Raw genomic sequence first — 144,179 nt, 5'->3', positions numbered from 1 at the left:
AGATGACTTGTCCAGTAATGCTGTTGAGATCTAAATATTGGCCAAAATACCAGGAATAATCACCTCACAGCTCCACCATCACCCCAGCTCTTCTTCAAAATAACATAGTGGGATCTTTCTCATCCAATTGTACATGCTGATAGGCCCTTGGTTTCACAACTTGCTCAAGAGATGCTCTCTCTCATAATGCAATGATGAGTTTACCATAAAATCTGTCATGTTTCAGTATATTAGGAAGTTTCACTCAATGCAATGTCCTACAGGTCTGTGGGGTGTTGTCATTGACAGTTACCACCACCGCTGGGCAGGGGGCAATGGTGCATAATGATACCTGGCATAACTAAACTGTAGACCTGAGGGTCAGGAGGTAAAGCTGTGAGATAAAATACTCAATAAAAAGATTAAGTGGGAGATGTATGACAGTCTTTTACTTTGAGGGCACTGTGCAGTAGCACACTGAGACCAGACGTGCAAGAAGGACCTGAAGGTTAGTGCCGTCTCACCACCAACCAAGAAATGTCTTGGTGCTTGTTGGAAAGTTCTGGCACTGGAGGAATTCTGCCAAATGACTTCGAAGGTCTGCTCAGGGAACCAGATGACAAGATCAGCCCTCTCCCTTTCCCCCAGAGTGTCAAGGACACTATGTGCTGACCGCTGCCTAATGAACTTGTCAAAGGTGATTTCCTTTGCAAATTTTTGCCAGAGGGGCCGGTGATATGAAACAGTCCTTGACTCGTTCCATGGCAACGAAACCAGACTCATACTTTGCAACACCAGACAGGTAGAACTCAGCACGTAATGGTACTTGATGTTAGCATACCAAGGATCTACACACAGCTTTTGCTTTTGCAAGTCATGTTTGGAGAGAAATGCTGTGGTCTTTCTTGCAGTTTGTCTTAAAAAGCTACATGACTTGGAACTCTGTGCTGGGATGCACTATGAACTTGGTGAAAGATACCCTTTGATCTGCCTAAAACCTATTGGTCTTCCCCAATGCAAAGAGTTGATGTCAACCAAATGTTGCAGATTGGCACATTCCAAAGTCCAGGACTGTGTGCTGAGGGACATGCTAAAGCTTGGGGCAGCTGCCACCAAGGCACAATGGGGAGTCTATCATTTGGAGTCTTTCTGCTGAGGTATAAAAGGATCAGTTAAGCTCTCGGAACACCTTGTGGCTCAAAAGGAATGTGAGATGTTTCTTGCATGTGTCAAAAATGCCTTTGTTTTGCAACTGCAGGAAAGCTCTGAGGAATGTCAAGTTCCAACGTGGGGCTGGAGGAACTCAGCAGGTCAGGCAGCAGCAGAGGAGCAGGCAAGTCGATATTTTGGGTCAGGGCCCATCTTCAGAAATGGGGACAGGGAAGGGAGCTCCAAAATAAATAGAAGAAGGAGGGGTGGGGCTGGGAAGGTAGGTGGGATAGTGATGGGTGAGTGAAGGGAGGGAGTGGTGGGTATTGATCAGTGAGGTAGGAAGGCCGATTGGTGGGAGAGAAGATCGACAGGTTGTGTCAGATGAAGGAGGCAGGAGGGAGGATGGGTGGGGCTGGGGGAAGGTAAGTGGGATGGCGATAGTTGGATGCGAGCAGGGGGTAGTGGGGATTGGTAGGTGGGAAGGGTAAGGACTGGTTTCCCCTCCCCAGTTCTGAAGAAGGACCCCAACCTGAAATGTCAACCTTCCAGATCCTCTGATGCTGCCGGGCCTGCTGCGTTCCTCCAGCTCCACACTGTGTTGTCTCCGACTCCAGCATCTGCAGTTCTTGCTGTCTCAAATTCCAATGTGTTGTTTTACTTTTGCCTCTCCAGAGACTGTGCAGAGCTGTTTTAGGGCCTTGCATATGTATTTACAAATAACTTTTCATGTATAAACAATATTTTTCCAATAAAAAAGGAGTAAGTGGGAAAGTTTGAGCATTTGAGAGTAATTGTGGATTGCCAGGGAATGTAAGGCAAAGAGGAACCTGAGGTTTGGGGTCATCCTAGGTTGACTGGCAGCGCCTGTGTCTTCCTCTGTGAAATGCTATCTGTGTTGCTTTCCATTCTCATGCAAACTGTAAAAAAGCAATCAAACTGAAAATGGCTTCCACCGCACCCAGAGAGTACTGCTGTTTCAATTCATGAGTCCCTTCAAGAGGAAACTGCATTAATCAGACACTTACAAAGTGTAGTTTTAAAGATTTTGCAGTCACATAGTTCTGCAGAAGAAGCTCATGCAGTGATGAAGTGTGTCAACAAAATATCCTGGGCACAAGCAACCTTGAACCTGTCATTGATCATTACAAATTAATCCTAGTAATGGCTGTGAAGCAGAAGTAATGCAGGCAAATTACCAAGTCTGATCTGCATTTTACAATTCTCAAACATTTTTCCAAAGTCTCATTGGCCGCACAGGGTACCTGAGCTCGCACTTAGGGTTATAAAATTATTTTGAATGCAATGTTGCTTATCTTGGATAACGTAGGCTTGGGGATGGGTGAAAGTTTTGGTCTTCCATCCACGCTTGCAATTTCCCACAGCACTTAACTTGTACAGCATACATCTGAATCAGGTCTATGTAGAGGCATCCAACCACCCTCCTTGTCAGAAACCTCTATGTCCCAATATTTAGAACATGATGATTAAACTGTATTTATATGTTCTGTGACTGTTGAATGATCACATAACTGAGGAGCTATTTTGTTTACGGTATTCCCCACATAGGCTCTCTGGACCCATTTCCAGCAGATCAGGACACAGAAGCTATCATCGTTACAAGTGCCCACAGAAATTGAGGAGGAACACGTGGATCTAGAAGCCCAGGATCAGCAACAACCCTCAGGAGATGTGGAGAAATCCCCAAATGCAGAGCTTCCAGCTCCTCGTGATGCAGAGAAGCTGCAAGATGCCCACAGTCTTTCAACATTGATGGAATGTCCTCCAGATGAGTGAGATGGTGACGTTTCTGAATGAAGATGTTCCAAGACTCATGACAGAACTGTGTTATTTACTGGAGTATTACCTGTACAGGGGTCCACAGTCTATATAAAGGTAGCAGCTAGAACATCGGGCTATATAGCCCAGTGTATATAAAATGTGACATCTTCCACTGGTACAAAAGAACAAAAGAGAAGTACAGCACAGGAACAAGCCTTTCAGCCCACCAAGCCTGTGCCAATCATCATGCCCTAACTAAACTAAAAAAAACCTTCTGCCTTTATTCAGCCCATATCCCTCTATTCCCTCCCTATTCATGTAATCAACCAGACCACTCTTAAATGTCGCAGACGTGCCTGCTTCCACCACCTCCTCTGGCAGAGCATTCCAGGCTCCTAACACTCTCTGTGTGAAAAACTTTCCTCGGACATCTCCCTCAAACTTTTGCCCTCTCACCTGCAACTTATGCTCCCTTGTAAATTAAACTGCAACCCTGGGAAAATGCTTCTGACCATCCACCCTGTACAATCAATGGCTATGCAATATCTCCCATGATGAAGTGATCATGTCTGTAAAGGTCTGGGTGTGGGGCACGTTTGTTGCATTATAGAACAGTCAGAGGTACCACATTACCCTTGCATGCTGTGCTCTGTGCAGGATGCAGTGAGGGGATATAATAGAGAATGAGATTTTGAGACAGCTACAGCATTGTGTCAAACAGTAACATGAGGATCTTGATCAGAATTTTCATCATTACCTTCACTGTCCGACAGCTCGGCAGCATTGGCCACAACAACCCAGACTGGACCTTCTTTGGCAACTGTTTTCAATGGGATAGAGTTGGGTGAAGCCATTCTTTACTGATCATAAATGTATTGATGCGAGAGGTCAGCATCCTCTGCTTAATCACAATTGCAAATGCATTTACCCATTTACCCTTCAACCACTTTTTGTTTAATAAAAGTTAATTCAAACCTACAGGAGACTTCACAACATAAATGCATGGATGAACCAATGAGAGAAGGAGCAATAGTAGACCTTCTGTTGGGAAATAAGGCAGGGCAAGTGACAGAGTTGTCAGTGGGGGAGCACTTTGGGTAAGTGATCAAAATTCAATTAGTTTAAAATAGTTGTGGAAAAGAATAGAACTGATCGAAAGGTTAAAGTCCTAAATTGGAGGAAGGCCAATTTTGACTGTATTAGACATGAACTTTCATAAGTTGATTGAGGGAGGCTTTTTGCAGGTAAAGGGAAGGTTGGAAAGTAGGAGGCCTCTAAGAATGAGACAATGAGAGCTTAGAGACAGTATATTCCTGTTAGGGTGAAGAGCAAGGCTGGTAGGTGTAGGGAATGCTGGATGACGAGAGAAATTGAGGCCTTGATCAAGAAAAAGAAGGAATCATTTGTAAGGTATCGACAACAAGGATTGATTGACTTCCTATTACAGTATAAGGTGAAGGAGTATACTTAAGAGAGAAATCAGGAGGGCAAAAAGGGAACAGAGTTAGCTTTTGAGATTCAACAAATAAATTAAGGGCAAAAGAGTAACTAGGGAGAGAATAGGGTCCCTTAAAGATCAGCATGGCCATTTATGTGTGGAACCACAGGAGATGGATGAGATACTAAATGAGTATTTTGTGTCAGTATTTTTACTGTAAAGAAGGACATGGAAGATTGGGAACTTAGGAAAATAAATAGCAATATCTTCAAAAGTGTCTATATTACAGAAGAGGAAGTGCTGGAAGCCCTAAGATAGATAAATCCCCAAGATCTGATCAGGTGTTTCCCAGAAGCTAGGGAAGAGATTGCTGCCCCTTACTGACATGTTTGCATTATGGATAGCAACAGGTGAGGTGCTGAGGACTGCAGGGTGGCCAATGTGGTGCCATTATTTAAAAAAGTCTGTAAGAAAAAGCTAATGAACCATACACCAGTGAGCCTTATGTCAGTGATGGCCAAGTTGTTGAAGCAATTCTGAGGGACAGGATTAACATACATTTGTTAAAGCAAGGACTGATTTGAAATTGTCAGCGTGGCTTTGCAAGTGGGAAATTATGTCTCATTCACCTGATTGAGATTTTTGAAGAGGTGACAAAGAAGATTGATGAAGGCAGAGGGGTAGACATTGTCTACATGGACTTCAGTAAAGCATTTGACAAGATTCCACGCAGTGGACTGGCTAGTAAGGTTAGATCATGTAGGATCCAGGAGGGCTAGTTAATTGGATAGATAATTGGCTTGAAGGTAGGAGGCAGAGGGTGGTGGAGAGCTGCTTTTCAGACTGGAGGCCTGTTACCAGTGGCAAGCCACAAGGATCTGTGCTGTGTCCAATGCATTGTTTCATTTATATAAATGATTTGGATGTGAATGTATAAGTTTACGAATGACACCAAAATAGGTGGTGTAGTAGCCAGTGAAGAAGATTATCTGAGTACAACAGGGCGTTGATCAGATGGGCCAATGGGCTGAGGAGTGGCAGATGAAGTTTAGTTTTGATGAATGTGAGTTGTTGCATTTTGGTAAGTCACACCAGGGCAGGACTTCTACAGTTAATGGTAGGGTCCTGGGGAATGTTGCCTAACAAAGAGACGCTGGGGCACAGTTGCATCTCTCCTTGTAAATAGATTTGCAGGTAGACAGGATTGGTGAAGGAGACATTTGGCACACTTGCCTTCTTTGGTCATAACATTGAGTACAGGAATTAGGATGTCATCTTGTGGCTATACAGGACTTTGGTAAGGCCACTTTTGGAATATTGGATATTTTTCAGGTCATCCATCTGCAGGAAGGGTGCTGTTAAACTCGAGTGGGTACAGAAAAGACTTATAGGACGTTTCTGGAGTTGGAGGGTATAAACTAAAGGGAGAGGCTGAATAGTCTGGGCTTTTCTTGCCGGACCATCATGATCTGAGGGGTGATCTTTTAAAGATTTATAAAATCTTTAGGGGCATAGATAGAATGAATCGCCAAAGGTCTTTTTCCTAGAGTGGGATACTCCATAGGTTTAAGGTGAGGGGGAGAAAATTTAAAAAGGACCTGAGGAATAGGTTTATCATGCAGGAGGTGGTGTGTGTCTGGTACAAGCTGCCAGAGGAAATGGTGGAGGTGAGGACAATTACAAGATTTAAAAGGCATCCGGATGGGTACATGGAGATAGCACGAACCGCAGATGCTGGAGTCAGAAATAACACAGCATGGAGCTGGAGGAACACAGCAAGCCAGGCAGCATCAGAGAAGAGGGAAAGCTGACGTTTCAGGTCGGGACCTTTCTTCAGTAAAGGGTCAGGTTTGTTTGAGTATGTGGTCGAAGGTCGGGTACATGAAGAGGAAGTGTTTAGAGGGATATGGCCAAATGTTGGAAAACAGGACTTGGTCACATTGGGCTGTTTGCTTGGCACAGATGAGTTAGATCAAGCGGTCAGTTTCCATGCTGTATGGCTTCTGACTGTACCCATTGGTCCCTTATTGAATAAGCACTATGTTTTATGCTAGTATGGGCACCACAGAAGAAACTGCTATCCTTCAGATAGGGCTATAACCATGCGCTTCTAATGATGGCTACTATCTCTACTTTAATTCTTGTACCTGCAGCTGAAATCACAGTTGATCGCATAGCAGATGAAGTGAAGTTAACGTATATTTACAAATGGAATATTGTATTTACAATGATGTTTCATCGATGCCACTTAGGTACTCCAATAAGGTTTTCTTTTCTTTTTTCCTCCCGCTATGTGTAGATGCAGTTCCAGGGTTCACAGTTGGGCTAGAAAATGCCTGCCCTATATTGGAGCTGAAATCTTGGGGTTTTGGCCTGACAATCCCAGGGGCATTTGAGATCAATCACCTGTCCCCTGTTACTTTGTTGTTGACCATAAATGGCTGCAGTGATGAAGTATGGGCCGATGTGCATCGCTGGCAGCCTCTGAGTGTTCTGCTGAACCTGACTATCCATGGCAGCTGCCAATCTCACTGTGGAGATACATGCAGGTCAGAGCCAATATGGTTCAAATTGTATTGGTGGACTCCTCCAAACTTTACTCAATGTCTAACCATAGCCCAGTGATATTAATTCACTCAGCATTTTGCGTAACCCTCTGTAGTGGCTGTGTCCTTTAGGACTCAGCCAGCTCAATAAATAGTGATGCTAACTGAGCCACTCTTACTGATCAATCTACAATATCTTCTGTGTCCTTGCTGCACCATTGAAGTGCTTCCTTGAAGCGGTGTTCAGGGGGATGAGGGTGTGGGGGAGGGCACTGGTGGCAATACGTCGTAATCAGCAAAACATTTCCTTGCCCATCTTTGACCACATACCATCATTTTTCATGAGGATCAGAGTCAAAGTTGCAACTCCCAGGGCAATGCCCTCCAGACTGAATACAACTGTGCCAACTCACCTGCTGGTGGGACAGGATGTGCCCCGGAATGGTGATGAAGTTGTCTGGGACATTAATGCTGCATCTATCCAGCTCAAACATGTACTGCTTCGACAGGGGGGTCATTTAGAAGAAGCAGCTGGTTTGCGATCAGACTCAGCTACTTCATTGGCTGATCAAGAACCTCGTCCAAGTTGAGAAAATCAATAAATCTAGACTGCAGCTCCTGCCTGGTAGCTATTAATTCTTTGTAGTCAGGTACACAGCAAGTATTCAAAAGTTAAGAAACCACAGGCATGATTTGGGAAATACCAGTGAGGAGTAAATTGAAGGGTGAAGACTACATATGTGAACTTGGCAAGAAGGAGGTAAGCAAGTTGGTACATATCAAGTGGGCACTTGTAAAGCAACTTATTCAATTTTGAACATTAAAAACAGGAAAAGAACTGCATATCAGACAAACAAATTGATGAATTGCAAAAAAGAGAATTGCAGAGAAATCATCAAACAAGTGCAAAGGTATTACAGGATAATTAAAGGCTTGAAATTATTCTTTTAATATATTTAGGTGGATAATTACAGGCTAATTTATGCCAGGATTTAATATGGTTAGATTTAGATATCTTAAGTTCAGGTTTGCTATGAATACCCAAGTATTTTAATTTTAAAAAATTGTGACTGACTAAGATTTCCAATACAATTTATTGAACAGAATCAGTTACTGTGTAATTTGTTAGATAGATGCCTTGGAATCATAGAATAATAGATTATTCTATGAAATGGTATCATTAATGGAGTTCACACATACTCTCTGAGCTGCCATTAAACGATACCTTTAGTCTTATACTTTGCACTAATTCAGCTCTATGATACAGAGCATTGGAAAGTATAAAAATCCTTTGTTACAGATGTTGTATGGTTAAAAACATTAAATTCAGTTAATGAAGCCATTCAACAATGGCAAGTCAATTATAATTAGCTAATTATATAGTTAGAACTTTATTAATAACAACATATCTGATATAGTTTGCTGACTCTCTAATTGGAAGATGAAAGCATTTATTTTGTTGTTATCCAATTAAGCAAGTTACCTCTTAAAAGATTTCCTCCTCTACATTATTTACCATTGCAAAATAAAGCTTTGTTATTTGATTCCAGTATTATGATAACTACTTCCATCGTAATAATAAATGTGCATGAATATGTATATGCACACATACGATTTGTTTCATATGTATGGTATACAATATACAACCTACAGTAAGATCATGATTGTAAAGTTATTAGTATGCCAGATTTGCAATGTTAAATTGTGCCACTCATTTATATTTGTACTATGATTTCCACCGCACCTTTAATGCTTTGCTTTATTAGTTTTCAATTTTAAATTCATTGAATATGTTCATTTTGATTGCTGATTTCAACATTATTAGCCAAGGTAGTTGGTCCCAAACATTAATTGCTAGGATGCATGGCCAAGAGTCTTGAATGAATTCATCTGCTTTTAATACTGTTAAATACCCATGTCGATGGTCTTACCTTAATCGAATGTTAACTATAATACACATTAATATAAATAATTCAATATTCCCATAACTTAATAGAATTGAAGATCTGCATTTCTTGGATTTTTTTTGGACTGCCAGTTTAAAGTACAATCAGACAGTGAAGTCTCTCTCTTTTAGCCTGGTGGTGGCTTGAAGAAAACTTGATAGAGAAGACGGGCACAGGTCTCTGTTTGAGAACTATTTCATCGGGGTCACCTTATATAATACAAAAGATGTATGAGGGAGATTGTGAAACATCAGCCAGCAGACATTTTGTTACATATGGCAGTTGCAGCTTGTGAAGAGGGCAGAAAAGGCCATGCCCAATGGAATGGATTTACCAACCCCACTGATGTTTTGCGAAATAGCTGTACAGCATTTTCAGAGGTCAGATGAGGCCTGGTTGAAATTCGCTATTTCCACATTGAGATCTTCAGGGTCAGAATGACAACAAAGCGTCTGAATCACTGAGGAACAAAAGGACGATGTGCTGGTATGATTGATGCAGAAAGGTTGGCGGAATTTATGTGTTTTATAGACTCCAGCACATAAACTAAGGTTACAGGAGGATTCCTTTTTTTCCCTTTAGATTGTCTTCCATAAGCCATCATGAATGCAAGGTGGCATAGCTCCTTTATAATTTTCTCTTTATCAATATCAAATCTCTCATTTATGTACAAGCTCATTTAGATTAGTACAAATTATGCAAAACAATGGTCAAAATGCATAGGGATACTGAGCAAATCTAGTCCCAAAATGTCCTGGTAAATTCAATCATGTGAACAAACAATCAATGAAAATTAAACCCCATCATCCTTCAGTTGAATTGTTAGAAATTGAGAAGAATTGCTCCTCCAATCACAGAGTGTTTCTTTCGCATGTTGTTGTTGATGGGTTCACTGCTAAACCTATCACCAGCAAGCAAACTAGGCAGAAAAATCGCCTGTCATCAGAGGAGCAGTGAGAAAGTGAGAATGGTTGCTTGTAAGGCTACTGGGAGTCTGGAGTCCTTCATTGGAAGGGAGGTTGGGGATCTAAGCTGCTGGACTGGGGAAGAGTGAGATCTTTGGGGGCTGAAAATTGGAGGGAGGAGCTGAAAGGGAAGAGAGGTTGCACATGGAGGAAAGAGACTGCAGAGAAGACCCTAAGGGGAAGACCGAGATGTTTTAAACTCTTCCAGAAAGAAACAGTGAATGCTCTTGTAACATACACTGTTTCAAGTGGATTATTTAATGTGAAGCTGTTTTATTCCATAAAAATGTGCCTTTATGTGTTGTTATGTCTAAAAATCTCTCACTGCAACTTAATTGAAATGCCGTGACTGTGCTCAAGACAAATATCCAAGCGTTTAGCTATAACTTCACTAGTCCATGAAACTGAGTTTATGGTGACATTTTGTGTGCAGATATTTGTGTCAGTTTCATTTTTTAAAAGAAGGTTTTTGTTGTTAACTTACGCCTTTTGTCATCTACCAATTCTAAATAATGTGATATCAAGGAAATTAATGACTGGCTTATGTTTAGTGACTTTGTTGAATGGAATGGTGATGATTATTGGTTAATACTTCTAATTCTGCTTCTTTGATTGCAAATATACCATCTGTGACATACTTGAGCTAAAAAGTGGCAAGTAACATTTGTGCCACACAAATGCCAGACATGGACATTCTCCAGTAAGGGGCAACATAATGACACTCCTTGACAGTCAATGGTGCTGCCATCACTGAATCCCCGCTGTCAACATCCTGGGGTTACCATATAAATACAATTGCTACATGAGTGGGTCCAAGACGAGGAATTCTGCAGTGCGTAATTCACCACCTCATTTCCGAAAACCTGCCCACTATCTACAAGACTCAAGTCAGGAGTGTGATGGAGTACTCCCACTTGCCTGGATGGGTGCAACTCCAACAACACTCAACAAGCTTGACACCATCCAAGACAAAGCAGCCCACTTTACTGATAGCGCATCCACTCCTTCCACCACCAAAACACAGTCACAGCAGTGTGTGCTATCCACAAGATGCACTGCAGAAATTCACCCAGGATTCTTAGACAGCATGTTCCAAAGCTATGATCCCTTCCATCCAGCAGGGCAAGGAGTCAAAATCCTAGAATTCTTTCCCTTAACAGAACCGTGGGTCTACCTTCAGCAGGTGGACCGCAGCAGTTCAAGAAGGCAGCTCACCACCACCTTCTCAGAGACAGCTAGAGATGGAAATCGATGTTGACACAGCCAGAGATACCCACATCCCTTGAGTGAATTTTTAAAAGAAACATGCAGAAGATAACGTTGCTACATGAATTCATCACCTGATAGAAGAGTTCAAGAAAATAAAAAAAGAAGTGCCCAAAAAACAAAAAAGACACTGCTTAAGAAAACCTCAAAATGAACTCTGGAGGCAAGGGGTGGGCATGATATTTTGACCCCTGGTGCAAAATGTCACTGATACAATGTGAGAAACACTGAAAGTTGGAAGGAAATTAATAACTGCCTTATGTTTAGTGACTTTGCTGAATGAAATGGTGATGATTATTGGTTAATTCTTCTAATTCTGCTTCTTTGATTGCAAATATACCATTTGTGACTTATGTGGGCTGAAAAGTGGCAAGTAACATTTGTGCCACACAAAATGCCAAGACATTGGAAGGTTGTGAAAGTTCCATCATAACACAAAACTAAACCTGATATAATGGAACAGGAATGTGTGCTGAATTTAAAAAGTTACGTTTTTAAACAGTCTTTGTGATTGCCTTTGCTGACATGTCAGAACCAGGTGCCTCATATCTTGATAAACCTCTTCACAACAGAAAATAGTAAATGAAGTTTGTCTATTCACCAATTACAGATATTGACAGAATATTTGAGATCAATGAATGACTGTGCAACAGTACACACTTTCTCAAACATATTTTAATTTAAACTTCTGACAAAAATCATTCTTTCTCTGTTTCTAGTTCTATGTATTGATAGCTAACATATAAAACCCTGAGTAGCCTTGACAGTGTGGGAATGAGGAAAGGACATTCCTGTTTAACCCACAGGAAGTAATGAAGCACATAAGCATCCAATCTATAGGCTTTTTAAAAAAGAATTTTAATGCATTAGTAGATGAGAGGGGTGTCATAATGTTTGCATATAAATTTCAAAATTATGGCAACTTGCACCTCTAATCGCATTGTTTGATTATCTGTCTTCCATTATCAGACTGTCATTTCTCCAATTTGTATCAAAGCTTCAATAATCATACTGACGTTCAATAATTAATCCTCCAACCCCAGCAACATCCTTGTAAATCTTTTCTGCACTCTTCCAAGTTTAACAACATCCTTCCTACAACAGGGAGATCAGAATTGCATGCAGTATTCCAAAAGTGATGTAACCAAAGTCATGTGCAGCCAGAAAATAACATCCCAATTTCTGCACTCAGTGCAGTGACCAATGAAGGCAAGCATACCAAACACCTTCTTCAGTACCCTATCTACTTGAAACTCCACTTTCAAGGAACAATGCACCTGCAATCCAAAGTCTCTTTGTTCAGCAACACTCCCCAGGGCTTTACCATTAAATGTATAAATGCTGGCCTGAATAGCCTTTCCAAAATACAGCACCCACATTAATCTAAATTTAACACCATCTGCCACTCCTTAGCCCATTGGCCCATCTGATCAAGGTCCTGTTGTATTCTCAGATAGCCTTCCTCACCGTCCACTGCGCCACCAACTTTGGTGTCATCAAAGTAAACTTCGACACCAAATGATGGAAAATATATTAGGTCAGATGACCAAAAACTTAGTGAGGTTTGTTTTGAAGTGGAGAGAATTTCAGATCTTAGAGCCTTAAAAGCTGAAAGCATGGTTACCAATAGTGGGCCAATCAAAATCAGAGAAATCTATAAGCCATAATTGGAAGGATTAGTAGGATTGAAGAGATTATAGAGAGTTGAAGTGGTCAGTACTGTCCTATAGGGCAATTATTCTGAGAGAGTCAATGTTGAAATTGCTTTAAGCCCCATCCAATCTGATACCACATAGGCCTTGGGTAGAAAAACCATTAGCCTTGCACAAGGTCCCATTGGAGATAAATATGCCTAACTAGTTAATGTTAATTGTATCTATTGCTACCATGCAATATATCTTGTTATATAAGTCATGCGCCTCATGCTAAGATTCTCAAACAGTCTATCCTCCACCATTCATAATTATTCAGTTCCCTCAACGCAGGCTGATCCATGTGTGAGAGAGAGGCCATTGTGACGTGCTCACCAGGATGGAAAGACATGCTGCTGTGCTTCTTACTGGCGAACTCTATTTCTTCAAATGAAAAAAGAACATCTACAAAAACATTGAAGAAATGCCTAGAGCTTAACATCTTTTCTTTGTTCACTAATCTGCTTGGAAGCAACAGGCTGTATTGGCCTGGTCTGGTCCATTTAATTAAACACCCCAGCAGCTGGCTCTGATAAGTAAGAGGACTGAGGGGCCTAATAGGAAATCCACATTATGTGGTGGTACTCGTTGGAGAGAGAGAGAGGTATTGGGATTGAAACATGCAATGATAAAGGAGAAAGTACCCAAATGAACACCAACTATAACAACATGAAGGTGTTGTCGGACAAAAGAAAAATGTAACAGCTGGTTGCTACTTTCCACTTTTCTTATGGGCTGTAGCTATGTAATTGGTGGAAGAAAGAAAATAAAAGTAGAATATACCAGCCCAGTCTTCGTTGCTTCAGACAAGGATGATAAAATGAAAACTAGACAAATTTGTAACACGTCGTGGCTGGGGCAGAAAGGAGGAAATGAGCCCAATGAGATGGGGGAAGACAGGCAAGTGACAAAGTCAGCTGATTAGATAATCTCCATCTCAGATCGTAAGAAATAGGAACAGAAGTAGGCCATTCAGCCCCTCCAGCCTGCACTGCCATTCAATAGGTCTTAGCTGTTCTGGTATTCCTCACCTTCTGCTCTTTCCCACTAAACCTTGATTCGTCCACTGATCAAGAACCTGCCTTTGCCTCATCCGAGTAAACATTCTGTGAACTGCCTCTCATGAAATTATACCTTTATTTAAACCAGGGATCAAAACTGCTCACAATACTTGAGATATGGTCTCATTACAGTTGTACAAGGTGCTGATAAGACTTCCGTGCTCTCAACTCCAACTCCCTCAAAGTAAAGGCCAACATTCCATCAGCCTTCCTGATTACCTTCTGTCCCCTGTGTGCTAGTTTTGTTTTTTGTGCACAAGTATACCCAAGTCACTTTGTGTTGCAGCTTTTCTCATTTTAAATAATATTCTATTCTTTTATTCTCCCTTTCAAAATTAAAAAAAAACCCTGAGAGAACCTTGCATTTGTTGCTGGTGTGGAAAAAGCAAGTTACTTTGGTGATAGCGATCACAATTCTGTTGTTTACTTTAGTGATGGAAAGGGATAGGTGTATACCACTGGGCAAGAGTTATAGCTGGGAGAAAGGCAATTAAGATGAGATTTGGCAAGATTTAGGGAGCATAGGATGGGGAAGGAAACTGCAGGGGATGGGCACATTAGAAATGTGGAGCTTATTCAAGGAAAAGTTCCTCTGTGTCCTAGATAAGTATGTACCTGGCAGGCAGGGAGGAAGCTGTAGAGTGCGGGAGCTGTGGTTTACAAAGGAAGTCGAATCTCTGGTCAAGAGGACGAAGAAGGCTTATGTTAGGATGAGATGTGAAGGCTTAGTTAGGGCACTTGAGGGCTACAAGGTAGCCAGGAAAGACCTAAAGAGACAGCTCAGAAGAGCCAGGAGGAGAAATGAGAAGTTGTTGGATGATAGGATCAGGGTAAACCCTAAGGCTTTCTATAGGTATTTAAGGAATAAAAGAATGACGAGAGTAAGATTAGGGCTAGAAAACAACAATGTTGTCAAGGAAAATACTGAGATACGGGCTACTAGACTAGGTGGGATTGAGGTTTGAAAGGAAGAGATATTAGAAATCCTACAGAGTGTGAAGATAGATAAGTCCCCTGGGCCGGATGGGATTTATCCTAGGATCCTCTGGGAAGCCAGGGAGGAGATTGCTGAGCCTTTGGCATTGATCTTCAACTCGTCATTGTCTACAGGAATAGTGCCAGATGACTGGAGGATAGCAAATGTGGTTCCCCTGTTCAAGAAGGGGAGTAGAGACAACCCTGGTAATTATAGACCAGTGAACCTTACCTCAGTTGTTGGTAAAGTGCTGGAAAAGGTTATAAGAGATAGGATTTATAATCATCTAGAAAAGAATAAATTGATTAGGGATAGTCAGCACGGTTTTGTGAACGGTAGGTCATGCCTCACAAACCTTATTGAGTTCTTTGAGAAGGTGACCAAGCAGGTAGATAAGAGTAAACCGGTTGATGTGGTGGATATGGATTTCAGCAAGGCTTTCAATAAGGTTCCCCACAGTACGCTATTGTACATAATGCGGAGGAATGGGATCGTGGGAGATATCGCAGTTTGGATCGGAAATTGACTTGCTGAAAGAAGACAGAGGGTGGTAGTTGATGGGAAATGTTCATCCTGGAGACCAGTTACTAGTGGTGTACCGCAAGGGTCGGTGTTGGGTCCACTGCTGTTTGTCATTTTTATAAATGACCTGGATGAGGGCGTAGAAGGATGGGTTAGTAAATTTGCTGACGACACTAAGGTCAGTGGAGTTGTGGATAGTGACAAAGGATGTTGTAGGTTACAGAGAGACATAGATAAGCTGCAGAGCTGGGCTGAGAGGTGGCAAATGGAGTTTAATGCAGACAAGTGTGAAGTGATGCACTTTGGTAGGAGTAACCAGAAGGCAAAGTATTGGGCTAATGGTAAGATTCTTGGTAGTGTAGATGAGCAGAGAGATCTCGGTGTCCATGTACACAGATCCTTGGAAGTTGCCACCCAGGTTGACAGGGCTGTTAAGAAGGTATACAGTGTTTTAGCTTTTATTAATAGAGGGATCGAGTTCCGGAACCAAGAGGTTATGCTGCAGCTGTACAAAACTCTGGTGTGTCTGCTGCATACAGTTCTGGTCACCGCATTATAAGAAGGATGTGGAAGCTTTGGAAAGAGTGCAGAGGAGATTTACTAGGATGTTGCCTGGTATGGAGGGAAGGTCTTACGAGGAAAAGCTGAGGTACTTGAGGCTGTATTCGTCAGAGAGAAGAAGATTGAGACGTGACTTAATCGAGACATATAAAATAATCAGCGAGTTAGATAGGGTGGATAGGGAGAGTCTTTTTCCTAGGATGGTGATGGCGAGCACGAGGGGGCATAGCTTTAAATTGAGGGGTGAAAGATATAGGACAGATGTCAGAGGTAGTTTCTTTACTCAGAGAGTAGTAAGGGTATGGAACGCTTTGCCTGCAACAGTAGTAGATTCGCCAGCTTTAAGTACATTTAAGCCGTCATTGGACAAGCATATGGACGTACATGGAATAGTGTAGGTTAGATGGGCTTCAGATTGGTATGACAGGTCGGCACAACATCGAGGGCCGAAGGGCCTGTAATGTGCTGTAATGTTCTATGTTCTATGTTAAGAAGAGAGTTTGCAGTTCAGAAAAGAAGCTCATCATTTTTCTGACAATACAGTGTGGAGCTGGTGGAACACCACAGGCCAGGCAGCGTCAGAGGAGCAGGAAAGTTGACGTTTCAGTTCGGACATTTCTGAGGAAGGGTCCCAACTCGAAACATCAACTTTCCTGCTCCTCGGATGCTGCCTGGGCTGCTATTTTCCAGCAGCAGTTCTTGCTATCTTTGAGTAATTTATAACCCCATCATTTTTGTATTTGATAATTGATAGTGTTGGAATAGGGAGCAGTAAGAAGAAGATTCACCTGTAACGGGCTTTGTATGTTAATGTCTAACTGGCTACATGGGCTTTTACTAAACAAAGTTATTCATGGTAATTTGGTGATGGGGGAGAAAAACTGTTCAGTTGTGTCTGGTAACATTTCTGGATATATGTTAAAAAAAGTATATTTTTTAAAAAAGCAGGATTCGGCACTGCTCTTTTTTCTAAACAGATCTGTTAGCAGATGATCTAAACTAATTTTTTGCCATATTCAGTGAAGTCTACACTTCTTCAGCTTCAGGAAGGGGAGACGAGAGCCGTACCAGACAGATATCATTTTTTTAAGGAACAGAAACAGAAGTTGCTGGATAAGTTCAGCAGGCCTGGCAGTATCCGTGAAGAAAAATCAGAGTTAACATTTCAGGTCTGGTGACCCTTTCTCATTTCTTTTTTAGTATGTCATTTCATGCTTCACTTGCAATCATGTGATTCTCCTTTCTGTGAAAGCCTGACTGAACGTATTTTTACAGACAGAAGCAGAAAATGGTTTTATTTCTGTGAGAATAAAGCAGAACTTTCTCTCCAAACTTAACAAGTATCTTTCAGTTTCAATTTTATCATTGCACTCAAGTTTAACTCCCTGTTTCAAGCCATTGGAGATAAACAGCTGAAAATGTTCCCTCTAATATTTTAGGGGTCTGTGTGCCATAATGGCTTTCAGAAGTGGTAGCCAATGCGTTGTACATGTGGCAGTGTGCCAATCTCCCAGCAGCCGCGCAGAGAGGCAGGTGAGAACGAACATCACTCACAACCATCTGAGAGGGGGAGAAAGTATTCCTCATCTGTCTTAAATGGACAACCACTTATTTTTAAACAGTGACCCCTAGTTCTAGAATCTCCCACAACAAGAAATATCTTTTCCACATCATCGTGTTAAGTTCCCTCAGGATCTTGAATGTATCAGTCAAGTTACCTCTTATTCATCTGATCTCTCATGGATACATGCTGAGTCTGTCCAACTTTTTCTCATTATACAACTCATCCAGGTAAAATTTATCTGAATTGTTTTCAAAGGATTTATCCCCTTCCTTGAGTAAAGAGACAAATACAGTAATCCGGATGTGTTCTCATCAACACACCAATTCTTAAGCATAGCCTCCCTAGTTTGGTACTTTATCCCCGACTGCAATAAACCGTAACATTTTATTAGATTCCCCCCATTGCTTGCTGTAGCTGCATACGATCCTCTGAAATTCATACACTAGGCAATAGAGATCCCCTTACATGTGAGCTCTAGAAACTGTCTCCATTCAGATAACATGCTCCTGTTTCATTCTTCCTGCCAAAGAGAAAATTTCACATTTTCCCACATTATATCAGACCCTTGCCCACTCAATCAATCGAGACTCCTTCATAGCCTTCTTATTTCCTCACAAATTTCTTTCTGTCCTCACCTGTGTCATCAGCAAATTTAACAGCTGTAATTTCAGACCCTGTATCCACGTCAGTGACGTAAATTTTAAAATATTGAGGTCCCAGCACTGATTCATTATTAATCCAACTATTCATTAAATCTTGCCAAGCGATTTATGCCTGCTTCCTGATTCCCTACTTCACCAGGAGCTCCTATTTTTGGCCATAGTGTCTGTTGTGTATCAAATACCTTCTGGAACAACGAGTAGAATCTGATAGCCATTACAGATGATTGCAGGATAGTGTTGATTAGAACTCAAATATTGAACATAACTTAGGCACCATTAGGCACGGCACATAATAACCTCTTCAATAACTCCAATAATTCAGTTAGACATGTTCTTCATTTACCATGCTTTACCATGTTGAAACAAAACAGAAATTGATGGAAAAACATCTTCAAGAGGGGTCACTGGACATGAAACATTAACTCTGCTTTCTCTCCACAGATGTTGCCAGACCTGTTGATTTTTTTCCAACAATTTCTGTTTTTATGATTTCTAACATCTGTCTGGTTGCCCTGAACTTTGCCAAGTGCTAACTGTGATATTTTTAAGCATAGCTTTTAATATTTTCCCTATGACAGATGTTAAGCTAACTGGCCTGTAATTTCTTGCCTTTTGTCACCATCCCTTTCTGAATAATGGAGTTACATTCAATATTTTCCAAACGACTCTTTCCCCAGAATCAAGGGAGTTTTACAAGATTAAGACCAATGCCTCAATTATTCTACTTTTAAGATGCTAGGGTGAATTTCTGAGAACCTGGGAGTTTATCAGGCCGTAGCTTTAACAATTTGCTGACCATTACTTGCCCGAGTGTTTGAATTTTCTAGAATTCATCTCTCCTTTACAAATCCTGATCTATATCTATTTATGGGATGTTACTTATATGCTGTTTAGTGAAGACAATTACAAAATGCCAGTTCAATTCATCTGCCAACTCTTATATCCCATTTGTAATTCCACAGACTCAACTTTCTATGGAACCAATGTCCACTTTGCTAATTTTAATGTCTTTAGAAGCTCATAGTATCTAGTTAATATTTCCAGCTAGCATTTTTTCAAACTCTATTTTTTTCCCCACTTTAAACATTTCATGTTTTTTTTTAATATTCTATCCAGTCTTCTGACCTGGTAACAATTTTTGCTCAAAAAAATGTTTTCTATTTAGTTTGGTGCTATTTTTAATACTTTTTAAGTTCAAGAAGGGAGTTGCCACTTTGGGTTTTTTTTTACTCGTACCTACCCTGCAAATTCTGAAGAATACCCTAGATATCTGCCACTACATTACTATCAACCAATCCTTTGGCCTAATTTGCTTGTTCATTTTAGCTCTATTTTCATGTTCTCACAATTGCCCTGATTTAAGTTGAAAATACCAGTCTGAGAAATACCTTTCTCTCTTGCAAACTGAAAGTAAAATTCAATCATATTGTGATTGCTAGTACTTAGAGCTTCTTTCAGTACAAGGTCATTCATTAGTTCTATCTTTTTGCACAATGCCAGGTCTGGTACATCATGGTGTCTGGCCAGCCTCAGAGTGTGTTGTTCTAAGAAACCACCCTGAAAACATTCTTAGTGTGGGGGACTCAGCTAATAGGGTTCATGATTTCAAGGTGAGAGAGGAAAAGTTTCAGGGACATATGGGTGGAAAGTTCTTTACGCAGAGGGTGTGGGTGCCTGGAATGCATTGCCAGCGGAGGTGGTAGAGGTGGGTGCAATAGCGTCATTTAAGATGTATCTAGACAGATACATGGATGGGCAGGGAGCAGAGGGATACAGATCCTTGGAAAATAGGTGACACATTTAGATAGAGGACCTGGATTAGCACAGTCGTGGATGGCCGAAGGGCTTGTTCCTGTGCTGTAATTTTCTTTCTTCTTCTCCTTCTCCTTCTTCTCCTTCTCCTTCTTCTCCTTCTTCTCCTTCTCCTTCTTCTCCTCCTTGATATTATTATTATTATTATTATTATTACTATTATTATTATTATCATAATCATCTAGGCTGTCTTTGCCCATCTAATTTTTAAAGTCAACATATAAGTTGAAATCCCCAATAATTATCAATATACCTTTCTGACCAGATGCCCTTATTTCTTCCTTTATACTCTAACCTACTGGGTAGTTACTGTTTGGGGACCTGTAACCACTTCCACAAGTGGCTTCTTACATTTCGCTTTTCTTCATCCTTCCCAAACAGCTTTGATATCCTGGTTTCCTGAACTTGGGTCAAACTTTCCTATTATGGAGACCCACCCCTCACCAACTTCTAACTTCCTCCCTAAATATCCTTCAATGTTCAAGTCCCTATCTACTCTATCCCAGAGTTAGCTGTAATAGCAACAGATCATATTTACTGACTTCTTTTTGTGCTTTCAGTTTATCTGTTTTGTTTCAAATGTGATTTGCATTCAGACATAAAGCCTCCAGTTTTGCCCATTGTATTATGTTTGTAACCTTCAGGCACATCTGTTGAAACACTTCTACATTTGAACTGTCGATCACATAGTTTATTTCTCATTTTTCACATTATTATCTTTCTTCCCTCCTTGACTCTGAACTTTGATTAAATTTGGAAAGCTCTAATAAATTGTTTACCTCCAGTGTTTAGCTTTGAAACATTTTCTTAAGAAGATTTCATTTGTCTCCTTCCCACTACATCCAGGTGCAAGCTCAATATCTGCAGCTGGGTTGGACAGAGCCTATGGACTGCTATGCCCTGGTGACTTTGAAGACATTGTGTGTCCTTGAGGCTCATTTGACCCCTACCTACTGACAGTGTCCTGCACAGGGGCACGTACATCCACCTCAGCTGGAGCCTATGCAGGCCATTCAGTCATGAGCAGAGGGAATATCAAGAGACAGGATGCCCTGGAACATCCTAAGTAGAGGCTCCCAGGGTGTCTATCTGTTGCACATCCTCCCGGTGGGTGTCTGGTACCACCCTGTCCCCGGAGTGAGTTTGAGGTATGTGAGTGCAGGAGCACTTTGGGAGCCTGAGAGCTGGTGAGCCATCCCCACTGTGAACAGGAAGTACAGTGCCCAAGACAGGTTAATAGTTTCACAAGATGAGGCAGGTGTGAGCCCTGAAGTGCGCATCATGCTTACAATTCAGAGCCCTGCAGGCCTTGATGATGAGATGCTTATGCAGTGCCAGATTTAGACAGAGTGCCCCTGTGAGCATGAGGTAGCAGAAGACAGTGCCACTTAGCAGAACGCAGGTGATCATTCAATTTTCCTGCAGCATCACTTACCATCTGTTTTCTTTTCAGGTCTAACGGCACTGCCCCAGCTTGAATCTGCTGCCAGGTTTCTTCTCACGGCGACTCCATCTAGCAGCTTCAGTAAGGAAGCTTTCAATTAAGGACAGCCCTTTTTGGAGTTGTGATGTTGGGGTGTGCGTAGGGAAAGAGAGAGAGAGATGGGGAGAGGCCACCACTGTCTCCAGTAAAGTTTCTGTCTTACAGCAAGAGGTGTCTAGTCACCCTTTAACTATGTCACTTTTGACCCTGGAGGCCCCACCACTGGGGTGACCCCTGCTCCTTCCTCACCACAATGTGGTTCACCAGATAACTCATGCAACACCTCGCTTGTGTAGATAATGAGCTGAGAAACACATGATTGCATGAGATAACTCACACCAGACATGAAGTGAAATGATGCCATCTAAACATCACTGCTGTATTTTTACTAAAAATAGAGAATTAATCATTGTTCTTCACTGTCACTGGGTCAAATTCCCAGAACTCCTTTCCGATCCGTACTGTGGGTGTACTTACACCACGTGAACTACCGCATAGCATAGGTTTTGAGAAGATTTGTAGCTCAGGTTGAGGTTCTGGATGTGAGTTTGTTCGCTGAGCTGGAAGGTTAGTTTTCAGATGTTTCGTCACCATTCTAGGTAACATCATCAGTGAGCCTCCGACGAAGCACTGGTGTTATGTACCGCTTTCTATTGGACAAACAGGCAGAAAGCTAGCCACCAGGACACACGAACATCAACTAGCCACAAAACGACATGACCCACTATCACTAGTATCCTTACATACAGATGAGGAAGGACACCACTTTGATTGGGACAACACATCCATCCTAGGACAAGCCAAACAGAGACACGCACGAGAATTCCTAGAAGCATGGCATTCCAACCGGAACTCCATCAACAAACACATTGATTTGGAGCCAATCTACCATCCCCTGAGAAAAAGAACAGGAAATGACATCACCAATGCAGGAAATGACATCACCAACGCATGGAAACCTAAGCAGATAAATAAAAAGCGGGACCTAACACCCGCGCTTCATCAGAGGCTCACAGATGATGTTACCTAGAATGGTGACGAAACGTCTGAAAACTAACCTTCCAGCTCAGTGAGCAAACTCACATCCTGAACTACCGCATTCCCAGAGGTCAGCTCACGGCTAACTTCCCAAGGGCAATTAAGGATGAACAACAGTGATACCCGCATAAAATGAATGAATAAATAAAATAAATCCAGGACAGAGCCTTGGCTTGGCAGTCAATTTAACAGCCCTAATTTGCAACCTTGTTACCACTGTATTTGACAATTCCATCTGACTCCTGGCTAATCTCCGAAACTTGATCCTCCCTAATCTCAAAGTCATTCAAAGCTCTACTGCCCTGACTCTTCACTTGTTGTGTCTCATTCACATACCATTTTGTGTTTACTGACCTGTGTTGCCTTTCAATCAAGCACACCTTGATTTTAAAACTCCTCATCCTTGTTTTCAAGTCACTCCATTGTCTTGTCCTTCCTAATCTCTGCAATGTGCTCCAACACCACATCACTGTAAGATACCTGAAATCATATGATTCCAGCATATGACTTTTAATTTGCCTTCTTTCCCACATTGGTCACTGTGGCTTCATTTACATTGGGCCCAAGTATTAGAATTCTTTCCCTGCACTTCTCTAAGTCTCTATCTCACAACTTCCTTTCGCTCCTTAAAATATAACACCTTGACCAAGCTTTTGGTGGTCTAACCAAATATCTCCTGATGTGTCTCAGCATCACTTTTGAGTAATAGTGGATGTATGCAACATCTTGCGGCTGCATAGGCTCAAATATAAATATACGGGTTGTACTATCATAATACTGATGGAAACTCAACAACAGATCTTACTGTAATAAACTCAATCTATGAATTAAGAAATAACAAATGACTGATTTAGTTTGCTGGCTGCTTCCAAGCCCTGCCTCTGAAATATCCACTTGCAAGTTTATTTTGTCCAGCATATTGCAGTATTTCACCTCTTTGTTATCAATGAATTTCTTACCTGTAAATGTACAGCCAATACCATTTTTTGCTTTATTTTATGTCACAATAGCTCACATATGCTGAGCTCGTCCTAAATTTAGTAAGATAAACAACAAATCTAATGAGTCATTTTGGATTCTGGTGCCATTCATGGTGATATACCTCCCAAAATTATTTGTAACCTTGTGTCCCAAATCCAGTCTTTGTTCTTAAAAGGCAAACATGAAGCATTGTGAAGCTTTTGCTAAGACTTTAATTTGAATTTTAATAATCCTACAACAGTTTCTCTAGCATTCTGTTTTATGGAACAATCGTGCATTAAACAGCTTGGTCTCAAACTTCTACTAAAGTCACTTGTGAACATAAATTTCCCATTTTCATACCATCATTATCATTTCTAAGAACAAGCTGCTATTCTTTTTATGCCTTCTTGAAGCCTATGGTATGCCCAAGACTCAAATTTTGTCATCTTCACATTAAAAACCTCCAGTCAGACTAATTCCTTTGTGCAAATTTGCAACTCCAACTCCAACAAGGTCAACTACTGCCAAGTTTCCCTGATGCATATGCCATCCCATCCTTACCTTCTCTTTTCAGAATTATACATTTCTCTCAAGCCCTTATTACCTTCCTCCTGGAAAGCATCTATGGAATCCTTTTTCAATTCATTCATGGGAAGTACGCATCACTGACTAGGCCAGCATTTATTGCCCATCCCTAATTGCCCAGAGGGCAGTTACAAGTCAAGCACATGTTGCTGTTGATGTGGAGTCACATGTAGACCAGACCAGGTAAGGATGACAGTTTCCTTCCCTAAAGGACATTACTGAGCCAGATGGGTTCTTCCAACAATCAACAATCTTTTCATGGTCATTATGAGATTCTTAATTCCAGATTTTTATTGAAATTCCACCAGCTGCCGTGGCAGGATATGAGAATGGGTACCCAGAACATTATCTGGGTCTCTGGATTAACAGTCCAGTACTAATACCATGAGGCCATCATCTCTCCTGAATATTCCCATTAAATCAGAATTTGCTACTGCGTAGCAGCTATAGTTATAGCATTTTATATATTTAAGACACAAAAAGTCTATCCACAATATACACACATATAAATATTTTATATATTTAAATATGCGTAAAATATTTCGTACACATGATATCCAATATATTTTATATAAATATAACCCCCAGCACGCAAAGTTTATGCACACACATTTCATCATCAGTCTGTCTCATTTGTTTGCCTCCAATGTTTGTCTGCACCTGGTATCTGCTTCCTGTATGTTTCTTGTAGTTTTCAATATCAGCAATTGGACTTTTAATGCTTTTGCTTGACATTCTATTCATGGTTTCTTAGCAGTTAATGTAATGAGATTTCTCTTCTATACTGATGTCCCAGGAAAGTAATCTTCAAACTCAAGTGCAGAGAGCATTTGTTGAGAGTTTTGCATCTGGAAGTAAAACAGTAATGCCACCGTTAGAGTGATACAAATGATGCCTCCTTTATTGGAAGTGCTACATTGGTTCAAATCCCCTCTCTTTGTACGCAAGTTATGTGAATTAGTGATGAGCATGATGAGCATATTTAGAAAAATAGGAGAAAAGGCTTTAAAAAGAGGAATCCTATTCTTTTGCCACATCCCACAATCTCAGTTTGCACAGACAGTTCTCTAATGACCACCCAGTCTTTCAAGTACCCACATCTTATGCTATCAAAGCTGCTTACATGCCAATAAATTGAACAAAGAAGGACAGTAGCACGGCTAGGAGTTGATACCAAGGGAGGGCCTGTTTATTTTCTTGCTTTGTTAATGGCCCAAGGCCCAGTGGACAACACAGAGATGACCTATTGTTAAAGAGTTGGAATCTGTCTTTCACATCCTACACACAGTGCATTAGAAATTCTCAAAGCTCTCCAGTCCATTGAAATGGAAGTTGTACTAAATTCCTGCATTTTTACTTGCTCCTCCCTTTTCAACTCACCTCCTTTTTCATTCAGAAAGCAGCACAGGCTGTGAGCTGAGCTGTGGGGGTAGAAACGCTCAAAAACACTTTTGCTCTTAAGTGTCCTGTTTGCCAAACAGTTACAATGGGGCAGGTTGAACAGATAATACAAAGCAAGAGTCAGCAGGGCATATGGAAGATAAAAGGGGAGTTTCATAAATGTTAATAGGATGAACTGCAAGATAAAATAGTTTGGTATGAACTGATAATGCAAGGAAGCATAATGTTGCCCCTGTGGACATGTTTGTTTTTCTTAATTACTTTAAAGAGCGCATGTGAATGTAGTGATTAGTGAAGAATGAAAATGGTCATGTGAACCTTAAACTGCAACCACCCACACTTAGTAAAGAAAAGACCTGCCAGCTTATATTGTTCCGCCTCCGTGGGGGGAGGGGAGATTTTGAAGCTGGTGAAGTCCACATTGATACCATTGGGCTGCAGAGTTCCCAAGCTGAATATGAGTTGCTGTTCCTGCAACCTTCAGGTGGCATCATTGTGGCACTGCAGGAGGCCCATGATGGACATGTCGTCTAAAGAATGGGAGGGGGAGTTGAAATGGTTTGCGACTGGGAGGTGTAGTTGTTTATTGCGAACCGAGCAGAGGTGTTCTGCAAAGCCGTCCCCAAGCCTCCGCTTGGTTTCCCCAATGTAGAGGAAGCCACACTGGGTACAATGAATACAGTATACCACTTTGGCAGATGTGCCAATGCACATTCCGGACAATTCTGCCTCTGCCGCATCTGCTCCCACGATGAGGCATTCCACTCCCGCACATCCCAGATGTGCAAGTTCTTCAAGGACCGCAACATTCCCCCCACAGTGGTCGAGAATGCCCTTGACCGTGTCTCCCGCATTTCCCGCAACACATCCCTCACACCCCGCCCCCGCGACAACCGCCCTAAGAGGATCCCCCTCGCTCTCACACACCACCCCACCAACCTCCGGATACAACGCATCATCCTCCGACACTTCCGCCATCTACAATCTGACCCCACCACCCAAGACATTTTTCCATCCCCACCCTTGTCTGCTTTCCGGAGAGAACACTCTCTCTGTGACTCCCTTGTTCACTCCACACCTGCCCTCCAACCCCACCACACCTGACACCTTCCCCTGCAACGGCAGGAATGCTACACTTGCTCCCACACCACCTCCCTCACCCCTATCCCAGGCCCCAAAATCACTTTCCATATTAAGCAGAGGTTCACCTGCACGTCTGCCAATGTGTTATACTGTATCCAGTGTACCCAGTGTGGCTTCCTCTATATTGGGGAAACCAAGCGGAGGCTTGGGGACCGCTTTGCAGAATACCTCCGCTCGGTTCGCAATAAACAACTGCACCTCCCAGCCGCGAATCATTTCAACTCCCCTTCCCATTCTTTAGATGACATGTCCATCATGGGCCTCCTGCAGTGCCACAATGATGCCACCCGAAGGTTGCAGGAACAGCAACTCATATTCAGCTTGGGAACCCTGCAGCCCAATGGAATCAATGTGGACTTCACCAGCTTCAAAATCTCCCCTTCCCCAACCGCATCCCAAAACCAGCCCAGTTCATCCCCTCCACCCACTGCATCCCAAAACCAGTCCAGCCTGTCTCTGCCTCCCTAACCTGTTCTTCCTCTCACCCATCCCTTCCTCCCACTGCAAGCCACACCTCCATCTCCTACCTACTAACTTCATCCCACCTCCTTGACCGTCTTCCCTGGACTGACCTATCCCCTCCCTACCTCCCCACCTATACTCTCCTCTCCACCTATCTTCTTTTCTCTCCATCTTCCGTCCGCCTCCCCCTCTCCCTCTATTTATTCCAGAACCCTCACCCCATCCCCCTCTCTGATGAAGGGTCTAGGCCCGAAACGTCAGCTTTTGTGCTCCTGAGATGCTGCTGGGCCTTCTGTGTTCATCCAGCCTCACATTTTATACTCTTGTACCTGGCCATCTCCCGTTTTCCAATGATAAGGCACTTTAAGGTTCTTACAAAGACTGTAGCCTGGGTTGTGGATGAGGTTGTTGGCTTGCTCATCGAGCTGGCTGGTTATCGTACAGATGTTTCATCACCATGCTAGGTTACATCATCAGTGCAACCTCCAATGAAGCGATGTTGTTCTACTCCACTTTGTATTTCTATGATCCGGTCTGTTAAGTAGGGTTGTGCCATTTCCGGTTGTCTTCTGCATTCTTGGTTTTAATTTGAAGCATAGAACCTGAGTGCATCAAGTGACCTTCATGCAAATAAATGGGCAGAATCTTCCCAGTGACTCATCCATGCAGGCGTTGGCGAGAAAGGTGGGATCATCATGGGAGGCTCATCAGTCAAGGGATTTCTGCCATTAAGAACAATAATTCACTTTTTCCGACCAATTGTAGAACAGTGATGCAAAATTCTCTCTAATGAGGGGTGAGAGGCCAATTTATATTTATTAGCATATATTACTTATGCATTAACATTTTCATCATTATATCATTTTCCCTCATTGATATGCAGTTTCCATTTCTCCCAAACATCTGACAGAAACTAGAACAGCAATAATTTCTGACATGAAGGTCAGAGTGGTGATGTTGTGACTGCAGCTCACTGCTGTCTCCTCCAGCTTCCCACTAGTAACCAACAAATCACGGACCACATGCCCTCCTTGTGCCTGCAAAGCAGAATCCCAGTTTCCTTCAGTCTGGTATGTTCTGGGGCAATTAACAGGAACCATATAGGGCAGCTGAGCGCTGCCAGATCTTGACCTGGTGCATTATCTGGGATTTAAAGATGGCACCAGTACCAGGAACTCTGGATGATCCTGGCAATAGCCAGCACATCTGCCTGTGGCAGAGTGCATGGATAATGATGTCGATCTGTTAAGATTATGTGGAAAAACACATAAGGGCTTGTGTAGAGAAGCCATCCCAGAAACTCACCAAAAACAACATTTGGATAAGCATATGGGCGTACATGGAATATGGATAAGTATATGGGCGTACGTGGAATAGTGTAGGTTAGATGGGCTTGAGATCGGTATGACAGGTCGGCACAACATCGAGGGCCGAAGGGCCTGTACTGTGCTGTAATGTTCTATGTTCTATGTTCTATGTTAGTCGATTTCTAATAAGATTCATGTCTGCAGCACATTCAGAAATCCAGATCACCCATCATTTAGATTATAAAGAGCCAAATGCAGAAAGGTGTGACTAGTTGAGATTGGGATTATGGGCAGCATGGGCTGGTTGGACCATAGGGTTTGTTTCCATGCTGTATGACTCTGAGCATCACTGTTTGAAGCAACAGTGGGTTTGTCAGCAAAGTCAATGTAAATGGAATGAAATAGACAGTGGTCCATTTTCCTCCAAACCTTTCCTGTTCATGTACTTATCCAAATGTGTATTAAATGTTGTGACTGTACCTGCATCCATCACTTTCTCTGGCAGTTCATTTCACACATGAACCAGTCTCTGTGTGAAAAAGTTGCCCTTATATCCTTTATAAATCTTTCCCCTCTCACCTTAAAAATATGCTCTCTAGTTTTTAGCTCCCTCACCCGAGGGAAGAGACCCTTATCTATGCCCCTCATGATTTTATTAATCTCAATAAGGTCACCTCTCAACCTCCTATGCTTCAGTGAAAATGCCCCAGCCTTTCCAGTCTATTTTTATATCTCAAACCCACCATTCCCAGGAGCATCCTGGTAAATCTTTTCTGAAACTTCTCCAGTTTAATAATATTCTCCTGTACCAGGGCATCCAGGACTGGACACAATACTCCAGAAGAGGACTCAACAATGTCCTGTATAACCTCAACATGACATGCCAACTCCTATACTCAAACGCCTGAGCAATGACAGTGAACTTGCTACATGTCTTTTTAACCACCCTGACTTTATGTAATGCAAATTATAAAGAATTATGAACCTGAACCTCTTGTTTTCTGTTCTACAGCACTTCACGGGGCCTGACCATCAATTGTGTTTGTCTTGTCTTTGCTTGCAATACCTGACATTTATCCAAATCAAACCCCATCTGCCAATCCTCAACCCATTAACCCAATTTGTCACGATCTCTGTTGTAATCTTAGATAACCTTCTTCACTATCCACTATATCACCAATTTTGGTATCATCTACAAACTTATTAGCCATGCTTCCTATATTCCCAACCAAATCATCTATATAAATGACAAACAAAAGTGGACCTGGTACGATTCCCTGTTGCTTCTTGGTCATTTGTATTGTATCGCACTTAGATTTGAAAGCAGAAGTGCTAATATCAAGCTCAGCTCCAGTACCTGAAAGATTTTCCAGTGTTCAATTTCAGCATTTTCTTTGCATTTTAAATTTTCAGGTTTTTCATTTGATTTTGTCTCTACTTAATTACTGTCCACCATTACAACAGGTAACACTTGCGTTAACAGGAACAGCTTCTCTCCACCCACTCTTACAACTAAGATCCTTCATAATTTTGAATAATTCTAACAAATCTCCTGTGAAGCTTCCATTCTTTAAGGAGAACAAGTTCAGCTCTTACAACCTATCCTTCAATCGACAGAGAAAGCGGTAAGCTACAGTTTTCAAAAAATTACTTATTTTAGTTTGTAGTTCTTCAGTCGAAATATCCATAAAATATTTAGGGCATTTAGAATAGGCACATCATTGAATATACATTTGCAATAGTCCTGCACCTATTGGCTCTTTATAATCTAAATGATGGGTGATCTGGATTTCTGAATGTGCTGCAGACATGAATCTTATTAGAAATCGACTAACATAGAACATAGAACATTACAGCACAGTACAGGCCCTTCGGCCCTCGATGTTGTGCTGACCTGTCATACCGATCTCAAGCCCATCTAACCTACACTATTCCACGTACGCCCATATACTTATCCATATTCCATGTACGCCCATATGCTTATCCAAATGTTGTTTTTGGTGAGTTTCTGGGATGGCTTCTCTACACAAGCCCTTATGTGTTTTTCCACATAATCTTAACAGATCGACATCATTATCCATGCACTCTGCCACAGGCAGATGTGCTGGCTATTGCCAGGATCATCCAGAGTTCCTGGTACTGGTGCCATCTTTAAATCCCAGATAATGCACCAGGTCAAGATCTGGCAGCGCTCAGCTGCCCTATATGGTTCCTGTTAATTGCCCCAGAACATGCCAGACTGAAGGAAACTGGGATTCTGCTTTGCAGGCACAAGGAGGGCATGTGGTCCGTGATTTGTTGGTTACTAGTGGGAAGCTAATTTACTTGTCCATTTCAGACCCAGTTTGAAAGAAAGTATGAGATAACAAGTTGTAGAGCTGGATGAACACAGCAGGCCAAGCAGCATCTTAGAAGCAGGAAAGCTGATGTTTCAGGCCTAGACCCTTCATCAGAAATGAGGGAGGGGAGAGGGGTTCTGAAATAAATACGGAGAGAGGTGGAGGCGGATTGAAGATGGATAGAGGAGATGATAGGTGGAGAGGAGACAGACAAGCCAAAGAGGCAGGGATAGAGTCAGCAAAGGTGAGTGTAGGTGGGGATGTAGTGAGGGGATAGGTCAGTCCAGAGAGGACGGACAGGTCAAGGGGGTGGGATGAGGTTAATAGGTAGAAAATTGGGGTGCAGGTTGAGGTGGGAGGAGGTGATAGGTGAGAGGAAGAACAGGTTAGGGAGGTGAGGACAAGCTGGGCTGGTTTTGGGATGTGGTAGGGGGAGGGGAGATTTTGAAACTTATGAAATCCATATTGATACCATTGCGCTGCAGGGATCACAAACAAAATATGAATTGCCGTTCCTGCAACCTTCGGGTGGCATCATTGTGGCACTGCAGGAGGCCCAGGATGGACGCGTTGTCTGAGAAATGGGAGGTGGTGTTGAAATGGTTTGCGACTGGGAGGTGCAGTTGTTTATGGCGAACCGAACGTAGGTGTTCTGCAAAGCGGTCCCTAAGCCTCTGCTTGGTTTCCCCGATGTAGAGGAGGCCACAACGGGAACAGTGGATGCAGCATACCGCATTAGCAGAGGTGCAGGCGAACGTCTGCTTGATGCGGAAAGTCATTTTGGGGCCTGGGATGGCGGTGAGGGAGGAGGTATGGGGGCAGGTATAGCACTTCCTGCGGTTGCAGGGAAAAGTGCCGGGTGTGGTGGGGCTGGAGGGGAGTGTGGAGCGGACAAGGGAGTCATAGAGAAAGTGGTTCCTCTGGAAAGCAGACAAGGGTGGGGAGGGAAGAATGTCTTTGGTGGTGGGATCGAATTGCAGATGGCGGAAGTGTAGGAGGATGCTGAGTTGGATCTGGAGGTTGGTGGGTTGGTATGTGAGCACGAGGGGGATTCTGTTTTGGTTGTTATTGTGGGGACAGGGTGTGAGTGATGAGTTGCGGGAAATGCGGGAGACACGGTCGAGGGCGTTCTCGACCACTGTGGGAGGAAAGCTGCTGTCCTTGAAAAATGAGGACATCTGAGATATACGGGAGTGGAATGCTTCATCCTGGGAGCAGATGCAGTGGCGGTGAAGGAATTGGGAATAGGGGATGGCATTTTTGCACTAGGGTGGGTGGGAGAAAGTGTATTCTACATAGCTGTGGGAGTTGGTGGGCTTGAAATGGATATTGGTTTCCAGGTGGTTGACTGAGATGGAGACAGAGAGGTCCAGGAAGGTGAGAGAGGTGTTTGAGACAATCCAGGTGAACTTAAGATTGGAGTGGAAGGTATTGGTGAAGTGGATGAACTGTTCGAGCTCCTCGTGGGAGCACGAGGCAGTGCCGACACAGTCATCAAAGTAACGGAGGAAGGGGTGGGGTTTAGGGCCAGTGTAGGTGCGGAAGAGGGATTTTTCCATGTAACTTACAAACAGGCAGGCATAGCTTGGGCCCATGCGGGTACCCATGGCCACCCCTTTTGTCTGTAGGAACTGGGAGGCACCAAAAGAGAAGTTGTTGAGGGTGAGGACGAGTTCAGCTACGCGGATGAGGGTGTCGGTGGAGGGGGACTGTTCAGGCCTACGGGGCAGGAAGAAGCAGAAGGCCTTTAGGCCATCTACATGGGGATTGCAGGTGTATAGGGGCTAGACGTTTATAGTAAAAATGAGGTGTTGGGGACAGGGGAATTGGAAGTTCTGGAGGAGGTGGAGGGCATGGGTGGTATCACGGACATAGGTAGGGACTCCCTGGACCAAGAGGGAGAAAATGGAGTCCAGATAGGTAGAGATGAGTTCGGTGGGGCAGGAGCAGGCGGAGAAAATGGGTCAACCAGGGCAGGCAGGTTTGTGGATTTTGGGAAGGAGTTAGAAGCAGGCGGTGCGGGGTTGGGGAACAATGAGATTGGAGGCTGTGGGTGGGAGGTCACCTGAGGTGATTATGTTGTGGATGGTTTGGGAGATGATGGTTTGGTGCTCGGGGGTGGGGTCATGATCCAGGGAATGGTAGGAGGAGGTGTCGGAGAGTTGGCGTCTGGCCTCAGCGATGTCGAGGTCAGTGTACCATACTACAACTGCGCCTCCCTTATCCGCAGGTTTTAAGGTGAGGTTGGGGTTGGAGCGGAGGGCTGCCCGTTCTGCGGGGGAGAGGTTGGAGTGTGTGAGAGGGGTGGAGAGGTTGAGGCGATTGATATCTTGACGGCAGTTGGAGATGAAGAGGTTGAGGGCATGTAGGAGGCCTGTGGGTGGTGGCCAGGAAGAGGACTTGTGCTGGAGGTGGGAGAAGGGGTCAGTAGAGGGAGGGTTAGGCTCATGGTTAAAGAAGTAAGCGTGGAGGCGAAGGCGGCGGAAGAACTGCTCAATGTCCAAACGTGACCGGTATTCTTTGATGTGCGGGTGGAGGGGAACAAAGGTGAGCCCCTTGCTGAGGACTGACCGTTCGATCTCAGTCAGGGGGAGGTCTGGGGGGATGGTGAAGACTCGGCAGGGCTCGGTGTTCCTGTCTCCTCTGGAGCTGCTGGCTGTGGTCAGAGCGATGTCGGCGTCGGCTGTGAGCCGAGTTGCGCATCTGACCCCACCACCAAAGACATTTTTCCCTCCCCACCCTTGTCTGCTTTCCGGAGGGACCACTCTCTCCGTGACTTCCTTGTCCGCTTCACACTCCCCTACAGTCCCACCATCCTTGGAACTTTCCCCTGTCACAGCAAGAAGTGCTACACCTGTCCCCACACCACCTCCCTCACCCCCATCCCAGGCCCCAAGATGGCTTTCCACATCAAGCAGAGGTTCACCTGCACATCTGCCAATGTGGTATACTGCATCCGCTGTTCCTGTGGTGGCTTCCTCTACATTGGGGAATCCAAGCAGAGGTTTGAGGACCGCTTTGCAGAACGCCTCCGCTCGGTTCGCACTAAACAACTGCACCCCTCAGTCGTGAATCATTTCAACTCCCCCGCCCATTCCTCAGACGACATGTCCATCCTGGGCCACCTGCAGTGCCACAACGATGCCACCCGAAGGTTGCAGGAACAGCGATTCATATTTTGTTTGGGAACCCTGCAGCCCAATGGTATCAATGTGGATTTCACAAGCTTCAAAATCTCCCCTTCCCCTACCACATCCCAATACCAGGCCCAGCTCGTCCTCACCTCCCTAACCTGTTCTTCCTCTCACCTATCACCTCCTCCCACCTCAAGCTGCACCCCCATTTCCGACCTACTAACCTCATTCAGCGCCCTTGACTTGTCTGTCCTCCCTGGACTGACCTATCCCTCCCTACCTCCCCACCTACACTCACCTTTACTGGCTCCATCCCTGCCTCTTTGACTTGTCTGTCTCCTCTCCACCTATCTTCTCCTCTATCCATTTTCAATCCGCATCCCCTTCTCTCCCTATTTATTTCAGAACCCCTCTCCCCTCCCCCATTTCTGATGAAGGGTCTAGGCCCGAAACATCAGCTTTCCTGTTCCCTAATGCAGCTTGGCCTGCTGTGTTCATCCAACTCTGTAACTTTTTATCTCGGATTCTCCAGTTTCTGCAGTTCCTATTATCTCTGAAAGAAAGTATGGCCCAGGTTTCCGTACCTAAGAGGTAAATAGATTTTAGCTACAAGTTTTGAAACCATTCTCTTCCCATTTTAGCACACAATCAAAAATACTGAAAGATCAAAGGATAAAGTCTTCACCAGTACTCCAGGAGCTTTAGTATTAGATCCACTGCTTTCTTGATCCATATTAATGACTTAGACTTGGCGTGTAAACCGTAATTGCAAAATTTGACAATGGCACAAAACTTAGAAGTACAATGTAATGTCAAGCGGATCTCGATCAGCTTTAATGCGGCAGACTGATGGAAATGGGCAGGCAGATGAAAGATAAAATATAACGCAGAGAAATGGTACACAGGAAGAATGAAAAGGAGTGTTATAAAATGAAAGATACAGTTCTGAAAAGGGTGCAGGACCAGAGAGAGCTGAGAATCTAAGCACACAAATTATTGAAAGTGGTCGGGCAGGTTGAAAAAGTGATTAATAAGCCTAATAAGATCCTGGGCTTATAAATATTGGTGTCAAGTACCAAAGTAACAAAGTTATGATGAAACCTTATCAAACAATAGTTCTGGCTGGAAGAGATAATGAGAATTGCAGATGCTGGAGAATCCAAGATAACAAAGTGTGGGGCTGGATGAACACAGCAGGCCAAGCAGCATCTTAGAAGCATAAAAGCTGACGTTTTGGGCCCAGAAAAGAACAAAACAAAGAAACAAAGAAACCTACAGCACAGGAACAGGCCCTTCGGCCCTCCAAGCCTGCACCGATCAAGATCCTCTCTCTAGCCTGTCATCTATTTTCTAACGGTCTGTGTCCATTTGCTCCCTGCCCATCCAAGTACCTGTCCAAATATATCTTAAAAGACGCTAACGTGTCTGCGTCTACCACCTCTGCTGGCAACGCATTCCAGCTTCCATTCCAACGCCCACCACCTTCTGTGTAAAGAACTTTCCACGCATACCTCCCTTAAACTTTCCTCCTCTCACTTTGAACTCATGACCCCTAGTAATTGAGTCCCCCACTCTGGGAAAAAGCTTTTTGCTATCACCCTGTCTATACCCCTCATGATTTTGTAGACCTCAATCAGGTCCCCTCTCAATCTTCGTCTTTCTAATGAAAATAATCCTAATCTATTCAACCTCTCTTCATAACTAGCACCCTCCATTCCAGGTAACATCCTGGTGAGCCTCCTCTGCACCCTCTCCAAAGCATCCACATCCTTTTGGTAATGTGGCGACCAGAACAGCACACGGTACTCCAAATGTGGCCAAACCAAAGTCCTATACAACTGCAACATGACCTGTCAACTCTTGTACTTAATACCCCGCCCAATGAAGGAAAGCATGCCATATGCCTTCTTGACCACCCTATTGACCTGCGTTGTCATCTTCAGGGAACCATGGACCTGAACACTCAGATCTCTCAGTTCCTCAATTTTTCCTAGGGCTTTTCCATTTACTGTATAGTTCGCCCTTGAATTTGATCTTCCAAAATGCATCACCTCGCATTTGCCCGGATTGAACTCTATCAGCCATTTACCTGTCCAACTCTCCAGTCTATCTATATTCTGCTGTAATTTCTGACAGTCCCCTTCACTATCAGCTACTCCACCAATCTTAGTGTCATCAGCAAACTTGCTGATCAGACCACCTACACCTTCCTCCAGATCATTTACATATATCAAAAACAACAGTGGTCCCAGCACAGATCCTTGTGGAACACCACTGGTTACAGGTCTCCAATTTGAGAAACCCCCTTCTACTACTACCCTCTGTCTCCTGTTGCCCAGCCAGTTTTTTATCCATCAAGCTACGCACCCTGGACCCCATGTGACTTCAATTTCTCCATCAGCCTGCCATGGGGAATCTTATCAAACACCTTACTGAAGTCCATGCATATGACGTCTACAGCCTTTCCCTCATCAATCAACTTTGTCACGTCCTTAAAGAATTCTATTAAGTTGGTAAGATATGACCTTCCCTGTACAAAACCATGTTGCCTATCAATGATAAGCCCATTTTCTTCCAAATGGGAATAGATCCTATCCCTCAGTATCTTCTCCAGTAGCTTCCCTACCACTGACGTCAGGCTTACCGGTCGATAATTACCTGGATTATCCTTGCTGCCCTTTTTAAACAAGGGGACAACATTAGCAAGTCTCTAGTCCTCTGGGACCTCACCCGTGTTTTCAGTTCTGTGTACCACACTTTGGAAGATACTGGACAGGAGCTGGGAAGATTTACAGGAAACTCTAGTTTCGTGAATATGTTGGAGAAACTGAACTTCTTCTGAGAGAATGTTCACAGAAGATTTGTTAGTGTTATTTAAAATTATAAGTGATCTGAGTGGGCAGCGTCGATAGAGAGAAACTTTCAGCTTCGAAATTAGTACCAATTTAACCTGAAAGGCATATTGTGAGTTGTTAGATCAGGAATGCACTGCCTGTCAGTGCCTCTTACCTCTTCCTGACCCTCCATCTCATGAGGTGGTTTAAGCCCTGGTGGACAGTTCTGTGTTAAACAGTCATATAGTCACACAGCAAGGAAAAGAGCCTTTGGTCCAACCAGTCCATGCCAAACATAATGAATGTTATGGTGTATAATGTGCCTATCTAAGATGGCTTGAATTAAAAGACAGTGACTTCTTCTTGCAACACTGTATTTCCCTAATTTAAACTTCTGCTAAATATTTCATTATTATTGTACCTACAGATAAACAGGGCACTTCAAATTCACTAGATGTAAGATATGAATTGTATCAAAAATAACTGACCTTTACAGAGTCCTGAAACTTATTTTTGTAATGAAAAAAACTGAATAAAGCATATTTATGGAACCTGAAGGAATTTTTGAATTTCCGTGATGTGTTGTAGCTTTGTCTGAGTGTGCCTTTAGTAACTTGTACAGCACAGTCATCAGTACAGCTCAGAAACTGCACTCTGGCATGGCATTGCACAATCTGCCACATTGACAGAGGAAGATGGCCTTTAACACCATGAGAGATGATGAGGTTGAATGAGTGACTATGAATTTTGGTTGGGGGCTTTAAACAGAGGAAGAAATTCAGGAAGGATGAGGACAATCAACCAAGATGATGGAGAGAAAATGATGCGCTGAAATGGATTTTGAAATGACTTCAGAGGGAGGAAAGCAATGAGGATTTCACGATGATAAAATAGTAATTGTCTTTGAAAGAAATTGTACATAAAATATTTCTTTGAGCATATAAAATATTTTACTTTGAGAAATTATTTTAGGTGCTTTATTATTTTTCCAATATTTCCTTTGTCATTCTGTATTCTGGAAACTTTGAGGTTAGACCATTATTGACCTGTGCTGCTGAACTAGGAAATCATAATGCAGCAAACAAATGGTACACATATGGACAGAAGAAAATTTCAGTGTAGAAAATCATACACAAGCTACCTTTTATAGTTTCCAAGGTCTTTTGCTCTTTTTTAATGAAAATTGTATCATGTAAATTGCAATGAAGATTTCTTTGTGAGTTCCATGATAATACCACACAGGAGTGTAATTGTGAAAATGGCCCAGCTACTATTTTGTGGTATAGAGAAGATTAATGCAGTTGACCCCGCACTTTCAGCGCAGCACTTACTGTAGAAGCAATCATCCAGCCAATCAAAAGATTTAAATAGATGTTAACCCTTTATGGATTTCCTAGCGAGAGTTGACCAGTGGATATGCAAAGAATGTAACAACATGACACTAAAGCTAAGAATCCAAATCAAGGTTTGGGCTGCTGGGTCGAATTCCTCAATCAAGTTTCTGGTCTATAATTCTACCTTTCTTTATGTTGTCGCTAATATAGTTTTGTTTAAAAGGGCCAGTTTGCAGTGGATTTGTTTCACAATTTTAAAGAACAATTTGGTGGAAATGGGATCTGAGGACAATGACTCAGCAAAAATTAGCTTCCAATTCAGGTCAGTGTTCATGTCAATTTATGTTGAGAGAGATAGAGTTGTTCTACATAAGTGGTAAGGTACCATTCAAGTTAGAGCAACGGTTTTTTTCAGATTGGAGGATTCAGGGGAAGTGTGTTGTTTAGGAGTGAGGAAAGAGGAAGTCATTCGGGGCAGTGGGTGGGTGGAGAAGAATGCCAACAAAGCTATCTCTGGCGACATGCAGGGCCTCCACTGGGATAATTCACACTGTGCACCTGTTGGGAAGTGTTTGTCATTCCATGAAACCCATTGGTATTAGTGACACCTTGCCACCTCCAAACAGAAGCAGAAACTATGTGCACATGAAAACACTCTCATTTACTCGAAGATCACTGTCATCCTTGATTCTACTTCCTCTCATGTTCCTATGATCCCAGCTTGGTGTCCAGGGCAATCACCTCAATTCTCCCTATCCAAGAGATGGTACTGCATGTCGTTAAAAGGTTGGGGGAGGGGTGTTAATCGGAGATGGGGTGTGTTTCAGTCAGGGTGTCAATTAGAAATTAGGCTAGGGTGTCATGGGGGTGGTTATGTTCATGATGAATTTGGCGGCCATTGAAAATGGCAATGGGGATGTGTTTGCAGTGGTGTGGCAGGTTTTTATTCAAAGTTGAGGTAGGAATGAAGGTGTTGATCAGAGGCCAGATTTGGGTGGAATGGCCTGCATTCTGGATGCACTCAGCAATAAGCTGACCTTACAGGGTGGGTGCAGCTTCTCCCAACTATGTATCAGATCGTTGCTATCTGGTGGCAACATACCATGATCTGAGAGTTCAGCACATGGTGAATGAAATAGTGGACCATGCAATATCAAGACTTTTAAACTATGATATCCACTGTTGAATATTCCTTTCACGTACTTTTGACTGAAATGCTCCAACCTTATTCAACATTAATTTGCAGGGAGGTGGGGTAGGGGTGGTGATGATTAATGTTCTGATAGAAATATCCGCATGATTCCTGTCTACCCCAGTGAGTGCTAAGGAAGTCATTTAACAGCCGTAAATTGACCATTGTATTTCTTCAGCATAATTAGGTAAGTGATCTCTTTGTTTTGGATATAGTTCTATTAGTATTCAGTTTATTTGATCAATCCAGTCATTACTGCCATGTGTAAATAACAGATGCGGGAACTAATGTTCTATATGTTTCTCTGGCTAAGTTTGGCTCAGTAAGTTAGAGGGTGCTAGAATCATGCCCCAATCCAGATGCTTATCACATAATCACAGCAGGGGGATTCATAGAATCCCTACAGTGTGGAAGAAGGCCTTTCAGCTCATTCAGTCCATACCGACCCTCCAAGGAGCATCCCACCCAGACCCACACCCATACCCTATCCCTGTAACCCTGCACTTCCCATGGCTAATCCACGTCATCTGCACATCCCTGAATTGTGGAAGGAAACCAGAACACCAGAGGAAATCCATGCAGATACAGGGAGAACATGTAAACTCCACAAGGACTCGAACCCGAGTCCTGCCACTGTGAGGCAGCAGTATCGGCCACTAGGCCACTGTGTCACCCAGTTCTACTGATAACCTGGCCAGCAATTTAGCTTCAAACAACAACTCCACTACAAACAGATTTACTGGTCATTTAATTTGCTGCTATTTGTGGGACCTAGCTGTGTGTAAGTTTGCTGCTGCTTGGATAACCAATAATTATACTTCAACAGTAATTAATCAAATTGAAGTGCTTTGGAAACGAAGTTCAATGTATATGGGATCTCCTTTATAATCAAGAAATTGGAACCAAATCATGATTTGACCTAATAACTCAGCCACATAGTTTACTTGCCAGATGTGATCAAAGTGGCTTAAAGGTATCTAATCAAAAGTCTAGATATAAAAAATATTTTTAAAACAATAGGTTTTGTAATTGGTTGTCAAAAAAACTATCATTCAGGCCTTTTTGAAAGAAATTAATGTGGCTGTCAACATTAGTTTAATCTCTGTTTGGGTCGGTGTTTGTTATTTGATTTGGGTCCATTGAAAAAATCAGAACAAGATCCAACAGCAACAATAAATAGGAACATTTGTGTTTGCCATGTCAACCATCCTTTCGGGTTTTAGTCCTTGTCAAAATAATCACTGAGGCAACATGTACATTTCCATATCTAACCCAAACCTATTAGTGGGCGTAATGTGTGGGTGTGGGAGGAATTGAGGTGAGGTGGTTGATGACAGAGAAGGTTGTGTACATTGTCAGCCACCAGTGGTTGCTCAGTACTCAAGGGAGGGCTCAGCAGAGAGTGAACAAAGGCCATTAGCTAGCCTGGGTCCATGGATACTGCTCAGGTTAGGGACAGCAGCCTGAAAGGAAATGTATTCTGATCACTGATTATCAAATAATAATGAAAGAGATGTGAGTCCTGGGACAATGCAAAATTCTTCACAAGCAGAAAACCAGATTGTGTTTTTTTTTGTTGTGGTGTTAGATGGGACGTCAGCATCAGCCAGGACAGGATGAGGGCAAATCTCTGTTTTTCTTCAAATAGCGCTTTGGGTGGGTGATTTCCACTGTGAGAGGGCAGCTGGGAGCCTTAGTTTAATATCACAGGTGAAAGGTGGCATTACTGTTGCAGTATTTTGTGCTCAGGTTTTAGAATGTGACTTGAACATGCAATGTTCACAGGTGACTGTGCTACCAAATGAGTCACCCTGACACTGTAATTCTAAAGAGTATTATTTCTTTTTAACTTTAAGGGTACCTTTATGGCAATTGTGAATGAACAGTGTGTGCATTGCCTGAAGACAGATCCTTGGCACATTGTGTGCTGATGCTTCATCCTGAACTCGACAAACAGGAGGCTGGAAGAACACTGCAGACCAGGAGAAGTCAACGTTTCAGATATTACCCTTGCTCAGGACTGGATATGGGGATAGTGGAGCTGCAGACAAAGAGAGGGACAACCATTCTGTTTCCCCCATCCCCCCTCCCTTTACCTGCAGCTCCACCATCCCCAGATCCAATCCTGAAGAAGGGTAATAGCTGAAACATTGACTGCTCCTTTCCTCTAGATGGTGCCAGCTTGCAGTGTTCTCCCAGCCAATAGTAGGAACTGCAGATGCTGGAGAATCTGAGGTAACGAGGTGTAGAGCTGGATGAACACAGCAAGCCAAGCAGCACCAGAGGAGCAGGAAGGCTGACGTTTCGGGCCTAGATCCATCTTCAGAAATGGCCACTTCTGAAGAAAGGTCTAGGCCTGAAACGTCAGCCTTCCTGTTCCTCTGATGCTGCTTGGCTTGCTGTGTTCACCCAGCTCTACACCTTGTTATCTTGTGTTCTTCCAGCCTCCTGTTTGTCTGCCTTGGATTCCAGCATCTGCAGGGTTTTTTTGTAACTTCATTGTAACTGTTTCTTTGGCATTTTTTTTTGTCAGTGATGGTTTGCTGTTGTCTTCAACTCTCAGGAAAAGGCAAAGAGGCAAGATTCACATTCTACCTCCAATAGAGGACCATTCAACCCTTTTGCTGCTGGTGTTAGTCAGAACAATAACCTAAATATCTAGGCAATTGAGCTAACCAGTCCCCATGGCAACAGCATCACACAAAATTTATTTCAGCTGCATGAAACTGGTTTGATCAGTCTCTTGTCTGAACCAATTGAAAATGACAAAATCAAATAGAGGCGCATACTGTAAAACTACAAAGATCCATCTCAAACTCTAAAAATGCTGTAGCAGTCAGACAAATCTTCACTGAAAAAGTCAAAATTCCTCTATGAGCTTTAGGCAACTGTAAAGGGAAAAAACAAATCAAAAGTGAAGGAGCCGATGAAGCATTTTAAAATAAAATGCGGTTGTAGAGTAGGAAATGTGGCAGCTAATTTGAGCACAGCCAGCTCCAACACGCATTGATAATCTAAGATAACAAAGTGTGAAGCTGGATGAACACAGCAGGCCAAGCAGCATCTCAGGAGCACAAAAGCTGACGTTTCGGGCCTAGACCCTTCATCAGGGGGTCTAGGCCTGAAACGTCAGCTTTTATGCTCCTGAGATGCTGCTTGGCCTGCTGTGTTCATCCAGCTCCACACTTTGTTATCTTGGATTCTCCAGCATCTGCAGTTCCCATTATCTCTGAACACGTCGATAATGTGCTTGTTTTTGTGATGATGATCAAGTGATAATTATTGGCCAGAACACCAGGGGTAATTTCCACAAGACTTCTTCAAAATAATGCCCTGGATCTTTACCTCCACCCAGTAAGACCTTGCTTTAATGTCTCATCTGAACAATTGCACCTCAGTATTTCACAGAAGTCTTAGTCTTGATTTTTGTATTCCAAACCTGGAAAGTCTCTTGAATTTATAATTGTTGGACTCACAGGCAAGTGTGCTACCAATTGAACTACAGTGAAAATAAAATCTTGATTCAATTTACTCTATTTAGGCATATCTCTCAAATTATTCAAGAAATAAATGGAAATAATGACTTTCTATTGCAGATATACTTTGGCATAAACTAAATTTAAGCTATTCTTTCAAGTGATTTTAAGTGCTGCCTGCAGGAATTTAGGCTTGAGTCAAATCTAAAGATCATATTTGGCTAGCCAGCAATCATTATTTACCCAAAAACCTGCAGGTTTAAACGCTTATTCAAATTCTGAAACATTGTAATGGAAAAGCAGAACCTGAATTCACATTTTAGGATGAAACATGTAGTTACCTTATTGACTCACCGAGTTCATCCAGCAAAAGAGCTGAGATATGCAGTATAAGACTTTGCAGATTCAATCTCTGCTTTTGCAGAATTTCTCGCATGTGGTATTAGGCTACTGCAGTAGGTCTCTTCGGATGAAGAAAAAGAATTAGGTTCCTTGTAACAAATTGGTATGCGAAAGATCTTACTGAGCTTGCATTGCACAAAAGCCAGGTCAGTGCTTGGGCTGGCTGCAACAACATCTAAACATCCCAGGTCAGAACTGAAATAACTATGGATGCTGTAAATCTGGAGCAAAAACAATGTTGCTGGAAAAGCTTAGATAACAAGGTGTAGAGCTGGATGAACACAGCAGGCCAAGTAGAATCAGAGAAGCAGGAAGGCTGCCGTTTTGGTCCTAGACCCTTCTTCAGAAATCTAGGTTCAAAACGTCAGCCTTCCTGCTCCTCTGATGCTGCTTGGCCTGCTGTGTTCGTCCAGCTCCACACCTTGTTATCTCAGACTCTCCAGCATCTGCAGTTCCTACTATTGCTGGAAAAGCTTAACAGGTCTGGCAGCATCTGGCAGGTCTGAGGAAGGTTCACTGGGCCCGAAACTTTAACTCTGTTGTTTTTTACTTCACAGGTGCTGCCAGACCTGCTGAGCTTTTCCAGCAACATTGTTTTTGTGTCTAAACATCCTGGCCTGTGTGTGTGTGCATGTATACATCTGAAAACCCCTGAAAAATTTCAAGCTGTCAATGTTTGATTGAACAATAATGTAAAATACCAAAGAAGTGCATGTATCTATGGATAACACAGTGTGGAGTTGGAAGAGCACAGCAGGCTCCACACTGTTATCTCTGACTCCAGCATCTGCAGCTCTTGCTATCCTCGTGTATTCTTGGAACAATCTATCATCTTTCAGAAGTGAAACATCGAAAAAGCGTACAAGAGAGGAGAAAAGAGAAAACGGTTTTAAGTATTTTGTTTATTTCTGTCAACAGAAAAGTTATCAACATGACTGGGACCCGGGTTCAATTTTGCCCTCGGGTGACTGCCTGTATAAAGTTTGTACATTCTCCCTATGTCTGCATGGGTTTCAGCGATGTGCAGATTAGGTGGGTGAAAATGGCATGAGTCTGAGTGGGATGCTTTGCGGGTTGATGCAGCCTTGTTGGGCTGAAGGGCCTGTTTCCACACTGTCTATCTATCTATCTATGACAAAAGTGCTGCAGCCCTACCTAGACCATCTTGACCACCATTTTAATGTCTACAGTAAATGGTAAATTAGGGCTGAGTCAGCACAGCTTTATCAAGGGGAGGTCACACCTGACAAATCTGTTAGAATTCTTTGAGGAGGTACCAAGTCAATTAGACAAAGGTCAGTCAGTGAATCTGATCCATTGAGATTTGCCGGAGGCTATTGACAAGGTGCTGCATTGGAGGCTGCTAACTGAGAGCCCATGTGTTACAGGCAAAGTATTGGCCAGGGGAGAGGGTTTGCTGACTGGCAGAAGACAGAGAGTAGGGATAAAGGGGTCTTCTTCAGCATAGCAGCCAATGGCTAGTGGAGTTCTGCAGGGGTCTGTGTTGGAACCACAATTATTCATGTTATACATTAATGATGTAGATGAAGGAATTGAGGGCATTGTTGCTAAGTTTTCAGATGATTAAAGAGGTAGATGGAAGGACAGGTAGTGTTGATGAAGTGGGAAGGCTGCAGAAGGGCTATTACAGGCTAGGAGAGTGGACAAAGGAGTGGCATGTGGAATACAATGGGGGAAACTGCGACATTATGCAATTTTGTAGGAAGAATAGAGGCATGTACTATTTTCTAAACAGGAAAAGGCTTCTTATATCTGAAGCAGAAAAGGACTTAGGAGTCCTAGTGCAGGATTCTCTTGAGGTTAAAATGAAGGTTCATTTGGCAGTGTTCACATTCATTTCAAAATGGTTAGAATGTAAGAGCTGGGATGTATTGCTGAGGCTATGTTAGGCTCTGTCAGACTGCATTTGGAATATAGTGAGCAGTTTTGGGCCCTGTATATGAGGACTGATATGTGACATGCAGGTATTAGTGGGTGGGCCCAGAGGAGGTTCACAAGAATGATCTCAGGGATGAAGAGCTCATCCAACGAGGAGTGGTGAAGACTCTGTCTGTACTTTTTTTTATAGAATCCCTACAGTGTGGAAACAGGCCCTTCGGCCCAACAAGTCCACACTGAACCTTGGAGCATCCCACCCAGACCCATCCCCCTATAACCCACCTAATCTACACCTCCCTGACACTACGGGAAATTTAGCACATAATCCACCTAGCCTGCACACCTTTGGACTGTGGGAGGAAACCAGAGCACCCAGAGGAAACCCATGCAGACACGGGGAGAATGTGCAAACTCCACACAGACAGTCACCCGAGGCTGGGATTGAACCTGGGTCCCTGGTGCTGTGAGGCAGCAGTGCTAACCACTGAGCCACCGTGCCGCCTCATTTGATGGAGTTTAGAAGGATAAGGGGGTCACTGGTTCAAACTTACAGAATACTGAGACATACGGATACAGTGGACATTCAGAAGATGTTTCCATTAGTTGGAGACACTAGGAGCCAAGGGTACATCCTAACAGTGAAGGGACAACCCTTTGGAACTGAGGTGAAGAGGAAAGTCTTCAGCCAGAGGGTGGTGAGATCTATAGAACTTATTAGCGGGGGAAGGCTGTGGCAACCTAGTCATTGAATATATTTAAGACAGAGATAGTTTCCTGATGGGGTTGAGAAATGTATCAACCATGATCAAATTGCATTGGGCCAAATGGCCTAATTCTGCTTCTGAATCTTGTGGTCTTGTGGTTTTTTGATTTGTCAGGACCAGCAGCTAAGGGAAATATCTGTCTCTCAACTCATGCTTTACCTTAATAAAATCATAATCCAAAACTAGCAATGTCATCCACAACAGTTTTTCTTTTATCATTTGTCGGGTGGCACAGTGGGTAGCACTGCCGCTTTGCAGCGCCAGGGACCTGGGTTTGCTCCTCGCCTCGGGCGCCCGTCCGTGTCATGTTTGCACATTCTTCATGTGGCTGCGTGGGTTTCTTCTGGGTGCTCCGGTTTCCTCCCATTGTCCAAAGATGTGCAGGCTAGGTGGATTGGCCAAGCTAAATTGCCCCATAGTGTCCTGGATGGATTATGTGGGCTATAGGGGAAAGGGTTAGGGGAATGGATTTGGATGTGTTGCTTTCCGGAGGACTCGTGTGGACTTGTTGGGCAGAAGGGCCTGTTTCCACACTGTGGGGATTCTATGATTCTATGATCTGGTTTATAGAGCTATAGAATCTCATATATGGAAGCAAACCCTTCAGTCCAACTCATCCATACTGACCAGGTTTCCAAAACTAAACAAGTCCCATTTATCTGCGTTTGGCCCATTTCCCTCTGAACCTTTCCTGTTCATGCAGCTGTCCGAATGTGTGGTAAATGATGTAACTGTACATGCAACAATCATTTCCTCTGGCAGTTCATTCCACACACAAACCACCCTCTGTGTAAATAAGTTGGCCCTCAGGTCTCTTTTAATTCTATTTCCTCTCACCTTAAAATTGTGCCCTCTAGTTTGGAACTTTTCAACCCTAGGGGAAAGTCTTTTGCTATTCACCTTATCTATGCTCTTCATGATGCTGTACTGATTTTGGGTTCAGGACAGACTGGTCAAGGAAAAGGCAAAACCAAAAACCATCTTCAGGCTTTGATTTCAAATTAACATGAACTGTTATACATTTATACTATACATTGGGAATCTTCAATATGCCCGGTTCCAATCATAGAGGAGCTTCAGGTGAGGACCTGTGCTCATGTATGTCCTCCAGTCTAGATTGTTGCAGTCTGGTGTTTATTCAGAGAGTGTAGTCTAGTGTATTCTAACTCTTCCCACACTGTGCCATTCACACACAATGATATGCAATTTCATGACGAATTTGCTCTAGTGCCCTGATCCCTTGCACAACCCTCCACAGACTTTATTCCCCTTGTCACTAACTGATTTACAGTTATATACATTCTCAAATGGATCGTTGAGATTATTATGTTTTTTTACCACGTTTCTTGCATATTTCTCTTTATCTCTTTCTCCTTTCTTCAAGTCTTTGACTTGATTCATCTGTTTCAATAGGTAGATCAGAAAAATTTCTGACTAGATATAGAAACACTTGATGTCAAATTTGTCATTTCACATTTTTTCTGCTGGTTTCCATTATATCAGAGATTGAATCAGTCTGGCTGGAGGAATATGCGGTGATTTGGCTGGAGTGTATAAGAACTACAAGATCATTATACACCTGTTCAATCATTAGCATCAGGTGCCATTATGAGCCCCCCGAGGAAGAAATTAAATAATCCATTCACACAATGTTGTTTTTTGTTAAAAGTTCCCATTCAATATTAATGTGCGGTTCTGTGTTCTGTACCAAGGCACAAAGGTACGTGCTTAGCTGGGCACCATTTGATTTGTTGCTTTGGTATGTTCTTGGTATGATGTAACCACTTTTGCTACAATGAGTATATTATCAATGAAAGACTAAAATGTTGTGTCTTCACTGATGTTGAGTTTTGGAACCATACCTGTGACAAAATATTATAGAATTAAATTGCTTAAGATTTCACCATTGATGTTGTCACATTTGATATATCATTCAGCTGAGAGTTCTGTCTCTCCTACACAGATGATTTATTGCGCTTTAAATAATCAACACACCTTCTGTTGAATGTTTAGCATTAAATGGAACATTTGTTCTTTGGAGAACTTAACGCTCAATGATCAGTTTTCTAGAATCTTTATCTACTGTTCATCCTTGAATTAGATCCTGCCTTGAAATAACTTGTCAAGTGATTCATTTATCTATGAGGGCAATGACAACTTTGTGACAAATTAGTCATTCTTGTATGTTTCCAGAGCTGTACATGCAGATAATTAATGAAACTATTTACAAAATCTCTTGGAAGTTGATATCTCCTTTTGAAGTGTGATCTTACCAGTGTTCTTGAAGTGCATTATTTAACAAAAACTACTATGAGGCCGTCAAACATAATTTGCTTCTCATTGATTATGATTTAGTGATGTTGCCATGTGTATAGAGAAGTGTGCTAACCTGTTCCTCATTTGTTTGATTTCCAGTGCTGAAGCTGTTTGAAATCTTAGGAATTTTGCTTTGCATGTCTGCCAATTTTCTGACCTATCCAATGGATGTCTTGAGTTTAGCTAGAAAGATTGGTTCCAGAACAAGAACATAAGAACAGAACACAGCACAGTGAGTATTGTTGCATTGATGGATTGTTAGCAGGCTCTTGTGGTTTTTGATCCTTTTCTTGATTTTGAAGATGATTGATTAGGATGTTGATCCCTTCATGATAGAATAACTTTGTTGCCTTATCAATTAAAGTTGTTGTTGAAGCTGTATCACAAGTATAGTTGTAGTATTAAAACTAAAAGTTGTTGAAGCGTTCTGCTGTTCCAAATGTTTTCTATGTGAAGTTCCATTTTTCTTTATCAATATGATGCCTTCAGAATGATGAGTGGAGCAAAAATGGCTGAAGAATATCCAAAGATCTGTGATAGAACTTTCTCAAAATGGCTCCACTCAAAAAATAAATGAAGTCTGAGTGTATCAAAGATTTCTAACCACAGTCATTTGTGACAATTTTTTATTGTGTCTGAAAGATTTTAGCAGCAAAACATTAGCACTGAGTAAGTCATTTGGGATTGTGTTAGCACACTGTTAGAAGTGTTCGCTCTCCTCCTCAGCCTGATATTTTTGGACGGAAATGAAACTTTATTTTCCCTTCCTCCCAGGGATCAAATTTGCTTTCAGATTCTGGTAGGTTTTTCCTTTGCATGTGCTCAGTTTGGAAGTGTCCCCATTAGCTTTTTACAGGCCTCTCACTGCTTTCACTCCTGTATTAAAGACTTGTTTCCCCTATTACTGGCCGTAAGTAATTTTCTGACACTTTGCATTCTGCTGGTTTCCCTGTAGGAGCTTTCTATTCAGAAATACTTTCTTCTCAGTGGCTGCACCCTGCTCTTAAAGCTGTACCAAGGATTTCTGGAAAATGATTCTTTGAATCCTTCTCTTCTCCATTCCGTCTCTGGTCTGGTTTCTGATTTTCATCGTTGCAACAATTTTCTAAACAATGTATCCAGTAGCATCCACCATCTTTTAACATGTGGTTTGACTCCAATGGAGTTTGGGTTCAAGACAGGCTGGTCACAGAGAAGGCAAAATCAAGGACTGTTTGCAGGCTTAAACTTCAAAATGGTACTATTTATTATACGTTAATACTTAATGTTATACATGGTCATATTATTGCGTAAGTTGAAACTTCGTTTTAAATTTGACCAGTCAGCGTCAACATGTCTGGTTCAACATTTAAGCAGAGCCTAGAAATTAAATGTCAATCATCATTAACTGGTGCATCTTCCATGGCAGCGCTTCTACCAATCTAAGTCCACTTACCAAGCAATCAGCACTGTATTAAATCAATGTTGGTTTTCCCTTTAAATAAGTTTTCTTGTGATTTCGCCTGATGAGTGCAAGATAAAAACGTTTGACAAATTCAGTTTTTTTCTTTGTCAGTACTAAAGTAGCTACAAGAAAGCAAGTTGTGGGTGGCTCTTTCAATGAGCCTACACAAGCTCATGCATCAAAAAGCCTCCTTTGATACTGTGTGATTCTATGGTACTGTGCAAAGTTATACTGACAAATCTCATTCTACCCCCTTTCTCACGACCACTTGCTATCCACAAATAAGAATCGCCAGGTATTTTCCCTTCCCTCTAAAAGCAAAGACATGGAGATCAATTGTAATACCATAAGGAGTTGAGTAAGCCACACAAACTGGGGTTGAACCTAATTCCTTCTGGTCCATGTGACTTAATACAATAACAGGTGGTGCAAAAATGCACACAGTGATTTTTCTCAGAATCCTGAATTTTTATTCAGAGATTCCAACACAATTAAAATTGCATTTACACGACCAACATCAGCCTGGTGCACAAAATAAACCTTATCATCTTACTAAATCTACTCTCCCTTTGTTACTTTTATTCTCATGTCAAAATTACGTCATATTCATCACATTAAACATTGACTAGATTTTTTTAAACCGCCCTTTTGGGGAAAAAGGACATTCGAGCATGGCTAGGATTGTTGCTGAGGATCAGGTGATTTTTGAAACTTCTGCAAAGATTACCTCATGTCTTCAGAAAGTTGTTAATTAAAAGACCTGTGAGGGAGCTTCACTTGAATGGACATAGAGTCATAGAGTTGTACATCTGTGACGACCAGATATCCTAAATTAATCTAGCCCCATACCAATATGCAAACCATTTTGTGGAATTCGCACCTGCCAATGTTTGTGGACTTGCTTAAAACTCTGGATAATTAGATCTACTGTCTCTTACCTCCTCTAAAGAAGAATACTGGTCACAAATTTATAAGCACTGAAAATCGATCTCTTCAAGGGAATCCGACAATAATCCTGATGTATGACTCAGGCCATTCAAGCCACTCAAAACACCCTTCCAGAGTAAATGATTTCCTTCCAGGGCTACAACTCATGCTTTTTCTGAGTACAAACCAAAAAGTAAATTATGGCATATGTTTTTGTCTATGACTTGTTAAAGTACCACAATCTTTAACTGTTGCACTTTTTCTCAGGTACGTGTGAAAGAATACAAAATGATTGACTTAGCATCAGTCTTTTAGGTGAACATGTGAAGGAGTAATTCCTTTTGTTCTAACGCACGAAAACTTCTTGTTAGCTATTCGAATTGACCACACGCTCAGAGGTTAAATAACCTATGTATCTGCCTTTTCAACAGCGCATTTGAGTCTCCTCTCATCCCTGTGTGTAGCACTTGGAGAGATGTCTTAGTAAAATGGCAGCTTATTACAACAAGCTTTTGATTTTTCTTTGTAAACTTGGCAAACGCAGTTAATTTGTCAAGTCAACATTATATTTAAATATTCAACAGCTTTTCCACCCTGGAAACATTAAGTAGAAAACTTTGCCTAATTGCACGGTTAAGAAGCATTAATATCTGGGTTGATACTCAAATAATCATTCAGCTTCAGTGCACATATTTTCCTCAGTGATATATAAAACGTTCTGCTCATTAGTGCTGTTTTCAGAGATAGACAGAATTTTATGCTAGCTTTTACAGATGGATAGATAAGGTCCACATTATCAGCATAAACCAGACAATTAACATAGTGGCCACCAGCATCTCTTTGCACAGCAGTTTCTCATAGTGCTACATCAAGGTCATGCACATAAGCATCAAACAACATGGCTGAGGGAATTTTTCCCCCTTCACTTTATGCAGGGGGTAGATAGGAGAAAGAATTGATAAAATAGGAGATTCAGCATTTTAACAGGCTCCAGTATATCTTGACCCGCTGCACATTTGACTGTGTTCTGCTGTAAAATTAGCCTGAGGTTCTTGACTTTAGTGAGTAAAATTATAACAAGACCAATAAATAACTAGAAATGAAATAATGTGTTTGTTACTAAGTCTGGATTGTTTTTTGCAATATTTATAATTTTTCATGAGAACTACTGAAAGATTAGAGCTGTATTCATCTTTCAGCATGTTATTAGGAAAGAAGAAAGAACCGACACATATATAGTGTCTTTAAAGATCAGTGATGGCCAGAAGTGTTTCACAGCCAATGGGATACTCATGAAGTGGAATCACCATTGTAATGTAGGAAAAGTGGCAGTTAAATTGCACATAACAAGGTCTTTCAAATAGCAGAGATAATGGCTAGCTAATCTGTTTTAAGGAGATAACAACAACTGCAGATGCTGGAGTCAGATTCAATACAGTGTGGAGCTGGAGGAGCACAGCAGGTCAGGCAGTATCAGAGGAGCAGGAAAGTCGATGTTTCAGGTTTACACCCTTCATTGAGACAAACGCACCAACTCCCATAGCTAAAATGTCTTAGCACTAACGTCTATTTCTAACCTAAATAAAAACTGAAAGAACTGCAGATGCTGTAAAACAGGAACAAAAACAGACGTTGCTTGAAAAGCTCAGCAGGTCTGGCAGCATCTGTGAAGGATAAAACAGAGCTAATGTAATGGGTTCAGTGATCCTTCATCAGAAACGGACCCAAAACACTTTATCCTTCACAAATGCTGCCAAACGTGTTGAGCTTTTCCAGCAACTTTGTTTTTGTTCTATTTCGAACCTACCAACTCCCATTGCTAAAAGCTTACAAGCCCTCTGCTTCTTCCTCTCCCGCAGGCTCAACAAAACACCCTCCACCAACACCCTCATCTGCTTAGCAGAACCTGTCCTTACCCTGAACAGCTTCTCCTATAAGTCCTCCAACCTCCTACAAACTAATGGGGTTGCTATGGATACCCATAAGGGTCTAAGCTATGCCTACCTCTTCGGAGGATATGTGGAACAGTCCCTCTTCTGCTGTTACACTAGCACCATCCCTCACCCCCTCCTCCGCTACATCGAAACTGTTATCAGTGCTGCCTCGGGCTCCCATGAGGAGCTTGAACAGTTCATCAACTTTGCTAACACCTTTCTCCCTGACCACAAATTCACCTGGACCATTTCCGATACCTCTCTCTCCTTCCTGGGCCACTCTGTCTCCATCTCCAGTAAATGTCTCAGTACTGACATCTACTTAAAACCCACTGAATCCCAAAGCTGCACGAGTCCTGCTGAAGGGTGTGAACCCGAAATGTTTACTTTCTTGCTCCTCTAATGCTGCCTGACCTGCTGTTTTCCTCCAGCTCCACATTGTATTAACTTTAATCTATCTTAATGCCATTGCTTGAGGGATAAGTATGAACCAGGTCACTGGGAGAAAGGCTAGGGAATAGATTGAGGGGTAGAACATTTTTTTGAATGCTGAAGAACAACTTAGAGTTATTGAGTCATAGGGGTATGCAGCACAGAAATAGACACTTCTGTCCGACTCATCCACGCCAACAGATATCCCAAACAAATCTACTCCCATTTACCAACATTTAGCACATATCTCTCCAAACCTTCCCATTCTTATTGTAATCATACCAGCCTCCACCACTTCCTCTGGCAGTTCATTCCATATATGCACCACCTCAACGTGAAAAGTTGCCCCTTAAGCACCTTTTATATCTAACCGTCTCACCTTAAACCTCTGCCCTCTCGTTTTGGACTCCCCTAACCCGAGGAAAAGACCTTGTCTGTTTACCCTATCCAAGCCCCTCATGATTTTATACAACTCTGTAAGGTCAGCCCTCAGCCTTCAATGCTCAAGGGAAAATAGCCCCAGCCTATTCAGCCTCTCCCTGTAGCTCAAACCCTCCAAGCTGACAACATCCACCTAATATTTTTCTGAACCCTTTCTAGTTTCACTAAATCCTAGCAGGGAGACCAGAATTCAATGCAATTCTCAAAAAAATGATTGAACCAATGCCCTGTACAGACACGTGTCTTCCCAACTCTTATACTCAATGTACTGTCCAATAAAGGCAAACACACCAAACACCTTCTTCACATTCCTACCTACCTGCAACTCCACTTTCAAGGAACTATGAGGTTCATAGTTCCTGCATTCCAAGGTCTCTTTATTCAGCAGCAATCCCCAGGATCTTACCATTAAATGTACAAGTCCTGCCCTGATTTGCCTTTCCAAAATGCAGCGCCTCACATTTGTCTAAATTAAACTCTATCTGCCACACTTCAGCCCTTTGGCCTATCTGATCAAGATCCCATTGTACTCTGACGTAATCCTCTTTGCTGTATATTACACCTCCAATTTTGGTGTAATCTGCAAGCTTACTAACCATACCATAACCATATTCATGTCCAAATCATTTGTAAAAATGATAAAAAGCTGTGGACCCAGCACAAATCCTTCTGGCACACCACTGATCACATGTCTCTGGTCTGAAAAGCAACTGTCCACCCTCTGTCTTCTACCTTTGAGCCGGTTCTATATCCAAATGGCTAGTTCTCCCTGTATTCCCTATGATCTAACCTTACTAAACAGTCTACCAAGAGGAACCTTGTCAAACACCTTACTGAGGTCCATATAGATTGCATCCATTGCTCTGCCCTCATCAATCCTCTTTGTTACTTCTTCAAATAACTCAATCAAGTTAGTGAAACATGATTTCCCATGCAGAAAGCCATGTTGACTATCCCTAATCAGTCCTTGCCTTTCCAAGTACATGTAAATCCTGTCCCTCGGGATTCCCTCCAACAACTTGCCCACCACCAATATCAGGCTCACCGGTCTATACTTCCTTGCCTTTTCCTTATCACCTTTCTCAAATAGTGGCACCACGTTAGCAAACCTCCAGTCTTCCTTAAACTCGCCTGTGGCTATCGATGATACATTTACCTCAGCAAGGAGCCCAGCAATCATTTCCCTCAATTCCCTCAGAGTTCTAGGGAACACCTGATCAGGTCCTGGGGATTTATCTGCCTTTGCGTGTTTTGAGATATCCAGCACCTCCTCCTCTGCAATGTGGACATTTTTCAAGAAGTCGCTGTTTATTTCACCACATTCTGTATCTTCCATATCCTTCTCCACAGTAAACACTGATGCAAAATACTCATTTAGTATCTCCCCCCATCTCCTGCGGTTCCACACTTAGGTGGCTTTGTTGATCTATAAGGGCCCCTATTCTCTCCCTAGTTCCCTTTTTCTTCTTAATGTATTTGTAGAATCCCTTTGGATTCTCCTTAACCCTATTTACCAAAGTTACTTCATGTCCCCTTTTGCCCTCCTGATTGCACTCTTAAGTATACTCCTACTGCTTTTATACTCATCTCAGGATTCACTCAATCCCCTGCTGTCTATACCTAACATATGCTTCTACCTTCTTCTTAACCAAAACCTCAATTTCTCTCATCATCCAGCAGTCCCTACACCTATAAGCCTTGCCCTTCACCTTAACAGGAACATACTGTCTCCAGAGGTAATAGGAACTGCAGATGCTGGAGAATCTGAGATAACAAGGTGTAGAGCTGGATGAACACAGCAGGCCAAGCAGCAGCAGAGGAGCAGGAAAGCTGACGTTTCAAGCCTAGACCCTTCTTCAGAAGGAGGGTCTGAAGAAGGGTCTAGGTCCAAAACCTCCGCTTTCCTGCTCCTCTGATACTGCTTGGCCTGCTTTGTTCTTCCAGCTCCATACCTTGTTATCTCATACTGCCTCCAGATTCTTGTTATCTCATTTATTACCTATGAACATTGTCCCCTAATCAACATTTGAAAGAATTTGCCTAATACTGTCAAAATTGGCCTTCCTCCAGTTTAGAACTTTAACTGTTAGATCCTGTCTATCCTTTTCCATCACTATTTAAAAACTAAAATAGAATTACAGCCACTGGCAGCAAAGTGCTCCCCCACTGACACCTCAGTCACCTGCCCTGCCTTATTTCCCAACTTGTAGGGTCTAACAAAAACATCGTCAATTGATTTGGAAATCTATAACAATAGAAAAAAATATGAACTGACTGCATCCATAAATTGCTCAGAGAAGACTAAAAGAAGTCACAAAGTCGCAGGTATACAGTACAACAATGGCCTATTTAATATAGTAGCCATATTGCTTACGAGTAATCTATTTCACTATAAGGGAAATAGCTATTTGAAAAAGGAGATGCAAATACAAGTGGGTAACAGCAGACAAATTGCAGTCATTTGTTTCACTTTTATTCTAATCACGGATAAACTACCACTTCATGCTGTGGCAAGAATCATCATGATGTGAAGCTGTAAGAGTATAAAATTTGTAAGGATATATGTGCAGAAAAAAGTTTGAAATCTTTGTTGTCAATCGAATTTCAGGCAGCTGCAGTGCCTTGTTGTACTGAAAAAAATATTAAACGCTGTATATCTCTTCAACTGCAGACAGTCCCAGAGAATAGGGATGGAAATGCTTGCTCTGAATTTATAGTTAACATCCACCATGATAATTGTGCCCAGTGGTGTTGGTTCCTCCACTCCAACCCCATCTATCCTGTTCATTGGATGGATTTTGGAAGCAAACACAGCCCAATGTTTCCTCATGTCCTTTCTGTAAATTGGGACTATTTATATTTCATTTTTGCTGTGCTGACTTGTACACAATTGCCAGTTGCATCACTGTACAAAATGTATTGTTTGCACATTATTTTTAAATGACCCAGTATGACCAAAAGTTTGTAACAAAGGGAGGGTTGAGACTTCAAATATCAAGATGCAATGTTTCACTGAAACAAGGGAGGCTAAATGCCTTGGACCATCACCTTCAGGGCAGCGTGGATCTTGCAGCTGCTCTCGGGATAGCAGTCTTAGTTTAAAATTTGTTACAGTTTTATTACACTTATTATATTTCACTAATATAAGTAATGAGTAGGAAAGCTTTGGAGGGATATGGGCCAAGAGCAGGCAGTTGGGGCTAATTCAGTTTGGGATTATGCTTGGCATAGACTGGTGGACCGAAGGCCCTGTTTCCAGGCTGTGTGACTCTATAAATTCTATTACCACAAAATCACAAGTTTATTATGATTGAAGAGAAGGAGGCCATTCAGCCCACCCTCTCTGCAATGGGTCTTTGAGCATTTTAACTTAGTTCCAATAAGTTAGAGCCAAAATCTTAGCCTTTCCCCTAAGCACACACATCGGATGATTATTTAAATAGAAACAATGTCCTCTTACTTCAGTTGAACCTGCCTCCATTACAATTCCAGGTATTACATTGCATAATTAACCACTCACTGTATGAAGACATCTTTCTTACTTTCCATTTTCTTCTTTTGTAAATACTTTAAAACAGTGCCCTCTGATTCTAGATCCATTTGCAATTGGGATCAATTTCTCACCATCCAGTCTGTCAAGACCACTGATGATTTTGAAAACTTCTATCAAATCCCCTCCACCTGGAAAACAGTCCTAATCTCTCCAATCTTTCCTCATAGCTGTAAGTTCTCATCCCTAGACCTATTCTCATAAATCTCCTCTGCACTGTTTCTAATGGCATTCACATCCTTTCTAGAGTGTGGCTCCTAGAACTGTACACATTACATGAGGTTAATGAGTGTCTTATACAAGTTTATCATTACTTTCTTGCTCTTGTACTCTATGCCCATACTTATAAATCCAGAATGCTGTATGATTTATTAACTGCTGCTTCTACCTTTCCTACCACCTTTACTGGCACACACACCCAGGTCTCTCTGCTCCTGTACATGCTTTACAATGGTACCCTTTAGTTTATACTGTCTCCCCATGTGGTTTGTACCAAAGTGTATCACTTCACATTTCATGCAGTGAACTTCATCTGCCACATGTTTGCTCACTCCACCAATGTGTTGATGGCCTTTTGACGTTCTACAATGTCCTCCTCACGGTTTATAATTCTGCCAAGTTTTATGTTGTCTGCAAGCTTTGAAATAGTCCTCTGCAACCACAATCTAGATCATTTTTGTGTCTTTCAGGAAAAGCAAAGATCCCAACACTGCTGTCTGAGGAGCTCCACTACAAACCTTATTTCAGCCCAAAACTTACCCATTAACCATCACCTCCATTTCCTATTCCTCATACAATTTTTATCCATGTTACTACTGTCCCTCTTATACCATGAGCTATAACTTTCCCTACCAGTCTGTTGTGTAGGACTGTATCGAATGTCTTAGGAAGTCCAAATGCACTACGTCAACACCCTTACCCTCATCAAATCACTCTGGTACCTCTTCAAAAACAATCTAACAAGTCAGTCAAACAAAAGTTTGCTTACACAAATCCATGCTGTCTCTTCTGAATCAATCCATGCTTTTCTGTGTGATTATTAATTCTATCTCCAATAATGGTTGCTAAAAGATTCCCCACCTCTAAAATTAAATTGACTGATCAATAATTGCCGGGCTATCTTTAAAATGTTTTATGAGCAAGGGTGTAGTAGTTGCAATTCACCAATCCTCTGGGACAAACCCAAATTGTGGGAAGATATCTGAATAATCTAATTCAATCCTGACTAATGTGAGGTGATATATTTGGGTAGGACAAACAAGGTGAGACAATACATGATGAACAGTAAGATCCTAGAACGCACCTAGGATCAGAGGGACCGTGGTATACAAGTCCACTATAGTCCCTTATTATATCAGGACAGTGGATAAATTAATTAAGAAGACAAATGAGATACTTGTCTTTATGAGCAAGGGCATAGAGATTAAGAGCAGGAAGGTGATGTTGGAACTGTATGAAATGTTGGTTCAACCACAGATACAATATTGTAAGTGGTTCTGAAAGCTATACTGTGGGAGGGATGTGATCGCATTAGAAAGGGTTCAGAGGAGATTACCAGAATAATGCCTGGGCTGAAGAGATTCAGTTATGAAGAGAGATTGGATAGATTGGGTTATATTCTTTTGAGACAGGTCATAATTGCAATGTACAAAAATATGAGGGGCATAGATAGGGTAGAAAGGAAGAAACTTCTCTTGATGGAGGGGTTAATGATCAGGAACATAGATTTAAGGCAGATGGTTTAGAGGAGATGAGCGGAAAGATCTTTTCATCCAGAACGTGGTAGAAATCTGGAACTCACTGCTGTAAGGGTGTTACAGGTGCAAACCCTCATCACATTTTAAGAAGTGTTTATGTGCGCACTGAGATGCCAAGGCATACAAGGCTATGGGCCGAGTACTGGAAAATGGGATTTAGAATAGTTCGGTAATTGCATCCGCAAGAATCATAAACAATGGACCAAAGGGCCTTTTGCTGAACTGTAGATCTTAATGATTTTGCTTCACCATTTGATAAAATCATGGCTGATCTGACAATCTCAACACCACTTTTCTGCCTTTACCCCTTAACCTTTGATTCATTACTGATTAAAAATTTGTCTGTCTCAGATGTAAATATACATAATACCCCAGCCTCTATAGCCCTCTGCAGTAGGGAATTCCACAGACTCACTACTATCTGAGAGAAGCAATTCCTTCTCATCTCTTTCTTAAATGGACAACCCCTCTTTCTTCATTGTGAGATCATGCCCTCTGGCCCAAGACTCTCCAACAAAGGGAAACAAAATCTCTACAACCACCCTATCAAACCGGCCAAGAATTTGGCATGTTTCAATAAAGTCACCTCTTCCAAACTCTGGTAAGTATACCCCATCCTACTGTACCTCTCCTCACAAGACCGTCCCTCCCTACCTAGGATCAGCCTCGAGAACCTTCTTTGGACTGTCTCCAAAGCCAATTTATGATTTCTTAAATAATGGGACCAAAACTATTCACAGTATTCCAACTGTAGGCTGAGTACTATCATGTATAGTTTTAGGCAGATCTCCATATTTTTATAGTTCTATACCTGTAACAGTAAGTATTTGTAATTTAATTGTTGGCTTAAGATATTTATTTAAGTTAACCCAGAAATAGATTACTTTCATGAAAAGAATATGATGGAAATAAGTAATGCATGATTTATGTTTTAGTGTTCATCAACTTAATAGATATTATACATTACATATGATTTCACATTCATAATTGTTACACTATTCATAATTTTTCAAATATCAATCATTTTCCTCGCCTTTGCAGTTTCGATAAATTTCATTTTATGAAGCTGAACAATGTTTTACTCTTCAAACTTTTCTGCACAGGTTCACTCACTTTCAGGTTAGTTTGAGTTTAAGCACAGAGACACGTTCACCTGCTTTAAAGAATCAGATTCAGCTATGGAGTTATACAAAGTGTTAAAGTAATCCAGATACTTACCTTAATTCTTGGATCCCATCACATTCTCTGCAGCTGTGAAGCCTCAGGAAAGAACTGCAAGGAGCAGGACTGTTGGAACCTTGGCTGCTCTGATGGTTGCAAGCAGCAGGAGGGAGGCATATGTCAGTCTGAAGGAACAGTACTCCAGTCAGATTTTCCTTTCGATTCCCAACCACCTCTGCTAATACCTGGTGGGGAAATACATTTCAAATATAGTTGGCACTTGACAGACAGAGATGATAAGCTCTGATGGGAGCTCTAACCGACCATAATAGAGGTGTGAATGGATACCTTCCTAGTGCAGATTTGCACTAACAATTAATAAATGATTTCAGGGAAAATTATCTGTCTTGCCACGATGCAAAAATATTGTTGTATTTTAGAGCATTCTGATTGCCCGACTTGTTCCTTGAGAGCAATTGCCTACTTATATTTCAGACTAATCATTCTCACACATAGAACTATCCCAGCTTTTTATCTGATGGCTATAAACACCCTCCCTTTCTTAATTCATTCATGGAATATGGACATTGCTGGCTGGACCAGTAATTATTGTCCATCCCTAATTGGCCAGAGGGTAGTTAAGAGTCAACCACATTGTTGTGGATCTGGAGTCACATGTAGGCCAGACCGGGTAAGGATGGCAGTCTCCTTCCCTAAAGGACATTAGTGAACCAGATGGGTTTTGCTGACAATCGGCAATGGTTTCATTGTCATCATCAGACTCTTAATTCCAGATTATTATTAAACTCATGGTAGGATTCAAACCCAGGTCCCCAGAAACATTACCAGTGTCTCTGAATTGATAGTCTAGCGATAATACCACTCGGCCATCCCCTACCCATTTATTTATTATTTGCTGTTGTACATTGTGTTATGAACTGTGTTCAGCTGATGAATTCATCATTAAAAACCCAATTCAGTGTTGGGCTAAGCATAATATTGCTAAATATGATACAACGTAATATGTTGTCACATTTATTTCACATTTATGTTACTGCAAATCGGAGGCCCTAACAGTCTCCATCACAAAACCCATCATTGTCAATGTTTTTGACAATCAGTCAACAATTGAAAATGTTGAATAAAAAAAATAGAAATTTTCTGTGCTTTTCCCTACTCACTTTCAAAGGTTGACCGTTGTTTTTTGTCTCTCATTCTCTGTTGGTTTTCCTCTCCTTTACCGCTGCCTTCATCTGTAAGATTGGTAGGGTAAAGAGAGCTATAAATAGCTGCTTAGATACCCTGAATATTTCACCTGGCTAACCCTACAACCTATGCTCGAGGATAAGAAAGGATAGTAAAAGTTGGGGACGAATGAGCATCGCCTGCTTTAATTTCCAATATTCCTAACAGTTTGGACACAAAAAGGTTTTGTGTTTTTCAAGGAGAAAGGATTGAGTCTGTAATTGTAGTATTATATCCCATAAACATCATTAAAAAATTATCCCTGGAAAAGCTAAAAGCATAAAAAAATGTCAGTTTGCATACTGATGGAAGACAAGTGGATTAGATACAGGGAAAGCCACAGGAGTCATCAAAGAGTTAAATTTGATGGCAAACTATTCTTTAAAATCTGACATTGCACCCTACTGTCCGACTGCATCTGTGTAGCACAGAATCTGTGACTGCCGGTGTGCAGTTGAAGGCAGAACAAGTGCAGGTGCAGGGAAGCCCGTGTGGTTTGAGTGTCTGGGAATGAGTTCAGTGCAGCTTCCTCTGTCATTGAAGCTCCACTTCTGAGGGTGTTTGAGTGACATTCCTGGCGGTAATATTAGCCCTGGTGCTGAGAAATTCTGTGTTTTGGCAGAGGCCCATTCTACATGAAGTAAATCACAGAGCAGTGGTTCTCCACATTAATAAGGAAAACCTCTCCTGTGAATCAGTCTGAGACAGTAATTGTGTACTGTGGCAGTCCACACCATCAACTTCTGCTGCTCTTTCTGGAGATTGCAAGTAGTAGTCATTGTTGTTGTTATGTTGAATAGATTTGTTTATGTATTTTCTGCCTATTACTCTAAAGTACAGTGGTTTAGAGCAGAGCCAAGGCTTGACTGAGAGGTTAAGGGTTGGAGTCAGTGGTGGCTTAGTTCCTGCACTGCCTGATGACACTTGAACTCACCTGCCATGGTTGTAATGAGTCCAATTTTTGGTTAGTGTTGCTAAGAGGAATGCCTCTCATGAGGTGAGTATTTCTATCTGGAAGAAGGGGGATAAAGCAAACAGACTACCCATTCTTCCCAGAGGCAGACACATTTCCTGTCAATAGATCATAATAGAAGTTATGAACAGCACAATAGTCATGGAAGCCTGAATTCAACACCCACAACGTCACGTTGGGAATCTCAACTCATCGATCATAGAACATAGAACAGCACAACACAGAAATAGGCCCTTTGGCCAACGATGTTGTGCCAAACATGACACCAAATTAAACTACTTCCTTCTGCCTGCCCTTCGTCCACAATCCCTACATTTCTTGTGTTTTCACGTGCTTCTGTAAAAGTCCCTTCAACTCCCCTATCATACCTGTCTTCACCACTATCCCTGGCAGCAAATCCGAGACTCTTACCACTCTCTGTGTTAAAAAAAAGTCCCTCACATCTCCTTTGAACTTTCCCTCTCTCACCTTAAATGTGTGGCCCAATAAATTTTGCTCCATATATTTGGCACCAATAAAAATAACAATGTATAATGAGAATGTAGTGGTATGCCCCTTGATTAGTATTCTGAAAATGCATACAAATTTCAATGTGCTAATTTGAATGTAGATTTTTTAAAATCGGAAATGAAAAAAAAATCAGCAGAATTAACAAAAGGTTGCCATAAAAATCTAACTACTTCACTGTAGCCATTGAAAAACGTCCTTTTATTTCAGCTTATCTAAGTATTGTTCTGGGAGTAGGAGAAATAAACACAGCAGGAGGGGAACAAAAAAGAAGAAAACAGATGGCAATATTACAGGGGTTCTCACTTAAAGCATGCTTTTATAAGGTGAGACTTACGGCTGAAAGAACTGAAATTTTTATCTCATTGCGGAAATCAGTTATTCAAATAAATGTGTGTGCACTGAGAGATTTGTGGGTAACTGTACTGATATATTCAGGCAGGCTCTCCTGTTCGAACACAATGCTATTTGAACAGGTTTTGTAAACCTGACTTCACACTACATCATCTCTCATTCGTGTATCACCACTGCAATCCCTGACCTGCAACTGGCTGCTCGTTCAGCAAAACCTTGGTTTTACATTTTCATTCTAGCTTTAAATGGCCTCAATCCTCCTGAGCTCCATAACCCCCTCCAGCCCCACAACCCTCTCAGATATCTGCACTTCTCCAATGCTGGTCTCTCAGTATCCTTGATTTGTATCTCCTACTTTTGGTCACCATACCCTCAACTGTTTTGTTCCTAAATTCTGGAAATTTCTCTGAAAACATATCCACCTCTCTTTTCTTTTAAGATGCTGCCAAAAACCTACTCAGGGTTGGTCTTCAGTCATAATTTCTTCTTATGTCTGTCTACCCTTGGGCGACTGTGTGGAGTTTGTACATTCTCCCCAACTCTGTGTGGGTTTCCTCCGGGTGCTCTGGTTTCATCCCACAGTCTAAAGTTTTGTAGGTTAAGTGGATTGGCCGTGCTAAATTTCCCAAAGTGTCCACGGTGGTACAGGCTAGGTGGATTAGCCATGGTAAATACAATGTTAAAGGGGTGGGGTCAAGGGGCAGGTCTGGGTGGGATGCTCATTGAAGGTTTGTTGTGAGTTTGATGGGCTGAATGGCCTGCTTCAACACTGTAGGGATTCGATGATTCTTTGAATACTCCTGTAGTGCATTTCCGACAAAGGAGGTGCTATATAAATGTAAATTTTTGCTTTTGCTACCACATACTGCACACACAGTTCAGGTTTGGCAAGAATCTGAAGGAGCAGCAAATGGGAAATGACAGCAAAACTCAGTTTAGGCCAGAATACAGATGAGGTCAACAGAAACTCAGGTTAAAGAATGCATAATCTCAGTTCAATAAAATATGCAAAATTTAACACTGAGTCAGGAGCACTAGGTTTATAAGAAGAAGCACAGCTTTTTAATATGTTAAATACCTCTCTCTGTTATTCATGAGAAATTCAGACAGCTTATCAAAATGTTACAGGGCTTCAAATTTTACCTGTAATTACCGGTACCTAACCACAAAAGTTGACTAAACTATTGAAAAACCAGCTGACAAACCATTAGACAGGGAAATTTGGTCTCAGCCCACTGATTCTGTTCTGAGGATCAAACAAAATTTCTGCCAGTTTTTATAATCGCTGATATTGTGCAATTCAAAACATTTCAGACCCAAAGACTCTTCTCTAGCTCACAGCACTCTTGCAAAATGAAATGAGCAGAACACTGTCTATGGATGAGTGGAGAGCATTGTTTCCTGTCCCAGTCACATCATTTCTGTTTAAAAATAGGGATGAAGCCAGTTCACAACAGGAGTGCCTCTCTTTAGCTTGTTTGGAATCAAATATGTAGTGCTCTCTGTTAATTTTATGTTAATCACTTTGTTAAAATCCAAAGGTAAAGGGCATTATTTAATTTGGCACCTAAAATATGTATAAAGAGAGCCTGTTTCGAATAGAGTCACTGGGCAAGAAGCAAATATATGTGTTGCCACATTTTGTGAACAAATCCACTCTCCTTGTTATTGACGCAGAAAATGCTACAGAAACTCTACAGGTCTGGCAGCATCTGTGGAGAAAAAAACAGTGTTAATGTTTCAAGTCTGATATGACTCTTCTTCAGAACTAACATTATTATTCTGTATATTCAGACTATATTCAAAGATGGCTGCAGGGTGGGACACTTCACACAAAGCTCACCTGCTCTGTCCACTTCCTCAGTTCAGTTTTCTCTCATTCTTTTTCTTCTCTTTTGTGTCTTATTTCCTTCTTCGCTCTTCTTTTTTCTCCCAGCCATGGACTCAGTGCAGACCCAGCGTGACGACCTCCTGGCCCAGCATGGCCTCAGCATGGACTTCTGGTCTCAAGGTGGTTCCTCAAAATGTAGTCCTATCATGACTGACCACTTAAGAAAGACTAACTTTTGCACTTTCAGCTTTATTTCTGTATTCTCTGCTTTAAACCAAGAACGTCCGCAGTGTGTAAGTTTTAACTTTACTTTGTGTGTTTTGTGCTATACTGTAATTAACACAATGTTTAACTTTTAATTTTGCTCTGTTTTCTACCTTGTTCTTATGATTCGGTACCTAAGGTAGTGCCTTGTGTGACGACATTATACAATTTTCACTGTACTCCTGTATTTTTGTACTTGAGTACACGTGACAAAATCAAAATCAAATTCGAACCTCACCAGCTGGTTTACAATCAATATTACACACTCTCTTGATCACTAAGGATCAATGCGCACTTCTCTCAGTGTGTCACCAGAGATCCAATTCAAATTCTCTTCGTTTCATTGCCAATATCTACAACACACACTACAAACTCAGTTTTCTAGCCAACCATTCCATTTTGTCTCATGACCGCTGCATGAGGCAGAACATGACTGCTTGAAACATTGGTGTCATCTGAGATGAGCTTCCACAACAAATGGATGCAACTCAAGATGCAACTTAAGATCTGAATAGAAAAGACTGACTCACTCCTGCCTCATCTCCCTCCCATACTTTTGTACGTATAGACTTGACTAGTCCAACCCATAACTGGTTGGTCTTCAAAAATGCCATCCTCCACAAATTTGGAAATGTGTAAAACTCTGCTGCATGTATCCTTCCACACATCAAGTTTTGTTCACCTGTTATCCCTCTGCTCGTTGAGTTATATTGGGTCCCAGTCAAGCTATAACTAGGTTTACAAATTCTCGTCTTTGTTTCAAATTACTCCCATGTCCCATATGTCCCTATCACTGCAATCTCATCCAGTTTCCACAACACTTTGAGATATCTATTCTCCTTTATTTCTGGCATACCCAATTTTGATTACCCCAGGTTTGGTGGCCTTAATTTCAGTTACTTATGCCCTTCTTGAATTCCTTCTCAAAACCTTTCAACCTCCCCCCTTCTCTACCTTCCTTCCACACGTTCTTTCAACTCTACCTTTTTGATCAAGCTTTAGGTCATCTGCTGTGGGAATTGGATTCAAATTTTGTTTTATAATATTTCTGTGCAGCCCCTTAGGGTATCTTATTGTGTTTAAATGTTGCATAATTACATTATTGTTACTGTTTAAAATTAATCCCCATGTGGGGGAGCGATGGGTTAAGGGGTTGTAGTGAAACAGTGTATCATTGGAAAAGTGTTTTTCTCACTGGTGATTTCTGCTGAAATGGCCTGTTTAGAAACACAACAGAAATTTATTAGATTTTATAGTGAAATTATGATCTCAAAACATTACACAGCTTATCAAAGCTTCTCCGCCTGTTTTACATTTGCATTATAGGACAAGAGTATGATAACGCAGTAGCTGTGTTTCTGAAAATAACTACATTACATAAACTTGCATAACTTAGAATAGGTACTCCCATAGAAACCCATGTAAATTTTCAGATTGCAGTCCCAGACATCAAACAAATACAGAAGCATGCACAAAGTTAGAATAAAGCACCAAATATGCAAAAAGAATATCCTTTCATATTTCTTGTCTCATTATGAGATTAGGTATATGGAGTTGGAAAGCTGTGGATCTTGATACAACTCATCTGAAGCTCTTGAAGTCGAAGGTAAAGAATATTAGGCTGCTTTGGGAGGTTGAAGAGTACATTTCAAAACACATCCAACTTTAACTGCATTGCTGACTTATTTTTCCCAGTGTACATTTCCCAATAGCAATAAGTGTCATCATTCACAAGTCTTGCCACCTTGCAGCTCCATTTACAATCCAGGTCATCACCGTCAAAAATATTCACCACTGACTCTGACAACTAGATTGCTTCTGTTAGCCTCTTGGCAGTGGGAATATATGGAAGAGCAAGCTCTTCAGCTTCATCCTCTGCTGCGTCGATTTCCTGCTTTTTCTTAAAAAAAATAGATGGAGATGTCACTCAGGCAAGCAATGGCCAAATGAGCTGAACAAACAGTAACTTGCCCAGGAATGCTGAGTTTTGGTGGACAATTATTCCTCCAAGCTGCTGGGAATCTGGTAAGAATGGTATTATTTTGAATCAGGTGTGTGTTGTTCGAATCATGTGTAGTGAAGTAAAAACTATGTTTGGTGAAATCGTGTTAATCAAGGACTACTTGTACTTGCTTCGAGAAGAAAACTAAAAGGATCACTCTTCACTACCCAAGATAAAAAAGTTTGGAGCTGGATGAACACAGCAGGCCAAGCAGCATCTCAGGAGCACAAAAGCTGACGTTTCGGGCCTAGACACTTCATCAGAGAGTCTAGGCCCGGAACGTCAGCTTTTGTGCTCCTGAGATGCTGCTTGGCCTGCTGTGCTCATCCGGCTCCAAACTTTGTTGTCTTGGATTCTCCAGCATCTGCAGTTCCCATTATCACTCTTCACTACCCATCCTGTTCCACCACCCAGTTAATCTCACATCCTTTCCATTTGAAGTAGGAAAGGATAGAAAGATTTATTGCATACAGATTCAGATTCCTTTCTATTCCTTTTATCATCTCATTGCAGGTAGCTAGAAGGCCTGTGATTAAAGAGGGGGTGCTCATCACCTCATTGTGGAGGCTGGGTGGGAGTAATTACGAAAGCTGACAGCAGAGCAGACCAAATTATCATTAGGAGATGCAATCCTAATCAAGGATATTTTAGCAACAGCGGCACTTCAACTCCTGATGTTAATTCAGCTGTTTGACCTTGTTACATGCATTCCGCCACTGATATCATCAGCATTTCCTGTTTGATCATCAATTTGAGGGAAGTTACAGGTAGAGAGGAGTGTGAGGGAAGGAAACAAAAACAATACTTTGAAGACAATCTTGATGGTTTAATTTTCTTAAATGGGGGTCATGGCAGAGAGCCTTCTCCTTGGTTTTCCTTGCTTTCTGTTAATGTAACCATTTCGGACAGCTCAATTCAATTAAAATAATAAAAGCAAATCAGCAAGTTTCAGCATGTCAGCTTGAAACTACATAGTTGGGTCCTGAAACTGCTTCAGTGGAAGTGATTTTTCTGAGGGATCTGGGTGAGAGGAAGGTTAAATTGCGATGGATGGCTTTACTGAAGGCTCCCAGTGACCTGCCTGCACAGCAGTTCATTTCATGATCAATTTTCTGTTTATAGATGTTCTACTTTTCATTCAGGTTAACTTTGATGCTGACTGACAATTGCTCCAGCCTCAGCCATTATCTCTCGATTTCTTTGAACATTATGACTGCCGGGCTGTCAGAGTGCGCATCATTTTAGCACCGGGCTGTCAGTCAGACTGTCCCCGACCCCCTGACTATTGCTGACAAGCACACAGACTCGTTTGCATACAGCCGTAAGGAACAATTTACTTTGCTCTGTGAAACATGTGACATCACCAAAATCTGGACGAGGTCCAAAAGAGCCGGGCCAGAGTCAGCAGAACTCACGGAACATTTCTGAGAGGCTTTGTCAATTTGATGGGCCTGGCCCCAATGACAGTGATTGGCTGTGAAGCACCATGCCTTGAGTGAGGCAAACACTGATGGGCCCTGATAAATGCCGTGATGGACTGTGATGGCTCTGCTCGAAGAATATTTGAATTACATTCTAATTTCAACCACCTAATTGGGAATAAAGTGCAATCATCTTGGCCTGTTGCAGAACCTGCGATGCTTGTCTCCCACCAGAGCTGTCTGCCAACCTTGTCATTATTCAATTAAGATTTTTAACATTTTCTGAGTCACGGGATGACACGGGTGGCACAGTGCATTTCTTATGCATGAGCTGGGATGGCCATGAATGCTCCAGCCTGCAATTTGCTGATTGGAAGCCTTCAAGTCATAGGAAAAAAATGGAGACACTTAATACAAAGCATGTGGCCTAATATTGTTTTAATGAACTTGCAGAATCCAAACAAGGGCCAGCTGCTCATTTCCTCATTCTGTCTCCCATTTATTTCTCATTAAGGAAATCGCCTGCTTGTCAAATAAGATATTTATAATACTATAAATTGATAACGCAGCTGATAGAAGTTTATAAAAGAGAAGGGATTTAGGTGGCGTAATCTTTGTCATGAGCTGAGATCTGCATTGTAATAAAGGGGGAAAGCACTGGTAGAATAGTGATTGCTTCTTCAAAAACAAAGCTTGTTTTACAGCTCAGTCATAAACAAAATCAGGGCTGGCTCCTTTCATTTTATTCATCACATTACGTTCATTGCAACATTCAGCTGTAGCAGAATTGATTTTATCAAGACACTGATCCCACCAGGTCATGTGCAATACATACTTGCTTTCCATAAGCAAAATTCCAGGACAGAAAATTGGGCTCAGCTCAGTTAAGTTAGTTTGTTTGGGAAAGTGCTAAGAGTTCTGGTGGAGTCCTTTTTATCCAAAATTTATTACCTTCCTGTCCAAAAATATAATCAGCACCCTTTGACACTCCCCTCTTAATAGGTTCCAAGAAGATCTCTAATGGAAGTAGTGCAAAAGAAATCCTTCATCTCTATTTATGCCATACCTTCCCGATTCACCAACATTTAATGAAGCCACCATTTTGCAAATCTTTTGCATTCTGAGCAGAATTGATGCAGCAGCAGATACCCCAGCCATAATGAGCACTTACACTGCGTGGCAATGAATACAATCACAGCAAATTTAAATTTACTTCACAGGAGCAGGCCATTCAGCTCAACTAATCTAAAGAGGCAATTTCACCTCCTGAGTATGCTCCCATGTCTGTTCGAAACCCTTCAGCATATTTTCCCATTCCCTGTTTAGAATCACAGAATGGTCACTGTAGAGAAGGAAGCCAATTATTCTTCATGTCTGCACTAAGTCTCCAAAGAGGTAATTCATCTTGCACCTTTCCCTCACTTTCTCATACTCTTCCTTTGACATAATTGTTCAAATCTCTTTGAAAAGCTTCAATTGAATGTGACACCTGCAAGCAGTGCACTCCTCCAAGGGGAGGCAATAGCCTAGTCGTATTATTACTAGACTATTAATCCAGAGAGCCAGGTGATGTTCTGAGAATCAAGGTAGACGGTTGGGATATGAATTCAATAAAAATCTAAAATTAACAATTTAATGATAGGCCCTCTTGTGCAGTGGTAGTGCCCCTACCCTGGTATCAGAGGGCCGAGGTTCAGGTCCCACTTGCTACAGAGCTATATAATAACATCTCTGAGCAATAGGTTGATTAGAAAAAATGGGTTAAGTTTTAAAACAAGGATTTAATTATGACCATTCAACCATGGTTGGTTTTTGGAACAACCTATTTGCTTTACTAGTGACCTTTCACTAATGTTGTCATCATCTCATCCGGCCAACATGTGACTCTAGACCCACACCATTTATTCTTAACTGTCTTCTGGGCAGATGAAGATGGGTAACAAATGACAAGCACAACTGTGATATCCATGTTCTGCGAGTGAATATATAAAAGAAAACGCGCTTGAGAAAGATTTTCTTCATGTCACTTTTGTGTCATTTGCCATTTTCTTAAATCTGTGTCCTTAATTGTTCCCAATCCTTCCATCAAAGGCAAGAGATGATTCTGAAAATCTCTATCAAATGTCCTCCCTATGTTCTCTTCTCAGAGCAGAATAGTCTCAATTTTCCACATAACTGAGATTCCCCATCTCTGGAAATACTCGCATTCATCTTTTCACCACCATCTCTAATGCCTTCACATCTTTTCCCAATGTGTTAACAAGGTGTGGAGCTGGATGAACACAGCAGGCCAGGTAGCATCAGAGGAGCAGGAAAGCTGACGTTTCAGGTCTGGATCCTTCTTCAAAAGAAGGATCCAGACCGAAACATCAGCTTTCCTGCTCCTCTGACGCTGCCTGGCCTGCTCTGTTCATCCAGCTCCACACCTTGTTATCTCAGACTCCAGCACTGGCAGTTCCTACTATCTCTTTTCCTGTGCTGCCCAGAACTAGATGCAGTATTGAGGCAACTGAGTCAGAACTAGTGATTTAGACAGGCTTGGAATAACTTCCTTACTTCTTGAGTTCTAGATTCTCAGTAATAAATCCTTGGATAATATGGTTTACTAACCACTCTCTCCACCAGTCCTGGTCTACACATATGTACACTCAGATCCCTCTGGCTGTCCACACACTTTAGAATTAAATTATCATCATTTTCACTTGGTGGTTGAGGATGGTCTGCAGTGCTGCTTGGGGAGGGGTCTAAATTTATTTCTACAGAGCAACATGAGTCTTAGTTCCTGAATAGTTTCGTTTTGAAAGTGTCTAAGCTAATTTCATCTATCATTTCCTATTGGAGTGAACTCCATATTCTAAACACTTTCTGAATAAAAGCATTTCTAATCATTTTGCTTTTGGATTTGTCCAAAATTATGTTGTACTGATGTACACTAGCTTTGGCCTCATCACAAATGGGCAAGTCCTTTCATCTTTCGCCTCTAAAGACCAATATCAGATTCCACCCCCACTGCCCGCGCACCCCCACCCCCCCAACCAAACCAGGTCATCGGTTTTGCTAAGCAAACTGTCCCATCTTTCTTGTCTCTGGTAATATCCTTGTGATTTTAGTTTTGCACTTTTTGAAGTACATCCATGTACTATTTTGTATAAAGATCCAAGCTGTGCACGGTGTGACCTGACCAGGATCTCATAAAAAGTTTAAAGTAGCTTCATTGCTTTTGAATGATATATCCTAAGAAATACATCCCAGTGTTTTGTTGGTATTTTTAATTATTTTGCTGGCCTGTAGCACCGCTTTCGATGATTTGTCCAGCAGCAACACAAGATCTATTAGTTTGTCCAATTGTTCTACTAAGGTGTATGTTTCTATTTTTCTCACCAATATGTGTCAACTTTCCTATCAGAGTTCACTTGCCACATAACTTCCCACCCTGCCAATTTCTAACGTCCTCTTGTCATACGTTGCCTTCTTTCTTGATGTTAGCTTAACCATTTGAGTTTGGTATCATCGGCCAATGTTGGGCTTGTATTACTCGTTCTGACCTAAATTATAAATGTAAATTATGGATAATGACCCTGAAACCATCCTTTCTGCCTTCAAACTATTAATTGATTTGTTATCTGTTCATCAAGTAATCGCATAGCATCATATGCTCCAATATTTCTCATGATCTTAACCTGTGGCATTTCACTTAAGACTTTTTAAAAATCTAAGTATATGGGATCTACTATATTACTCTTGTCTATGCTCCATTACCTCGACACAGATTATTAGCTTAGTTAAGCATGGTTTAGCCTTTTGAAATCAATGCTAATTAGTTCTTATGATTTACTTGTCTAAATGTTCTATCACATATTTTACTGCATCTTTCCTGTCATTGACTTTAAGTTGACTGGTCAATGTTTTCTTTTGTTCCAGCTCCATAATAATAGCTAAATATATCACCATCAGCTGCACTTACTATTGCTCTGTAGTCAAAATGGGATGCCCAGCTTAGCAATATTGTATTTCATGCATGCATTTATTTTCTTGCACGGCATAGATATTCATTTTACATCAGCGCGTCTTCTAGATTGGCTGAAGTAACAGCACTTACCTTTCCCTTCCAACGATGCAACATACTGTACTCAGGTAAAGTGGATATCGGTATTTGCATACTTAAATACATGATAAGAACTCCACTCGTAGGTGGCAGGGTGCCAGTGACATTGTTAATAACAATTACTTTTTCCTGTCACAAACACAGAAAGGTTTAAAGGTGATCCAGGAGACCATCTGGACTCTTTTTGCAGTCTGTAAAACTGCCATGTGGACAGCACCTACGTATTTGTTGCAGTTATAACATCAGCAGTGACTCAATAGGAGCACTTTCACCACTGGGTGAGACCTGAATATTATATCCAAGTTGACTCACAGTGCAGTATTCAAGGGGAGATGGAAAAATGGCTTTTAGATTAAACCGATGCCCTTATCTCGACTATAAGGGCAAGGACATAATGTTGGAGCTGTACAGAGCATTGATCAGACCACAACTGGAGCACTGTGTGCAGTTCTGGTTGTCTCACTACAGAAGGATGTGATAGAACTGGAGGGGGCACAGGGGAGGTTCAATAGAATGTTGCCTGGAATGTAGAAGTTGAGCTTTAAAAGAGACCAGATAAGCTTGGATTGTTTTATTTAGAGCAGACAAGACTGAGAGGGACATGATTGAACTATATAAGATTATGAGGGACAGGGTGAGTAGGGAGCAGCTGTTGAGGCATCAATCACAAGAGGGCATCATTTTAGGGTAAGGAGCAGGAGATTCAGAGAGGATTTAGGAAAAACATTTTCACTCCGTGGGTGGTGGGAATCTGGAATGCACTGCCTTGGAAGGTAGTGGAGGCTGGAACTTTAAAAAAACATTTGGATGGACACTTCAAATATCATAACATTCAAGGATATGGGACAAATACAGAAAATTGGGATTTATGCACTTTTAGTGGCGGTTATGTTGGTGAAGACTTGATGGGCCCAGCGGCTTTTTCTGCACTGTATGAACATACTCGCCAAGCCGGTACGTTTGGTTGCAAACATTTCTACATCCTGCTAGGTAACATCATCAGTGCACCTCTGATGAAGTGTCAATGCTCCGTCCTGCTTGTTGTTTATATGCATTGGCTTGCCGGGATGGTTGGTATTATTTCTGGTTCTGTTTCCCAGTGGTTTGTACACAGGGACTAAATCGACGTGTTTGTTGATGGAGTTCCAGTTGGAATACTGGGCCTCCAGGAATTCCCTGGCATGTCTCTGTTTGGCTTGTGCAATCATGGACATGTTGTCCCAGTCAAATTTGTGTCCCTCGTTGTCCCTGCATAGTGAGGCAAGTGAGAATTAGCCATGAATCTTGGTGGCTAGTTGGTGTTCATGTATCCGTATTGTTAGTTTTCTTCCAGTTTGGTCTATGTAGTGTTTCTCAGTAAGAAACAGTGGTTACACCTTCAAGGTGCCTCAGTGAGTGTGAAGTGTTTTGGGAGTTCCTGAAGTTGAAACGGTGTTACATAAATACATGTCTTTCCTTCAGTGTGAAAGCCAGGAGACTACCTGCTCCAAGTGTTTCTGTGCTGTTTGCTGCAGTCTGAATCACCTCCAGATTGGTGAATTCTGACAACAGTTGGATTGCACTTTGTATGCCCATGCAATGCACGGTCCTGTTGCACTGACACAGAAATTACAATGTAACTGGCCCATAACAGATGCAGCAGTTGTCATGGTAAGGCTGTCACCTTAAATTATGCCTGAGATTTCTTTTTCCGATTGCTGCAGGGGTCATTTTAGAATCTTGGAACCATTTATGCCCTTGTAATAGAAATCCAATCTTAAACCAGGGAAAGTCAGCTCGAGCAGAGCCAAGTTTTCCTGCGTTCTGTTGATTTTTGCAGAGATCTTAGTCATTCAGATCCAACTTTTAAGTTCAATGGCTTTAGCCATTCAGATGAAACCAAAGGCATTTGATGATTCTCCAGTTATTTTGTCATTATTAATAGTACACTGCATTTTCTAATGATCGTTAAGGTTGCTGTGATATTATTTCTTAAAAAATGGTTTTCTCCTAAAATTGTCATTAATTCAATGTATACAACTTTATGAACTTTGCAGTTCTGAAATTGGAATGTCGAGTATTCCATGCACCTTGGGCTTATTTGCTTCTTTAAAGCCACTACATAAATGCAAGGTGTTGGAAATGCAGAAGCTGTTGAATTAACAATGAGTTTGCAAAGCTTAAAATAAATGTAAACAAAAACAAACAAAATTGAAATAATGTGAAATAAGAATTGAATACTGTTGCATAAAACTGCTATATTAAGATTATAATATCAAATTTGGATTTTTGCTGCATTTTTGACCTCCATAAACCAAATCACACTGTAGACTTCATGCTGATAATTTCAGTTACTTTACACTGATTATGTGTAAGATTCTCTGACACAATTTGCTCTGGTACAAATTAATACAGTTATCGTATTCATTCATGGTGTGTTGAAACCTCTTTTTTAAGAACGTGTAATCACCCCACACATAACTTACTGTTTAATCAGAGGAATAAGGAGGACTGATACTTTGAGGCCTAATCACAAAGACACTTATGGGTCACCTTGAAGAAGACGAGCTCAATCCGTGCTATCCAATTTGCATACTTTGTTATGCATTGTGTTATACATCAGTGTTAAGATGGCTGGTTAACCAAATAATTAAATGCTAGTCACAGTTAGATTTGGCTATATATTTTTCTCCATCACCAGTCATATTAATCCTTAGCGCTTTATAGACACTTTCACTGACACAGAAGCAGCCTTTACTGCTCAGTGCATTTTGACATAATCACATTGGTGAGACATCTACCCCACTCTACAGTATTCTGGCTTTTGATTAACTACAAAGCCAAAACATTTTTAGGTGTTTTTTAACCAATCAAACCCATTTCTATGTAATGACACCGTCGATTCAATCATGATGTTTAAATCTAGGCTAATGTTGCTGTTGACAGCTGCACAATCTGAAGTATTTTATTTCAGTAAACAGAGACCTCATCTACCTTCTTAACTGGTAATAAATATTCTGCAGTCATAATTCAGTATCTTGGCAAATTCTCTTCACTGAATGAAAATGATTTCGAAGAACACTTCTGAGGAAGGGTCACCGGACCCGAAACGTTAACTCTGTTTTCTCCTTCACAGATGCTGCCAGACCTGCTGAGCTTTTCCAGCAACTTTATTTTTGTTCCCATCAGGGTCTTTTCTCATTTGCAGTTCCTCAACTCTACCCACACAGATCCTACACCTTCCAACTCTATATCACTTCCTGGTAATGATTTAATTTAATTTTTTACTAATAAGTCAATTCCACTCTCCTCTGCCCATCTAACTGTCCTTTGGATAGGATATGTATCCTTGGATATTTAGTTCCAAGTACTGATCCTCTTGCAACCATGTGTCTGTGATACCCACAACATCATGATTGACGATTTCAATCTGCATTATGAACTCATTTACCTTGTTTCATATACTGTGTGCGTTTAAGTACAACACCATCAGTCCTACATTAACCACCTTTTCTCCCCCTCCAATACTGCTCCCTTTATCTGCTGTGCCTGAAGTCAGATTCCTGTACCTTTCCATCCTCCATCCAACTACTTGTTCCAGAAACTTTAATAACCTTTCCAGAGCCCTCGCTGCCTCCGACTAATTTAAAATCATTGTGACCACACTATTTAAACTTTTGTCCCAGGATCTTGGTCCTGGATCAGTTCAGGTGGAGTCCATCCTGACAGAACAGTTCCTTTCTGTTCCAATACTAATGCCAATGCCCGATGAAATAGAATAACTCTTTCCCACGCCATTCCTTTTGTCACGTGTTTACTTCACTAATCTTCTTAATTCTTTCCAACTTTGCATGTGGTCAGGTAATTATCCTGAGATTACTACCTTTGGAGATCCTGTTTCTTAATTTTGTTCCTAATTCCTGATATTCCTGAACAGGACCTTTTGCCTACTGTCATACAAACATGGATCCAGAAAAAACAGAAGCCTCCTGCTCCCTATCCAATATCATTTCACGCCAATTTGTGATGTCCTCCACCTTAGCATCAGGCAGGCAACACACTATGTTGGATTCTCAATCCTGCTTACAAAGGATGTTATCTGTCACCTTAAACCTAGAATCCCCTACCACTATTATTTTGTGGTCCTCCTGCTTGAATAGTTTCCTGGACCATGGTACAACAGTCAGTTTGACCATCCTCCCAGCAGACATCTTCCTTGTCGTTATAGTGAGCAAGTACTTTGTACCTTTTGGAAAAGGTCAAGAGCTGAGAGTCTTCCAATACTAAATTCAGGATCTCACTTGTGGACATGCCTCCTGTCCCTAACCAGTGACCAAAGTTGAAATATTTAAATTACACAGTGTTACTTCTTGGAGCACAGCATTAAGGTAACTCTCCCCCTCCCAATGTGCTGCAGCATCCAAAGCTGAGTTTCCAGCTCATTGACTCTGAGCCGAAGTTCCTCGAGCTGTGGTCCTTTACTTCAGATGTGGTCGTTGTGGCTCATAGTGGGATCCCCCAGCTTTGATTTATTTATTGTCACATGTATTTTGTAACAAACCACAGTGAAAAGTGCAGTATAGTACCAGCAATCTCCAGTGCCTCCTTAAAACACAGAAACATGAACCAAAACATAGAATAGAAAAGCAGAAGTAAAGAAAAAGTATAGCTCCCACATCATGCAATTACAACATTTCATCTATGCTGTTACTTCTAATATAGTAAATTAGGTTTTAGTTATTGTTAAAAACAATTCTTGGATTGTCCCTAAATTATTGTATTCCTTTCTGAATCTATTACTATGTACTAATATTTTGCACTGGTCTTCATGATGGAAAAGGACAATGCAGGTATATGCTGAGATAAGGAAGCAGAGGAGTGATGATAAAGGGATGCTTCTGTTACTTGAGGCTTGTCTCCAGTAGCGTTTCCACAGGCCATACTGCTGGGGCCCTTGCTATTTGTGGTGTACATTCATGATTTGAACTTAAATGTAAGGGTTATGACCAAGAAGTTCACAGATCACACAAAAATCAATCGGATGGTGAATATTGAGGAGGATAGGCTCAAACTGCGAGAGGATATTATCTAGTGGTCAGGTCAGCAGAGCAGTGGCAAATAGAATTCAACCAGAAATGGGAGAGGTAATGGACTTCAAGAGGGCTAAAAAGGCAATGTATTACAATGTGAATGGTAGGACCCTGGAAAGTACGGAAGACCTGGGAGAACTTGTGCACATCCACAGATTCCTGAATGTTGCAAAGCAGGCAGATAAGGTGGTTAAGAAGACATATGAAATACTTGTCTTTAGTATCCAAAGCATAGAATTATTTGGATGTGAATACAGGAGGTATGGTTCATAAATTTGCAAAAATGGTGGTGTAGTAGACAGTGAAGATTATCTTTGAATACAATGGGACCTTGATTAGATGGGCTAGTAGGCCAAGGAGTGGCAAATGGAGTTTAATTCAAATAACTGTGAGATGCTGTACTTTGGTAAGGCAAATCAGGGCATGATTGATACAGTTAATGGTGGGGCCCTGGTGAATGTTGCCAAACAAAGAGACCTAAGGTTACAGGTGCATAGTTCCTTGAATGTGGAGTCACAGACAGGCAGGGTGGTGAAGAAGGCATATGGCATGTTTGCCCTCTTTAGTTCGGACATTGAATATAGGAGTTGGCATGTCATGTTGCGACTGTGCAGGCTGTTGATCAGACTATGTTTAGAATGCTGCAGACAATTCTGGTCACTGTTCTAGAAAAGATATTGTTAAACTTGAGAGGCTGCAGGAAAATTTACAAAGACGATGCTGGGGACTGGAGGGTTTGACTTACAAGGAGAGGCGAAATAGGCTGGGGCTTTTTTCTATGGAGCATCAGACACTAAGTGGTGGCCTCATAGAGGTTTATAAAATCATGAGGAGCTTGGGAAGCGTGAATCGCCTAGATCATTTTCCTAGGGTGGGCAAGTCCAAAACTGGAGGGCAGAGGCTTAAGGGAAGAGGGGAAAGATGTAAAAGGAATCTAAAGGGCAACTTCTTTCATGCAGAGGGTGATGTGTTTGTGGAAGGAGCTGCCACACAAAATGGTGGAGATGCTGGTACAATTACAATGTTTAAAAGGCATCTGGATGTATATGAATAAGAAGAGTTTAGAGGGATATGGGCCAAATGTTGGCAAATGTGACAGGGTCAGACTGGGATGTCTGGTCAGTGCGTACGGGTAGGACCTAAGCGTTGTTTCTGTGCTGTATAACTCTGCGACCCTATAACAGTGAATTGATGCTTGAACTGAATCAAATGTTGGTTAGGCTACAGCTGGAGTAAGGCATGCAGTCTAATCATCACATTATGGGAAGGATGTATTGTGATTGCCCTCAAGAGAAGGTCGAGGAAATTTACCAACTTGCAGCTTGGGCTGGAGGGTCTGAGGTCTGTGGGAAGATTGGATGGGCTGGGGTTGTTTTCCTTGGAGCGGCGACGTTTGCAAGGGATGCTGATGAAGTGTATAAGATCATGAGGACCACAAATATGGTGGAAGGGGAGACACTGTCTATTCATAGAGGAGTCAACAACCGGGGACATGGATTTAAGTTGAGAGGTAAAAGGTAAAAGGGAAAGATAAGACGAAATATTTTTATTCAGATATAGTGAGAGTCAAGAACCCATTGCCTGAAAGGGTGATTGAGTCAACAATTCTCATAATATGTAAGCAGTACTTAGATATTCACAGTTGTCATTGTCACCATAAGTTGGGAAATAAGATGAGAGTGGTCAGATCTTCGTTGGCTACCATGGCCACAATGCCTGAATGGTTGCCTTTTGTTCCATAAATGTCTATGAGCCTAGAGTCCAGGCAGAGTAATGAAACACATCTTCAGGGAGTAATATAAATGGTTGTGCTTTCTTCTTAATATTTAGAAATACATTTTTGGATGTATTCAGTCCCATTTCAGAGCTGTTAATGCACACACATGGTAATCGGCTTTATTACTTTTAGTTGACTGTTGAAATATCACGTTGTAACAATAGAACCCTGCAGTGCTGTGGCAGTGTGGTAAGGAAAAGATTAATGTAATACTCAAAAGTTAAAACAGACTGGATTGTTATTTAAGATTTTTTTGTATCAGACAGAAGGTGGGACAAGTACATACATTGTACAACTATTAATATCATCATTTTCATAAAGTAATTGGGATTTCACACACTAACAGTGAAACAAGTCTATAGCCAAAATATTAACATTAGTAAAACAAAGGCATTAGTTACACACATTTTCTGTGTCACATCATGGCCCATCTTCATAAGACCCTATTTGTCCCAAGTAGAGCATTTCAGTATTTCTGGTGTTTACGATTGGGGTGGATCACTAGAATGGGTGTCAAATTGGAGCCAATATCTGTTTCTGCCAGATAAATGTCTCCGAGCTGGCAAATCAGTATAAAAACAAGTGACAGAGGTAAGCTGGAAAGAGGGTGGAGCAAAGGAACCAGGGATATCATCTTAGTCCCAAGAGACATCAAGGGAAATTTCCCCTGCCTCCTCCTCATCTGCCTTATTACTGTGGTGAATCTAAAGGAAAGGTAGGGAGAAGTAAAGAATTTTCTTAAACTATATGGGACTTTGAGAACAGTGGTTGCAAATTTCAGCCTGAAGCACCTATAGTCTTGGTGCTCCATTTGTCTTTTCTGATACCAAAATGGAATCTAGTCTGCAAGATCACATTTGTGGCATGACCCAGATGTCACTCCTGGGAGGTCAGCAGGGTAGGCGTTAGGGGCATGCACTGGTGGTATTCAGAGTAGGCAAATCATGATGTCAGTTGCCATGTAACACTGATTTGATGCCAACACTGCCATATGCGAACACGTCACTCTATAACACCCTCTCTTAAACTCACACAGCTGAACATGTGTTCAGCAGCAGGAAGGAAAACCCCACCACTTCTCATCAATATTCTTGTGAGTTGCTGATTCTTTCTGACTGGCTTTGTCTGAGCTCTGGAAGTATCTGCTGGCTTGTATAATTATTGAAAGTTAATGAATTGATGAAGTTGATCGGAAGTGGTGTGAAATGTGGAAAGGCTTTGGTTTTGATTTAAAGCTTTGTGGTTGGTTTAGTCCCCATCCTGGATGTTATAGTATCCATCATCTTTGGGGTGCAGTGTGAAAGGGAGATTGAATAGAGCTGTTCAGAGCTGCTCAAAGACAGGGAGGAGAGCTCTCAGCAGGGTGCCCCTTATCCAGCTCAGATCTTCTGAGAGCATTTCTCTTACCTCAACCTGAACCAGGAGAAGTGACTCTACTTTGCAAAGGAGGACATTTGCAATCACAGAGCAGGGTGAGGAAGGTCTCTGGTTGCGAAGGCGACAATGGCCATGAGTTGCTTTGCACTGGGAACCTCCTGGGCTACAGCAGTGCAATACCTCCCATTTTACAATTTACTACTACATCAGACAGATGACAGATGCTCTTGAAACTGAGAGACTGGAGCTCATTGTGTTCTGCCTGGACAAGCAGAGGTGGAGAATGCACGTGGCATGGCCAGGATAGTGGAACTCCCCATGGATTGGTTTTGCAGGTGCTCTATGCCGAGATGTACCACAACAGCAAAGCTCACCATTAACTGCATGTCCAGCTGGTGTGTGTGCTCAATATCCTGACAGCAATCATAATTTGTTTCCTATGGAAAACTGTTCTGTCATTATAAAAACCCCCATACCAACCAGAAGGTGGCAACGAGACGACAGGGCTGGTCATTTAACACCTGGATCATGACTCCTCTACACAACCCTTGCGTGCAGATCTAGCTTGCATAAAACAAGAACAATGCTGTCATATGCAACATCAAGGAAGACATTAGTTTCCAAATACTGATAGCCCCCCAAGCTTACTACAGTATGATTTGTTCAATGTCAAAACCACTTTCCTATCCCTCTCTACAAAGATTCAATACACCAAGTAAGTATAGCTAAATTAGTATACTTCTATGTTTTCATTAAATCTACCAGTCTCTTGGCTTTTTACATTAAACTGTGCATAATTCTTCAGCAAACTTCTGTAACCATTTGCATGAATTCCAAGAATAATCCAAAGAACTCATCGATCTATCTCCATCACTAAAAGCTTGTGGGGTTTTTATCCTTCAATATATTTTTTGCAGAATAATTTAGGTTACAACAGTGCACATGAAACATGTTTGTTTTCACCATTACAAAGTTCCTTCAGCACATAGAACATTGTGCTCCTATAATTCTGATGAATCACATTTCCAAATGACGCAAGGCTATATATCTTCCACCACTTCTGGCAGTTGTCATCACCCTTTTATTTTAGATCAAAATAACCTGTACAATGCTTTGGATGCAGGATTTTATCACTGTACAATTTATCTTCTTCCTGAGCATGTTAGCTCTCTGAATACCTATGGCAGAATTATTGATTTCTCTTTCTGAAGGATGTTAACTCATTAAACAATGGATGGAGGGCAGGGAATGCCAAACTTCCAACATAATTTAAATATTTGCATGAAAAGAATGAACAGGAAGTGCGAGAATTCAGAAGGAAAAACTGAAAATGTTCAAAATAAGTAGTAGTCTGTGAGCATTCAAATTAGAAAAGACAGTATCAGAGGCACTGGTACAAGCATTCTGACAACTGCTATACCATTCAAAAGAAAATTAGGCAACGTTTCCTCTTTTGTCCAGCCATGTCGTGTGGACCTGAATGATGTGAGCTGTACAAGACCAGGAGCAGCAGCAGGTCACAGAAGCTGAGGAGTATCCAGATCAGGGAGAGGTCATAAAAATAGGGTCCGTCAGCATGTAAGAGACCACAGGAGGACCAGAGGTTTTCGACCCTGACTCTATTTCTCAGAGACAAACAAGGCACAGTGTGAGCATGGGCTCCATATTTACTAGAATGCAGTGGTGGAACTATACTAGATGCTGGGTGGGACACTGTCCTCTCCCAGTGGCTGTGAGGGAGAGAGCTACATTTGAGCTTTTATGTAGCTGACTCTTTCCAAGGACCAATGAGTGACTTCTGTGGTATCTGAGTCATGTCCCCACTAATCCATCAGGACATTGACCGATGCCATCAGTGCAAATGACACCAGTATGTTTTGATCGCCCTTGACCTGGCCCATTCTATAGCTTGTATGGTAGGATTTGGGACATTAATTGTGTTCCTTCAGCTGCAGGGTGTTGTCGATTATCCACACATGGCACTGAGAGCACTGTATCACAGCACTGTGGAATGCATCAGCAGGAAGTGATTACATTCCATTCACATTCACATGATCAGTGATCACCATTACCACTTCCTGAGGGTGTGTGCCCACTACCTTTGCAGTTGCCATGACTCCTGCATGTTGGAGTACTCTCACATACCTGGTGTACTTGAGGTTCTCTGTGCCTTACATGTATGGCCATGTGGGTTGAGGGTTATCCTATATGACTATGGCTTGTGGCTCCACTGCACAACCTCCTATGTGATTTGGAACACAGATACAATGTGGGCTGTGTTGGAATAGATGAAAGGGCTGTTGAAGATTTGATGACGTATTTTCACTGCTTGGGCTGGTCAGGGTTTAGTTGTGTAGTGACTACAGTATAGTCCGTACTAAATGTAGTGCATTGTCCTGGTATGTTGTGCTCTGTACAACTGCAGCAGGAAATGTGGCACTGTTATTGATGCAGAGGAGTTGGGAGAATGGGAGCAATCTTCCAAGGAAAAGGGTGAGAACGCTCGGGAGGAGATAGCTCTCCTTTCTGACATAGAGCTCAGCTCTTCCAGGTATCTCAAGCTAAACAAAGCATAATTGACACCTGATTTCAATAGAGGGAAGCTGGGTGTAGCAAACAATCATAGCATGTAAAATATTGGTTGGTCATCACGCAAACATTTGGTTTGCATTCGGTGGGGCTTTTCTTTGATCTTTACTGCCAACCAGCCATTGAAACATGGTTATTTTGTACATTCCCAAGTCTGGCTCCTTTGCCTTTCCAAGGTGGCTATCTGGGAGGTGAGTCTTTCATGTTTCAAAGTATGAAACTAGCATGCATGTGAATTAAAACAAGAAATCTATCTTTACACTAGATCAACTGACTTTTTTTATGCCTTTAGGGAAAATTATAGTTTCAGTGCAAAGAGTTATGTTTATTTCCATGCAGGTGTGTTCACAAACCATTTTTGGTCAGTATTTATCACTTATTAAAAAAAAATTGAACAGTCAAAGGTCTCAAGCATAACACTTTGACGATGGATGTAATATTACTACAGTCATAATGATGGTTATATCCATAGCAAGGCTGAAAAGGTCAACCATCTACTGCACATCGCTTATGTAACTTGACATCACAGAATTCCTGGGTACATCGTATATTTTCGGATTTGGCCCAGCATGTTTAGATCAGCATTCTGTGGGTATGTGGAGAGGTAGGTATAAAAATGGAAACCGTGTCTTAATATGAGAGAGTCATTAGGTGTAAATTGGGGGCAGATGATCTGAAACAAGTGAATGTGCAGATGATTCAGATTTCCATGCATTACTGTAATATCACTGCAGTGTTTAATGGCAAAACACAAATCACTGTGTCACATTGTAGCTAGGCTATTGCTGATCAGGACCCATCTTGGCAAGTTCATCACTTTCTCTAAAAGCAGAGCAGTAATACAATTTTAGGAACTACTGAGTAGTTGTGACTGGTCACATCATTTGCAAGTGGAATGCGGAGTTATTAGTATGACCACCCAAATACAATTGTGTCATGTTGCATAAATGCCCCTGAACAGGCTGAGTATCAACTCGTAAATTCTTCCAACATACGCAAAAGGCAGGTTGCAAGAGTGGGAGAAATATCTGGTCAGCCATATGATGGAAAGAAATTGATTCCTCTAACATCATAGACCCAGGTCAGCATGCATATCAAAGTGAATTGTGCCATGGTAACTCAGATTCTTTGTGTTGGTGAAGGCTGTTGGCTCAATTGGCCAGACGGCTAGTGCACACCAGACTGCACAAGTTCAATCTCTATTCCAACTGGAGCTACCTTTCTCTACTTGTGGTTGAGTTGGCAGTGCTGTCGCTCAGACCTGCCCTCTCTCACCAAAAGAACTCAAGAAGAAGTGTAACACAATGATGCCTGAATTCAATCCTATTTGAAAAGAGTAGGTAGGATCATCAGATCTTTGGTATCATAAGATAATGGCAGAATGCCTCCATTATTTCTAATCTTTAAGTCATAAAGTATCAATTATTCCATACAACACCTTTTCAGATGGTCTTGTCCAAGTAATAAGTTTGCCAGTTTTGGTGAAATAGTTGGTATTCAGCTTTGTCCTTCCATTTGTCACAACATGTGCAAGATTAATCTCTTTGGTATTAAATATGGGCAGCCTATTTCCCCAAGGTAATTGTGTTTGGCAATGTACATTAGGATCTCACTGTATAAATCCAGGAACCAGTATTTTAATGGATAGATTTTAGCCAATCAGTTGTAGAAGTGGGATAAACCTGGTTAGTACATTTTGTTGAGGTTGTTGACTTGCTCGTTGAGCTGGCTTGTTTTCGTTCAGACATGTGGCAACGAAATGTTTGAACAAAAACAAGCCAGCCCGGCAAGCAAATCAACAACCTCACCAACTCAAGCTACAGAACTTTGCTAAAACCTCAAGCATATTTTGCTTTTAAATTCAAGTATAAAGTGAGCAAAAAAATTTCATTGTCACATTTTTAATAAGGAGTTAATTCCCTTCGTTATTCTAAAAGATAAAAGTCAAGTAACTCTTCTTTTAACTTTGCACTTTGGCCCAGTAGGCGCATCTATTAGAATAGCCTCCAAAGGGTTAAATAACAAAAAAGGCCCTGCAAACACATGTAGAGTGACAAGGCTATTACTGACCTTCTTTCCACTCTTATAATTCATTTACAAAGTTGTTAACAATCTGTTAGAAAGGAGTCAGGCAGCCCTCCCACGGCTTGCCTTTTTACGTGATTATTGTCAAACAAGAAAGTTGAATGGTTTACTCACTAGATTTGTCATCGAAGTGACCCTTAATCAAATATCAGAGTTCAAATCAAAGGAACATTCTGCCTGGTGAATAAGGCAGCAAAAAGCCTGGACAGAGATAGCTCATGCGAACACAGGCAGTAACATTACAATTCTGCAATACGATTATAAGCCACAGACAAACCAAGCCGCCTTCATGACATACTTTGTCCCTAGTGGTTTAGTGGGTAAATGCACCACTTGAGGGTTGAAATTCCTCTGTGTGCTATTTTTAGCACACTGATAAATGCATTTGTGTCAATTTCTTCTATTATCTATTCTAATGGAGTCATTGACCCAATTATTTCAAACATTTTACTGGTTTAAAATAATGGACACATGAGCTTGGCATGAACATGTTATCAAGTGTATTAACGATAGCATGGAGAGGAATTGGATCCACATCCCCAAAATAAGCTAGAATGGTTCCAGCTCCAACCTCCATCCTGTGGTTTACTGATATCATTACTGTCTCTGAATTAGACAGTGCAGGGTTTCGGCTAGCCACGGTGGATGGAGTTCAGAGCTCTGGCTCTGAAATTTGAGTCATATGCCCGTGTCACTGAGCACAGTGTATCCCCCTATCACCTGGGACATGATAGGCCATAGGATTCTCCCTTTATGTAGGACTAACCACCCAGACAGGCAGTGTAAAGAACATTTTGACCACGGAAGGATTGTTCATATTTCACTCTTCAACCCATACCATGAGTTCAAGAAAGGCAAGAAGGCCTGAGTTTGCTGCTCAAGTCAAAACCTGTATCTCCTAGAGAAGAGATTTTTGGAGATTTTGGTAATTCACATAGTTTGCCTGTAATGGGTCCCCCATTATAAGAAGTTGTTAAGACTCTCGCCTATGTTAGGTGTAAACAGCAGCCAATTTATTTAACTATAACCATTTTTTAGGACTAGAATCATCTGCAAAAAGGGGAAAAGATTCTTTTGAGCAATTAAAAAAAAAAATTCGTGGGATATGGGCATCGCTGGCAGGCCAGCATTTATTGCTCATCCCTGGCTATCCTTGAGAAGGTGGTGGTAAGTTGCCTACTTGAACCGGTGCAGTCCACTTGTAAGGGAGAGAATTCCAGAATTTTGACCTAGCTGTAGTGAAGGAACAGCGATGTAATTCCAAATCAGGATGGTGAGTGTTTTGGAGAGGAACTTGCAAGTGGTGGAGTTTCCAAGAGTCTGCTGTCTTTGTCTTTCTAGACTGAAGTGGTCATGGGTTTGGAAGGTGTCATCTGCAGTATTCCTAGCCTCTGACCTGCTTTTGTAACCGTTGTGGTTATGAGGCAAGTCTAGCTGAATTTCTGGTCAATGTAACCTCTAGGATGTTGATAGTAGGAGATTCAGTGATGGTGTCACCATTGAATGTCAAGGGACAGTGACTACATTGTCTGTTATTGGTGAAGATCATAGCCTGACATTTGTGTGGCATGAATGTTACTTGTCACTTGTCAACCTAAGGCTGGATATTGACCAAATTATTGTTGCATTTGGACATGGACTGCTTCAATATCTGAGGAGTCGCGAATGGTGCTGAATCTTGTGCAAGATCAGCAAATATCTTCACTTCTGACCTTATGATAAAGGGAAAGTCACTGATGAAACCACTGAAAATGGTTGGACCTAAGACTCTACCCTGAAGAACTCCTGCAGAGATGATCTGGAGCTGACATAACTGATCTCCAATAACCACAACCATCTTCCTATGCATCAAGTATAACTCCAAACAGCAGAGTTTGCCTCCTGATTCCCATTGATTCCAGTTTTGCTAGGGCACCATGATGTCACATTCAGTCGAATGCAGCTTTGATGTCAAGGGCTGTCACTCTCACTTCACCTCTGGAATTCAACTGTTTTGTCAAAGTATAAATTTAAGGTTGTAATGAGATCAGGAGTTGAGTGGCCCTGGTGGAAACCAAACTGGGCATTGGTGAACAGGTTATTGCTGAGTAGGTGCTGCTTGGTAACACTGTTGATGACATCTTCCATCACTTTATTGGTGATTGAGAGCAAACTGATGGGATAGTAGTTGGCTGAATTGTATTTATCCTGCTTTTTGTGTACTGATCATACCTGGGTAATTTTCCACATTGTCCGGTAGATGCCAATGTTGAAACTGGACTGGAACTGCTTGGCTAGGGGAGTGGCATGTTCTGGAGCACAAGTCATCAGGACTATTACTGGAATTTTATCAAGGCCCATAGCCTTTGTAGTATCCAGTGTCTAGCTGTTTCTTCATATCATATGGTGTGAATTGAATTGGCTGAAGACCAGTATCTGTGATGCTGGGGACTACTGGTGGAGGTCAAGATGAATCATCCAAAAAGCAAGATTGCTGCGAATGCTTCAGGCTTATCTTTTGCACTGATGCATTGGGCCCTTCCATCATTGAAAATGGGATATTTGTGGAGCTTCGTCCTCCAGCGAGTTGTTTAATTGTTCACTTCACGATTAGATGTGGCAGGTCTGCAGAGCTCAGGTCTGATTCGTTGGATGTGAGATTGCTTAACTTTTGACTATGACTTGCTGCTTATTCTGTTTGGCATGTTGGTAGCTTCATTACTTTTAAGCATGCCTGGTGTTGCTTGTGGCATGCCCTACTGCACTCCCCACTGAATCGGGGTCGATCCCCTGATTTGATGGTTATGGCTGAGTGGGGGTACATCAGGCCAGGAGGTTGCAGATTCTGTTGGATTCTGCTGCAGTTGATGGCCCACAGTGTCTCCGTGGATGTCCAGTTCTGAGTTGCTAGATCTGTTCGAAGTCTCTCCCATTTAGCACGGTGATAGTGCCATTCTACATGATGGAAGGGATTCTCAGTGCGAAGTAGGAACTTTGATTTCTCAAGGACTGTGCAGTTGTCACACTTACTGATGCTATCACAGACAGATGCATCTGCAGCTGGAAAATTGGTAAGGATGAGGTCAAGTACATTGTTCCATCTTGTTGGTTCCCTCACCACCTGCCGCAGACCCAGTCTGGCAGCTATGTCCTTTAGAACCCAACCAACTCAATCAGTGGTGCTGCTGCCGAGCCACTTTTGGTGGTGGACACTGAAATTACCTTCCTACCCTCAGGGCTTCCTCTAAGTGTTATTCAACATGGAGCAGTACTGATTCATCAGCAGCAGGAGGACAGTATGTGGTAATCAACAGGAGTCACAAATAGTTTCTACATTTCTAGTCAATAGGATTTGGTCTTACATTTACTTGTAGCACCAAAGTACTGCTTAAGAGCACTGGGATGAAAAACCTGCAAGATAAGATTGTACCATTCAGAAAAAATTATATTGCGATTTCAAGAGACTTGTGCTCTTAACAACTTCAGGCCATTCCACTACCAGAAATATCACCTCCAACCATTCAAATCATCTTTGAAACAGATTTAGAACACATGACTAAATCATGTTTTAATACATAAAAAAATTACCAAAAGGGTTAGAAATGCAGAATATAACTACCATTTCTGAATCAATAGCTATTTATATTAACAAGGGAAACGTGCTGGCACACACATTGCTATTTATGAACTGCACAGGCTGGATATGATGTTCAGCCTTCTGAATGCAAATTGCATCCTACATATGGCCGAAAGTAATCGGAACATTCTTCATATAAGCTATCGATGTCAAATAAGGTTAAAGCATTGCTCAGTAAGGTTAAGTCCGCTATACACCTTAAATGTGACCTAAGTAAATATTTTTGACTGAATGGATCGCCGAAATATTTAGTGGGAGAACATTTCTGCTCATCAAACATCTGATATCAGACCAGCAATGTCAGAAAGAGGAAAGAGTTTGAAAGAATTGCAGGTCACAGCATACGTGTAAAACCGTGGAACCTGGCATTGTGTTTTCAGCTGATGTCTGCATGAGATAGCATGATGATAAGAAATGAGAGGCCAAGGATAGATCTCTGGAGGACAACAGAGATATTGTACAAGAAATAAAAGAGAAACCATTTCAGGTGATACTCTGGTTACAACTGAATGCCAAGGAATGGAGCCAGACCAAGATAGTCCAACCTATAAATGGTGTCAACGGGGAAGATAGTGTGGTCAATTGTCTCAAAAGGTGAAGAGGTCAAGAAGAGGAAAGAGATCACTGTCACACAGGATACTGTTGTGACTTTTGTAAGGGGCATTTCCATACTAGAGCATGGGCAGAAACCTGACTGGACAAGTTCAAACAGTGATCAGGGAAAAATAAGGATGAATTTGGGAAACAACTCAACACCTTTCAGAGATCTGTGAATGGACATGGAGTCAGGAGATGGGGGGTCACATGATGAGGGTCAGATGTGTTTTTTTTTCTGGAGAGTGGTGATAATGTTAGATGATGGATGGGGATAGTACCTGAGGAGAAACAGCCATTCATTGCATATGAAACTCTGCAGGTCTGGCAACACCTTTGGAGAGAAAGAAGAGTTAATGTTTCGCGTCCAGTGAACCTTCTTCAGAGCTGTCCTGATATCAGCCCCCTTCACCCCTATGAGGAGAGAATCCTTGCTGGTCCAGAGCTGAGCCTTGGCCTTAAAATCTAAACACTCAGCCCCACCAGAAGCTACACCCTAGATCTTTTGAGGACGCAAATGCAACGGCCTCGGACGAAACATCGGGAAAGCTGCCTCCTGCACCCACAACCAGCGCAGATACCGACATTTCAGGGAATTGTAGAAATTGAGACTGAGGGTATACCGTCTGGTGGGGACTTCTCCATGACAACTCTGCTGCTGGTTAAGGAAGAAACAACCCAGGCCACTGGCATTGGCAGGACTGCCAGAGACCAGCCATCCAGTCAGGATATTGCGAGCACCACAACCTATTTTCCTCATCAACCTGTTCAAAGATGTTCCCACACGCCTCTGGAGTGGGTGAGGTTGAACTGGGCCTCCTGATCCAGGAGTAGGGACACTACCACTCCATCACAAGATCTCTAGTGTCCCTACTCCTAGACCAAATGGCTCAGTTTCAAGTCTCAACTGCTCCAGAGCTGTGTAATTACATCTCCAAACAGGGTGATTATAAAGAAAAGATTGTGGTTTTGCTAACCCATATCAATCACTTGCTTGTTCCACTGTTTGGCACATATGTACTCATGTGTTGTAGCGTCACCAAGTAAACACCTTATTTTAGATATAGCTTGTTCAGCTCCTGACACTCCCTCCTGCACTCATTGTACCAGGGTTGATCCCCTGCCTTGCTGGTAGTGGTAGTGTGAGATCTGCGCAGGGCTTTAAGCTTACAGTTTGATGTTGAATTCAATTCTGTTGTTGCTGATGGCCCACAGCACCCCATGGATGCCAGTTTTGAGTCATTAGGCATGGTCTCAATCTATCTCAATTAGCAGGGTGATAGTGCTACATATCACAATGGAGGATATACAAAGTGTGAACCTGAGATTTTATCTTCACAAGGGCCATGCAGTAGTCAATCACAAAATCCGCACTGAGCAGATAGAGGTCATCGAGTCTGCACTAACCCTGCAAAGAGCTACCCACCCAGACCCACATGCCCACCTTATCCCTGTAATCCTCTATTAACCATGGCTAATCCACCTAGACTACACATCCCTAGACACTACAGAGCAATTTAGCATGGCCATTCCACATAAGTTACACCATCTTTGGACTGTAGGAAGAAACTGGAGCACCAATAGGAAACCCATGCATACACAGGAAGAATGTGCCTGGCCCCGATGCTGTGAGGCAGCAGTGCTAACCATTGTGCCAGTAGCTGGCTGGGTTGGAGTTTCCCTGCTTTTTGTGCACACAACATACCTGAGCAATTTTCCACATTGTCAGGTAGATGCCAGTATTGTAGCTGTACAGGATCAGCTTGACTGGGGGTATAGCAAACTCTGGAGCATATTTTTCGTACTTTTGTTACAATGTTGTCAGAGCTCATAGCCTTTACAGTATCCAGCGCCTTCAGACATTTCTTGATATCATCTGGAGGGAATCAAACCGACTAAAGACTATCTTCAGCTATGCTGGGACCTCTGGAGGTCATCCACTGAGCACTTTTGGCTGAAGACTGTCATAATTGTTTCAGCCTCAAAATTTTCACTGATGTTTTGAGCTCCACCATCATTGAGAATGGAGTTTTGTCCATTAGTGAATTGTTTAACTGTCTATCACATTCATAACTGGAAGCGGCAGAGCTGCAGAGCTTAGAACTGGTCCTTTGGTTGAGAATCACATGGCTTCGTCTGATACTTGCTATTTCTGCTTATCGGCAACTTTGGCAGCATCTCCAGGTTGACATCTCAGTTTAAGAATGCCTGGCACTGCTCCTTACATGCTACCCTGCACTCTTCATTAAATCAGAGTTTGATCTCCTGGCTTGACAGTAGTTGTGGAGTAGGGAATATGCCAAACCATGAGGTAGCAGATTGTGTTGGAATACAATTCTGCTGCTGCTGATGGCCGACAGTGCCTCTTGGCTGCTTGGTCGAGTTGCTAGATCAGTTCATGGTAATAGAATCACAGATATAATGGAGACTACCCTCAATGTGAAGACAATCCATAAGGTTTGTTTGGTGGTCACTCTTACTGATACCATCATGCATAGATACATATCACACAGCTTTGAGAGGTTGAGGTCAAGTCTGTTTGTGCCTCTTTTTGGCTCCCTTACTGCCTACCACAGATTTAGACTCACAGCTGTGTCCTCTTGAACTGGTCCAGCTCAGCCAGTCATGGTGCTGCTAAGCTACTCTTGATGATAGACATTGACGTCCTCTATCAGAAAACATTCTGCACCATTGCCATCATCAGCGTTTCCTCCAAGTAGTGTTCAACATAAAATATGTTCATTTTATAAAAATAAATGGAATGTTGTTCAGGACCAAGTTGAGGAGAATTTCTTTACTCAGATGGTTGTAAATCTGTAGAGTTCATACCTATCCTGTCACAGTTGGATTAGAGAAGACCAGATTTTCCCCTTTGTTGATCCCCTCCCCAACAGCCACAGAGCCAGCCTGGTGAATATCTTCCTTTACCATTTCACCAGCTCAATCAATATTCGTGTGACTTCTTGGTGAACGACCCCACCAAAAGTATGTTCTATGTGCTTTCCATCATCAAGTGGTTCTGATTCATGGAGGAGCCTTGGGGGCAGGGATTTTGCAGTATGTGCCAATCAGCAGGAGGTTTCCTTGCCCACATTTACAATGATGGCACAAGGCTTCAAGGGGAATGGAGTCAATGTTGATGATTCCCTGGGCAACTCAAACCTGAAAGTAAACCACTGTTCTATCGCCTCTGCTGGGTCTATCAGGCCAGTGGAATAGGATAGACCCAGTGATGGTGATGGAGGTGTTTGCTGCCTTGGCTGTAAGATAAGATGCTGTGCGAATATATCTATGTCCCGCCATCACTTCATGACTTTGTGAGACTGAGGATAGGCTCCTTAGAATCACAGGATCCCTGTAGTGCAGATAAAGGCCAATCATTCCACCAAGCCCACACCAGGCCTTCGAAGAGCATCTGATCCAGACCCACCCTGTCCCCATAACTCTGTGTTTATCTCAGATTATTCCATCTGACCTACAATTCCCTGGAGACTGCAGGGCACATTAGCATGGCCAATCCACCTGACATGCTCATCTGTGGACTGTGGGAGGCACCCAGAGGAAACCTATACAGACATGTGGAGAATGTGTCAACTCCACACAGTGAGTCATCTGAGGATGGAATTGAACCTGGGTCCCTGGCGCTGAGGCAGCAGAGCTGGCCACTAAGCCACCATACTGCCCCAGCTTCCCTAGTTGTGACACAAGCCCTCGTAATATAAACAAGGAAGCCTCTGTGAGGTTTTCTGTGCCATCGTCATCCCAGTGCCAAAATCATTGCCAGATGGCCCATCAGTTTTATTCCACTTTGACTTTTCTGTAGTGGTTTGATGTAACCAAATGGATGCTTGACCATTCCAGACAGCAGTTAAGAATCAGAAACCTGTCTCTATTTTTCATCAAATTTCTAAAAGCTATTCTCAGCGGCCCATCATCACCACAGAGCTTGACATGGTCCCGACCTTCAACAACCCTTTGACTGTTAGGGGCCTCAATTTGGCACATCCTCCACCAATTGCAGTCTGTGATGTGCTCAGCAGATTATGACCTTGAGCTTAATCACAAACATGTTCCCAATACGGTGACAGTCTCTGTGCTGGTGCAGGACAATGATGTGAATGGTCCAGCTCCTGAGAGAGCAGCACCATCATTCTGAGAGATGGAATCCTGGTTTGCTGCAGTCCATTTGACCTTCCTTCTGGTTGCAACGACAAATAGTGGTGAATGCAAACAAAAACTGGGCTTGAGTAAAATCCCTTTCCCTTTCACTGTATCGGACAGGCAAGAGATATCTTCACTCTGATGTCATATCACTCCAGCCTCATTGTTTATAACTTAGCCGATATCAGGCGATATCCACCACCAGTCTTTGAGTGCTCTCTGGCTGTATGCATGCTTCTGGCCAGCAGTCAAACAGAAGGATTGAGTATCATTTCAATGGATAGCTAAATCCTCTAAGAAAATGCAGGCCTGAGGCAGTTAATATCACCTCCCTGCAATCCTGCTCTGCTCTCACCTCAGGTGTCTTTCTAACTTTCATTCAGCTCTCTCATTTCACTTCTCCTTCCTTTGTCTCCTTTCCCTATCCTCCTCTCTTTCTTTCCTCCATTCACACTGCTTCTGCCATGCTAGCCTGAGTATCTCTTTTCCTTTCACTCTCCACCAACTTTCTGCCCTTTCTTTAACACCCGCTTTTGGCTTTTCCTCCTCTCTTCCTTGCATCTCCTTTCCATTCTATTCCTTCTCTTCTCCTCCAGATTCAATGACCTCCCTACTCTGTAACATTCCTTGACCTAATCGAACCTCTTTGGTCTTGTACAGCACTCCAGATGATTGAAAAGAAAAAGGTAACACTAGTTGTTAAGGATGCCACATTTGCACCAGAACTTATCGTGCAATACAATTAACAAGATTTAAGAAAATACGCAGGACCATCTCATAACCATTGCAAATTGTGAGCAAATGTACAGAATTTAATTGTGAACAAAAATGACTTATTTAAAATACCGTCCTCAGTTCCCTTCTATTTAATCTCTGTGAAGGAAAATCCTTGTCCCCTTTTTGACCTCCAGTTGTCTGTTACTTACCTCAACTGAAATCCATAATGTCTGTCCATTTACAAGCACATAGATTAACTGAGTTCAGATTCTTTTCGCTCAGACAACAAGCTAACTCAAAAATCATCGGAACTCGCTCAGCAGAATACAGTAGCAGTCATTGCCACAAGGACGAGCTCACTGTGAAGAAAATTGGATTAAACACCCTTCTGTAAAAGTCACACATACACAGCTCCCGCAAGTGCAACCTCGCTGCATCTATATGTTTTTTCAGACCCTGTGGGCTTATTTCATTACATTCACTTGCTATTTAATCCTTAACATCATAAAGTAAAATTAGAGAAATGTGTGAGAATAATCTAAAATCTGTTACTGCAATAGCTAAACACTACTGTTCTAAAATATTGCACTTACATTTCTATTATGCCATGGTTAAATATTATTTTAATTGTCTAAACTCTCTAGTGCAATCATAAGCATGGGGCTGGAGGAGAGATCTCTTATTCCACTGCTTTCTTCAAACAGCATTACAATATATTTATTACCTGTCTCCATTTAAACATTTTGACAGAGAAAGAGTTCACAATGTAGACAAACGGCCTGGTGCTAATTGTGCACACATGTTCCCATGTCTCCTACTTGCCCATCTTTCATAACGTGCATTTGCAAATTTGAATTTGCATTCCTATTCCCGTTTTGGCAAGGCATGGGATAAATCCCACAGCCAAAAGTCATCTAGCTCAGGGCTTTCCCAGCTATCCAAGTCATGAATATTTAACAGTTGCTGCTCCGAAGGCGATAAGCCTGTCAATCCTTGTCAAATATTGCCTAATCTTTTCAATTTCTGGGTGCAAATATTCACACTGGGTGCTGTTTGTCACCTGGATTAATGACCAGTGGTCCCATAATCCTCTAGCGCTAATTCAAGTGGTAGCTAGGAAGGATTGGGAGAGAGGAATGCTGGGATACATATGCAGAGAAGATTACTGAGCTTCCACCTCAGCCACTTTCCTTTGGATGTTTAATAAGCACTATCACGTATCCATGCATGACTGAAAAACATTAATTTAAAAATAGAAAAGATTGGGTTTTTGGAGTGGAAATATAGGCTGGAAATTTATTATCCTGGCATTTCTCACTCTTTCTCACAAAATATTCAAATACTATCATCATTTTCTCAACCTAACATTAGCTGTTTTGTTGCCTGTATTAGTTATTTCTGACTGGAAATACACTGCAGTAATTTTAAAAAAAATAACTGATAGCAGACAAAAAAGCAGATTGGTAAAAATATGTGTTATTTGAATGTATTGGGAAAATCTGTGAGCCTGCACGTCAAAGTGTGAGTAGAAATATTTTCATCCATTTTCACCCATTTCATCCAGATGCTCAGGGGTTCAGTGTACAGTTGCAAATCCAGGCTCCCCTCGCGTTGTTTGATAATTTACCTGAATCATAACATGGTTATGTATATTGCACGCATGTGAATTATTTTCTGAAACTCTCTGTTTTTACCTTTAAATTTATGCTGAAGTAAATTTTGTGCATGAATTTGTACACCACGAAATCTCAACTGAAAATGTCAGTCATTTTTTATCCTGTTAGTGTTTGCAATGAATATTAACAGCAGGCTCAATGTTTATGGGTTCTTGTCATTGATGTCAGAGACAAAAGTGCACACGTGATCACCTGACCACTCTGCCACCACCTGGTTTACATGATACTTGTGCATTAAAAATGTAGTCAAGAGGTCTATCCAGAATTACCAAGGGCACTTGTGTAGTTTTCTGTGGTGCCTACTGCTGATAACAGCTGTGATTTCTGCCACTGAAGGATTCAACACACCTTTTAGATCCATAAGTTGCCTATGGGTCCTAGCTTCCCATCATTCATCATGTACCCTAGCATATGTTGCCAGGTTCCAAAGCGGATGGTCTCACTGTTTATCGTATTGAATGCCATCTTCTATTGTTTGTCTATTCACTTCCCTTTGCAACTTCTTTCTCTCAACCATTCAATTTACTGTGCCGCCTAACTTGATGAGTTAACGTGGATGTACAGTTTTATCCCAGACATTGAACTCAAACAAACCTGGGATTTCTGTATCTCAAACAATTACGAGCTTTTATTTGAATGATAAATTGACTGCCCAGGGCAGCATTGGTGAGGAAAACAAGCTCCTCCCACCTCAAAGATAGTAAGAACTGCCAATTCTAGAGTTAGAGAAAATGTAGTGTGGAGCTAGAGGAACACAGGAGACCAGGCAGCATCAGAGGAGTAGGAAAGTTGACATTTTGGGTCAGGGCCTTTCCACATAAATTTTCTGATGAAGGGTCCTGACCCGAAACGTCAGCATCCCTGCCCTTCTGATGCTGCCCGGCCTGCTATGTTCCTCCAGCTCCACACTCTGTTATCTCCGCTCACCTACCTGAAATGTAGGTACGGAAGTGATAAACAATAGTCAGCTCATTTTAAACTTTATAACGTGAGTAGTATTAGAGTAGCTGCGTAGAATTCTCTTCCTGCTACCATTCAGACCTTTGCTTCAGCCAGGCTTAACATTGGCATATTTTATATTGCAGCAATCGTTATCACACACCTATGGAGCAGGTGGGATATGAACCTGGGCATCCCAGTCCAAGGGTAGGGACACTACCATTCCATCACAAGATCTTCTCTTTCTGTTGTTCCTGTTGTTCATGTCCCATACAGCAGCAATGAGTAGGTGGGTGTTGAACTTAGTTATATATTTATCAGTCATCTATTCTAGATTTTTGTAGGATGACATCTATGTTCTGTTCTTCAAACTGAACCACAATACTCCAAACGCTGCAGGGGGGAGTCAGTCTTTGTAAAGGAGTTGGTACTGCACTTACAGCTTTGGTAAAAAGCAGTTGATCAGTAACATACACAGATTCATGATATGATTACTACCTCCTGTGTCCTCACAGCCGAATTTAGAGCCACATTTCTGTGGGTCCGGGATACTGTAAGGATAAGAGATTCATTTACACAGGTAATAGACCCAATCAAGAGAAACCCAGGCTTCCTCCAGTGGATATTAAGTATACTGAAGTCTACTAAGTATACAGTGTACTCCAGAGCCCAGATTTTCATGCCACTGACATATCAAAACAGAGCCAATGGGATTTCAAAATGGCAGATAGAAACCAATTCCTGCCATTCACCCAAAGCTCCATCTTTTTCCTATTGCTGGGTAAGGGCTCAGGGAGAAAACTACATGATGTGTTTTAGGTTAAGTGCTCAGATTTCCACAAACGGATTGATTTGGTGATACGGGGCAGAGAAGTTTGGCAGCTTTATGATGTTACAATAAGATCATTTTTCTGTGAACTCATCTGTCAATAATTCTATGTTTATTTGCTGAAAACTAAAACGTGTCAAGCACTTTTGGCTTTTGTTCTTGATATTTTACACATTTGGTTGATTGGCGCATTTATAGGTTTGTAACAACAGCAGTTCCTTTTAAAAAGAAACTTATGAATATGTTTTCCACACAAGCCATTGTTACTATGGGGTTAATTGGTTTGGTGAAGAGTGCATACTGGCAGAATGGGCATAGAAGTGCCATGAGTTAGGTATGGCAGGTGTGAAAGGTATTGGGACTGGGTGGTGGACGAGAGGAGCAATGAACTTCTCATGATCAATAAGGATATCTGAGGGATGCAGACTCAAGGGTCTAAAATATAATCAAACAACTGAGACAACAGCCTGGAAAACCATGATGGAGCTTTTAAACAGCTGTCTTGGCATTCAGCCACTTCTATGACCACTTCCTATTTACTTGTGGAGAGCAAAGGGCCCAATCCTATCCTGCACCCGCCTGCCTACAGTTAAAATTGTGTCTGAAAGACTGATCTTACTGTCAGGTTGAGAAACTCGCATTTTGAAGTATGCATCTCAATGATGAAAATTCAACCCCTGTCGATAGTTTGGCCATCAAGCCCTGATGCAATGTGCCCACTTTAGCCTTTGGAAGTGATTGTTTTCAACAAGCAGGCAACCTGGCAAACATCAAATAAAGGTTGCTACTTTTTACTTTAGATTTTATTTAAGTGAAAACTGTCCCAAATTAGTGGCTGATTATAGTAGGATGCGGAGCTACCATCAAATACATCAAATGGTTAGTTCACATCACGCATCACCACTACAAAAATGACACAATGACACTTCATGTTATATTTTCCCTGCATATATTAAATTATTTAAAATAAACTTTCCTCATACAGCTCACCCTCATGACTGATCTCTGTTGGTACACTACCTCTGTTACATTACTAATGGGTTTAGCATTAGTTATCTACAAGTTTGTTTATGCTGTATAATGAAATGAATCACTACACAATTCCACCGCTCCCCCCCCACCCAATAACAAATACAGGATCAATAACTTCCACTTTTGGAGCATCCTTAAGATCATAAACTATCCCAAAGTATTTCACAGCCACACTATCAAACAAGTGCACAAGATATACATTCTGAGGAAAAGAGGAAACAGAGCTAAAGTGGTGGAACCTTTTAGGGAGGGTCTTCTAGAGTATGGGCCCTCGGAAATTGAAATCAAATGCACAAATGTTGGAGGTATTGAAATTGGGGAGATTCATGGATTCAGAATTGGAGAGGTATGCAAGAGTTATAGCACTTGAGCAGGTTATAGAGTTCATAGAATCCCAACACTGTGGAAATAGGCCCTTTGGTCCAACAAGTCCACACCAACCCTGACAGCATCCCACCCAGACCCATCTCCCTATATCCTAACTAAGCTACACATCGCTGAACACTATGGGAGATTTAGTATGGCCAATCCACCTAACCTGCACATCTTTGGACTGTGGAAGGAAACTGGAGCACCCAGAGGAAACCCTTGCAGACACGTGGAGAATAAGCAAACTCCACGCGGGGCAGTCGCCTGAGGGTGGAATTGAACCTGGGCCCCTGGTGCTGTGAGACAGCAGTGCTAACCACTGAGCCACTGTGCCATCCCTGTTAATAAGGGGTAAGTCAATGAAAAAGAAAGGAAGTCATGTATTTGTATTGTGCTTTCTGTCACAATACACTTGCAATATAATAATAATGTAGTTTACAAAATGTCATCACTGTTGCAACACAGGAATCGCAGTTACCTTTATGTGCATAGCAAGATCCCATAGATTACAGTGTAGCAATGACCTGATAACCCATTTTTATGATATAAACAGAAAGCTGAATGTTGGGCAGAACAACAGGAAACCTTCCACGTTTGTTTTGGAATAGTAGCTCAGGATCCTGATTTCACCTGAGATCAGATGGTGCCTCAGATTAATGTCTCATTTTAAAAACAACGTTGTACCTCTGACCGTGCTGCATTCTATAAAGCACTGGAAGGTCAATCCAGATTTCTACCCTCGAGCATCTGAAATGAGACATGAACCACAACCTCAGACGCTGAACCGAATGCATTGTCCCAAGAGCAAATGCTGCTGCATGGAAAATTTTGAAAACCTGGATAAAAGTTTTAAATTTGTGATATATTATAACCTATCTCATCAGTAATGGTTAAGACCAAGTCTTTCCCTGATTTTGAAATTTTCTGGACTACAAAATGACATTAGAATGCTTAACCATAAGTGTGTGAACCAGAAAACACTGCAGCTAGAAGTATCCATATGTGAAGTATAAAACAGTGATAACACATTATTAAGCAGCAAAAAGAAATTGTTTTATTTATCCTGATACAGTAACTTCAATGTTACCATAATAAACACTGTACTAAAACGTTGTCATGAGTTGATTGGGTCTGCCCAAAATCACATTTCCAGACAACTAATGCATTGAACAATAGATTTCTGGGCTGGAGACTGCATTGCTTAACCCGAAGCTGATTTAATCAGCAAGCACAGGGATAATGTGTGAATGGGACTTTGTGTGAATTAGAATATAAACAGCAGAATATTGCATTAGTTTTTCTTCTGTCAATCAAGAGTGAGCGGGATAGTCAGGTTTACAAGTAATGAGGGCACAAATTAGGTTTCAGCAGCCTATGAGCTGAGTTAGGAGTGGAAACAGAGGATGTTCCAAAGGTGAAAATACATGATTTTAGTAATGGGACAGATATCTGGTGAGAAAGTCTTAACTTTTGATCTTCATAAAGGTAAAATGTTGGCCAGCGAGAAGTCCCTTGATTTTCTTCAACTAATATTATTATGTGCACGTGTGTGAGGACAGTCTGAGCACCAATTTAATATTTATTCAAAAGATACATTTCTCACATTGCACTGCTCCCTCAGTGCGAAGGTGAAGTTCTAGCCTTGACTATGTGATCAAATTTCGGGAGTGAGTTTTGAATCCACGACTTCCTCACTCAGAATTTAGGAGGCCTCTGAATGAGCCACCGCTGACACTATTTCTTAAATTACAACAGTGATTTGAACTTCATAAACCACTTCATTGGTTATAAAATACTTCAGCAATATCTTGAATTTGTCAAAGGCACTTAGTGAATTCAAGTCCTTTTCTCACTTACAATAGCTTTGTTATTGCTCAGTGCCACGCCTTGTAATCCCCACTCTTCCTCAACTGAGATCAGCCAATCAGCACAGATCATGAGTAAAGAAAGTGATCTTCCCTGTCTATCTGTGACACTTTCTGAATAATTTCCGAATAATGGCCTGAAACCAAAAAGAAAGCCTTGACATCATTAAATGTGTGGAACTTTCTTAGTCTTTGTTATATATTCATACTCTTTTGCTTTGTTTTGCTATCAAACATTGCTTTGTCTACCTCCACTCATTGTACAAGTAAGTCTTGCCATGTGTTCTCAACAATGCCTCTCATCAAGCCGCTTAGTGATTCTCACTTTTAATTTAGAACATTTAATTGACGGGATTTAATACACTTTAGTTAGCTATGTTTATCCTTGCATATGTCTCAAGCACTCGTTACTCTCATCATGCTGTGCTCTTGAGTACTGCTCATGTTTCTGTATTATATTCCCTTGACTCTCATGCCTGTATCTACAAAACACATTTAGCCCCCCAAAGCATACCATGTTTTTGTCTCATCTCATGCTCCAGTAGCTGGCTTGTGCCCATGTCCACTAGCTATGCTGCAGTCTCTCACCGACATCTGTGTTCAAGCATGGGACCTTTCTCTCATCCTGCGTCTGTGTCCACGAGCAATGCTTTCCTGGCACCAACTCACGTCTGTCTCTCATCTAGCCTTTGTCTCTTTCTGCTGCTCTCAGTATTTTATGGGCTACGTTGTTGACTACCTTATGCTTTTGTAGAAGGGATTTACTTGTAATTAGATAATGCCAATATATTTGAGCTATTTTCTCCAATTTTGTTGTTCATGTATCATTCTGCTATCTTTTGTATTCAGCTGTTATTTAATTCTCTTTCCCACACACCAATATCCAGAACTAAGCTTTTTTTTAAACAAAATCATCTACTGTTTCATGTCTTCACTGCTGTATATCACTTTCGTTATTCCTGAATGCCACACTTATAATTCTTAACCATATCAGTCTCCTCTCCCATGAACTTAACTCCGGGTGTCATCCTTTGTTTATGCTGTGCATGGATTCCTTTAAGGTTTCAATCTTGGCTGCATTCAGGCTCTATAAATCTCATCCTCCAGTGCTCATTTCTTACATTTTGATTCAGTATTGATAGACCATATAGACTTCAAATAGATTTATTGATTCACTTATCTATTTATCAGCCACAGTTCCATTTTGAATGTTATGGTCTTTTTAAAGCCAATTCCGTCAGAGCTTGTTCTGCCTTTGTCTATGGCTGCAGCACCTCTGTCTCATTTATATTGCAGCACTACTACCAAATTCAGGGCTGCCACACTGGCAGCAGCTCTCAGCACTTTAGGCAGTGTTAAGAACAAGCAAATAATAGATGCCTTTCTTTATTCTTCTAGTTTTAGTGAATTTTTACATTTAATGTGCACGGGCTTTGCTCGCTTAAGAAGCATTCTATTTATGATTAATATTGATATAACTTGTATTTTACGGTGAATTTCTAAACTATTTAAAATTAAACGTCAATATGCTTTCCCTAAAACATGAAATCAAATTAGTAGGTAATCCTTGCAGAACTTAGTCAAGACAAATCAACATAATGGGTCCAGAAATGACCAATTTTAATTGATGTGGGGAATAGATCTTCTGTGTTAACAATGTAACAAATACTTCTCTATTCATTTCTTTGTGGGCAGGTGTAGTGTCGCACAAATGTCTGTGGACATGTTCCTGCTGTGCTTTTGGACAGGGGTCTCAAGGGTTGGTTTATTTTATTCTGTGTGTTTGTTTGTTTCCCCTCCACAGTGGCACAACGTGTCATTCGAACAGTGAAAGTCTATGTACAATTATGCCAGATAGAAATCTTTCCCTATAGGCACTGCCTGTAAAAGTGGTTGGTTGCACAGTTTGATTCATTCAATGTAATAATCCTTTAGCTGCATTCAGTGTTCCTACTTTCCCCATAAAATTAGCTCATCACTTTTAATAATGCAAGCAAATACGTTTGGAACTAGACATTTTTGTTGACTATGGGTTCAATTTACATCTCAGTGCTCTCGACATTTGTATGGAAGTTCTAATTAACATCTATTTAACATTGTTCAATTTGCATATAGTTTGGGGTCTTTTTACATCTAACAATAAATGATTTAAAGGCAATAGCCATTTGGAGTGTATGCTTCATGTGAAACAAGCTTTGATTATGTCAGAGTAAAAATATTGCTCACCAAAAATATTCATCTCTCAAACAGACGTGGGTTCACTAACAAAAATTACATTCTTCTAAAACTTTTATTTGCAAAATTATCATGCTTCCTACAGTATTCATTATATTCCAATAAACCCAAGTCATTATAATATTAATTTTAAAAGATTATCGTACAGTGAAATATCAATTCAACGGTATATTAAGTATTCAATATTTATCCATTAGTTTAAATTTATTGTTACGATTAAAAAGTTTTAAGAACATAAGAACCAGGAGCAGGAGTCGGCCACCTGGTCCCTCAAGCCACTCCGCCAATCAATAAGATCATGGTTGATATTTTTGTACCCTCAGCACCATTTACACACCCTATCACCATAACCCTTAATTCCTTCATTGTTCAAAAAATTATCTTTCTTAGCTTTAAATCTGTTGAATCAGGGAGCCTCAACTATTTCACTGGGCAGGGAATTCCACAGAATCACAACCCTTTAGACGAAGAAGTTCCTCCTCAATTCAGCCCTAAATCTGTTCCCCTAATTTGTAGGCTATGCCCTCTTGTTCCAGTTTCACCCGTCAGTGAAAACATTTTCCCTTCTTCTATCTTATCTATTCTCTTCATAAGTTTACATGTTTCTATTAGATCCCTGCTCAGTCTTCTAAATTCCAATGAATGTAACACCAGTCAACTCTGCCTCTCCCTCTGCATGAGCCAATCTTCTCAACTACAGAATCAACCTAGTGAATCTCTTCTATACCTCCACCAGTGCCTGTACATTCTTCAAGTAAAGAGACCAAAACTGCATGCAGTACCCCAGGTGTGGCCTCACCAGCACCCTACACAGCTGCAACATAACCTCCCTGCTTTTAAACTCAATCCCCTCCAGCTACAAAGGACAAAATTCCATTTGCCTTCTTAACCTGTTTTATCTGCAAACCAACATTCTGTGATTCGTGCACAAGGACACCCAGATCCCTCTGCACAGCAGCATTCTGCAATGTTTTTACCATTCAATCATGACGTTTTTTTTACTGTTATTCCTACCAAAATGGATGACATCATATTTATCAACATTGTACTCCATCTGCCAGATCTTTGCCCACTCACTTAAGCTATCTATATGCCCCTGTAAACCTTCAGAGTCCTCTGCACACTTCGCTGTACCACTCATCTTAGTGTCGTCACAAATCTTGACACACTACATGTGGTCCCCAACTCCAAATCATCTGCATAAATTGTAAATAATTGTGGCCTGAACACTGATCCCTCAGGCACAGCACTTGTTGCTGATCACCAACCAGAAAATTACTCATTTATTTCCATGCTTTTTTACCTGTTAGTTAACCAATCCTCTATCTATGCTAAAGCATTGCCCATAAAGCCATGTACCCTTAACTGCTGCAGCAGCCTTCTGTGTGGCACCTTGTTGAATGCCTTTTGGAAACCTAGATATACCACATCTACTGGGTCTCTGTTGTCTACCGCGCTTGTGGTGTCTTCATAGAATTCCAGTGCATTAGTTAAACCATGACCTGACCTTCATAACCCATGCTGCATATGTCCAATGGGACAATTTCCATCTAGATGTTTTGTTATTTCTTCCTTGATGATAGATTTAAGCATTTTCCTCACTATAGTAGTTAAGCTAACTAGCCTGTAATTCCCATCTTTTGCTTACCTCTTTTTTTAAACACCGGCATCACATTAGCTATTTTCCAAATCTGCTGGAACTGCCCTAGAGTAAAGCAAATTTTGGTAAATTACCATGAGAGGATTTGCTATTTCTCCCATCACCTCATTTAGTACCCTGAGATCATTCCATTAGGGCCAGGAGACTATTCTATTTTTAGCTCCATTAGCTTGCCCAACACTACCTTTTTTGTGATAATGATCGTTCGTATGTTCTTACCTACCTTAGCCTTCATGTTGCCAGTAACTAGCATGTTATTCGTGTCCTCCACTGTGAAGACCAACACAAAATACCTGTTCAATGGCTCAGCTTTTTCCTGATTTCCCATTATCATCCTCTAAAGGACCAATGTTTAGCTTAGCCACTCTTCTTCATTATATATATATTTGTAGAAACTTTTGCTATTGGTGTTTATATTCTGAACTAGCTTATGCTCATAAATCTGTCTTACTTTTTTTGTAGCTTTTTTGTGGCTCTCTGTTGACCTTTAAAGTTTTCCCAGACATCTAGTTTCCCACTGGTCTTTGCCACATTGTATGTCTTACCTTTCAATTTGATACCTTCCCTTATTTCCTTTGACATCCATGGCTGATTACCCCTTTATCTACAGTCCTTCCTTTTTACTGGTTTATTTGTTTGCCGAGGCCTTTGAAAAATTGCTTTGAGAGTCCTCCACTGTTCCTCGACTATCCCACCGTAAGGTATTTGCTTCCAGTCTACTTTAGGCAACTTCTCCCACAGCCTACTGTAGTCTCCATTGTTTAAGAGCAGGATCCTAGTATTGGATTTTATCTTCTCACTTTTCACCTGTATTTTAAATTCAACCATACTTTGATCACTTCTTCCATGAGGATCCCTAACTGTGAGATCATTAATTATTTCTGTCTTATTATACAGGACCAGATTTAGCATAGCTTGCTCCCTCAGCAGTTCCATTACATTCTGTTCAAGAAAATTGCAGACACATTCATTAACTTCCTTCTCAAGGCTGCCTTGACTGACATGGTTCAACCAATTAACATGTAGATTAAATCCCCCATGGTAATTGCCATTTTTATACGTATTAGTTATTTCTTTGTCTATTGCCCAATGTGGTGTTATTATTTGTGGCCTATAGACTATGCCTATTAGTGGCTTTTTTTCTTAGAATTTCAGTTTTCTACCCAAATGGATTCAACCTTATTCTCCATAGAAACCATATCATCTCTCACTACTGCCTTGATGTCATCCCTAAGTATCAGAGCTACACTGCCCCCCTTACCTTCCTGTCTATCCTTCCGCATAGTCTGATGCCCCTGGATATTTAATTCTTAGTCTTGATCATCCTGCAGCCATGTATCTGCATGGCTTCTAAATCATACTCACTCGCAATAATTTGTGCCGTTAACTCATCTATCTTGTTTCAAACACAACAAGAATTCAGGAAGAGTCCCTTTATGCTGGTTTGTGTATCTTCGTTTTGAACTCTAACATCTCCCTTAATAATATCTCCTGAGTTTTCCTTCCTTTTAACTTCTGTCATAGTCTCTTACACACACGTTAAACTTCTACTTTCTTTTCTATTTACCATCATACTTCCTGTTGTTCCCCCTTCCCTTCCCCCCAGTTCACGAGTTTAAAATTCTAGTGACCACCCTATTTATCTTTTTTGTGAGAATACTGGTTCCAGATTGGTTCAGGTGGAGGCCCTCCCAATGGTACAGAAACCTCCTGTTCCAAAGCTGATGCCAATGCCTGATAAAATAGAACCCCTCTTTCCCACACCACTCCTTTAGTCACTTGTTTACTTCCCTAATTTTCTTATCCCTAAGCCAACTTGCAGATTTGAGTTACTATTCAGATGAATTATTATCATTGCATTAAATTAGCTAAATCAGTAAAATTGGGAGACACTTTCAGTTTTCTGCTCCATAGGTGTTGCAATTCATCACAGCAGAGATCAGAACATAAGATCACAAAAGGCTCATAGATGAGAAAGGTCATTCAATCCATCTAAATGTATTGACCCAGGAAGATCTTAACTTTCCTCCTTTGTAGCATTCAGTTGTCCCATCAATGCTGCCAGTGATTTAGCTCTCACTGTTATCCACACTGACTCCTCCCTGTGGAAAGTAATTTCCTACTTTGGTCTTAAATTTAATGAGGTAAATCTGAACATGTCATGTTGCACTGCATTCACTGTTTAATTGAAAACAGCATTATTAGTTGTTCTATCCCTTTATCCATCTTGTAGATCTCTTTAGGATCATCCCTCCAACATCATGGATGGATTTTTCCCAGCCTTTGAATATCAAGGACCATGGCGAAGAAGTTGGGAAAATTGGACAATACATCCAGCTAGCACATTATTGTTATCAAGGCCAAAATGTTTCATTTTCCGATGAAGTTGTCATCTTTCAGACAACTTCTCACTAATGAGTGGGGACAGGTATACTAGCATGGATTATCACTAGTTGATAGCACCTTTATTAATTAATCTCATGTTAACTCTCCCCAAAGGGGAGGCGGTGGCCTGGTATTATTGCTACACTATTAATCCAGGAACTTATTAATGTTCTGGGAACCCAGGTTGAAATCTCACCATGGCAGGTGCAGCAATTAAATTCATAGAGATGTACAGCACGGACACAGAGACTTCTGTCCAACTCATGCATGTCAACCAGATATCCTAAATAAATTTGCCAGCTTGTGGCTCATATCCCTCTAAACCCTTTCCATACATGTACCCCCCCAGATGCCTTTTAAATGTTGTAATTGTACCAGCCTCCAGCACTTCCTCTGGCAGATCATTCCATACACGCACCACTCTCGCATGAAAAAGGTGGACCTTAGCTCTCTTTTAAATAATTCCCCTCTCACCTTAAAACTATGTCTATGCCTAATTTTGGACTCCCCCACCCTGGGAAAAAGACCTTGTCTATTTACCCAATAATGCCTCTCATGATTTTATAAAACTCTGGAAGGTCATCCCTCAGCCCCTGACACTCCAGGGAAAACAGCCCCAGTCTATTCAGCCTCCCCCCATAGTTCAAACCCTCCAACCTTGGCAACATCCTTGTAAACACTCTTTCAAATTTCACTACACCCTTCCTAAAGGATGGAGAGCAGAATTGCACGCAGTATTCCAAAAACGGCTTAACCAAAGCCCTGTACAGCCTCAACATGACCTCTTAACTCCCATACTCAATGCACTGACCAATAAAGGCAAGCATACCAAATGCCGCCTTCATTATCCTATCTACCTGTGGCTGCACTTTCATGGAGCTATGAACTTACAGTCCAAGGTCTCTTTGTTCAACAACATTCCCCAGAACTTTACCATTGAGTGTTTAAGACCTGCACTGATTTGTCTTTCCAAAATGAAGCACCTCACACTTATCTAAATTAAGATCCATATGCCAAGCCTCAGCCCATTGACTCATCTGATCAAGATTCCATTGTACTCTTAGGTAAACTTCTTCGCTGTCCACTACACAATAGAGATTCTAGAATTTAGAGTCTAATGATGACTATGAAACCATTGTTGATTGTCATAAAATCCCATCGGGTTCACCAAAGTCCTTCAGGAAAGGAGATCTGCCATGTTCACCCAATCTTGACTACATGTGACTCCATACCCACAGCAATGTGGTTGACTCCTAGTGACCCAATTAGGGATGAGCAATAACGAGTTACCAGCACATCAGAGTGTGTCTGCTGGGCTGCACCTGTAAGCAACCCATGTCTGTGGATCTTGGCACCGAACATACCAGCCTCACTGCATCATCATGGCACATTGTTGATCCTCACTTCAGCACTTCTACATTGCTGTTTGGAGCACATTGTCACATATGATTGGAAAGCAGCTGAAAGGACAAACCATTTGCATGCAAGGAGCGGCATCCAGCTCATGGCTTGGGGCCGGAAAAAATCTCTGGGTCGCTCACACTCTCCCAGTGCTCCCTCACGTAGCACCGACCCTGTCCTCACAGAATCCCTGCCTTGCCTAGCCCCAGTTTGACCTTATGCTCTTTGCCAGCTCAGCCAGAACGAGCAGGCTCACAGCATTTCTGTCTTGTCTTATCTTTCAGCTCAATTACAAAGACAGGCAGTCTGTCATGGTTGGACTGCAGTCATCACTCGAATGGGTGGACAATTTGCTGTATGTCACCATCTACATCAATCTCATACCTGCACCATGTGTCAGCAGCTTATGTAGTAAACACATTGCATATGCTTCAACAAAATGGCCATGTCTCAACATCTAGGGGGATGATCCTTAGACGAAATTGCCATCCTTACCTGGTCTATGTGTACCTCCAGACCCACAGCAACATGGTTGACACTTAACTGCCCTCTGGGCAATTAGGGATAGGTAATAAATGCTGCCTAGCCACAACGTTCTCATTCCATAAATGAATAAAGAAAAATAAAATAACTGACACCCCATAGACCCAGGTGGCAGTTTTGGACTAGGCTGGCAGTGTCTGGTGGCATGGCCTCCTCTGCCAGTCTTGATAGAAAAGGACATCCATTGACTGCATTAGTCTGTCCACCAGGACTACCAACCCCCTCTCTGAAAAGCAGGGTGCCAATTTCCCTTGTCTACCATGTCTGGGGAAAGTTATTGGGACTGTGCAAGACAGCTCTGGATTTTGACAGCTCTTGATCAGGTACACAGTAGTCAGTTATATATGGCACCGCACTAGGAATCCTGGGATATCTCAGTAGAGGCGATCCCTTCTGCCTGCGATGTAAGGAACAATAAGCCTAGCAGCAGGCCAGTAGTGCACCATAAGATTGGGGTGTATGGCTAATAAAAAGAGTTTGGAACAATAGCATGAGAAAACCTGTAGAGCCTTGCAAAGAGAAACCCTTCGTGAAATTCAACAAAAATGACCCTCGGATGATTTCTGTAAGATTCAGCCTCCTCTTTCCAGACTGAAAGGCTTAAACTTCTTCTGCCTTTCTTATTAATTGAGAGCTTTGGTTAGGAATCAATCTCATGGTTATTTTCTGCACTACCTCTCGTGCTTGACTATTTACCTCTTGTCTTAGTGACTAGAATTGACTCATGTTCTGTACTATTGATCACGACTTCTTGTTGTGGTGTCTAATTCAACATTATATTGGTTTTGCTGAATGCCGCACTGATTGGTTTGGATTGCATTGTGTCAAATTGATTCTATTCAGACTCTAAGATTTCTTCCAACTTCAACCTTATCTATTTCAAGATTATTCATGGAGTATAAACATTGCTAATTTTAATTAAATTTAATCTGCCACTCTTCCACAAAATTCATTCCGACATTGGTAATTGCATTTCCCACTGAAAAATAAAAGAAAATTATTGCCACAATGTATGCAAGAATATTTTGTGTTGGAATGAAAATTTCAACAGGTCTTCACCTGACTGTCAAAATTCTAGTGATCTGGTTATAATTTCTCTCTTTCTTTCCTCAAACTGTTTCTTTCTTCTTTGGGTAATGATCCAATGAATGACAGCAGCCCTCTGATACATCAGATTAAATAAGCATTTCTTCAGGTGAGCTAGACCAAATCCTTCCCTCACTGCAGCATTAAACTAGCACCGAGACTTCACAGGCCCCTCTGTGGGAATTCTAAAATCTCCCAAAGTGACAACAGATGATTGGGAGAACCCTTGGCAAAATTATCACCCACTTATACATTATTCACTTGTAGATTTGCATTTATGTGATTCATACATACATCTACATGTACACTATCTACAAGGGTCAGGGGATAACAATCAAGACTGAGATTCTTGACTAGAGTTTTCCCTTCAGCTTGGGACACTAGGCCCAGTTGGAGTTAATTTTAGTGGTAAGTTACTTTAAGACTAAAGTTTGAATCCTGGAGGGTGAATAGATTGTTTTCAGCTTAAAATGATTGTGAAACAGGGACTTAAGTTGTACTGAGCCATGACATTTAATTCGCTTTTTGACATTCAACTTTACTCTTTGTTTCCCAGTAGTAAATGGGAAGGTGGGTGGTTGAAACAGTTGGAGTCCCTCCAAACCTTCCTACCTTTGGCAATTCTATCCCCCTCTTTCAATTAAGTTGAGTGGGTCTACACTATGAGACGCTAGGGTCTGGTTTTAACAATGCAGATTGTGCTTCGATTACATTGACTGCAATCCACTGGAATTTCAACCCAATCCACATTTAGGAAGGACATCAAGTTGAGAAGAGGCACAGGAAAGTGAATTTGTTTCACAGAAGAATGCCTCTTGCCTCCAACAGGAAAGCTTCCACTCATGTCCCCCTGTGATTCTAGCTGACTGTAAGGCCTTCACACTAATTGTTTGCCACATGGTTTTTTCTTTCAGGTCCTAGCCTCCATCACGCACAAACACTCTTGACGCTTCCACCCAGCGATCACAGAATTACTCCTGAAACAAAGAACACTATTAGGCCTTTCAGCCAATCAGACCAACGCATTACATCTGCGAGATTTGGGCAGGAGGATATTAGGCTTAATATAGTGAAGACCACACACTCATTTTGGTATCCACCCAACTTTATCTTGGAGATAAGATTAGTTCTTCAACTAAGAAGATTGAGTAGCCATTTGGGATAGGAGAGTTGCTGATGCCATTGGTATGAGGCTCCAGGAAAAAGTTAACTTCATCAGGCGAGCGGGGATGCTCCCCACCAAAATGATAAGTTTTAGTAGTAACATGTGCTGGAGAGCAAGGGACCTCATTTCTGGGATGAAGTGACAAACATGCAAGTACAGATGTAGCCCTTGGAGTAATTTGGGAAATATATCAAATGAATAATCATGCAGAAAATTGCAGAGCTTTGTGTACATCTTGCAATAGAAATAAGACTTATTCGGTATTTGTCATTTGAAATAAACTACAGCAAATATATTTTTTCCCCAATGGAATCATGCTATGATTCACAGTTAAGCATATTATGTGTCAATTAAATGCCAGCAGTGGGATTTAGTAGTTTTGGATTCTGCCCAATCAGTTTCTGGTGTTTTCAAATAGTTGTGCACAAAATCACAAAGTCAAAATTCTCTGTGGCTGACAGCTTTATTTTATTTAAACAGTAATTAATTTGAAGATGTTTATTATTGCTGAATAATATGTGATAAAGAGCTTAGTCCTCATTATACCAATCATAAGTTATTTATGTTACTTCTATGATTTGAATCATTTCCACATTGTTCTCGGTTCATTCTCTGGAATATTTTCTGTCAAACCCAATCATTCAAACTGTGTGCGCCATGGTATTGCTGATCAATTAATTTACATATATAATGTTAATTGATATCTATGAACTGTTTTTATTTAAAAGGCATTATTTTACCAGGGGTTCACTTGACATTGAACAACACCAGAAGACAAACCTCCTTATCTGGAATTTGGAATGTTTTAGGAGCAAGTGTATTTCCTTGATTGCTTAGAGATGTGATAGATTTGTGAGGCAATAATCCTTCTGAAAAAGAGAAGCTGGGGAATGCAGATGCATGATTAAAATTGTTTGATTACTCTCTATATATACATATATATTTGGTTTGTACTCATTTAAGCGTTTTACGTAAATATGTAAGTGTGCATTTTCATTAGGTCGTCTATTACAAATGGAAATGTTCCAATGAAAGTATAATTAACTTTAACATCTCTTTTTAATTAATTTGTGAAGCCATTGTACATTTTGATAGCTTGATGCTTCCAGCAACATATATTGCATACTGCAGGTTTCTTGGCAGAATTATGTGTACAGCAATTTATATTTTACAGCATGTAATGAATTACAAAACCTGTTCCATAGGTCTTTGGAGGAGGTGAGAAAGGATTTGGGGGAAGTGAGCAATGGCATTGACTAATACAGACTTTCTGAGGTGAATTTTGAAAATAGCAGACAAGGAAAGAGAGAATAACTTGTGCTCCATTTAAGACCTTAGGAGCTCTATGCTGAATAATCGCTTTTTTTTGTGTAGAGTGGAATAATAAGTGAGTCAATTTATTCATTTATTGTCACATGTATTTTGTCACAAAATACAGTGAAAAGTATTGTGTAGTGTTGTTACACTCCAACAACATCTTAAACACAGAAAAATAAAGAAAACATTGAATATAAAGGTAGAAAAATTAAGAAATAAAGAAAACGTGTTCAACTCTATAGTCCTCATTAAGTTCTCCACTGTGGGCCTCGGGCCTGGTGGCCAGGCACGAGTTCCCTTTGTCGCATTACTGCTACTTGAATAAATGTTGTCACTCTATGGCACCAACTTGCCTCCACCAACACCCTCGCCACTATAAGTCCTCAATAGGCCTTGCTAATGCTCCCAGGTTCCACACCAGCCCAAAGCCAACTCTACCGCCACCATGAATCTGCTTCGGGCCCACCTCACCAATGCAGCAACTGCTGAGGCTGCCTGGTCTCGTAGTGGGCTCAAACTCACTCTGAAGCCACCGCCACGAGTCCGCGCTGCTGGGCCTACCCACACCCGCGCTGCTGGGCCTACCCTTGTCCGTGCTGCTGGGCCCATTTACCGCCACCAATGGATGTCATCAATGCAACCAAGTTCCTCCCAAGAGGTAAGTAAAGTAAAAGAGAAAAGAAATGTCAAAAGAGATGAAAAGAAGAAGCAGAAAAGCAGACAGAGCAGATGAGCCCTGGGCTCAGAAGCCTCACTCCACTGCCATCTTACTGGATATTATTTAATGGAGGTTGGAATGGATGAAATCTAAAACCTCCTCCAATCCCAAACACAGGCCAGATGCAGGAAGAATATTCCCGATGTTGGAGACATCCCAAACTCGGGGTCACAGTCTAAGAATAAGTGGTAAGCCATTCTGGACTGAGATGAGGAAGAATTTCTTCACTCAGAATTGTGAACCTATGGAATTCTCTACCTTTTTGAGGCCAGTTCATTAGACATATTCAAGAGGGAAGTTCATGTGGCCCATGTAGCTAAAGGGATCCAGGGGTATTGAGCGAAAGTGGGAATGGGAAACGGAAATTTCTTGATCAGCCATGATCGTCTTGAATGTCAGTGAAGACTCAAAGACACGAATAGACTATTCCAGCACTTACTTTTTGCTATGTTTCTAAACCTAACGTAGCTTGATCCTGCCCTCCTTTGATTTTAAACACCAAAGGAATGAGCAATCAAGTCACTCACAGGAGTGAGATTCATTATTTAAATATTATAATAAGATAATGCACTTCAGATTTTACCACTCACCCAGATAAAATCCCAGTCATAACAAAAACAAAGTTCCTGGAAACGCTCAGCAGGTCTGGCAGCATCTGTGAAGGAGAAAACAGAGTTAACGTTTCTGGTCCGGCGCCCCTTCCTCAGAACTGATGGTGGCTGGGAAAACATCAGTTTATATGCAGAAATATGCAGACAATGAACACACTTGAACATGATGTAGCCAACCATTCAAATCAGCCTCACTTCCAGCCATTTTCCTCCCTCCCTTGTTCAACCACATGCTCCCACTCCTCTACAGTACTATTAGACCTCACCACCCAATAAACCCCAGCTCAAATCAGTCAATTTCTTTTAATTTTAGACATCTATTTTATTCATAATCACAAACGTAGTGCGGTTCTGAACAGTAGCATTTCAAGGAAACAAACAAATATTGGATATTGACTCTATCCAAACAAAGCAAAGACATCTCTTACACATACAATACTATATTTACATACATTTGAGGTCCTGGGAGGGTCCGATAAGCTCATAGCTGGGGATCCTGTTGAAAATGGTGTGGAGGCAAATGCTGTGCAGTTTGGATGAACTATGGCTTACTCCCCTTTATAATGAGGGGACCCGTAGTCACTGCCCTACTTTTGAAAATGTAACAGCCAATTTGAACAAAAGGAAAATGGCCAAAATATAATCGCCTTTTTAGTTGAATAAAAATGTTGGATGGTAGCAACTCCAAGCCTGCCCCCACCCGTGATCTCCATGGATTTCTATCAATTATGTCATTGGGTCTATTCCTGAGCCTTGTGTCATGATGACAGGTTTGGTTGAGGAGTGGCATTTACTCAGATTGGGAGGAGGGGGTGTTGAGCCTCCACCTTGTCAACTCCAATTAAGCCCATCAACATATGACCCTGCATCCATTTAAGAGCTTCACTCTAACCACTGTTGGTATTAAACCCAGCAGCAGGAAGGCAACTTACCATGCAACGTTCATGACAAGGAAACATTGATATGTTTGCTGTGGGCTCCTGGGGGATGGAGAGCCCCTTGCTCAAAAGCACTCAGTGCGTTGTCAAGGGGCCAGCCATTGAGAAGGAGTATGCCTGCTGCAAGCAAAATCGTGCCCTTGCTGCTGTCACCTCAACACTCTTCCCCCATTGTAATCCCACACATGCAAACCCATCTGGCTTCAATTACCCGGGCACTAAGCCATGGGTCTCCAGTGATTATTGCTTTTGCAGCAGTCACCATCTGCCTGGTAGCACTGCCATTCAAACAAGTTGCCGGCCTCTCCTCTCACTGTGCATCTTCTCTAAGTGGCAGGCCTTCTGGCCCATGGTCTTGATGACAGGGTAATTGACACATAGAATGGACAGACCTACCAGAAACAAGAAAAGGAGGTTTCTCCTCAATTCTCCAGCCAGCATCTGTGAACCCCATCTCTGGAATAAGATTGTGCCGAATATGTCTTTGACATGTGATGGCAGAAATGGCCATCTTAAAATCACATGCAAAAGAAGGCATCTGCAATAAATGCAGCACTTGTTCAACACTGTATTGAAGTCAACCTGGATTATGTGTTCAAATCCCAGTAATGAACTTGAATTTGTGACTGATTGATTCGCAGGTATGTGATGAGGCTAGCTGATGACACTTCAAAACTAAATCGTTTTGCTGTGAAGTGTCTTGCGATGTCCTGAAAATCTGCAAAGGGTGATCTAAGAGACTTTACATTAAGAATTAAGGGTTCACCAATAAATCCGATCAGCAATGGGTGAACACAGATAAAGCAGAAGTAAAGAACAGGTCTTGAGGCTCTGCAGAACTTATTTGAATATCAGCGTCCTACTGATTTCACTTCTGTGCTTACCATTGGCGTGCAGAGTAATAATTTAGATTAGGATCTAAAGAGAATGATGTCCAAATCTATAGATCATGCTAAAATATAAGCTGTAGTTAATATTTTAGAGAGATAAAGGACGCTCCTGTTAAGTAATGATAAAATTTATTTTAAAATGACAGATGGAATTCAGTGCTAGTGAATGAGAATAAGCTTGGTACTGTAAAATAGGAAAGGGATTTAGAGATAAAGACCCATAGGACATTAAAGTTAGCACATCAGATGATGAGGCTGTTAAAAAATAAGCTAATGTGTTTCTAGGTCTTATACAAGGTCCAAAATATAAAAAAGGAACATTATGAACAGAGATAAAACCTTAATAAGTAAGATGTCTTCTGGAATACTCCGTGCAGTGTTGGGTTCCACAATAAAAGAATGATATTATTGTTCAAAAGAGGATAGAGCCTAAATTCTCCAGATTACTGCTCATGGCAGGGAATACAAATATAAAATAAAACTTGAAAAATTCGGTCTTTTTTCATGAAAACAGTACAGATTAAGGCACATTGCAGTAATAGTATTTAAAATTGCGAATGATCAGTTGAGATACCGTTGATACAAGATTAAATATGAAGGATCTAGATCAGTGGTATCCAGGTCAAAAATTCACCACTGATCCACACTGTTGATACAGTTGGAAGATGGTGGCTTGTTGGGTTAGAATAAACTGACATCAAGTCCTTCCCAATTGTTGAGATGCCTTGGAGTGTCCAAGATCCTTCCAGCTACATGTTAACGTGACCTAGCCTTCGTTGTTCAGGAGTCTCACTGCTGCGAATAGATGTTCATATCCTCACCATCCACACAACCCAATTGATTACCACAGCAAATCAAAATAAACCCAGGTCAACATTGAATCTTAGGTTTAAAGATGGAATGAAAGAACAGTGGTTGGAAGAATTTGGGAGCTCAGTGAGTGGTGGATTTGTGCAGAAAACCAAAACTAAAATATGGATTGGTTGGGTTAAATGACCTGATTCCATATTATAATTTCTCTGTCACGTTTTGCTGCTACAAATTCAAATATTCCCTGGCAACCAGTGGAAGTCTATTTGGAGAGCAACTCCTCACTGCCCAGCAACTGCCTGTTAATTTTGCATGGTATAATATCACAGTTTATCAAATTATTGTGAACAGCACTTCAAAATATTTCAGTGTTACTAACCACATGCCCAGTAAATGAATGTACACTTTATGATACTACATGTGCAGAGGATGGTCTGACAGAGAGCCAGAGACATTTGCTAACCGTTTATAATTTCCACCCATTTGAATTGAAATAAACGAAAGAACCTCTTGGTTCTTCCTGCCCAGTCTTCCTCTCTGCACCCTGCACCTGCAGCAGTTATAACACAAGCACCAAAAACAAAAATCTATTCCAGCAATTACAGCACTGATAAAAAGGCACTGATGCTTTTTGTGGGATCTTTGTGCAAAAAAATGAGGACGTTTTGCTGTACAACTTCAGACAGAAAGCAGAATTGGCCTCCTCACATAAGAGTCTAATCCCTGCTGCATTGACTTAATGTGCACTATGCTTTGGCATTGTGATAGAATTGCTCTCCATGTGGTTAGATTTCACAGTGTTTGGTGAGGAATCTGCTGCGCGGATGGGTAATGTTCGTCTCCGATATTTGTGGCAATGCCCAAGCACTAGTGACAGCCCTGGGAGCAGGGCCAGAGTACCCCAGGGAATGGGATACAATGTGCACCTGATCAGAACCAACAGCTGCTGTTTATTTGCCTCGAATAAATCCCAACAAACTTAGCACATGGTCCTCCCCAAAGACATGTGTGGAGGACATTTGAATGGGCCAAATGTATTCTGGCACATGCTTTAAATGAAATCAATTTAATCCCATCATCTCATACATGATTATATGGAAAAGAGATGTCATTTCAAATACTGCTAGAAAACTAACTACTTTCACAGTAAAATAATTGTAGTAAAAGAACAACCCACTAAGCATGAGATTTATCAATAACATTTACATTGCCAAGAGCTTTTAAAGATACAATATTAACAAGAAATGCAAAAACTTTAGAAATTGGAATATTATGCAGTGTATTAGGGTCCCAGCTTATAACAGCGTCTGAAAATAGCTTTCTTCAATGAGAGAGCCATATTTCTTTTGAGATTTTAAGGATTTTTTTCTGATTTTATTTTTCAGTTCTTCAGTCTGTTGTAAATTGATGGTGAGCAGGTCACCTGCTTCCAGGATTCTGCCTTCCGAAGGCAGTCATTAGGAATTGGGACAAGTTAAGACTAGTTCTTCATCTATACCGAAACTCAATAGGCCAGTTCTACTCAAAAAAATTAATGATGTGCTATTGACACAAGCCTTTATTAATATGCCAATTAGTCAGCAAATTCAAGGGATTAAGAATTGTGTCATGAGGTGAGCATCGCCAAAACTTGTTGGCCAAGTTACATTGCTCTGCTGTTTGCTTTGCACCAGTTGCATTTTGCCCTTAGTCTTTGAGAACTTTACTGGATTTACGTGTTGCAACGTTATTACAAAAAACTATGGCTGTAATTTAACAGTATGCCATCTTAGCTATAGTGATAATTGTTAATATAATGCCAATCAACTTTTCTGACATAGAAAGAAAGAAATTATATGTCCATTTGCATTTCTGCAAATTCCTCCTTTAACATAATTCCACTTGTTTCACAACCCTTAAAACACAATCATTAATGACATACACTGTTGGTGCTGCCATTCATTAAGATCCTGATCCCCGGTGCCTTCGCTGAACATATCAGTTCAGGCTACAGTCAGTCAAGCCACTTAAACGTTTAGAGATTAAGAGGGCAGAAAAAGATCAATAAAATGGTGTGCACCTTGAGGTATGCTGCTCCAGCAATAACCAGCTCAGCATCTTCTATTTGCAGCTTGGTTGTGATCAGAAACTCATCATCTAAGGAACTGTGAGTTGTATTTCTCACGATGCCTCTTCACATCAATGAAAAATAATCTGCTGAAATTCACTGTCAGAGCCCACGTGAAAAATGACTCTGGGGAGTTTGTGGTAACCTTAGAAGCATACATCACGATAGATCGACGCCAGCAAGAAGGAGAAAGAAAGATTGAACTGTTCCAGGGCATTATCTTTCTTCACGAATTGCTGCTTGTTCAATCCTGTACGGAAGGGTCGGATGCAAGGAAGTTACTATCATTCCTAGTAGTCCATGCAGAAACCGTTATGTGCAAGATTCTGCTGAAAGTGGGTTATGGTGAGGATCAGCCTGATGAAACTTTCTGAGAAGATGTAGATAGTAGAACCATTGGGAGATTTACCAATATTACAATCTTTAAGAAATAAAAATTGGAATATGCACTCCAAACCAAAGCTGAAAAAGAAAAATATATCCCTGGTTGCTGCAGAGGCTACAAATTGGACTAATATTTAATGGTACTTGGATAGACCAGAAATCTATGGCACCGTGGATACTGATCTGAATTCAAATGTACATTAGAGGATTTGGTACGGGTCTAACACCTGCAATTTCACTTTAAAGAGTTGGAGATCAAATCCAGCCCATTATGATGGCTGCAAGTCTCTATTACCCATTTACTTAAATTATATATTCCTAATGTGTTTTCTTACAGTAATGTAAATATAAGCCACCAGTACAAATACTACATGTATGCACATTTGGCTGGATGTATGCAAAACGTTAAGAATACAATAGATATCTGACAAGTCCAAAGGCCACAAGCTGCTAGTTTGGAAAGGCACAGTTCAAATAATGTCAGACAAAAATAGCACTACAACGCTAAGGACTTAATTTATTATGATAGAACTCACGTATCTTGTTCGATATCGATAACAGAGATGTTAACTGTATACCTTAGCTGAAATGTACCAGATGTTAAAAAAACAACCACGCACGTTGTCAAACATCTGATCATGCAGATGAGACACAAGTTACTTTGCGTGAAAAGCACAGAAATGGTGCCAAACCAGCTGAGAAGGAGAAATTGATGAGTAACTGAAAAGAACTGTCCAGCAGTGAAACTTTTGCGAAAGATATTGGATTTGTCAATTAATTTGATGGCACAAATTTGTCAAGATTAAGTCTATTATATCTGGCAATCATTTCCATGAGGTCCTGACTGAAAGTACATATCACTTTGATATGAATGCAAAACCTGACCCAGGATCACGCATTTTGGGAATATCTGCATTGACAAGAATGTTCAATAACCAAAATTAATATGAACTGCCCAATTGTGATGAGCATTTAAATTCTCTTGGGCTTTGGAATTGGAGCCTTCAAAACCAAGATATTCATTAATGTGAATCCCATGCCAGATAAGAAGGGGGAGTTTTATCATCACCATAGAAACATTAATCAAAGAGCTAGGGTAAAAAAAAATTAAATTTAAGCTTTTAAAAAAATGTTTAAAGAACAAGCATTGATCACAATGAGGAAGCCTGGCTTGGATGAGCTGCTGGGTTTCACAGTGCAAAAATAACTGGAGTCAAGCTAGTCAAACAACTGACCTAGGATTATGTCACCTCAATGACTGAACACTGTTAATTCAATGTTGTCATAGAATTGGACTCAGTAATTTCCTGGCAGTGGTTACTTTCCTTTAAAAAAAGTACTGAAATTTAACAGTGTTTTATAAAGAAATATCTTTGGTGAGCCTCCATTTTTCAGCAATTGCAAATACATCAATCTAATGGATGAGGTCCCTAGACCATCAAGGAATCAACCAACATTGACATACCCCTCCCGACGGCCAGTGAATTAAATACCCTGATAAACATAGATTATCTCCTAGCTGCCATAAAACCAAACAACAAAGACGCACATCCCCTAGCCAACAGCTGTGACCAGCCAGTGGAGTGTGAAAGGCAAGAGGCGCGTGCCCTCAAGCAGAAGTTCAGCATTGAGATGCAGCTGAACCTGAATTTTATTTCTAACACCCGCAAGATTTAAGTCAGCAAAGTCTGATTTTTGATGCCAGTGGGAGCTTGAGCTCAGAGTATCTACATTTTTACGTTTGACCAAGACAGGGATAGCATATTCAAAGTTGCCATAATGAGTGATGTGATGTGAGACCTTGTAAATCTCCATTGTGTCTGGTACAAGCACATAGGCGCTGGAAAATCAAATCTCAGGATGATAGAGGATAGAGTGAATTGTCAATATGCCACCTGAAGATAATGCCAGCAATGTGGATCAGTCACCTATTATATTGAAAAAATCACCAATTTCCTTCAAAAATAGTAAGAGCTGCCAATGCTGGAGTTAGAGATAACACAGTGTGGAGCTGGAGGAACAGAGCAGGCCAGGTAGCATCAGCGGAGCAGGAAAGTTGACCTTTTGGGTTGGTACCCTTCTCCAGAGAAAAGAACTTTTCGAAATGTCAATATTCCTGTTCCTCTGATGCTGCTTAGCCTGTTCTGTCCCTCCAGCTCCACACCAATTTCCTGTTCCATGTCCCTTTGTTTTAGAAGTTCTCTAATACCTAATAAAACATGTCTGGCCAAAGATATAATTTTAATGTTTCTGCCATCTGATATTGGGCAGGCAACAACTATCACAGGAATACTGCACACAAAGATTTTGATAAAATTTATCAGTTGACTGGTTTATATGAATGTCTAAATATTAATTATTACTCAGGTGAAAGACCTTCTTAAGCGATCACTGACATATTCTTTTGATGTTTGTGACTTTTAGGAACTCAGAACTTAGAGGATCCAGCTGAAGAGTGCAGCCCCTCAGGTCAGGTTGTCCTGTTTACATGAGAGATAACAAAGTACTATATTGCATGTTTGCTCCTGCCACGCTGTAGATTACTGCTCCACGTAAAGATAAAGTCACCATGGACCCAGAGCACGATGTTCTCATTAGGGAGAGATGATGGGTAGTGAGTTTAACCAGAGAGTCACCACACCTTAAAGAAAGGGCAATGTTGAATGACAGGACTTTCACGGTGACTTCAGCCAGTGTAGGAAGTGAACCAACGGTGTTGGTATTATTCTGCATCACAACCCAGCTGTTGAGTCAACTGAGCTAACCAACCCACTGAATTGGAATACATTAGATAAAGGTAATCTGTGAATTCAGGCTTGCAGCCTGGGCAATATAGAGGAGGTTGTGAGTCAGACATGGCTGTAGCATGAGCATTCCCAAGCAAACATATTAATTGTCCCAGTCAGTGCTGAACAGCAACATTCATAGTTGTACCTACATACTCAATAAAAAACTGAAGAATGTTGCTCTCGAGCTCCAGAATGTAGACAATTTGAGAGTGGACGTCCCCACCCCCCTTTAACATGTCCTGTCCAACAATCTCCTGACTGGTTATTCAACACACTGAACATTTAGTAGTATGCAAATAAAAAAAATCATTTGAAGAATCTCTCCAAACTTCCTTCTTTTTTTTCCTCTTCAATAGAACTAGAACCTGAGCTTGTCTTCCAGTGAATTACAACAAAATACATTGCAAATGCAGCCACGTTGCAAAGTACAGTACTTTGTTTGTTCTAAAAGTGGTTGTCCTCAAAATATAAAAGATGCTCTAGAAGTGTAAGTTGTTCTTAAAAAAAACACGTCAAAGTTTTTGTATAATGTGCTTTTAATGTATTAGTGGGTGAGGTTTCACAGAAACACATATGATACAATTGCACTTTGTCATGTTCATTCTTTCAGTCCAGGTTTATACTGTTTCTATAAAGGGATGGGATGGTAGCAACAAAGGGAGAAAGGCAAAGGGCTCCACAATTTGATGAGGTGAGCTGAGAAACATTGCTGCAGGCTGTGGCCAAGCGGAGAGCAATGTCTCAAGCAGCTGGACAGCATGTGTGGCAGCCAACAGCAAAGGAACTGAACTCCCAGCTGAACCATCCAACTCATATGGATGCAGTGCTGAAAGCAGTTCACTGACTTCATCACAGAGGGCATGTTGTTGTGGATATTATATGTCTCGCCAGGAGAAGGTGGTGATCGTGTTGTGTGCTTCGCAATTCATTTTGTCCTTCACAATCTTCCAAAGGTTATGTGTGCCCTGAAAGTATCTGATTTTCACACATTTTATCTGACATCCATTGGCAGCCATTTTGTCAACTAAAAACATTTCCAATTCTAGAAGTTCCCTAACTTGAATTGTTATTTGATTTACACAGCTTTTCATCTTCATGAATATTTTTTGACATGAGCATCAATGCCATTTTTCAGAATGTTATTGCCCTCACTTCTTTTCCATTTCTAAAAGGACATCAATAAAGGCTGCACTTAACAGTTGGTGGGTGGGGAAGTGGCACAGTGGCTCAGTGGTTAGCATGCTGCCTCACAGGTCCTGTGTTCAATTCGATCCTCAGATGACTGTGTGGAGTTTGCATATTCTTCCTCCTGTCCGCATGGGTTTCCTCTGGGTGTTCTGGTTTCTTCCCACAGTCGTAAAACATGTAGAATTGGGTGGATTTGCCATACTAAATTTCCCATAGTGTCCAGGCTAGCTGGATTAGCAATGCGAAATGCAGGGATAGGGTAGGATAGTGGGTTGAGGTGGGATTCTCTTCAGAGAATCAGTGTGGACTCAATGGGCCAAACAGCCTGCTTCTGCACTGCAGGGTTTCTATGATTCTAGGGACCTTGTCCCTTTGGGAGTAAGTATTCACAACAGTAGGAAAACAAATCAAGGAAATTGCAGGCAATGAAGCAATAAGAAAGCAGTTTGCAGCAAGGGCTTTGCCAAGACTTCTTGCAGACACAGACAATGAAATATCTTATCAGAAGGATGCTCCCCACAATCTTTACCAGGAGCATTACAGTCATGTGGAAAGGTTACCTATGGCATGTTAAAAACATCTTAACATTTTGTCATCACTTTTTTTCATCTCCATATCCTCTCAGGATCTTTACTGCCTGCTTGAGCCAGCATCTTCATTCTCACTCATCAGTAACCCAAGCAAAGCAACCACACCTCATCACTACCAATACATTGCACAATAACTAGCACCAAGGTCTCCACTGTGGAATGCTAGGATAGATAACACAAGTGTTAAGCCAAACAGCACAGTCAGACAAATAAATAAATAATTCATCAAAAAATCACCCTAAGAGCAGATGACAAATTGTGATGGCAATACAAATAAAACAAGTCATCTTAATTCCTGATACTATAATAATTATTCAAACAAAAATAAACTGACCTGTAAAATAAACAAGGGATTGAACAAATGTGATAATTTCAGCTTGCAAATAATTACAGTACTTTGCAAAATGCAGGCTTGCTCAGTTTACAGAATAGATATTTTGAGGAAGTGACAAAGATGAGCGATGAGGGTAGGGCAGTGGATGTTGTCTACATGGACTTCAGCAGGGCCTTTGACAAAGTCCGTCATGGCCAGCTGACACAGAAGGTAAAGTTGCACAGGGTCAGAGGTGAACTTGCAAGGTGGATAAAAGACTGGCTCGGTCATAGAAGACAGAGGATAGCAGTGGAAGGGTATGTTTCTGAATGGAGGGCTGTGGCTAGTGGTGTTCCTCAGCAATCAGTGTTGGGACTTTTGCTATTTGTAATACATAAAAATGACCTGGAGGAAAATGTAACTGGTCTCATTAGTAAGTTTGCCGATGACACAAAGGCTGATGGAATTGCTGATAGCGATGAGGACCGGCAAAGAATACAGCTGGATACAGATTGGTTGGTGACTTGGGCAGAGAGATGGCAGATGGAGTATAATCTTAAAAAAAATGTGAGATAATGCATCTTGGAAGGTCTAATCCAGATTGAAAATCTACAGTAAGTGGCTGAACCCTTAAGAGTACTGATAAGCAGAGGGATCTGCGTGTATAGGTGTACAGATCACTGAAAGTGGCAACACAGGTGGAGAAAGTAGTCAACAAGGTATATGGCATAATTGCCTTCATCGGCCGGGGCAATGAGTTTAAAAATTGGCTGGTAATGTTGCAGCTTTATGGAGCCATAGTTAGGCCGCATTTGGAATATTGTGTTCAATTCTGGTTGCCACGTTGCCAGATGGATTTGATGCCTTTGGTGTGGGTACTGAAAAGGTTTACCAGGATGTTACCTGGTATGGAGGGCAATAGCTATGAGGAGAGGTTGGACAAACTTGGGTTGTTCTCACTAGAATGACGGAGGTTGAGGGCCAACCTGATAGAGGTCTACAAGATTAAGAAGAGCATGGATAGAGTGGACAGGCAGAAGCTTTTTCCCAGGGTGGAAGAGCCAGTTGCCATTGTTTAGGGTGTGAGGGGCAAGGTTTAAAAGGGATGTATGAGGCAAGTTTTTAACACAGAGGGTGGCGGGTGCCTGGAACTTGCTGCAGGGGGCGGTAGTGGAAGCATTGACAAATACATGAATAGGAAGGGAATAGAGGGTTATGGTCCCCAGGAGGGTAATGGTTTTAGTTGTGACGGGCAGCATGTCGATGCAGGCTTGGAGGGCCAAAGGGCCTGCTCCTGTGCTGTAATTTTCTTTGTCCTTTATTTACATCAAGGATTGAAAGTACTTTACGTTTTATATTAAAGTCTACACCTATCAAGTTTTCAGTTTGAGTTAATCAAATTCTCAATCAATTAAATGCTGTGTATGATTTTTATAAAGTAGGGATTGGGCTGTCTCTTCTATAAGTTCTATATTTCATTTGTAGAATGCGGTCACAGGCTGATGGAACAGGGTCTCTCCGCATGAGAGGGATTAAATCAGTTCCATCACCTACTCTGAGGCCATGAAAGCAGTTTCTGGCTTTTAAGATAGCACTGCTTTCTGAGAGCAGGATATTGGAGTCATTGGTGAATGTGTCAATTGGTAGCCAAGGTGGAGGAATGCAGCAGTTGGTGGAATGAGGTGCTGGGGGTCACCTTGCAGAACCTGCAGATATCTTTAAGTGCATCAATTCCAGTGTCATTTGTAGCCCAGTCTCCCACCCAAATTGGCAGTTCAAACAGCAGTCATCCATTGTGTGAACTGGACTAATACTACATCTTATGTATGGTTATTGTTAATCACAAGAATAAAAGAAACCTGGCACTTTATATTTGTATCTGGCCATCACAAAGTGCATTAAAGCCAATTAAGCATTTTTTGAAATGTAGTTACTGTATTAATGCAGGAAATATGTGAGTGAGCTTGAACTCAGCTATCTCCCATAATGACCAAATAATCTGTTTTTAATGAGGGATTAATGTTTGCCTAAATGAAGAACAATGATTCCTGCACCATCATCTTAAAAATTACATTTCCACTTTTCGGAGGAATAGCAGGGAGTACTGTTTGACAAAATCGAGAGCAGAAACCTGGAATGTTCTGCAAAAATCATAGATTCTGGGACAATTGGAGCTCTCAAAAACTGTGATCAATTGAGTATTGTTCACTTTGACTGTCAAATGGAGTTGAGATGCGGATCAGCTGTGGCCTAATTGTATTTAGGAGCAGAATTATCGTTATTTTATTGTTTTGATCACAACCCCTTTTTTTAAATGTCATCATGACAGCATTCACATCTCTCCATGTAAGCTTAAACAGGATCTCAGTTTAGTATTTCTTCTCAAAAACAACACCTTTGACAATGCAAACCAAATAAAAACCTAAAAAACTGTGGATGCTGTAAATCAGGAACAAAAACAAAGTTGCTGGAAAAGCTCAGCAGGTCTGGCAGAGGCAGTGACAGAATTAATTCTGTTTTCTCCTTCACAGATGCTGCCAGACCTGCTGACCTTTGACAATGTAGCATTCCCCAACTGAAGTCAGTATAGATTTTAAGCTTTTAAGGACCTCCTCAGTCTCAACATCAGGTACTAGAGGCATATTATGCCTAATTTCCTGATTATCTGCCAGTGAGAAGTTATTTGCTTCGAACACCAAATAGGTACCTCCACACCCAAATCACCACCTTGGAAATAGTGATGAAATATTGAGAGGGAGTAGGCAATCACATAAATACTACACTGTAACATATCACTCTTGGAACTTGATTAAAGATCTATTATTTTACGGTGCATGAATAGAAAGCATAGATCTGGCTTTGTGCTGTGAACCTTTGGAAATTGGAGCTCACAGGTTTGACTGTGATATTTATCTTTGTATTGATTGTATGGAAAGGCAGAAAGAGGATTCCTACCATTTGCGAGCGAAACGTGTTGACTGGGCTCTTGAGTATGTCACAAAGAACATTTTCAGCAACTATTGAGGGTGATTCTTGTCGTCATTTCTCCTCTGGTTCTAAGTGAGCTCCTTAACAAAAGGGAGATAGGCAATCTTTACACCAAACCTGCCATCTGTGAGTGAGTGGAAATGATTTATGTAAGTGGTTCTCAAATCTTTTATCCTTAAACCACTCAGATAGAAGCACAGGCCTCTGAGTATCAACTACTAGTCCTATCCCAACCACACAACTGCAAAAATTCTTCTTAGAATAAGTGGGAGCAGCGGTGCTGCCGTTTGTGAGTTCCCAACGAGGTGAAGAGAGTCCATTTCATGTGGGGTACATGTTGAGCTGCTTTCTCTCAGTGTTTCCAAACATTGTATTGAAGATCCTATCTTACAGTTGGCCATTGTAACAGTAATGTTAATCTCGCTCATAAATCTGCATTGCTTGCTTGTGTTCTTGACAACCCAGGCCATGCAAGCAGGGGCCATTCCAATCATGTGAAATTACATGATTGATGGGGATGAAAGTTCTGGAGTCTTTTCTCATGTGGAAAAGGCCATTACGTTGCACATCAGTAACTTACATTTTGATTCAGCCCACAGTCCACCTACAGTTTGGCCATAGAAATGCCCTCGGGCCACACTTTGAGAAACACTGAGTTACACCATTCCGCAAAAGATTTCCAAAGCTGGCCAATTACTTTCAATCAACAAGCCAAAAACAAACGCTTTGGTCAATAGCAATAGACTGTTCCTTTAAGAGCGAAAACATCCATGTAAGCATTGGAAGTTATGGCAACAGGTATTTCAGGGGCAACAACAGTTTACCTTTGAGCTGTGCCCATTGCAAGAGCAGGGAATCTGTGTGTGTAGGCTGCTGACATGCATTTACACACAATTTACCTTCTTCTTGCTTCATCAGTCGTAAAAGTACCAGTGTGCAAGAAATTTAGATGCTGTTTATAAATGTGAGGAAAGGAATAATAATTTTTTGCTGTGCTTGTTAATCATGTTCCAAACCCAGCAAAACAGCAATTTATTTTTTAAAAAAGACCTATATTTCAAATCAGAGATAATGGGAACTGCAGATGTTGGAGAATCCGAGATAACAAAGCGTGGAGCTGGATGTACACAGCAGGCCAAGCAGCATCTTAGGAGCACAAGAGTTAGCGGAGGCTTGAGGACCGCTTTGCAGATCACCTACACTCGGTTCACAATAAACAACTGCACCTCCCAGTCGCAAACCATTTCAACTCTCCCTCCCGTTCCTTAGACGGCATGTCCACCCTGGGCCTCCTGCAGTGCCACAATGATGCCACACGAAGGTTGCAGGAACAGCAACTCATATTCCACTTGGGAACCCTGCAGCCCAATGGTATCAATGTGGACTTCACCAGCTTCAAAATCTCCCCTTACCCCACTGCATCCCAAAACCAGCCCAGCTTGTCCCCACCTCCCTAACCTGTTCTTCCTCTCACCTGTCCCCTCCTCCCACCTCAAGCCACACCCCATTTCCTACCTACTAACCTCATCCTGCCCCCTTGACCTGTCCTTCCTCTCCGGACTGACCTATCCACTCCCTACCTCCCTACCTACACTCAGTTCTACAGGCTCCATCCCCACCCCTTTAACTTGTCTGTCTACTCTCCACCTATCTTCTCCTCTATCCATCTTCGATCCACCTCCCCCTCTCTCCCTATATTTCAAATAATTGTTTGAATTGTTTCCTCCATGTTTGCCCCCAGTGCAGATGAAATGCATTATACCGCAGGCTGGTTTGTCCATATATATCCAGTTACTCGATGCATTATATTGTTTACCTCCCACTACATGTTGCAATCAAAGTTTAGTTCATAGGTAAGTAAAATAGACTGTATACCATAGATTTGTAATTCAAGTTTACTCAATTATAATATAATATGGTTTAGTATAGTACTATCTTTAAAATGGTCCAAGAATCCAGGAATTAAGCATTTTTGATTGAGGTTACTCATATGAGTTAGAATGAATTGATAGTCAAGTGTGCTGCATCATTAGGACATCGAGCAATCACTAAATTCATTGTTTAATGTGGAGTCTAAATCTGAGTCAAGGAAGAAGACACTATAATCTAACATGCCAAAAATCAACACTTTTTTATTCTCTCTGGCGTTGTTTGTAATCATGTTGAAGGACAAAGAGGAGCCTGTTCTACAGACCTTTCAGGTGGTTGTCATTGAAAACGAGGCTAAACATATTGATGGCTTTTTGTAAGCTTAAGTTTTAGCTACAAATGGGGGACAGACCAACGACACAAGTGTAAAGCTAACTAAAACATGGAACCAGCATAAAGACTTCAAAGCACAATAATGTTTTCAATATGGCTAGGATGAATGTTTAACCTCTCACAACTCATGTGTCAATGATTAGGTGTGCAAAAGCATTTACAAACCAACACTGAGAATTAGGACCAGAGGGCTGGCTCCAACAGGAGATGGCCAAGAATTGAAAGAAGAGATTATTGAGGTCCAAGCTGGGTAGGGATAGTTTTGGAGAATCATTTTCACATTAAGTGCAAATGGTTCCATATTTGTTTAGTGATAAGAAAATTGCAGTTATATAGCATCTGTCATATTTTTTTAATTTCCAAGCCCAAAAGTTACTTTGGCATTGAGTCACTGTTTATCTATGCAATAATGAACAAAGCAAATTTTCACTAAATAACTGCCTACATGAAAAGGTTCAATTCATCTGTAGATGCAAAAGCTAGTATATAAATGTTTATGCTTGCTCCATAATACTAACTCCAGCATTATGCACATCCATCTAATTTCCTGCAATGTGGTGTGGATATCAGAAAGCCCCTGAAAGTCAGTCCATTAAGATGATTGGATCAGCTGAATGAAAGTGAAATTTCAGCTGATCTGTTGCAGATTGAAGAAATAATAAGCGTACCAAGGAACCAAGAGTTAATGTATTGAATCCGGAAGGTTCCTGTCTAAAATACGAAACTTTTCTTTTCAGGGCTTCAGGATTATCCCAGACAAAAACAAATTTATTTGCTTTATTTTAACTTGTGATCTCAACAAAGCCAAAAATCAAATTCTAATTCTAATTGGCTAACATACTGTACTCTTTAGAAATGATACTGATCACTGCAAGCTTTCTCTTTACTTCATGCACATTTGTCAAGGCACCACTGAAATTTGAATAAGGAGTGACACTTCCAAATTTGGTCAATTTGCAAGCATTATCAAAACAAAGAGGTGCAAGGAAGGCAGAAAATAGATTACAGGAATTACAGAACAGCTTCATCAATGGCCCAGCAGGATGGATCAATCTCCACCATTGACTAAAGATGAAGTCTAAAGCAAACTTTATCATTGAACCAAAAGAATAAAGAAAGCAAACCAGCATAAGGCCACTGTAAGGTCAGTACCAGGCAGTGTACATTCTACATTCTCACTGTTTGTTGAATCTTGTGACACACTCACTAAAAACCATTTTATCCTTTATGAAATATAGTTCCATAGACACAAGATATCCTGCATTATCTTGGCAAAGGTCTAGGAGATGAATGCTGTTATTTAGCTTTGAGATATGATCAAGCCTGGGAATAAACTCATCAACAGTCATAATCTCTATCAATAGTAATTCAAGAACAATCTAACTTTTCAAGTTCAGCAGCATTAAAGTCACTTTTAGATGACCACCAATGCACTGACTGATATTCATCAAGGCAGCATTTGACTGACTATGCCTTGAAGGGCCTCAAGCAAAATGAGTCAATTAGAATCGGGGAAAACTGTTTTGGCTGGTGTCATATATAATACAAAGTACGATGGTTGTGCTTGTTGGGTGCCAACCATCTGAGTCATAGGGCATCTCTGCAAGAGCTCCTCATAATACATAGATCAAGCCATCCTCAACCACTCTATCAATGATCTTTCCTCTATCATAAGGTTAGAAGTAGTGATGTTTGCTGATGATTTCATAATATTAAGCAAATTTTATGACTTTGCAAATACTGCAAAAGTCTATATCCATAAGCAGCAAGACCTGGCCAGCATCCAAACGTGGGCTGATAATTGGCAACTAACATTTGCACCATGTGAGTGCTATGCATGTGAACGTCTCCAAAGAGAGAGAATCTAGCTGTCGCACTTTAATATTTAATGGCATTAATATTGCTAAATACCCTGTTATGAACTTCCTGAGAATTAGCATTAATCAGAAACTAGATTGCAGCTAACCGTGGCTATCAGAGCAGGTCAGAACCACAAATTCTGATGGAATCACTGTGTTTTTGACTTTTTGACACAAGCTCCTAGCATTCCCTGTATCAAAGGACATCCGGATATTTTGGCAAAATTGTAACCAGTTGTCTTTGGTGAACTGCCTCACAAACTGTTGCACTTTTGTTTGGATACCTCTTGGTGTATTCGGTCTTCTTGCTTGGATGTATCTTGTGATAAATGAGGACAGGCTGCTTGGCTTTCATGACAGGTGCCATCATATTGACATTAGCTTTGAAGCCTTAAACCAGTCAAAATGTTCCTCTCTAGCTTCCAATACGTTAGAGTCTGATATTATAGATGATCTCTCAAAGTTTATATTATTTTGCTTCTGCTCTCTGTACGGGAACACCAAAGAGTGCCTGTTCAGTCAAGTCCAGGAATAGCTAGTTCTTCATAGCTAGGGCTATTGCTGATGATGAAACAATGAATGGCATTTCTGCTTTGAGAGGCAAGAGTTCAAGGGCAGCATCCTAACCCTGATACACAGCAGGAAATGACATCTATCAATGGCCTGATGTGTCTGGTTTGAGTTTGTCAGAAAGTCAGATCTTGTGATGGTCAGACTCAGCTGGTGCTCATGACCTGAGCTTGGATATCTCCAGATACCCTGTGGTCTAGTATATGGACCATACTCACTCTTGCGTTGAAATTGCCCAGTGGGTAAAGATGTTAAAACTTAGAGTTTCTGATAGTAACAACATCAAATTCTTTTTAAAATTGTTTTTATTTGTCACCGTAGTGGAGCACAGTGTTGGAACATAGGTGCTCATGAAGTTAACTGTCCTTGTTTGAGTTGAGAGGCAGATGGAGAGAATATATTCTGAACCGTTTTGGGGACAGTAGGGTGGAAAGGGAGGAAGTACTCATTATCATGGGAAATAAGTTTATGCCTTGTCACATATTTCCTCTCAACTCTTCCCCTGCCAGGTGCCATAGGATTTTTTTCTTCCAGTGATCGATTTCCAGTGAACATTGTCTCTTATAGGGAAGCTATGTCAACAATGAGCGTATGAAGTACCATGTCAGTCACTTTGGGTTCTTATTGACCTGTCGCATGTTATTGGTTAATTCCATGCCCATAGTCCTGACGTTCCTGTTTGCCAATTGAAAAATAGGCATCTTCTTAAGCATTTTTCGCTTATTTCATTTATTTGCCCAGTGAAATGAATAGTGCCAACTATTTGAGCAGAGACTCAACAACTGCAATATCCCATGTTGTACTGATACACTGTAATAAAACTGGAGTGTCCTCGCTCACGTAAACACCTGGACAAAATATATAGACACTTCAGGCTGCTCCAACATCAGGTTCAAAAAAAATTCAAAGTGATTAGGCACTGGCTTCGTTTCAGAAATTCATTGAAAGACAGCATTTTTGAACATTAGTCCACCTTTGGATGCCACTCCAGAGTTTTTTGCCCTCAGTCACCAACTCCTGAGGTATCCTCTCCTGGGAGTTTGGGTCATGAATGGCCTGGGTGTCTCCACCTGCTGTTCTGTTTGCACACTCTCTGTCTGGGGGTCAAACCACCTTCCCGTTTATCTGAAGCTTTGCTTGGGAGTATAAGAGGCCTCCTGAGTTAAATATTTGGCTTTCTTTTATGTCCTACTGCTCACCACAGAGTAGGCTGTAAAGAGGGGCAAAGTGGGTCACATTGGTCTAGCAATCCTCGTGAAATAGACTTTCAATACTCAAATTGTTTTATATGATCTCGATACTTGAGACTCCACAGACTGAAAATAGCTCTAAGAGGGACACTGCTGACCAAAAATGGTTTCAGTGAACGCCTGAGAAACTAAGGCAACTCACATGGACATGCATAAACCAGCTGGCTCAGAGTTCAAATTTCAGTCAGGAAACACTGAAAATCATTGAGGGATGAAGAAATTTCCATGTCTTGTTTACTCACATTTGAATGATAACTTCACAAATCAAAGACGAATTTAGAAAAAAAAACAATGGAATTAGACTGGGAAAATTCAAATGAGATTTCAGTAACTTGCTTTGATCAGCAATGAGTGAAACATCAACATGGACAGAACAAAACAAGTATACAGAAATTGCATCTCTCTCTCTCTCTCTCTCTCTCACTCCAAACTCCAGATTCAGACACTAGTCAATGAAGAGCAACTTGGAACACTGGCAATGATTTACTGAGGACCCTGGGATATCTGAGACTTTGATGCAATGGAGGAAAGAGGGCTACAGCGGAGGAAAGAGAACTACAGCAGAGCAGATGGGATTGGGGTTTCGTCTCCTAATTCAAAGATACTAAAAAACTGCAAACTGTACCTCCCTTTACCTTCCTGTCAGGACCAGACAACCCTCACTATCTTCATAAGCTCATTACCTGTATTTTGTATCTCTGCTTGTTGTTATTTTGATCTTGGGTGAAGGGGTAATAAAGCTCTGCTGTCACTCAAGAAAACCTTGGAATTGGCTTTCTTTCATTCTTAATCTGGTTAACTAAGATTATTTGAAGTATTACGCAATGCATTAAGAGTAAAAATTTTAAAAAGACTTACTTTGCAACAGACCAAGATGGGAAAGTTAGCGACACTTCCTCATCTGGTCAAAACAGTGGAAAGCATTAGAACTTCCTTCACCCATACACTAGATACATGACATTGGCCGGTGTTGGGCATAAAAGTTATGAATAATTTAATCCATTACCAAACTCTTCACTTGTCATAATTACTCCATGGTGCCAATATCCTCGTGTCTTTTCAATTGAACAGTTAGTCAAAGCCTTATCAATACAGGTCTTCTTGTGGTTTCTTCTTGTTCTGGAAGGTGTGATTTGTTTTCATGTCGGGTGACTTGTTAAAGCTCCTTCAGCAATCAGTTCTCTGGAAAACTTCCAGTCGGGTCTTGATACTTTGCAATCTTCCCTCACAAAAAACAAATTTTTCTATATTCAAAGGCGGATGATATTCAGGTCCTAGTGGAATTGATTGACCACATCAGTTCTTGGCATGAAATTGGTTTGAGTTTCCTACTGTACATACAGACAGGAGACCCATATCTAAGAATCAATACATTTTAAAAAGACAGCAGGTATATTGAGAAATGTAGGTCATGTGTCTCAATGTATGAGTAAACTACTCTTTCCCCCTTTTGAGATAACTCGCAAATCCTCTTCCTCAGCATGTATCCTATGTGTACAAAGCAGTGCCTACTAAGAAGGAATAAAGAGAAAGACTGTAAACATTGAAAACCTAAAATAAAACAGAAACGACTGGATTAGCGCAGCAGGTCTGACAGCATCTTTCAGAAAAGCATTTTTAGTTTGATTTTGTTTTAGTCAGAGCTGTTCTGGGGAAAAGTACCAATCTGAAACACTTAACCCATCTTTTCACTTTCGAATGGTGATAGAACTCCTATGCAATTCCAGTAGTTACTCTTTTACTATCTATTAATGAGATTTCAGGAGCAGAAATGTGCATGACTGAGATTTGCTTGGCTCAGTCTGGCAACCACAACAAGCCCAGCAAGAGAAAATGTTATTAAAACTTTACAGTCCTAATAAGACAGCTTAATCATGTGAGTGTGAAGCAAGCTTGCGATTTAAAAAAAATCATTAACACGGTTAACATTATTCATAACGATTGATCGGAGTGCTTGTGGCTTTGATTATAAAATAGCACTTCTCATTGGAAAGTGACAATTTGCAGCAAGTTAATATCTATGGAAATTTTCAGTTTACTGCAAATGCAACTTTCTTTTTGTCTTAGCAATATGTTGTGGTACAAAGCTGTCAAAACTCACATCATCCTGATGCCCCTGCTTAAGAGACTGCAGTTATTTCTATGATAATTTCAGTTATAGCATGATACGGATGAAATCATAAATACAAAACTTCAGTAATAGTAACTGATGAATTTTGATTATTAAAATTATTTTACTCAGAACATCCAGCTGGAATGCAACGTCACATTTCCAATGCTGAGAATTTATCATAACATGCAATTAATTGCATTTCTGTAAATACAACTGACTTGTTTAAATATAATTACTTTTTACATATTGAAATATAACATATCTTAAATGTGCAAAAAAAGGGGAAAAATAATTGGCAGGCTGTTTGATTTCAGATCAAACCTGTACCAAAGTAATCTGTTTGAAAGTTTGGTCAGCAGCATCAGACAGAAGACAGTAGGGCTGCTAAATCCTTGTTGTTGTTGTCATAAATGTATAATCATCCAGCTTATTGTGTACTTGGGCTTACTTAGACATTAGCATGAGGAGGTAGATTACTGCAGTAAAATTTAAATATCTTTCAAAAGAAAAGCAATTAGAAGGAAATAATTACTGAACTTCATATGTCGCCCAATGTCATTCTAGTTTTTGTCGATTTCAATAAAAGCCCACAGAAGACCCAGTATGTTGAATTTTTAACCATATAGCTAGTAGTGTAAAATGGTTGCAAACCTTCTCATATGCCTCTTCAGGTTCTGAATATTTGATAGGATACTGCCACAGTAACAGACAATGGAAGGCAGAACTGAGTAATTGTAAGAATTGAACAATACAGAAAGAAGGTATTCATCATCACCCAAGACAGGAGTCTGCTGAGCCATAGCTGCTTATCCCAGACAAGGGCAAGATGTGGAAGAGGAGCTCAGAAACAACATGCTCCAGAGCCGAAGGAACTTCAGCAAAATTGCAAAACCTATCGAAATGTTGAAACCCCGAATAACGCAAAATAAAAACAAGTGAAAATGATTAAATGTGCAGGTCATTTTATTCAATCAGTAATGTAAAACTATATTCTTCTGTTCTGACTATGAAGTATCAAGGTCCTTTACACACTGATGTCTGCATTTTCATGCACTTTCTAGATATTCTGCTTTTTTTTGCCATGTCCCTCATTAGTGGGCATTCAGGGTCTACAATCATGTGAAATAACTCCAAAGAGGCTAGTATCCTGTCCCTAAGTCATCCTTTATTTACGCATGGAGAATCCTTGACGCTGATCCAGCTTGCTCAGAGTCAGCTATCAGGGTGAACAGAACCTCTGACGTTCCTGTTTATATTTGTCAGCCAGGTCTCCCTGATTGGGCCAGTCCCAATATTCTATGAGGTCCACCAGGCTGAACTTTGTTACAATCTGCACATCCCTTCTCCCTGAGTCTGAGGACATAGGCTGGTTTGCTTTTTTTTTGTATTTCCTCCTGCAGCATTTTGGCACTAGGTCAGGTTCCTCCCACTCTGCATCCGATATGGGCAGCATGTAATGGATAACAGCTTGCTCTTGCATCCAGAACATCTTGGAAAAATCCATTCTCCTCTTTTTGTGGCAAATACTTTGAGGCAGCACCATCCATCGAGTCCATCTTGGATTCCAGGGTATCTTCCACACCTGATGGAGAAGGAGAACCAACGGGTTATGAAAGGCAGCTGAGGAGTTCTGCTCCCACACCAGCTGCAATTTTGTAGCTTTCATATGGTCCACGTGCTTTTTCAGGATCATCGTACCTATCCGAACTTTATACGTCACTAGATCCAATCTCACAAAATTTCATGAAAAATTATAGTATCAAATGTGGAGGAGAAGGTAGGATTGCAGGTTAGCAATGGGGTTGGTTTTTACCAAAAAAAAAGGATGGGACATAATGTATGAATGTCACATTGTATCAAGGAACCAAAGAAATGTAAGGAAATTCGATAATAGAACCAACTTAAAGCTTTGTAACTTAATGCATGAGGCATTCAAAATAAGGTAGATGAACTGAAAGTGAAACTCAAGGTAAATGAATGTGATCTCAAAGTCATTACGCAAACATGGTTATGAGGAGATCAAATATGGGCTCTTAACATTCAGAGATATTTGACCTTTCGGAGAGTCAGGAGGGATGGATAAGGTGGTGGGGTAGTACTTTTCAAAAGAAATTAAATGAGGGCAGTTGTCAGAGATGGTCTGGGCTTGGATGACGCAGAGTCCATTTGGGCAGATGTTTAAAAAACCAGCAAGGGCAAGAAGGCATTGGTAGGAGTGATGTACAGACCCCTAAACAGTAGTCACTATGGTAAAGGTATTACATAAACAAATAATGGGAGCATGTGAAAAGAATAAAACAATAATTATGTGTGATGTTAATCTTGTGTTGATTGTTTTAAACAAATTAGGGTAGATTCAACAATGAATTGATAGAATGCATTAGGGAAAGTTTCCTAGATTAAGATGTCATGGATCCAACTAGGTAGCAGTTTGCCTTGATTTGTTAATCAGTAATGAGGCAGGTTTCATAAATGAGCTCTGAGCAAAAACAAAATCCCTGAGGTTGTAGTGATCAAAACATGATTGAATTTCATATTCAGTTCGTGAGTGAGAAATTTGGGTCACAAACAACTGTGTTTAACTTAAATAAAGGGAATATTTTATGAAATTAAGGTAGAGTTAGCTAAAATGAAATGGGCAGTTGGAGTAAGCAGGAATAACAGTAAACAAGCAATAACAGATGTTTGAAGAGACAATTCATAATTATCAGCAAAAACACATCCCAGTAAGAAGAAAAGATTCTAAGAAAAGGATAAACCAACCATGACTAGCCAATAATGATGAGAAGAATATTCAGCTAAAAGAATAAGTGTATAAGGTGAGCAAAGTAAGCAATTGCCCTGAAGACTGGGATAAAATCAGAATCAGCAAAGGGGGACCAAAAAATATAATAAAGGCATAGAAAATAATCTACAAGGGCAAACTAGTAAGGGATATGAAAACTAACAATAAGAACTTATTTAAATATATAAAAAGGAAGAGAGAAGTCGAAGCGAACATTGGTACTTTAGAAAATGAAGTAGGGAGACAGTTTTAGGGACCAAGGAAATGGCAAGGGTGTTAACCAGATATTTTGCTTCAGTCTTTATAATGGAAGATACTTCAAACATTCCATTAACTTGAAAGAAAATGGAGGAGGAATTAAGTGCCATCACCATCACTAAAGATGTAGTATTAGATAAACTAACGGGGTTAAAGGCAGATAAAGATCCTAAAAGGGGTAGCTACAAGGTAGTGGATGCATTAGTTGTAATTTTACAAAAATAGTTGAATTGTAGAGGAGTACAGAGGATGGGAAAACTGCTATAGTGTCACCCTGTATTCAAAAAGGGAATAATATAGAGGTGCCGGTGTTGGACTGGGATGGACAAAGTCAGAAGTCACACGAAACCAAGTTATAGTCCAACAGGTTTATTTGAAATCACAATCTTTTGAAGCACTGCTCGTTCATCAGGTGGAAGGAAGCCAATTAGCCTGACATCCATTTTTGAAGTAAGTATTGGAATCAGTTGTTAAGAAAGTAATAGCAAAACATCTGGAAAATCATAATCTAATCAAGTAGAGTCACCATGCTTCATGAAAGGGAAAACATGTCCAAATAATTTATGAGCGTTTTCCAGGGAAGTCTCAATCAGAGTAGATAGAGTAGAACCAGTAGATGGGTTAAATTTAGACTTCCAGAAGGTGTTTGACAAAATATCTCACAAAAGGTTAAGTCACAAGATAACAGCCCATGGTGTTGGAGATAGTACATTGGCACAGATAGAGAATTGGCTCACGGGAAGGAAATAGTGAGTGTTGATAAGGGATTCTTTTTCAGGTTTGCAAACCGCGAGCAGTGGGATTCCTGAGGGGTCAGTCCTGGGACTGCAACTGTTCACAATATATGTTAATGACTTGGAGGAAGGAAGTGAATGTACAGATGACACATGCATAAGTAAAAAGGCTAGTTGTGAGAGGGGTACAAATGGTTTACAGAGAGATGTTGTTAGGTTAGGTATGTGGACTAAAGTTGGCAAATGGAGTATAATGTGGGAAAATGCAAAGTTGCTCATTTTGGAAGGGAGAACAAAAAACAGATCATTTAAGTTGAGAAAAACTTCACAAAGCTGCAACACAAAGGCACTTGCCATACTTATGCGCAAAACACAAAGCTGGCACACAGGGGGAAGCAGGTCATCAGGAAGGCTCTGGAATGTTGGCACTTACTTCGACAGGGTTGGAATATAAGAGTCGGGAAGTCTTGCTGCAAATGTACAAGGTTCAGGTGAGACCACAACTGGAGTACAGTGAGCAGTTTTTGTCTCCTTATTTAAGGCAGGATATTATTTAATTAGAGTTGTAATTCTTATACTCTTTTAATTGATGATATCAATATTGGTCACTGTAATGATTTAATGATTTTAAAATAAGCATTTTCTATGCTTCATGCATAGTATATAAAGGGGAAAAATATAAACCAGAACTTATAGAATCATCATTTCCATCTAATTTCAACTATCAACAGAACATGTGACACATGGTAGCAAAAAGACTATCTTCTCACATAGTAAATAAAATGGTTTGCGAGAAGTAGAAATGAGTCATTTTGAAACTAGATGCTCCACATGTTTTTAAAAAAAAACAAATATTTAAAATGTTTCTGAGATTGAACAGCAAAGAAGTTTAAGGGTCAATTTAAAAGGAGGTGCTCAAATATTTGATGGATTTTGATAGAGTGGATAAAAATTAACCTTTCCCATAGAAAGCAGAGTCACCAGCCAGAGCACACAAATGTCAGATAATTAATAAAAGATCAACCAGGGATTGATCTGGAATGCAGCTTTTGAAAAGACAAGGTAAAAGACTCAATAATAGTTTTCAAAAGGGATTTGAATATAAACTTATAGAATTGAAATTTGCAGGGATATTTGGGAAAGGAAAAGTGGGATAAATTGCCACAGGCATGTTGAGCCAAATGGGCTCATTTCATGCTGATTGATTCAATGCCATTGTTTATTAAATATCAGTGGTTTTAGATTATTTGGAAGATTTCTAATTGACAATATGATTAAAAGCTGGAGTTAAGTGCAAATTAATTTGATGAAATACTCCATAGCATCTAATGGGCTCTGTGTTGCTGGAATCAAGCTCTGTGTTGCTGGAATCATGAAGATGAATTGAAAGGAATGTTATCCTGGTTGCTGCGTTTGATTATTGTTATACAGAATTTTCATTCAGATGACTAAATGAGTTGGGATGGATTTGAGAAAGGATATACAATGGTCAGTTTGTGAATGTGGCGGTTTTGAAGAGATGTGGAACATTTTCATTCTGTCAATGTTTTGTTGGGATACTTGAGTGATCGTTAGTAGTCGCACATTAATTTACAATTATTATACAGATAAGGAGAATTCCTTCCACAATGTTTTGGTTCATTTAGGCAGCCCAGTGTTTCACTGGTTAGCATTGGTGCCTTACAGCATCAGGGACCTGGTGTCTTCTCTGTGTGGAGTTTGCACGCTCTCCTTCTGTCTATGTGGGGTTCCTCCAAGTGCTCCTGTTTCCTCCCACAGTCCAAGGATATGTAGGTTAGGTGGATTGGTCAAGCTACATTGATCATAGTAGACAGAGATGTGCAGGCTAGGTGATGAGGTTATCCCACCTCCTTGACCTGTCCGTCTTCCCTGGACTGACCTATCCCCTCCCTACCTCCCCACCTACACTCTCTCCACCTATCTTCTTTACTCTCCATCTTCGGTCCGCCTCCCCCTCTCTCCCTATTTATTCCAGTTCCCTCTCCCCATCCCCCTCTCTGATGAAGGGTCTAGGCCCGAAACGTCAGCTTTTGTGCTCCTGAGATGCTGCTTGGCCTGCTGTGTTCATCCAGCCTCACATTTTATTATCTAAGATAAAAGATTAGCTTGTTCCTTCTTAATAAGTCCACATTGTTTAGAGCAACTACCCCTTCTAAAAAGTGATCTTCAATACTGTATTTTATGTGACCATTAAAAAAAGGATTGAATGAGATTCATAATTGTTTTAACTCCCTCCTTCTGCCAGACTGAACTCTACTATAACCTATTTGGTAATTTCCATCAGTTTAGTTTCTATTTAATATCTCAAACATGCACATCCCTTTTGTCAAGGAAAATAACATGAAACTTTGATTTCATCTTCAGGCATGTTGATGATTCTCCATCCGATAGGAAATTCTGGCTGGAGTTGTATCATAGAATCATCGAATCATACAGCCCAGAAACAGACCCTTCGGTCCAGCCAGTCCATGCCAAACGCAATCCCAAACTAAACCAGTTCTACCTGCGTGCTTCTGGGTCATAACCCTCCAAATTCATGTACTTACCAAATTCTTTTAAACATTGCAATTGTACCTACATTCACCACTTCCCCTGGAAGCTTATTCCACACGTAAACTGCCCTCTATATAAAAAGTTTATCTCTCATGTCTTTTTTTAAAATCTCTCTCCTCTCACTTTAAAAATATGCACTCTTGTCTTGAAATCTCCTGTCCTGGGGAAAAGTTAGCCACCATTAACTTTATTTATAAGAACATAAGAACTAGGAGCAGGAGTAGGACATCTGGCCCCTCGAGCCTGCCCCGCCATTTAATGAGATCATGGCTGGTCTTTGAGACTCAGCTCTGCTCACCCGCCCACTCACCATAACCCTTAATTCCTTTACTATTCAAACATTTATCTAGTCTTTCCTTAAAAACACTCAGCGAGGTAGCTTCAACCGCTTCACTGGGCAGGGAATTCCAGAGATTCACAACCCTTTGGGGGAAGAAGTTCCTCCTGACTTCAGTCCTACATCGATTTTGCTTTATTTTGAGGCGATGCCCTCTAGTCCTAGTTTCGCCTGCTTGCGGAAACAACCTCCCTGCCTCCACCTTATCTATTCCCTTCATAATCTTACATGTTTCTATAAGATCTCCCCTCATTCTTCTGAATTCCAATGAGTATAATCCCAGTCTACTCAGTTTCTCCTCATAATCCAACCATTTCAACTCTGGAATCAACCGAGTGAATCTTCTCTACACCCTCTCCAGTGCTAGTATACCCCTTATCAATAAGGAGACCAAAACCATACTCCAGGTGTGGCCTCACCAGGATCCTATACAGCTGCAGCATAGCCTTCCTGTTTTTAAACTCCATCCCTCGAGCAATGGCAGACAAAATTCCATTTGCCTTTTTAATCTGCACCAACAATCCCACTTGCAGCGATTCATGCACAAGGACATCCAAGTCCCTTTGCACAGTAGCATGCTGTAAATTTTTACCATTTAAAATTTAGTCCATTTTGCTGTTATTCCGACCAAAGTGGATGACCTCACACTTATCAACATTGTACTCCATCTGCCAGACCTTTGCCCACTCACTTAGACTTCCTTTATCCCTCTGCAGACTTTCAGTCTCTTCTGCACACTTTGCTCTACCATTCACCTTAGTGTCATCTGCAAATTTTGACACACCACACTTGGTTCCCAACTCCAAATCATCTGTACAAATTGTAAACAATTGAGGTCCCAACACTGATCCCTGAGGCACACCACTAGCCACTGATCACCAACCAGAAAAACACCCATTTACCCCTACTCTTTGCTTTCTACTGGTCAACAAATCCACTGTTCGTGCCAATACATTAGCTGTAATACCGTGCAACTTTACCTTATGTAGCAGCTTTTAGATTAGTAGTAACTATCAAGAAAATCATGTACCAATGTTTATTTTCTACTCTGTATGCAAAACTGTATAAATCTCAACAGCTTCAGTAGATGTGTACAAACATAAAATTTTTATTTTTATTAATAATACTTTTCTGAAAATACTGAGATTTAGAAGTGACAATGGGAACTGCAGATGCTGGAGAATCCAAGATAATAAAGTGTGAAGCTGGATGAGTGTTTTGGAATTGTGCCAAATGAATGAAATGAATGGGATTGTGTGACTTGTTGTGTAGTTTACCTGACATCAAGGCCAGGTGGTTTGATTTTTGTAGATAAAAGATGACCCAGATTTCTTTTACTAGGAAGAAGGTACAAAGCGTTTACCCTTGAAAAGAATGTCAGCTGCCTATGTGGGAATAATGGACCAGATCTCTAAAAAATCTCTAAAGTCACAGAAAAGTGTTGAGAATGTCAGATTGTAAACAGCTCTGCTTTAAACTGCCCATTTACTTCCAAGGTAAAAGAGAGTGAGGTCTCAAGGATAGAGTGGACCAGAAGTTCTACTTGAATAGAAGCCCCAAATGAATTCCATAGCGGCAGCAATAGTCTTTAATCAGGTAAGAATTCCACATATCTCTGAAAATTCACAGGTTAGCCTGCCTTGATCTGGGCAAAGAAGAGAGGCCATAGGATAAAGGATGCTGCGGGTCACTTAGTAGAAATTTAGATAAAATGTAATGCTCAGATTCAAAAGAATCATTTAGATTGAGCTAGGTGAAGAATGGTGGGAGGGGGGAGTAATTCATTGCATGAGACAGTTCTGAAAAAATAAGTTATCAGACTAGGAAAAGAGCAGAAGTCAACCCCGGAGAGCTAAGAAACACTTTCGACTGCTACCAGGATAAGTATAAAATAAATGTATGAAGTGTGTATTCAGGTGTACTAAAAGCAAAAGAGGAATTTGTTTGAGATTTGTAGCCTACAAAGATATTGTTCAATCAACAGCTGTTATTCTTTTATTACAGTAAACATCTTAAAACATGAAATCTTGTTATGTCACACTTTAACTATGAAGTAGAAATTCAAGTTTGTTTTAAAACTCATCCATTTCCATGGAAATTATAGTTTTATTCAATAACCTTTGAGGGGAAAAGTATATGTGCCAGTCCAATGCATGGGCCTGAGTCACAAAATTTCTCTTCCTTGCCTGATGAACATCTTAACATTTAGGGTTACAAATATAGAGGCAGCAGTTGGCAATAATGGTGATGCAGGTGATATTAGTGATTGCGTCCTTGGACCCAA

The 144,179-nt window shown here is 41.1% G+C and overlaps 2 long non-coding RNA genes across 4 annotated transcripts; one reads left to right on the top strand and one right to left on the bottom strand.

Annotated features, from left to right (window-relative positions):
* Nucleotides 1-24,542: 24,542 nt before the first annotated feature.
* LOC125464351 (uncharacterized) lies at nt 24,543-85,462 on the bottom strand. 2 transcript variants are annotated; one of them, XR_009447278.1, is made up of 7 exons: nt 85,352-85,462; nt 64,561-66,029; nt 61,818-64,429; nt 60,820-60,891; nt 59,696-59,883; nt 27,372-27,717; nt 24,543-24,837 (listed from the first exon to the last, which is right to left on the bottom strand). It is a non-coding gene; the product is annotated as an uncharacterized LOC125464351 (long non-coding RNA). The 2 variants fall into 2 exon arrangements; XR_009447279.1 differs by lacking the exons at nt 24,543-24,837; nt 27,372-27,717 and adding an exon at nt 48,664-49,174.
* On the top strand, nt 79,789-135,073 carry LOC125464350 (uncharacterized). Of its 2 annotated transcripts, XR_007249999.2 has the most exons (4): nt 79,789-79,901; nt 97,087-97,229; nt 121,710-121,754; nt 133,531-135,073. It is a non-coding gene; the product is annotated as an uncharacterized LOC125464350 (long non-coding RNA). The 2 variants fall into 2 exon arrangements; XR_009447277.1 differs by lacking the exon at nt 121,710-121,754.
* Nucleotides 135,074-144,179: the final 9,106 nt, after the last annotated feature.

This window comes from Stegostoma tigrinum, chromosome 26 (assembly GCF_030684315.1).
Source record: "Stegostoma tigrinum isolate sSteTig4 chromosome 26, sSteTig4.hap1, whole genome shotgun sequence".
Lineage (NCBI taxonomy): Eukaryota > Metazoa > Chordata > Chondrichthyes > Orectolobiformes > Stegostomatidae > Stegostoma > Stegostoma tigrinum.
Note: the sequence above shows the minus strand (reverse complement) of the source record. Positions and strands in the feature narration are given on the sequence as shown.